This window comes from Pygocentrus nattereri, chromosome 20 (assembly GCF_015220715.1).
Source record: "Pygocentrus nattereri isolate fPygNat1 chromosome 20, fPygNat1.pri, whole genome shotgun sequence".
NCBI classification, from domain to species: domain Eukaryota; kingdom Metazoa; phylum Chordata; class Actinopteri; order Characiformes; family Serrasalmidae; genus Pygocentrus; species Pygocentrus nattereri.
The window spans coordinates 22,383,699-22,527,877 of NC_051230.1; the positions used below are offsets into that span (position 1 = coordinate 22,383,699).

The 144,179-nt window shown below is 39.9% G+C and overlaps 5 protein-coding genes and 1 long non-coding RNA gene across 8 annotated transcripts in view; 2 read left to right on the forward strand and 4 right to left on the reverse strand.

The window, feature by feature from the left end:
* Positions 1-11,635, reverse strand: part of pdzd2 (PDZ domain containing 2) — a 114,905-nt gene extending 103,270 nt beyond the window's left edge. Inside the window, exon 1 of the mRNA XM_017716063.2 lies at positions 11,393-11,635. The gene's annotated coding sequence lies outside the window, so the exon portion shown is untranslated. The remainder of the gene's footprint in view (positions 1-11,392) is intronic.
* Positions 11,636-25,057: 13,422 nt separating this feature from the next.
* Positions 25,058-35,442, reverse strand: golph3 (golgi phosphoprotein 3). The gene is made up of 4 exons (XM_017716066.2): positions 35,000-35,442; positions 29,909-30,040; positions 28,674-28,788; positions 25,058-27,902 (listed from the first exon to the last, which is right to left on the reverse strand). The coding sequence occupies exons 1-4, from the start codon at positions 35,201-35,203 to the stop codon at positions 27,478-27,480; spliced, it is 876 nt and encodes a 291-aa protein (XP_017571555.1). The 5' UTR covers positions 35,204-35,442; the 3' UTR covers positions 25,058-27,477.
* A 7,247-nt stretch (positions 35,443-42,689) lies between these two features.
* mtmr12 (myotubularin related protein 12) lies at positions 42,690-64,068 on the reverse strand. Its single transcript, XM_017716068.2, has 16 exons — positions 63,863-64,068; positions 61,423-61,480; positions 59,916-60,055; positions 54,465-54,537; positions 54,154-54,290; positions 53,990-54,077; positions 53,066-53,189; positions 52,672-52,747; positions 52,092-52,189; positions 51,873-51,997; positions 51,686-51,764; positions 51,213-51,283; positions 48,753-48,922; positions 47,568-47,750; positions 46,986-47,144; positions 42,690-45,742 (listed from the first exon to the last, which is right to left on the reverse strand). The coding sequence occupies exons 1-16, from the start codon at positions 63,929-63,931 to the stop codon at positions 45,155-45,157; spliced, it is 2,238 nt and encodes a 745-aa protein (XP_017571557.1). The 5' UTR covers positions 63,932-64,068; the 3' UTR covers positions 42,690-45,154.
* On the forward strand, positions 63,236-65,419 carry LOC108438340. Its single transcript, XR_001858685.2, has 3 exons — positions 63,236-63,307; positions 64,853-64,947; positions 65,381-65,419. It is a non-coding gene; the product is annotated as an uncharacterized LOC108438340 (long non-coding RNA).
* A 2,289-nt stretch (positions 65,420-67,708) lies between these two features.
* Positions 67,709-93,757, reverse strand: zfr (zinc finger RNA binding protein). Of its 3 annotated transcripts, none has more exons than XM_017716070.2 (20): positions 93,655-93,757; positions 93,153-93,234; positions 88,216-88,498; positions 85,629-85,773; positions 85,149-85,373; positions 84,527-84,765; positions 84,028-84,228; positions 83,037-83,346; positions 81,876-82,069; positions 81,661-81,780; positions 81,138-81,283; positions 80,902-81,025; positions 80,151-80,353; positions 79,275-79,425; positions 77,889-78,030; positions 74,371-74,468; positions 73,391-73,486; positions 72,817-72,928; positions 70,998-71,095; positions 67,709-70,189 (listed from the first exon to the last, which is right to left on the reverse strand). In XM_017716070.2, exons 1-20 carry the CDS (start codon positions 93,722-93,724, stop codon positions 70,007-70,009), a joined length of 3,222 nt encoding a protein of 1,073 aa, XP_017571559.1. In that variant the 5' UTR covers positions 93,725-93,757; the 3' UTR covers positions 67,709-70,006. The 3 variants fall into 3 exon arrangements, 2 of the variants coding, with proteins under 2 accessions (XP_017571559.1, XP_017571558.1); XM_017716069.2 differs by having other exon boundaries at positions 80,860-81,025; XR_005129213.1 differs by lacking the exons at positions 67,709-70,189; positions 70,998-71,095; positions 74,371-74,468 and having other exon boundaries at positions 72,907-72,928; positions 80,860-81,025.
* Positions 93,758-95,188: 1,431 nt separating this feature from the next.
* sub1b (SUB1 regulator of transcription b) lies at positions 95,189-103,928 on the forward strand. The gene is made up of 5 exons (XM_017716088.2): positions 95,189-95,274; positions 99,701-99,770; positions 100,002-100,121; positions 102,342-102,450; positions 103,582-103,928. The coding sequence occupies exons 2-5, from the start codon at positions 99,702-99,704 to the stop codon at positions 103,659-103,661; spliced, it is 378 nt and encodes a 125-aa protein (XP_017571577.1). The 5' UTR covers positions 95,189-95,274; position 99,701; the 3' UTR covers positions 103,662-103,928.
* Positions 103,929-144,179: the final 40,251 nt, after the last annotated feature.

A 144,179-nucleotide genomic window follows, 5' to 3' on the forward strand; every position in this document is an offset into this window, starting at 1 on the left:
GCAAAAAGTCCACTCAAATTAGGTTCCTCCTACTTCTTTCTGGGTAAACTAACAACCAATTCATAGTTATGAAAACACCTACTCAAGCACAAGTAGTGCTACATCAGAGAATTAAAGCTATTTTATGCAATCTGAAATAGATTTACTTATGTGGTTTCTGACACCGTATGACATACTATATATAAAAATGGAAAAGTTCCAGCTTCAGGATGTTTGCTACTACTACTGGCTACGCATGCATGCTGGTCCATTAAAAAAAAAAGTGTAGATTTTAGGCGAATTCATCACGAAGACATCACACAAAACTGTCACTTAAAAGCTGCAAACTGTCTAAAACCTAATATGTTTGCTTCCTTGCCTCAGCCTGATGACAGTCTGATCCGTGTTAACTTTTGCTTAAGATCTCCTCAGTAATTCCAAAAGCAATTTCAAGTCCTTTACAGCCGAATGCTAATCCCTCTAATAATTCGGTCCAAATTATGCAAATTAGACATTCACTGGTACACACTTCACTCACTGTTCACTTGTAGACCGTTTCTGGCCTTTAATGGTTCTATGGTCCCTGAGAGAACAGAACAGTGCTACACAAACGGTCACCTGGAGCCGTGCTGTTTGCCACCTATAGCACACCTGCCTGCCCACTGAGTCATGCTGATGGATGCTTGGAAAAGAATTCTTACTCTTTATTCAGAGGCACTCACTGTACCCAGCTCATGAGTCAACTACTTTGGATATGAACAGATGTTTGGTGTAATCTACAGCAGACATCTGTCTTTTTTCCATAACAGCAAAAGCAGGTGTGCATCTCGCTCACCTTTAGCAATGCACTTAAATATAGCAGGTTTTGGTTAGAGATACATATAAAGAGCACAAGCCTTCACGTGGACTAACTGTACCACTGCAGTGTTTTTGATCTCAACCTGCTGCATCTGTAGTGCACAGTAAATTACCATTTCCCCAGAAAAAGGACATAAAACCTTTATAACAAAAACCAGTGGGCATGTGCTCAAGCATCTTGCCACTGGCCACTATTAGACTCATTGAGTTTTCTGTAGGGCAGAAAGACGCTAAGGGTGCAGTAAATCAGAATTATCTTTTTTTTACCACCATCGTGGTTTTAGTTTACTTTAGTTAGTTGCTTTTATTTATTTTTCCAAGTTATTTCATTTTTTTCCCATCCTGGAGAACAGCAGTGAGTGCATCACATGGCGAATTCAGTCACAGCCAAGCTACAGACAGTGGAAGTTTGAAGAGCTTTAGGAGCTACAGGCTCATTTGAACATGAGTGGGACCACGTAGAAGAAGCTTGGCAGGTACCAAGACCAGAAGACATGTTGCAAGGCAACAGCGCCGGTGTTCATCTCCTCATCCACCACCAGAAACCCCCAACATGAGGCTCTGAGGTTTTGGCATCATCCTCACCAGAATCTAGAGGTACTATACTCACCTACTACACATTTTACACTGGGCTTTTTTAAACAGAATTTAAAATGCACTCATGTATGTTTCTTGGGGATCCCTGCTCCTTTAGCTTTAAGGCTACATGGCAGTTTACTGTGCTGAGTTTATGATTTATAAACCAACTACAATTTATTTATTTTTATAATCTTCAATACATTAACAACAACTGTTCTATTTAAAAGCCACTGCTGATGAAATGTATAGTTTGGTTTATAAAGAAAAACACTTGAGTATTCAAATGATTTGGGCCAGACCAGGTTTTCTGCTACAGCTAGGTTTCTAAGAACAGGTCATGACCTGTTGCAGATGCAGACAAAGAATAAGGTCAATATTCCTTAATATCTTTCTTTCCATCTTCAAATTTGGCCTGTGTTCTGTGTCCAAGCAGAAGAGTGACTGATTAATTTTTTAAAAAATAATCCCAGTATTATTTTTCAAAACATTTCCAACTTCTGCTAATGGAAACTCTGACGCTTACATCAGAATCACAGCGTCTGCTGGCGAAGCCGAGCATATGGCCCTCCATGTCTAGTGAGCTCATCTCTGGGGAATGATTCACTAAGCAAACTCCTAACACAGTAAAAAACAGTTTGTGGCGTGTGGGGCTTTGATTTAAAGTGACAACACAACCAACCCTGCCATTCTGGTCCGCAGTGCCAGTGAATGAATAGATCTCTTAAAAAACCCAACAAAACAGAGCCTACATGATTTAATGTTCCCTAAGGGGGCTTTGCCAGCATTAGGGCTGACCTGTGGAGTAGGGAAGGGCTCATCTCAAAGGAAAAAAAATCTAACCAAAGAGTGGAGCCAAGAGGGGTCATTTCCAGCTGAATATGCAAAGGCTGTGGGGGGTGGCTGGAACAACAGCGAGGGACACACACAGATGTCAAAGGTGAGGCACTGTAGGAAAAAAGAAGCCCTCATTCATGGCTCCTCAATGGAGACAATGCAGGGCACTTACGGTGGGCTCTCATACGCAAATGATGCCCTATGCAGGACACAATGCACAGACTGGCTATAAAAATAAACAAGTGACCCTCGGCTTATAAAGAGCAATCTTGGATTTTAGTTGTTATGATTCACTACCCAAAGCAGTGCGGTAGGACATCTTTTGGACGTTCTCTTTAACAATTAATGTTTTGAAAATAATAGAAACAGATGCCGAGGCAGAAGACACCACATGAACCAGATGCTGTGCTGCTCTTTTAAGCAGCCAACCAGCATGAAACAATGACAGCCAAAGGTGTATACCAGACCACCATCATCTTTCTTTTGTGTTCTTATTTAGTTGTAAGTGCAAATATTAAGGATTTCACTTACTGTTCTTACTCCATCAAACAGCCTGACTTTCAATACAAATTTGACTAATTCTGGAAAGCAGTGGTGATTGGTACCAGTCATCTGAAGCGTTTAAAGGACTGGTCTGGCGAAATATCAGACTTACCCAATTTTCCACATACTCAAGATGTCGTCGATCAGCCGAGACAGGTTTGATGTCCACATTTTGCCTTTTTAGCTTTAAAATGAAGCTCCAAGTTTAACACTGCTGACACTAGAAGTCAATAGTCACCCAAATCTTTTCAGTAAACACATCCCCAAAACTTCTCTCAACTGACTCAAACCGAATCCAGGTCTTCATGAAGGTTGCACAGACTTCTCGGTGTGATTAGAGATGCATCATATCGGAAGTTGTACTTTGAGTTGACATTCCAACTTGGTATCATCTTTACACTCTCTATCTCAGCAGGGCCTGTTTGGGACTGTAAGGTCATTTGTTCTCTGTTTATTTTATATGAATGAAATAAGCTGTGAGAAGCCTCTGCACCTTCTAACCACATGATTACCAACAGGAGACCATTTTAATCATTACATACACCCTCTATAACAAAAAAGATGTCAGTGGACTTCCTTTTAAAATATAAAAATATACACTTCCATATCAGATGTACAAGCTATGAACAACAGCATGTCCTGAAAGACAACAAACAATGCTAACATTTGCTGGAACCCCCCCTTTAGCATATATACTTGTAGATGCAAAGGGGAGGAATATGTGGGGAAAACTGGGATAATGATAATGAATAATGTGATACTACCACATGATTACAGAGCATCAGTCAAGTTTCTCTGTGGCATTCCATCTGGGAAGAACTTTGCCTCAAGAAGCACAAGGCACCATTTAAAAGCGATATGTCTATTTATAATATCAGCTGGGTTTTTCAGCGAATGCTCTGGTTGGTGAAAAGCTGGCTATTACTATGTAGGTCAAAGAGCTAAATACACATTCAAAAAAATGCAAACTTGGGAAACGCCAACTCGCCATCACTCCGTTTTTCCTGTGAAAGGTTTTTCCTCTCAGTTTTCCTCTTACTCCAAACGTAGTAGATCAGACAACACATGTTTTGTGTCAAAGTTTCTTCAGTTGCGCACTGGTACTGTGAGGCTTATGTAGACAAGCGAGAAAGGACACACACCAACTGGCCCTATATAAACTGCAAACTGTCCTAACTCACACATTTACCTAAGACCAAGTTATCAAGTGCTCTCAAATAAACTTGCATGTGTTTTCTGGTACTGTTATTTATAAAAACTAAGAAGTATATTGCATAGCTTGTAACAGTAGTGTACCCATGTAGTGCCAGCAGTTTCCAAGGTGTTCACAGCGCTCTACACATAACACCTCAATACGTTAAATTAAGTAACACTACGAAAGGGTTCCCCAGGTTCCCATGGTTAGGGTTATTAGAGGTCATGCAATGTACAAAAAGGAGCGGATTTTTTGGAAGGAAAGCGCTTGCCCTAGACTACCTCAGTGAGTTCATTTGCTAGCTAATCAAACTTGAAATGCAAATGCATGTTAAAAACAGTATTGAAATCAGGGGTAGGTGTTATTGAGGGTGTCTACAAATGCCAACTTTGGTAATGCATGTCCACAAACCCAATTTCAGATATTATTTACTAAACATATACCAGAATATGTACATCTGTAAACACACCAGAAGTGTGTACATTAAACGTATTTCTCATGTTGAGGAGACAAGATGCTAAAACATGGGGCCTAAAAAAAAAAAATTCAATGAGGGCAAACATGGCCCTGGGAATACAGGGCTGTTTCCTACCAATTTGAGTGGGCAAATAATGGGCCCTGGGAGCACAGGGAGGACCCTGTTTAGCCATCTTGAGGCCTGAATTTGGACTGTACTGCTGCACATTTTTATAGATAATAGTATGTCATATAGTGTCAAAATAATCTTACACTGCTTATCATCTATATTAGCCTCACAGCTCCTGTGCAAAACTAAAGAAACAAACTCCTGATACTTCTTGTCTTGTCGACTGGGTCAGGGGAAACTGTGCAGAGATTTGTTGTTCCTTTAACCTTTGGTTCTCTGCTGGAAAAAGTACCGAGAATCTCAGTGCCTGGATTGTGAGTGGGTGGACTGAATGGACAGTGATATAACACAGAGTCAAAGCCTCTGATCACAGCATCAGTCAGCATAAAACCTCACATCTGGCAGAGTTTGCATTAATTCTTCTGACACTACTCGGCACTAAGCAGGGAGTGTTTGTTACAGCTTCTAACACCTGTATGAATACTGTACCATCTGTATACCATCCGAATATTGGAACACTTCCATTGTATCTATATTCGTTCTTATTCTATCACAACAGCTAAGTTAGTACATACTGCAACTTTAAACTATGCCCTACAAGTCAGAACAAACTCAAACTCGACAGGTGGTTACTGGTAGCAGAACCAGGAAAGTATGCAAGACAAACTGCTATCAGTCAGATCTTCACTGTGGTTGGATTTCATATTTGCCTCCTCTGGATATTCGACTGTAGAAGCATTCCGTTTCTTTTTTCCACAGATACAAAAGGAAATTAATTCTACACCATGCGTCTGAGTCCGCACCAAGCTGACTCAGCTCCACTTTCTGCCAGCAAATGCATTTTGGGCTAAACATGCTAAGAAAATGCATCCTGGCATTTTCCAGTGGTGTCAGGAACGCTTATTAAAAAGCGAGCCCTCTTTGGCCTGGTTCCTGATTCTTTATCCTTCAAAAGGTTTTTTCCTTTGTTTAGACTGTGCCACTTTAAATTATGTTCCTTAAAGTATAATGATTCTTATATTGTCATGCATAATGAATTAGATGTTGGAGGGATTCTTATTCTTTGTGTCTCTTGTGCACTATAAATGAACTAAACTAAGTAAGTTATGGGCACAAGACCAACGCATGGAAGCATAGAAATGATCTGCTGCTGGAAAGGGTTGGGGGGCAGGGTGGTGGAGGGGGGGATTGAGAGAGAGACAGACAGAGAGAGAGACAGAGAGAGAGACAGAGAGAGAGACAGAGAGAGAGACAGAGAGAGAGACAGAGAGAGAGACAGAGAGACAGACAGAGAGACAGACAGAGAGACAGACAGACAGAGAGAGAGACAGAGACAGACAGAGACAGAGCGAGAGAGCGAGAGACTTGCAGGCCTGTGCTTTTTCAAGCGTTTACAATGATCTAGCAATCTCTCTCTACAGTAATCCTACTGTCTACTTCTTTCTCCAAACAGCTGGAAAGCAACTGGCGGTGTGTGTATCTACGTGGGTGTGACGGTTTGGTCTAGTCGAAGGTCAGTGTAATTTATTTACGCAGTACAGGAAAAAATGACTTAGGAAACTGAACAGTGTTGGTATCCAGAATTTCCTAAAAACATCTTGTTAATAAGGAATGCTGAGGTATAAAGGTAGCTGGAGTTCAGTGAAGATTCCATATTGAAATGTAAAAGGTCCTACAGAGATACTGACCTACACCTCACATGACTGACTTTATGGGAATGTAGGTTCTGTGACTGAATCACATTGGTAGTCAAATTAAGGAAATCAGTAAGTTTATTCAGATTTGAAGATCTACACCTGATAGGCTTGACCCATTATGGCTACTTCAGGCCTCGTTTAGGGCTTTGAAATGTATCCTCTCCAAATACAGTCAAAAATCCTGCAGGTTATTCATACGACATTACCATCATTAGAACGTGTACCTCAGGTAAGGCTGATATCTTGCATGTGACCATGTATGACAAAAAAAATGGCTGCTGTATTTGAATTTCACCACCAAAGTCTAGAAAACGTTTGACCTCTTTAATCCTGTTGGTTTGCTAATTAGGTCTATTACAGACTACTTACTGCTAACTGAATCAAAACATTACAGTCCCTTTCCAACACTTTATCCCAATCCTACTGCACTACAACTATTAAACAAATAGGAACATATGACACTTGGAGAGGGAAAATGTTTTTTTTTCTGCCAGTATTTACAGATTAAAAACAATATTAATATTCACACATCACTGTGCAGAGGTCAGAGAGTACCTCTCATTTTTTAATTTCCAGTCAAAACTGCATTAAGTACAAATGATTAATATATTTCTTAGGAAATTAGACATGAGAAAGAGTGAAGACAACTGAAAATAAGTGGAAAATATCAGTTTCCAAAACTGGAGTTGAAGAACGCTTAAAAGATATAGAGACAATGAAACTCACCAAAACCCCTCAATTAAACAGTATTTAAAGCTTTCATCCTTGACAGAGATCTGAAAACATCCACAAGTGGTTCTGTCCATCCTTCCACTGGGAGAACACATCTCAACACTATGAGTGGACATGTAGCTGGCAAGAAACTGCTGGTGTAGAAGCTGCCTGACCATCCCAGAGTTCAGACCTCAACCTCACTGACCTTAACATATGGATTACTCAGACTGTGAGAAGCAGACAGAAAGACTGAACTTCAGGTGGAGGTGCAGAAAAACATCCCTGCAGATTTCTTAAAAAATTGAAAGCCTCCCAAAAAGAATGAAAGCTGTAATAAAGGCAAAAGATGGACACACTAAATACTGAAAAATAATATTACATTGAGTTGCTGAGGCTTCCATGTAAATTTGACTGGCATTTAAACAGATGAAGAGTGCTCTCTGACTTTTGCACAGTTCTGTACTTCTCCACCAATTTCAGACCACAGGGAAGCTTGCGAAGGTTGTACAAGGTCAGTGCTGTTTCAGCATGCATGGGTTCTTTCCCCCATGGTGATTTCTGTATGGACACACTTACTCAGCTGAATTAAGAAGTGTCTAAAAGCTTGGCGGGTATTTTGTCTGATGTGTGCTGCTTATATTAATAAATTCCATCAAATTTAGTGCACTTCCCAAAAGTACAGCTACACAATGTTTCTAACCTTATAGCTTAACAAGACAGACAGACATGTAGAAACTGTTCTTGTAGCCGCTTGTTTAAACTGAATGTAAAGTGCATCCAACAGTTACAACACACACCAAAAAAAGTCTCTGGCCAAGCTCAAAGCTTACAAAAAGCAAAAGTAGGGTACTGGACATCAGCTCTAAAGCAGTACCTGTGACTTCACCACAACCTTCACCAACTCAGTGCTCCAGATCTGCTCTTCTGTTCTACTCACAGTCCATCATAACAAGACCTATAGATGTGCTCCTTCTGCTGTCCTTCTCCTACTGAGCAGTGCTGTCCCTGGGCGGATGAACAGCATGGTGTTTTCTGGGCAGCATGCCATTTCCCAACATACCCTAACTGTTCTCCTCTCTTGTCTGTCTCCTGTTTCCGGAGGTTCACCATCTCATCACTACCCTGCTTTTTCTTCTCTCCACAGCACACACATCACTGTTCACTTTTTCCACCATGGATGTTGAACCAGGCACAATATATCATTTGTTGGGTTTATATTGACGTTGCTCTTTGAACTATTCTAATTTAAAAGGCTGTAAAGGAACAATTAACCCAGTTTTTATTATGTGGTACGTTGACCAACCTCAGATGTTCCAGAAAATGTTCAGATGTTCTGAAAACGTTTGGATACAGAGAGAGAGGTCAAAATAACACAGGCCGATCTTTAACAACGTCCATCTTCAACCAAACAAGTCAAATCATTATTAGATTATCTCACATTTGCAATATATTCAGAAATCTGTCCATATCAGGCAGTCCATGCCTTTCTGTGATGCCAAAGGTAACTTGGAATTAAGGTTGGAATTAACTGTTTGCAAATATTTAAATGGAGAACGAGGCTGTCAAGATAAAATAAAGTTTACAGAAGTCTGTTTACTGTCACAGATCCTCGTTTGGAATTACAAGAGATGTGGCCAGTCGAAAGAATTGAATAAGCATGTTCGTTATACACTTTAAAAACTTGGCTACAGAAACACAAATCTTCACCAGTTTACAGGATTTATATACACTAGAACACACAGGCCAAAAATCAGACGCTCCAAGTAACAAAAACATTCATCATTTGTTTAAATAGCAACCCTTAAGAGAGATGTGAAGGATGGGCGCCGTCAGCATCACCTAATTATCCTCACGAGTGAATCACAAGAACCATTTTACAGAGTTAGATGAGACCCAACTTAACTAGGGAGAAGCGATACTGGATACACACATCAGTTTGTACCACTTAACCCTAGTAAATCATGTACTTTATACTCCAATAACTGCACTTTTATTCATACACTGTTGGATCAGTTGAACTCTGCTGAGGTTAACTGAATATGAAAGCTGTGTAACATTATCAGAAGAAGCTTGGCTACTTGTTTCATGTGACTGAAGCTGTTAGATTAGCCTCTGTGTAGAATACCTGTGAGGAATCCACTTTCTCCTCAGTTTAGTCAACCCAGTCATTCAGCCACAAATGAGTTATTTCATTCCCGTTCTGTTGGCTCCTGAACTGCTTTGCCACTCCTCACGCCTCTAAGCTTCATCATTTTATTTGGGACTAAAAGGGCCCAAAAAAAGTGAAGCGCAGTACCTGACAAACTGCCATTCCTATGCTGGTAGATGCAGGATGTAGTAAGAAGTTCAACTGCAGTTTGGGAGAGGTTTTTGATACCTACTTCAGTTAAACTAAGAAGAAAGCTACTTGTTTTCATCTCACTCTTAAAAGCTCAGTTCTTCAAGAGCTCTTTAGTAAAAACTATAGATCTATACAGAACTATTAAGCCATTTGCAAGCTTAAATGGTTCTCAGCATGGTGAAAAGGTTCTTCAGATTGATGGGGAATATGTGTATGTGGTTCTACAATGTGAAGCCTGTAACTAATCCATATACACCATTACTTCAAAGAAAGAAAGACTCATTTTGGAAAGCGGTTTTTGGCAGAGGTGAGTGTCTAAATCCACAATCAATTATTGCTACTTCAGTAAAAAGTCAAAGTACCTTCCTCCCAAAATAAAAACAACTTAGAAGCCAAAAAACTGAGTACTTTGTTCCCTAAAAGAACTCCAGTGGAACTTCTTAGTACATCATGCATCTATCAAAATAGGAACCGAAGTTGGTGAATTGCTGTCCGATTAGTATCTAAATCTTAATGAATTAGTATCCAAATCTTAATGACTAAAATGGAACAGATTAAGGAATGGATTAATTTCTTCATCAATATAAACTATTGGGGGAGAAGTAAAAGCACGATCATTTGAAAATACTCAGTACAAGTACAAATGCATGAAGATTCAGCTGAGTCAATGTGACTATATGATTGTGATTAGTTGCTACACACGTAAAAATAAGGTACTTTAGTAAAGGCAATGGCTCTGTTTAGAACCATGAGTTCTATACAGAACCAGCTCATGCTCATACTGTTCTTTGCATGGTGGAATGGTTCTTCAGGCTGAAGGAGAATGCGTTATAAATAGTTCTTTAAAGAACCTTTTTGAAAATGGTTCTGTGGAGCACAACGGGGTTCTTATCGTTACAATGTCAAGCTTGTAAAAACAGAATGTTTTTTTGTGCTATATAGGACCATTTTCCAAAAGGTTCTACATGGAACCTACACTGTTTCACGAAAGAGCCCTTGAAGAACCATCTTTAAGTGTGTACCCAGCTCTGGTTTTAGGTAGCAACTTCTGTGTGAATGTTAATGTTTTCAAAAAAAAAAAAAAAGATTAGATCCTTTTGTTTCATTTGACTGAAGGTGTTACCTGAACCAGTCGGTCCATTATGAGCCCATTAAGTACAACTGTAACGACGAGCAGAGGGCCAGGACAGTGAAAGACGAGGGGATACCCACTGCCCACTGCTCACCGCTCAGTGCTGAAACAAAAGGACAAGGAGACACGATTACGAGTAATGACTAAACCTGTAAACACAATGACAGCGATCAAATCCACACGAGTGGACGAGCACTGAGCACTGAGCCAGAAGACGCTGCTGAGACGTGATTGGACGTAAAAGACAAAAAGACAGATGTGCTCAAACAGATGCAGGGCGAGTTACTGAAACACCTCAAACCGCCAAACTCTGCCCTCAGGCGTGTTCCGTGCTGCTGAGTTTCTAGCATCAGACCCTCGACCTGAACCGAACTGGACCACAAGCCAGCAAACGGCTCTTCATCGGGCTAAACCACCGTTTACTAATCCTGTCAGACTTCCCGTTTGGTGAGAATCAGCTTCTTATTCGAATTGCCCGTTCCACCTTAAACTGCCCAGCAGCTACATTCGGGCCCCTGATGCGCCAACATGTAACTGCTGCACCATTTAAGGTGGAACGGGAAAAGTCAAACAACAAGCTGGCGAATAGGAAGCCAATTTCAGCCTCGCAGGAACAGCTTAAATTATCCCGACGACTGAGCCAACCAACGGCTTTATGAACACAATTAGACATTCTGCTGCCAAAATATGAAAATGTTTTGAAGCTTTCATACGTCTGAATTGGTGGAAGAGATGGCTATTTAAATAACAGGACAAATGGGCAAACCCTTTCCTTTCCTCGGGAAGAGGAGGAGGAAAACACAACAGTAGCCGCTAACAGTCCCACATCAGCGCGTACGGCAACGCTTTCTCTCTCTCGGCGCTTTCTGACTTCCAAATATAGTCGCCGAGGTCGTGTCGAAAAGCAGTGGAGCTGAGCTGAGAGGAGACCTACCTGATTTCTTCTTAGCCAAACTGTGAGTCCAGACTGCCTCACGTCCTCGGTTCAAAGCAACGGTTTTAATCCAGACTCCTCGGAGCGAAGCTCCTTCAGGAGGGCTCTGAACTCAACCTGGAGCCCGGCTAGTCAGTCCGGAGGCACTTTTACAACTTTCACAGTAGGACTCAGGGGGTCCTCTTCACTGTAGCTCCCGCTAATGTCTCCAGTCTTTCTCATTAAACGTGACTCTGGTGAGCCCTGAGCGGCACCGCGGCACCACACTACCACACTCCCCGTATTCGTGGAGGGTGCAGCGCTGCCGTGGCTGGAGTCGGGTCAACACGAGTGTGCCGTTTGGTGGCCAGAGTGGTGGGAGGAGTTGGCCAATCAGAGACGAGTTCACTCTCCTCTGTCCAATCAGAAGTGAGCACGGCTGTAAACATAAACCCCGCCAGCCTCGCTTCACACTCCGAAAACTGTTGGATGGCTAGTTTGTGTTAGCACAGCTCCAGTTAACCCGCTGCTGTTATGTGTCCGAAAGCAGCCCGTTGGTATAAAAGTGATAATTGATATGACTATAAACCGAATTAGCCCGACAACAGTTCTTTTCTTTGACTAATGCCTTTCTTCTGGGTGCCTCAGGCTAACCTGGTCTAGCCTGGTTACGCTGGTCTAATGCTGGTCTAGGCTGGTTATGCTGGTCTAGCCTGGTTATGCTGGTCTAATGCTGGTCTAGGCTGGTCTAATGCTGGTCTAATGCTGGTCTGTTGAACTTCAGCTGCTGCTGATGGGCATGCCAGCATCCAAAGCACAACACTGCTGTTTTTTTCCAGCAGGGAATATGGAGATACCGTCTGTAGAGCAGTCCTCAAGATTTCTCACATCATTCATGAACAGGACTGAAATGTACAGAGAGGCGATGCTTCCAGTGATTTATCAAAACAGGCTGGAGAATTTAATGGTTGTGATGTAAACAAGTCATTCAAAGTGGTTTGAGCCTACAGTGTTTCTTCTGAGGTTTTTTTTTGTGATGTCAATAATGGTGAAATAGTGGTAAGTTTTCTTTGGGGAATATTTTGCCATACACGGCCTGCGTGTACCTCTCTTCCATGAACGGATTTAACAAATAAATTTTAGGACAAAATCCTCTCAAACCTATTGAACAGTATCCCAGGAAATCAGGCAGTGTATTTGCAGCCACTTTGCATAACTTTCTCTTATGTAACTTGTAACTTTTAGAGATAGAAAATTATTTGTATGGTTCCTTTCACCACCACAGTGGAGAAAGTGGAAAAAATCCCAGTCTTACTCAATGTGGAGCTAAAAATATACTTGAGCAAAAATCGAAATGTGTGTATATATATATATATATATATATATATATATATATATATATATATATATATATATATATATATATATAAATCATAAAATATACGAACATGGAAAAGTAAAAAATAATAAAACAGTTGTTATGATTACTATGAATCAATAGGAGTAAACTGCTTTTTCTTTGGAAATGTAATTAAAAGTACAGGTATTCTTTTTTTTATTAATACTTGAGTAAGTATATCTTCCAAATTCCAAAATAATACTTAGGTATAGTTCACCCACTTCAGTATTTCCACCACTACTAATATTTACTGAAAACAAAAATGCATTTCCATGGGTCATAATCCCAACTTTTACTCTATCCGTTATCAAGTCCAAACGTTTCTGCACAATTTAAGATTTCACAGTATTCCAGCTCTTTCTCAGAGTGGCCCATAGAGTGTTGAGATGCTATGGTACACTTCACCTGTTCCCTTTAATTTACACACTGGTCCTACCTGTGAGAAAGCTGCACATATTTTGCACATTGTCCACATATGACTGCTGTGGTCAGAACAAAAACATGTATCTCCATTTTTGTTGATTTTCAGTTTTTGACATAATTTGAAAATGCATGTTGGCCTTTATATTGTTTGTAAATTCCATGAAGGATTGGAGCAAAATATATGGGCAAAAATGACCTGGAAAAGTGTCTGGTTCCATTTAAAGTAATGTTTTTTCCTTCTCCTGTAAAGTTACCATTTTGGAGATATAAGGTTTTGTTCTGACAGCAGCAATATACACACTAACATCACTACAATTTTGTGTTTTTAGTTTATTCTGTATTTATTGGATCTGTATTTATTGTATCATCTATATATTGTTTTTTGGACTTACATATTGTTGTTATCCCACATGTACATGTGCACTCATGTCCTTGTCCTGATGTTTATGCACTAGAGAAGCAGCCTGAGCATGTTTTGTTATACTGTACCATTTATATGCATAATGACAAGCTGAATTGAACTGAAATGTTTTTGGGAAAACTGACAGGAAGACATCTAGGTACTTGGGACCCAGGGGTCAGCAACCTTACAAAATATGACTGAGGCGCTACTCTCTGTTTTTGAGCTTCTACAGGAAATGTTTAAAGTGGGTACAAATCAAATCACTTTAAAGTCACAGGCTTTCATTGTGATGCAGAATACAGTTCTTGACATGCTTTACTCTAGTACATTGGTTAAGCATTCTTTTGGCAATCCCCACTATTTAGATCTGTCTGGGCATGATGCAGCTCTCTGGTAGGTACATTTTAAAAGCACTTTCTGGACCAGATATTCTTATTCAGGTTCAAAATATTAACATTTATCAAATTATTTCTACCTTACATTGATTGACTGGAAGTCAGTGGTTTTTGATCAGATGGTACTGCAAGACCTAAGACAGTCATTAAGTCAGTGACCTCAGGCATAACAACTCTGCTTGCGATTATCACCTTCATAATGTCTCTGCATTACTTACAAGCAAGATTTGTATGTGTTGCAAATGTCTATGAAGTCCTTATGAAGTCTTTTATGTAATGTATAACATTGCTAGTGCCATGATTATCCAACATTTCTCCTGAAACCAAGAGCATTATTAGACAGTTTGTTCCCCTTTGTTGTACTAACAGCCTCTACTCTTCTGGGAAGGCTTTACAATAGATGTTGGACATTTTTGTGAGGATTTTATTGCATTCAGCCACTAGAGCATTAGTGAGGTCAGGTACTGATGTATTCGATGGTGCTCTATTGCTCCAGAGTGCAAAGTTCCACTGATGCACAGTCTGTAGTCGTACAACCTGTACATGCTTGGTACTGGGCATTTGGGTTTATGTGTGGCTGCTTCAGAGAGTTCCGTTCTATTTGCAATGCTTTTCGATGGAGATTATACAAGCTGTTTCTGTGCACAGTTGAACAAAGGTACACCTTAAAAGTGGCTGAATTCATTCATTAGAAAAGGTGTCCAGATACTTTCGCACATAGTGTACCGAAAGTGCTTTATATATATATATGTGTGTGTGTGTGTGTGTGTGTGTGTGTGTGTTACAATGTTTTTCCAATTAAACATTTATAATCTAAAATTATAATACAAAAGGGAATTGTCAGTCATTCAGTGGGTACACTGTATGGGTGGGTGTGTGTGCGCGCGTGGGTGGGGGTGTGTGTATGTGTGTGCCATTCTTGTCGAAACAAAGACCTTTTTATTTGACTTTGGGGGCTGTCACATTGATGTCAAAAGTGGTCCAGGGAAGATCAAGAGAAGCTGAGGAAGTGACATGGACAACAGGCCAGTAGTAGTGTTAGTCATGATATATTAGAATGGCCTAACAAAGTGGTTATTTAGGTCCTACATATCTTTAAAGGAGCCACATCTTCCATGTTGTAACGCCAGGGAGCAATGATGAGGCGGACACTGAGATAAGCGAGATTTTTTAGGTGCAAATCCAAAATCAGGGTCTAGACAGTCCAGGGTCAAAGAGCCAACATGGAGAGGGCAGACATGACAACAAGGCTAAGTACAAAAACAGAGACTAGGAAAAAATAATGGAGGCCAGCAGAACAAACACCAAACGATACAATACAATACATACAATATAATACAAAGACCAAACAAACTAACAGGGAAAAACACAGGGATTGAATACAAGGAATAACGAGGGTTAACAAGACACAGGTGGTTAACACAGGTGGTTACAATCAGGGGCAGGGTCTGGAAACAAGGGGGCAGAACTGGGAAGAAGCAAAACAAGGAATCATATGGACAAGACCAAAACAAAACAAAAGCACATGGAGGACTGGGGCCAATCGTGACACATGTTTATTTTTGTCCGATCTATTGATAATGCTACTGTAGTTACATGTAGCAAAAATTAATTTCTACATGACTTTTCTTAAACTTCTTTTTAACCTTATAATTAATAAGACTTCTTTTTCTTCATATTTTCTCTGCCTTAATTGCCATGATAAACGTAGCAGCAGCAGTTGAAACACTACTTAGTGTGAATGGGTGGGGCTACACTGCTGTGGGTAGAATAAGAGGATTTATATAATTATCATGATATCACAAAAGTAATGAATACAAAACGGGTTGTTTTTGCATCTCAGTGTCAATATATGATGTATATGGACGCTGGAGTGAATGATACATTTTAAAACTGTTTACCCCTATTTATTAAAGAGAGAGAGAGAGAGAGAGAGAGAAAATTTGTTTTTCTTGATATGGGCCTTTATTGCTCTTGCCATGTGCGTGAAGTGTTTTCACTGCAATCTTTCCAACAACTTCAAACTCCAGACAGCATTCAGAAAAATGACTACAGTTGGACAGTCTCACCTCAGACAGCCGTGGATCCACACTATGCAAAAAACAAGGAACTTGCACAGGAACTTTCGAGGATGTCTGGAACCGATGAATGAAAAGCATGTTGGGGTACATTTGAAGCCCCTAGGCTATAAAATCTAAAGGTGTCTAAATTGCTTATGTGTATGATAGATTTTCCGAATACTGGCCAATGACTTTTTTCAGATTTTCAGAATGAATGTAGTAGTCAAGTTGTATTTTTGAAGGTAGGTATGATATTGACAAAAAACATGCATTAAAGCATTCAAACCTGAGCAAAAGGTGAGTTGAACATGCTAGGACAGAGACGTCTCCACATAGCCTATGGCATATGGCACATGATATGCTATGTATGTATAGTAACAGGGCTGAAATACATAGCGACCACTTTAAGAGTGTAAAGCGATAGTTTGGTGCAAGTTTGGTGCCCGAAGGTTTGCTTCTTTAAATTTGTACTGCAGGCATGAGGCCAATGTAGCTAACAAGTTATCACACAGGCACTTAAACTGAGCTCTAAGCATTGGCCAAAGGCTACAGCAGTTCATTTGCAGCTCCATTTGTGCTATGCACTGTCTTAACATAATAACATGAGGCCTTATAAACACGCATTGCTTGCACTGGCTGATCTATTTGGGAAATCTCATGCAATGAAGCTTGAGCTGTGTTGAACTGCAGAGTGAATCTACGTTAGATTTAACGAAACATTAGCCGTCAAATCAAAACCAACCTTCTTTGTTTTTTATTTCTTTAAACTCCACCTGCCCCTTTACATTATATGAATGTTTCATGACCAGTGGACCAACAGGAACTATTCAAAATAACTTCTTGAATTTAATGTTAATGTCAATTAAAGTTAATTATGTTTTTTGACTTCTCCGATAAAGTTTTAGAGAATTTGAGGTTTTACTATGAAATGTGCAACAAAACTAGCTTTTCTTTAAGCGTGTATAGATTGTGTCTACATCAAGACGTTCAACACAGAAGCTCAGTTTCTTGATGTTCCTTATAAACAACAGCCTTATTGCTCAGTTCTAATTCTACCACAGATGATTCTGGCTTGACCGCTCGCATTTGTGTTTGTAAGTGAAAAAGCCAGATGCATTAATGATTTTGCATGTATTATGGGCACTAACTAACTAACTGCTGCCGCTAGGCTGCCAACACTGATCAACTCATCTTTTCAAGAAATATGTATATACTCATACTCATTTGTGCTTCATTTCTGAATAATCTTGCCATTTTCTTTAATCCTCTGTATCTGACATGTTTTTTTATTGTTTGCTTGCTTTAAACAAGCAAGCTGCACTTCATTCAGTCGCCTCAAAGTGTACATTTTCATCGCCTTAGCTATGATATGGCTCTTGTCTCTTAGTTATAGATTCCTGCATCTCCAGGTACTTTGAATCACTTTCACTGTTTGCTTGGTTTGATGTTTTGTGAGTCGGTCTGGATCAGAATAAATGTAAGTGACACTAATATGTGTATTCACAGAAGGATAAAAAACCAGATATTTCCAATCTGACCATTCGCATTACGGTCGCATGACCACGCTTTGGAGGCCCCTTTTGGCTCACATGACGCTCGTCTCACTACAGTGCTATGCTATATTAGGATTTTCCTTGCAGGTCGCAAATATGACGTTGGTTGTGACCAGGAATAGACAGAGGAAGCAGCTCATGACTAATGCAGCCCTGGGCATAACTCAACACACTTATGGTTGTTAATAAATAATTGAAAAAATCTATATCCGTGAGATTATGACAATGGAAAGGTTACAGCTCCACCTTTTCTGAACATTCTAGCTAGACATGGAATAAACACATTTATTCGAATACGAATATGTTTATCAAAGCTAATAGGACTCGTGAAAATAGACACTTGAGGGAACTTGAAAACAAAATACAACAGCAGAAATGTATTTATATGAGATATATAGTAAATTTGAAGGAACCTGTGAATTTCCAATGAACATGTTTTGTATTTCTATGTGGGGATATGGACTGTTCTCATTGTTTATTAGTGATCCCTGCCAGAAATGGAGCTAGCATAGGGTCTATGGCAGGGGTGCACAACTCTGATCCTGGAGGCCTGGTGTCCAGCAGAGTTTGGTGATTTACCTGCTCAGACTTACTTGATTACACTCATCTGTTAAATGCCACGTTTAGTCAGTGTGTTTGAGTACGGCAACTACCAAACTGTGCTGGACACCAGCCCTCCAGGACTGGAGTTATGCATAGTTGAACCCATAGGCCAGGGGTGCACAACTCTGGTTCTGGAGGGACATATTAATGCAATATCTCCACAATTACACAACTATTAATACAACTACACTCTTCAAAACTGATTTTTATCCATTTATTTGATCAAATGTTATTCATTCTTTCTTCAAACACATTTGTGAAATTACATATAATTAATTTAATTTAAAGTCTTTGACTAACAAGCTGAATATAAAAATAAATAAACATTAATGTAAAAAAACAAACACTGAATTTAATATTAGTGAATACAGTTCCTACCTTTATTTAAACAAGCAACACTAACCCCATTTGGTATAAAATCTTAAGGCCTACATAGTCTACTGAAAACTCATGCAGAGTCATTTGCATTTTAAATATAGGCCAATTGTAAGGTCTCAAACATCTTATAAACAGTCTACTCTGCTGGTAGATACACAAATGCTGTTGACACAAACTATAATAGAGTGACTGATTGTTGGCGACAAACTCTATGAATGCTTGGATGTGTGTTCATGAATTGTCTGCGATTTCTTTATGAAAATCATGGAAGATGGAACCTTGGAGATCTCTACCTGCATGGGGCAAAATTCATGAATCAGCCACCTGATTTGAAAACAGTTGTGTTCACACACACAACAAAGAGGTGCATCTCATTCAGGGATGAATCAGATTTGCTCAACCTGATAATGTAAACGCAGCCGACTGTCTTGCACATTGTACAATATAAGGCTAGTCTTCTTTATGGGTAAGCCGAAGTTTCTTCAACACACCTGTGCGCAGAGGATTTTAGCGATTTTGCTTGTGCCTATATATTATCTCTGAGGCACTCATTTATTTGTTATTACATTAAACCTGTAGCTTCCGTATATATGGGCTGCAGCTGAGCTAAACTAACCTCCTCACATGCAAACCATTCTTTTCTTTTTTAGGCTTATTTTTCATTTGTGCAATAAATAGAGCTATGAGTCATCTGTGAATATTGTACTCGTCCTTCGGATTAGCACACTGGTAAACTTCACACTTTTTGTGTTTCCATTTCGCTCAAACACAGACGTGTATGGAGGGCCATCTGTGGAGCAGATGTTAGGCAGATCATATTAGGCCTGTCAGAACAGCCCAGGCATTAAACAGAAGAAAGAAATCCACCAATTCATATTCAAGTTAGTCTGCTAAATCTTTGGAGCCGAGATGAGCCAGTTAATACACCATCATTTGTTCAAGCCCTTAATTGGTTCTGGTAGTTACTGACTGCGCCGAACAAACCACAGCCTCTCCACACAGTGGGAGGACAGGTTTTAAGGGCCTATATCATATAAAACTTAATCTCCATCGCTTTTTGAAATAAAAGCTGTGGATGTACTGTGCAAACGCTGTTTAAAGAATGCAGCCTATTCACTCCCTAGTCTGTACATATTTGAACAGCAGCTCTTTTTCAATTGTGAATTGTCATGTAAGTAAGGAATGGCCTACCACAGTTTATTCTGCCCATTCTTGTTGAAGTGATAAACAGTGTTGTCACTGCAGACAGTCTGTAAAAAACAATGAAAGGTTCCTGGCTGCCAAGAAGCAAATGTATAAATGCAGCCTTCTAAAGGATCCAGACACCAGGATAGAATGTCTGTTCCATACATTTCAGCCCATAATGCTTTTGTACAACATGTGTCTCATTATATTTGTGAAGGTATTCAGAACAACCAAATAAAAATCTATCAGTCTATATGGGGACCGTGGGCTAATGCAGATATCCAATATGTTTGTACATCCAGAAAATGATAAGTCCTCTGGACATCAGTAGGAGAGGCCATGAGCTGTTATTATAATTTTCTGGATTGTTTTCTTGAGATAGTGAGTTGACTATCTTGTAATCTCAAGATAACATCTTTGTTATCTTGAGATCATAAGATAATTAACTATTTATTTCAAGATAACTTTAATTAAGATATTTAAGATTATTAACTCGTTATCTCAAGACAGCAAATTCTGTTATCTCGAGATAACAAGATGTTGAAATTGTTGTCTTATGATAAAAATCCAGAAAATTTTAACTACCTCATGGCCTTTCTGGACTTCCGTACATATGCAAGCAAAATAAATATGTTTTTAATGTGGATTTAAAACACCAACTGATCTTACATTCATAATATTCTATAAATGCTACCCCAGAATTTAGCAGCTATATAAGAAAATGATCCTTCGCCAAACTGAGCTGCAAATGATTCCAGGAGTTTAAAGTAAGCCTGCCTCCGCTGAGTGAAGCGGTCTGGACGAGCTCTGATGTTGTACTGATACTGCTCTGTAAACGGACAGATATGACATATGATCCCAGTTTTATGCTGATGTTTGCTTTGGAATAGCTCTGTTAATTCTGCATCTACTGAATGACTTCAAAAAGGTAAGAATAATAGCATTAAGCGTTCTTAGTCAGCGTGTGGTATAAATAACAGTGCATGTAAATGTAGTAACGGTGTATTGTGACTCAGACAGACCACACATGCAGTGATCGCGCTCAGTTGTTAACTGGCCACATGAGTGAGTGTCTTAGTCACTGGAACAGGAGGGGGGGAGGAACATTGTGACAGCAGAGCTGAATCAGGTGTGTTAGAGCTGGTTAAAAATGTGCAGTTCAGGTGGAAACACTTCTTCTTCTTCTTCTCTCGGCTGCTCCCTTTAGCGGTCGCCACAGCGGATCATCTGCCTCCATCTTGCCCTATCCACTGCCTCCTCTACTTTCACACCAACCATCTCCATGTCCACCTTCACTACATCCATAAACCTTCGCTGAGGTCTACCTCTTCTCCTTCTACCCGGCAGCTCCATCTCCAACATTCACTGATCCATATAAATCATGATGATTCTGCTTCAACACACTTTCAATCAGGCCCACTGTTGGGAGAACACATACAAATGAAACACTTCCACACATCTCAGAATCCTTTTAGAAGTGAAGTGGGATTGTATTGAGATGCAGACAGACATGTTCAGACACACTTTCAGCACACAATGTTAGGCCAGCTGTACTGTACAATTAACTTTTTACATGCTTTAACACAGCCTGCTTATAAAAAGTAGCATGGCCTGGATATGTTCACATGCCTGCAGTAAGGCTGTTGGTTGAGTAAATAGTGTAATACCAATATTATGGGGAGACAAATAGGTTAATACTTTTTTAAAACTTAAAAAAAGTTCCTTAATAAACAAACCACAGAGATTTCTGAGTGTAAATAAACTTATAAAGGTTTACCCATTTTTGATTGAAATGTTCTTTGGGGACCATGGGTGGTTCGTTTATGATACTATACAAAGAACCCTTGTTTGGCACCTTTTGATGAGTGTAGTTGAATCATTCTAGTTCGTTATGTCTGTAAATGACAAAAAATGCAAAGTGCCTCGTCATCCTTCACCAGCCATTTCAGCTCATTTCACTTCATTAATATTCCATTACATAAAATAATAATCACTGGCCTTAAGCTATTGCATTTGATTACACCATTATTCATAAGTTTAAACACCCTAGGCTATGATCTTGATTACATCATATCACATCAATTAAAATATCCCTCTTTTCCATTTTTTCATTGATCAAGGGAATACAAAATAAGGTAGAGTCTATCGTTCATCCCTTTATTGTGACTAAACAACGAAGCGTTAAAACATGTTTTGTGCATGAAATGGGTAAAGAATTTAGTTAGGTTATGGTCCAAACGATGTCTCTGGGTGTGTGTGTGCAGGCCAGGATTAAAGCTAGGTCGATTATATTTAAGTTGTATTGACTCCACACACCCCGCCTCCCCTCCAGGCCTTTTATTTTAATATTCTATTTTAAAACATTCGATCATTAAAAGAGGCAAATATGTATTTTCCACTAGGAAAAACCTAGGGTGCAAATATGCTTACAGTGCTTATAACCACTGCTGTGCCTTTGAGGGAACGTTTACATTGTTTGCACCTTGATGAGCAAAAGATGCACCTGCACAGAACCTTTATTTCTAACAGTGCACAGAGGCCTGCACACACATAGAGAACCAACACAGCACAGTGAAATTAATTATGGAATCAAATCAGCCACTAATGTGGTTACAACTGATGTGTTTCTCCTCCTAAAGACATTCTCAATAGTATAGAGTACAAACAGAATCTCTGTATGTGTGTGTGATTCTCCAGGCCCCAGCCTTTAACACAATCAGGCCTGCTTGGCACACACCACATAGTCAGGGCCGCACAGGCATGTGCACACACACACACACACACACACACGCACACACACAGCGAGAGCTGCCCAGAGTGAGCTAAACAGCATAATATGATTTTTTCTTTTTAAAAAAGGACAAATGCTGTCGCTGGTGTGGTAACCTAAGGAGTACTTCTTCCATTTGTAGTTGTGGAATGTGGTTAAACAATATTACATTACAGTTATTCTTGTTTTGTTTTGTTTTTGAATCCTGTCTTGACTCCAGACACTGTTTTTTAATCTCTATTTTCAGAAGATCTGTTATGAAAAGGTACAAAATCTGGCTTTACAGCTTCCTTTTTTCGGACCGCGTCATACAGACTGGTGATCCGCTTTATGTTTGCCTTTCAAAATAACTGGCAATGCCAGGTTCACCTCAGAAATACAGCTGTAGGTGATTTACTGCATTCAAAATGTTTTTAAAAGTCATGTAACTCATGCACATATAACATGTAATTACTTTACTAATAAATTTTAATAATTATACATATGTAGTGTCTTCCACAAATACTGGCACCCCGGTGAATTGTTCAAATAGTGGCAAATATATTGACTGACACATGTAATGTATTTTTAAATCTAATCACATTGGTGAGTTACATGCAGGGAAAAGATTTCATCAATGCTACATATAACAGGGTCTCTGGTGGTATTGTACAGTGAATAAACCACTCTGAGTGACTTTTTAAAATCTCAACCGTTGATTTATGTTATAAAAACATCAATTGTATTCCCCTTTAATGCCAAGCACTAAAAATAAATCCTGTAAAATAACTGAATATTGTTTGAAACTATGACAGACTTTCTGTATGTAATAAACATTTTCATTTTCAGGGCCTGATCATTGCTGAGCTTCTTTCTCATGACTTCATTCCAAACAGTAACAGTGAGCACCATTTCCTGTAGTCTGCCCACTCCTCTGACTCACTAATTGATCATAAAGTGAAACCTGGCTGTAATTCATGTGGTATCGCTGAGTGCTGGTGCTGATCTAGGATCAGATTTCTCTCTGTTTATGGTGATCTTTGTCTCTCTGTGCTGCGCTGATCCAGAAACAACACTCCTAGACTGAGGCTCTTTGGGACTACGGCCTCAGGCTTAACCGCAGCCAGGCTGTGGCATGGAGAGTGGATCACTGAAAGCATCTTATGGGCTTGTTCATAAAGCGCTAACAGTTTCCAGGTGTGTGGCAGGGCTCCACTCACCAGTCAGGCAGAAAAGGCCGTCTACTGTCAGCACAGCATATTCAAAACCAGTTGCGTCTACTGGCTATAGCGCCTGGCCAAAGCTGGGGCAAAAAAGTAAAGTAATACTACAGGCAAATTACTGAGGCAATGTTTAGTTGCTTTTGGCAAGTACAACTGAACAGCAGAACAAATAGCCCACAACTGCACATGCCTTCGACTTAAGAGCTTACAGTCATGAACTGGCCCCTCACAAAGCTCGAAATGATGTACTATAGTAGGGTTGCACAAGTAGACTGTCCTGGATATCTTAGGGATAGGGACTGCTCTGGATATTTACACCATGGCTACACCAAGGCTACCAGTTAGGACATGGAAATGACATAGAAACAACTGATTTGAGTGCAAATGATGAATCACCTACACCAAGTGAAATCAAGCGCTGACCTACTAGCACCTCATTTACATATCATTTAAATAAAGCACATCCTAATTGACACAGATGTTTCAGTAGAGAGCTAAAAAAAAAGTCACTGTTCAGTGATTTGTGAGCCAATGGTTTTTAAATGATGACCATGATGACCAATGGTAAGAATAAAATGTGAAATAAGTTGAAGTTGGTAGAATGATATCATTGTGTTGTGTGATTATTTACTAAATGTTTATAAATGCTGTATTACTGCAGTGTATGAGATGCTTCTGCACACATATAAAATCTAATACAGTGACGCTCAGGTTGGAGTTTGAATATGTAAAAACAAATGGGCATTACGGTCTTGGTTTTGTAAATTTCTTAAAATATGGTACAGATGTGCAAACCTTTTTGAGGAATTGGCTTATACTCTCTCCTAACACAGGACTAGCAATTACCCAGTTTATTTTAATATTAGCTCATTTTCACTTTGAAGTAAAGTCTGTGTGCATTTGCACGTCAAGCCTGCCCATTGTTTACACCAGTGCATTCATTGATAAAATGTGAGCTTAAAACAATGTTATTGTCTGTTTTCTCTGGCTTTTCAAAAATCAGTAATTAAAGATTGTCTGAGAGGTGATTTGGCTTTTTAAAAAAAGTGTACATTGGCCATAAAAATCCAAAAAGAGGGTGATTGGTGGGAAAAGAAAGCATGACAGCAATTTCTGTTCTCAAAAAGACCTCAATCACAGGAAACGACTAACTTCAGAAAGAATTCCAAAAAACTGATTGCAAGGTGAATCTAGAGATAAAAACAAACAAACAAAAACAAAACAAAAAACCCACCAACAACTACAGAAATAATCCATGGAAAAAGGCATGCCTTACGCAAGCACATCTCACACAAAAATGAACGACATGAATGAGTTTCTGAGGCACTTCCAATACCTTAGTTTATTTGGTAAGAAGAACGTGTACAGGTCCCTTCATAGTGACGTCTACAGCTACACACGATTTCAGTTTCCTTTTCCCCCCCAAAGCCTTCGCTACATATAGTAACAGAAGTAGCTAGCTACTGCTAGGCAAGCATTAAACCATAAACAATAATTGAAAGGGGGAAAAAAAAAAAAGAAGACAGCACGTATTAAATTACTGTTTTAAAAATGAGCAAAAACCAATAAACAACAAAATAAAGAAGTCATGCACCATGAACTAGAAATGTGATGACTGGTCCAAAAAAAAAAAGAAAAAAAGATTGCAAGTTTCCTCCGCTCACGTAAACGATGCAAGCCTAAAAGCAGACAGGTGGTCACATAAATACAAAAAAAAACCCACTATGTACACATTTAGTTGGAATGTGATGTTAAGGTTAAGTTAATGTTCTGTAAGGGTTAAGCCTTCGTATTGTGTGATCTGCTCTCTCTCTCTCCTTCTAAATGAACAAAAAGACAAATTCACAACAGTTAACCACATGTGAGCCACATTTAAAATGGTCATTTGAGTTTTCATTTTTATTATTCATTAATCAAATTTCAACAGAGAAATACATAAACATGGAAACTCTGAGAAGTAGCAAATTGTCATATAGACCATCTTTCCACATACAAATCTGCATCAAATTACTTTTCTTTGCATACATCTACAGATGCCATTTGGACCCCTCTTTCAGGTTTTACACAGCTTTGAGCCTAAAACGTGACTAACGCAATGCAGTTCTACAGATTCAATAGATAGGTGGAGCTCCTGTCTGAAGGAAGACAGCTTTATTATATTCAATGGGTGGAGAGTGCCTCCATGTGGAACCATCATTTGCACATGAAAGTGAAATGAAATTCCCTTCTTCACACAACGTAAGGAAACTAATTGGGGGGGGGGGGGCGCCTGTATCCCTCATATCTCCCTTAGGGACAACAACAAAGTTGGTCACTGAGAGCCAAAACTTTGATTAAGGTTCATTCACTCGATTGTTCGTGAATGCCATGTCACATTGAGGAATAGCTACAGTACATATTGTAACTTGGAGGTTACGAGTCCTGTAACCAGCTTCAGGCACATAGAAGTACAGAAGTGGTGCTGTTTTACCTCAACATATGCATCAGGAAAGTGTAGAGTGTAACAGCGCTGAAGTGGCGAAACCAATGCAAGGCCGTAGAAACAAAGAGGGCAAGGTGTGAGAGGTAGAGCTCAAAGTGTTAGTGAGGTGTTCATGGAGAGCAAAAAAAAAAAAAAAAAAAGCCTTTATGCTACTGTTCATACACATAACCCCAGGGAGAAGGTTTTTCAGTTTCAAATGGTCCATCATAGGAATCAACCTATGAAGAATCTTGACGTTTACATCATTATATGAAGTCTTCAATAAAGAACCTTGAGTTTAACATGATTATATCTGTAATCCCTTTTTTTTTTTAAACTGGGGATCTTTAGACCTTTAGATACCTCCAAATGACTATTACTTCCAGGCTTAGTGCTGCAACTCTGCTTCATTCACATGACCTGAAAAAGCCATTACTGCCATCAAACCGATAAAGCTGCAGGACTACCGCTAAACGGTGTTTCCAGTGGGAGTATTTAGTACTTAATCATGGTGTCACTGGAGCTCCACATTTCTCCATCTCTGGTACAAACTGAGAGCATCAAAACTCGCTATGGAACAATGATCGTGAAAGCATCGTACACAGTGACATTTTTCCATACAGCACAGTCTCACAGTATGCAGATTCTCCAGTTTTATGTTGAGAAACCTTCAGGTAGTGTACATATTTCTCTCAAAACCTGCTCAGACTGAAGTCAGTTTCAAATGGTGGGGATAAGAAACTGATCCAAACAATAAAATTGTTCTAAAAAGGTGGCAAACTATATCTCAGTAACCCCTCTGTTTTTCTGAATTAATATAAAGTAAACCCAACCCATGTTAACTCTCAGGGTAGGCTTACTCATTAAGAAACAGGAAAAGACAAGAACGCCCACCTGTCCAGATCCATAGAGGGTAAAGATTGCTCCTGCAGTACATGTTCAGACAGACAGTACAGAATGAGAAAAAGCCCCATGCATTCAACTGAAATATAAAAATGAAAGAAAAAGGGGAGGGATTAAAAATGGGGTGTGCTTTCCTTTATCCCCACCAAGACTGTGTACAATGCAATGAAAAGTCTCGCACAGAATGCAGAAGGGAAGCAAGTTATCAGCAAGGAAAGGGGTGGTAGGAAAAAAAAAAAAAAACAGTTCTGCGAGTTATCGTCCATTTCTGTTACACTGGAACGACCCTTTCTGCATTTTTTCAGTAACCAGTCAAAAGCAGTTTTCCTTTGTTGTTTTTACTTTGTTTTTAGTGCTTTGCGGGTTTATCCTCATTTGGTGAAGGCAGCCACCACAGCCCAAAGCAGCTCGTTGGTGTTGGTCTTCATGCTCTCGCCCTCGGGTTCCAGGTCCAACAGCTGCCTTACCCTCTTCATAGCCAGATCATACTGGTCGTCCAGTAGTGGGGCAAAGGCATTCTCCAGCACGTCCGAAGAGTGGGCCAGGAAGATGAGGGCCAGCAGGCGCTTATCCATGCGGTGAGGATCATTCACCCACTTGTCCAGCACGGCCTCCTGCACTTTCTTGATGAGCCGTTGCTTGATGTTGTTGTTGGTGAGCGGGTGTGTTGTCATGTCGAAGAGCAGGAAGTTCTGTTTTTCAGTGGTGAGCACGCCTTTCTCCACTAAGTTCTTTGCCAGACGCTCACGCACGTTCCGAAGCTGGTAGTGGAGCTTCAGCGGGTTCCATGTTTCACCTTCAGGGGAACAGAGCCTGATTATTCAAGTACACAGTGAAAACTAAAAGGGGCGGGGGGTATGAACAACTTGCTTACTTTAAAGAAGCCTGAAGGTGAACATCATACTATAGCAAGTGGTTTATTTTATGAGGCATTTATAAAGCACATCACTGCTAGAGGAAGCATTTCCTAAGTGTCACCATCGCTGCCAGCTTCCCTACACCAACAAAAGCACTGTTTAATTAAAGCGGTTTTCTACTATGGAAAAAGTCAAGTAGCAGATTCTTTTTTTTTTTTTTAAACCACATGGTGGATGTACTGACATTCACAGGCTCTACTCTAACTCTGAGCAGATTTTTTTTTAAAACACTTTAACAATGATGGCAGCTCCTTCTCCCACATGCTTTGATCTCAGTCTTTGACCCCTCAGCTTCCCACAACTTCCCGCTGAGCTCATAGCCACGATGTCTGCTAGCACTGGACCTTTAAATCAGCAACTCGGATAAGAGCAAGTCTGAATCTTGCTCTTGATTCGTAATTCTCCCCATGTGTGCCAGGCTATTTAGTAGCACTTCCTTTAAACTGTGCAATATATAGATAAAACATCATATTGTGATTAAATAGCTACATATTAATACATTTATATACATATATAAATCAAAATACACCAACTCACACCTCAAAATTGTTAATAGCAAGAAGCAAAGTCCTTTCATTATGAAAATTTATTCTGACACAAGAACAATACCCCACTCAAACAAATACACGTCTAAACTATAGCATGCTCACCACTAAGGAGCTCAATCCAGCTCTGTACAGTCTCTGGGGGCTGAGTCTCTTTAATGTGTTTCAAAGCCTCGTCCAAGAGCACGTCCCCTGTTGGAGCATCAGACTTACAAATGACCTGTAAAAGAAGTGCCAAAGGATAATGACAAAGTAACTCAGTAAAAAAGATGACAGGAAATCTAAGACAGAAGTGCAGACTGATCTCAGTGAATTACCTTTTATTAACATTTTGTAGGAGGAGGAGCCAATAATGAGCAAAAACAATAGAGAGATGTGAAGACATTTAGAGTCATGATACATGTAAGATTATTTGACTAAAACGCACAGAGGACTTCCGATTCAAATTAGACAAATGATACAGTACTGCTCTTTACGAGTGGGTACTCTTAAAATAAGCAGTGAAGAGTGCCCTCCTGTGGCAGAACAGTACACAGTAAAAATGTTTTTCCTATAGGACGGGAGTGTGCAGCTCTGGAAGGGAACAGGCCTGCAGAGATTAGTGTTTCTTCTAATACATGCAATTCAATATACAAATGAACTCGACATCGTTCAATCAGCTTAATTTAACTTACAAATTGGGCATTCGGCTGTGTTAAATGAGGCAGAATGCTAAACTCTGTTGTAGTTCAGGAGTCTGACATCCCCGCTCAAGAAACAACTTATGAACTCCCAAAACACAGTTATGTAATTAAATTTCACTGTGTCTTAATTTACACCACCACATTAACTTAATTCACCCACTCCTCTCCATAACAAGGAACATTATATGCATTTATGGTCTTCATAAAACAACCTCCTTTGAGGTTTGAAGAGCTTTGTAAAATAATTTCACTGTAAACAAATGAGATTCACCGTTCTATCCACACAGAACATTTCCACAGATGGGATTGGGCACAGGTGGAATTCATCACAGGTTAGTATCTGTTTCACAAAAGCAAAGATCTTTGCCAGCACATTGCTGACAAGTGGTCAAACAACAAAGACCAGAGACTTCTAACTCTCTTGAAACAGCACTCTACTTTCCCCCAATTCATATACAACTTAGGAACTACCCGTGTTTGTTAATGGAAGATGACAGGAACAGCATTAGTTTTTACTGCTACAGGTACTGCTACGTATAAGTGAACAGAAAAAAAAAACAAGAGGAAGGAATCTCGAGAAGGTTGGATTTAGACGGAGGACACAGACTTTTCCACGTTTACAGAGACTTGGCTGTTTGGTAATAAAAGTGGTCCCACCTTTCTGGCAAGCAGGCTTTTTCTTCTCATGCCACAGGCCTCCAGCTGCAGCCTCCCTCTTAAGGCCAGCTCAATGAGCATGCAACCCCGCAATCCCGACGAAATGCAGTCATTCCAGAAGGAAGTGTAGCCCTGTAAAGAGACAATGCAAACTAGTCACAAAACTGTGTGTAACAATGCATATTTGCTTAAATTATCAGAGTGAGAGTAAGAAAGAAAGAGAGAGAGAGAGATTCATGATGTCACTCCTATTCTGCTGGCAATATTAATCCAACATCAGCAGCCAAAAAATAACACTAGAAGGTTATTCATCATATCATAGCATTTTGCATGGCACCAATTCACTTGGACTTTTTAATGCATCAGCTGTTCTGGGGGAAAAAAACCCACATTAAAAGAAATAAAAGGCAATTCCAAAACATTTTTCATGCATTTCATTTCTGAAACGCATGAAACACTGGTTTCTGAAACTACAATTGCAGCGTCATGTTTAGCAGTGAGCTTAGCGTGACGTAGTTTTCTTTAACAAGGCTACTTTTGTGAAGGCCATGCCACCTAGTCCAGAGAAACTACTGTCGAACAACAAGCTTCTTTCAAGGCCCTGGCACCATAGCAGACACTTCACACATACAGTGGAGGCCATGGAGAAAGCCTTTCTGAAATGAGCTCAACTACAAATAAAGTAACAACATTTCCAAATATCATTTATTAGCTGCTACAGGATTAAATAAAATTAGGAAAATAAAAGTGAATGTTGGTGGGAAACATCTGGATTTGGGCACTAAGCAGATATGTAATCAGTAATTAAATAACTGCATCCGAAACCTACAAATTTCAGTTAAATCTGGCCTTACTTTCGAATGTAGGACTATGTTTATACTGCTAGTAAACAGGATTTATACTTGATTACTGAATTTTTTTTCTCAATGACAATACAAAACTTTATACCTACTCTGGCAGGGGGGCAGGTGTTAATAGTCATTGCAAATTCTTTATGACCCACTTAGCGGATAAAAATGACCTTGGTCAACAGCCATTTTCAAGCTTTGTTTACAGAAATTATATAGCTAAGAAGAATAAATGCAAGCAGAAACACTTTATTGTGGCCTCTACTATTAGACACTCTTTATTAGACTCATTTATGTGTATAATCTTACCTTGAAGTTTTTGTTCATAAACACAACGGCTGCCAGCTCATTTAAGACTCCTGGACATGTTTCATTTTGACTCTGCCATTATAACTGCACCAAGTACAAGATATGATAAGCTACTATGAACTGAACTCTCAAGCAGCCATAACATTATCGCAGAAGACTCTCCCATTGTTCACGCTCTCAGCCTTTTACACTCTGAGCCGATAATGATTGCTATAAACGTGCTGCTATCCTCACACATTTGAATGTTATTGCATTCAAACAAAAAAAACTCCAATAATTTGAATTAATTATATAACACTCTTGTAGGTAGATTAAGCCCAGGCTTGAAAATGCTACAGAAACTTGGAGCACCAGGAACCAACATGCATACCTTTATCTCAGCAGCGCAAAGAACATAAGACATACTTGTGTGTCTGTTATCAGACAACAGAGTACCTGTCTGTGAATTTGGAATTACTTCAAAAGAGCTGCATGAACCCATTTTATTCTAAAGCTGTGCTATTTCTGCAGCTCATGGTCAAAAGCTGACCATGTTTTCAAAGTCTCCATCCCCATTCAGCGCTGTATCAGCAGAAAATAAAGGCTGTTTCAGTCCGTCAGTTAAGTTGTATCTGCTATGTGGAAATCAAGCAGTTACATCAACTTCAGTGTATTTCATACATTTCAACAGGTCAATTCTCCTTCACAGCGAATGAGAAACGGGTCATCTCTGAGAAGAACAACCAAGTTGTTTGCCATTGTTCTGACGAGTCAGCGTTGTAATTCATCTAATTATGCAAAATTGCAATAACAACTGTACGTAATGTGAAAATACCTAGTGCCTAGTTTAGGTGTATGATGTTGCTTGTTTAAAAGGCAAGCTGACCTGACATGTTTAAGGCAAAGCCAGGTCATATAATGGGGAACGCAGGCCTCTGAATGGCTGCAAAACCAGTCACATGCACGCTTGAAAAGGCACATTTATTCAACCTTTGTACCCTCCAGATTCTTGTTGCTTACACTGAACACTTTCACTGACATCAGTTCTCAGAGTTAAGAAACCAGGGTTTGATTATCAGGGAAATATTTAACCTTAGCTTTGTGATAGCCAGTATTGGCAGGTGCAAATGTTTAACTGTGCAGGAGCATTCAGCTCTGAACACTACTCCACCTACTGTTAGCAGATCTGGTGTCACTGCCTAGTGCCAAGTTTCTTTTCCCAAGGAAAACCAAGCTATGAACGACGAACGAGAGACCTCCTGTCTTCATTGACACATCAGTCACAAAGGTTCGAAATCAAGTTATCTACATTTTCAAAACTCAATTTTTCAAAAAGTCTGCATAATTCAGCCACCAAGATGTAACTAAAGTTATCCAGAGTGCTCTGATGTGAAATACAGCTGTTTTTGCCATGGTGTTGACAGCAAACAGGAATTATGATGTCTATTATTCCAATTTAGCCATTTTATTTACTATCTAAAACCAACAATGAACCTACATGTATCTGAGTTTTACAGATAGTCAGGGTTGGGTAAAATACTTTAAAATATTTGCAATGGCTCAATACCGAATACAGTGTCCTAAATGCAGTCAGTAGTGTATTTCGTTACAAAACATAAAAAGTTATGTATACAGAATACTTTTAAAATACATCTTGGTAAGGGAGGAGGGACAAACTTTATCTTATTACTGTTCCTCGCTGTTACGCGTTGGCAGCTCTCTCTATGTAATTACTGTTAATATGTTTCATTAAACATTATCATTTAACAAAAAAAAGCACAAGCTTTTTTCCCTCTCGCCACCTGTCAGTCCACCCTGTGCAGATGTCCAGTACAACGAGTTTGATAATTCCTTTCCACTGACTAACAACATTAATTTATCAGCGCACTCAGGCTTTAGCAGGAACGTCAGTGTTTGTAAAGAAGCCATTAACGTAAGAGCACTGTATTCTGTACAGTATTTCAGCACTATTGCTGGGTTTCAGCAGTTATTGCGGAAATGCGCCAAGTCATACATGATTTAATGATTGGTTGGACTCTGCAAAATCTGCCTAGCAACCAATATGAACTTTGACTGGTCACATTTGGGCCAGTACTTCTAAAGCAATGAGAGAAAAATATCTTGTCATCAGTTTGTGCCATCAGTATTACATACACCAGCTTCCACAGAAGGGGCAGTTTCCCGTACAGTGTTTTCCTTGCATTTTATTTGAAGTTTTATGAAACTTCTAATTGCATAAAAATATACATTAACTGATTATAAAATGTAATTATTACAAACAATATGCACAATGAATGAGGCTACCATGGAAAAATAAAGCCCAGTAAAGTGAGTCAGTGTTTTGAAGCTGCGCAGCTGAAAGGGGTCTGCTAAGGTAACTTAGCTGATGGTGTAAACTTAGATAAACAGCTCAGTACTAAACAGACTGTGTTTCATGGTGATAATCCATTGTTTAATATTCATTTTAGTGTTAAATAGTTTAAACATGCTAAAACACATTTTAACAGGCCATGAAAGTTTTCCCCAACCCATTCACATTCCTGGGTTTCCCCAGCCGTCATGTCCATGCAGCGCTGGGGCGGTCGGTCAATATTTGCATAGATTTTATGCTTTACTTCCTAGCTTAGATTGTCCTGCCAACCGATGTGCTGGAAAAAAAAGGATATGATAATGTTGCAGATGTATCGCTGGCAAATGTCAAGAAGGTGGTTTGCATAACACTGACAGGAAAATCTGCAAGTGTACAGAATAACGTGCTCTTACGTTAAAGTGGTTTACTCTTCAGAGTGTGTCGAACAAACGTTTACTACATGTTGAGCACTGATTTGAAACAGGTCATGAACAATCACTGATGGGGTTTCTTTTGAATTTTTGTATACTTAGTAAATATTCTCCTGAAAAGAGTACTGGCTTTACAAAAACGTGGACTGAACACACTTCCTTTCTCTACTCTGAGTAGGTATTCACAGCGCTTGTATTCCATGACATCCCAGCCCTGTTGCCGATCTTGGTAAAATAGATGTAAATTTGAACAAATATGTTTTCTTTGGGAACTATTTTGCCTTATAACGCCCTGCATGTACCTCTCCGCCAGGAATGCGTTATGACCAGGACTTACGCCAAAAACCTCCCAAACTATCATAAAACAAACACTCTCTCATGCTTCACACCGTTTTCGTAACCATTTAACTAGTTGGCGTAATGACGCTTATCTACACCGAAAACAGTGCCTTGGGTTTTTTTTTATGTACATAACTTTCTGTGAAGCAGCTTTTCAAAGGCATTGAATGCGTCGGACATCTGGTTTCCTCCACCACCACCGTAAATATGTCCGACTCTTAACGTGACCTAACTGAATAACCTCAGCGTTGGGCTTTAACTACAACGTCAAGTTTCACCAAATAAGTTCTTTGTTTTACCTGAACTGACGAGAAAGCTGACTCGGCACACCGATGCAGTTAGCTAACAGCTAACGAGCTAATGTGGCTAGTTTTGCGAGCAAACAGCAATAAACTCCGCGGAATGTGTAAATAATCACCTTTGTGGATGTGTTTGTGTGAACAGACGACAGTAACGTCTGCCGGGTGGGTTTTGGCTGTCAGTGGCCACAGATAACAATTGTTGCATTCTGAGTTTCAGCTGGCGTCTGTTTTTCTCCAACTTAGCTGGCTAACTAGGTTAGCTAACCTACGGCACTAGCCGAGAAACAGACCTGCAGGTTTGGCTTCTTAAAGAGCGCTCAGCGAACTGTCTCGCTTGGGTGGCTGGTCAAACTAAACCAATCAGGTTTGTCTATTAAGTAAAATAAGCACGAACCGGGCGGCTAAGTTAGCGAGCTAACCCAGCAAGCTGGATAACCAGCGTGTTGCTGAAGAGCCGAGGAAGTGCTGCTAGCGAAGTTAGCCAGCGCGGCGGCGGACTAAAGCGAACGGGAGAAAAACTGAAATATTATAACCTCGCGGTCCTTCAGCCCCAACAGCAACACCTCCTCCATGAGGGTGAGCCTGGTTTCCTTCGAGTCTCCGCCGTCATCGTCGTCCTGCTCGTCTCTGCGGGGCTCGAACTCATCCTCTCCCGCCGAGCTCTTCTCTCTGTCGGCGGCGGCGGCGGCGCCGCGTCTCTGCACCAGGCCCGAGCTCCGCTGGGTCAACGAAGTCATGGCGAGCTGAAAGACGACACGAAAACACCACCACCCCACACAGGCGCCGTCCGAGGCTGGGCTCTCGCTTATTTAGTCCGACACATACAGAAAACGCTCGTCGAATGACAGTTAATAGCGAACAGGCCGAAGGAGACGGAGCTGAACACTCGGAGCGGTTAAAACCTCATCGAGCTCCTCCGCTCGGCCGCTCGCTCCAGACCGTCAGATCTAACATGGCGGCCGGGGTTTGCGTCAGCAGTGGATGTGGCATCCTGAGCCTCACAGGTGAGAAGAGTGAGTGAGTGAAATGTAAATAAAACCAAAATGCAATTATATGCAAATCATTTAAACCCTGTATTTCAATGAAAATTGTACAAAGACCAAATATCAAATGTTGAACAAATATTTGCGCATTTTGAATTTGATGCCAATAACACGTTCCAAAAAAGTTGGGACAGGGGCAAAAAAACACGGGAAAGTTTGGTAACACTAAAAAAAAAACTCCTGGTGTTCAATTGGCGACAGGTCCGTAACATGATTGAACAGAAAAGAGCATCTCAGAGAGACTGAGTTTGTCAGAAGATGGGGAGGTGGTCGCCACTGTGACAGACTGCACAGGCAAATAGCACAAAAAATTCAAGAATTATGTCTCAATATAAAATATTGAGGGGGGGGTAAAATAATAAAAGGGGGGGGGGGTCATCTATGGTACATAATGCCATTAAAAGATTCCGAGAATCTGGAGAAACCTCTGTATGTAAGAGACGCAGCCAAAAACCAGTATTTGCTGGCGATGATTTTTGGGCCCTCTGGCGGCACTGCATTAAAAGCAGACATGACTCTGTGATGTAAATCACTGCATGAGCTCAGAAATACTTCTGAAAAGCATTGTCTGTGAAAACAACGTGTCACTGCATCCACAAATTGTCGCTGTCCAAAGAAAAACAAGTATCTCCAAAATAGTAACATTACAGGGGAAGGAAAAACACTTAACTTTCAATGTAAGTTAATTAAAAGTTTTTATTGTAAGCAATTTGGAGCGTTTCTGTTGGTTCAATCGTCAGGAAATGTTCACACAATGGAAAAAGACAACTGCTGAGCTCAAATGATGCAGAAAAGTAAAAATCACAAAAAATGGAGATATATATTTTTAATTGGACAGCAATGAAATGCTAAGTTAAACCTCTAAAATGCAAAGAAGAAATCATATATAAACAGGATCCAGAAACCCCGTCTCTTTCTCTGGGCCTGAGTGTCCTGTGGTCTGACAGATCAACATTTGAAATTCTTTTTGGAAATAATGGACACTGTGTCCTCTGGGCTTGTTATCAGTGCACAGTTCAAAAGCCAGTGTTCATGGTAGTGTAGGGGTACATTAGTGCATATGGCATGGGTGACGTGCACATCTGTGAAGGCACCGTTATTGCTATATAATGATTTATACATGTTTTGGCAACATATGCTGCCATCCAGACGATGCCTTTTTCAGGAAAGGCCTTGATTATTTCAGTAAAACAGTGCCTAACTATATTCTACATGAAATATAGCAGGATTGCTCAGTATTAAAAGAGTCCAGGCACCAAACTGTCCTGCTTGCAGTCCAGACCTGTCACCAGGGAAAACATTTTGCACATTGAAAAATACTGAAAATGAGATCCTGAACTGTTGAGCAGCTGAAATCATATATCAAACAAGAACAGGAAAACATTTCACTTTCAAAACTACAGCAGTGCCTCCTCAGTTTCCAACAACAACAGAGTGTTCCCAACTTACAGTGTTGTTAAAAGAAGAGGTGATGAAACACAATGGCAAACATGCACCCACCCCAACTTTTTGGAACGTGTTGCATCAAATTCAAAACGGGCCTATATTTTTCAAAAAAGAAAAGAATTTCTCTGTTTCAACATTTGATATGTTGTCTTAGTCTTAGTATTTTCTTTTAATGTGGTTTACTTGATTTGAACATCACACACACATATATTTTCTACACCACTTATCCTTCTAGGTCGCAGGAGGAGCTGGAGCCTATCCCAGCTGTCATCGGGCAGAAGGCAGGATTCACCCTGGACAGGTCGCCAGGGCAGACAGACAGACACAGACAGTCACGCACACATTCACGATTTGCACAACATTGCATAATATTTTTATTTACATTCTGCACAGCATACCCACTATTTTGGAAATGGAGGTGTGTGTGTTTATGTACATACTTATATATATATATATATATATATATATATATATATATATATATATATATATATATATATATATATATATATATATATATATATATATACACACACTATATTGCCAAAAGTATTCACTTGTCTGCCTTCACACGCATATGAACGTGAGTGACATCCCATTCTTAATCCATAAGGTTTAATATCTCGGCCCACCCTTACAGTCTCCACTGTAATTCATCCCAAAGGTGTTCTATGGGGTTGAGGTCCGGACTCTGTGCAGGCCAGTCAAGTTCTTCCACACCAAACTCGCTCATCCATGTGTTTATGTACTTGCTTTGTGCACTGGTGCGCAGTCCCGTTGCAACAGGAAGGGGCCATCCCCAAACTGTTCCCACAAAGTTGAGAGCAAAGTAATTGTCCAAAATCTCTTGGTCTGCTGAAGCATTAGGAGTTCCTTTCACTGGAACTAAGGGGTCGAGCCCCACTCCTAAAAAACAATCCCACACCATAATCCCCCCTCCACCAAACTTTATGCTTGGCACAATACAGTCAGACAAGTACTGTTCTCCTGGCAACCACCAAACCCAGACTCGTTCCTCAGATTGCCAGACGGAGAAGCGTGATTCGCAATGCCAGAGAACACATCTCCCCAGCTCTAGTCCAGTGTCCAGTGATGGCTCTTTACACCACTGCATTCAATGCTTTACATTGCGCTTGGTGATGTAAGGCTTGGATGCAGCTGCTCGGCCATGGAAACCCATTCCATGAAGCTCTCTACGCTGTTCTTGAGCTGATCTGAACGCCACATGAAGTTTGGAGGTCTGTAGTGATTGACTCTGCAGAAAGTTTGTGACCTCTGCACACTATGCACCCCAAGATCCACTGACCCTGCTCTGTCATTTTACGTGGCCTACCACTTCGTGGCTGAGTTGCTGTCGTTCCCAATCGCTTCCACTTTGTTATAATACCACTGACAGTTGACTGTGGAATATTTAGTAGTGAGGAAATTTCACAACTGGACTTGTTGATGTGGTGGTGTGTTAGTGTCTTTTGCGCTGGTCTGAGTGGATCAGACGCGGCAGTGCTGCTGGAGTTTTTAAACATGCCCGTGTCACTGCTGGACTGAGAATAGTCCGCCAACCAAAAATATCCCACCAACAGCGTCCTGTGGGCAGTGTCCTGTGACTATTGATGAAGGATGACCAACACAAACTGTGCAGCAGCAGATGAGCTATCGTTCTATGACTTTACATTTACATGGGGGACTGGCAAGTTAGGAGTGTCTAATAGAGTGGACAGTAAGTGGACACAGTGTTTAAAAACTCCAGCAGCACTGCTGTGTCTGATCCACTCGTATATGTATGTGTGTGTGTGTGTGTGAATACACATACATACATATAGATGTACATCTGTCAAGTACCATTTAAGTTTAATGCATCCTTGGAAATTACCCATAAATGTAGCATAAAAGGCTGTTACCACAAATGTTTGTTATTTTTAATAAATCCTAATACATTCCAAGTCTCACTGACATTTGTGTCCATAAAGGAGGAGGATGTCCCTAATTTAGATCATATTTGTATTCTTATTTATTAGGATTCTTATGGGTTTAATTGTTTTTACTATTACTACTAATTATCAGTAATAAGTTACTTTTTAAATATTTTTTAATATGATGAGGGTGATAATAGCAATAATTATCAGGATTTTGTAACTATTGCTGAGATTTCAGTTTATTATTCACTATTTTTCTATTTTCTATTATTTGTTATCATTAATTGTCCTTTGTACATTTTCAGTTAATTATGTAAATTAGATGGTAAACAATATACTTGTTCTAACTCACTGTGATTAAATATATCCTCTTAAGTTTACGTCTCAATCAAAAAACGAATTAAATACATAAAATACCTGTCCTGCAAAGCTTTTAAAAAATACGAATAAACAGGAGTACTAATGTAAGCTATTATGGGAAAATAGGTTTTATTAATAAGCAAAAAAAAAAAAAACAAACAAAACAAAAAATAGGGTGTTAAAAGGTCACTATAGGTAGACATTTTTCAGTCACAGAAAGGTGGGTTTCATATTTTCAGCTCTCTTTGAAATTCAGGTGTATTTTATGTAGTCAGATTTATAAGTATGTGGACAGTGACATACGTTTTGTAATTTTGCCTCAGTACACCACCACAGTGGATTTAAAATGAAGATATGATTGAAGTCTACAGTCTGTTACTGATCAGCCTGATCACCCAGCACACTACACACTGAGCTCCTCTAGCTCAGAGGACTGTGCACTTCATCTCTGACTGAGCCTTATTTCTAGTATATTTATATATTTATACTGTAGCTGTTTATCTAAGATGTTACCTGAACATTATACTACACTCTCTACCTGCACTGTACACTTTATATACAGATCACTGTGTACATCTATTTTTGCACCACTAGTACTTTTGCATTTACTGTACTGCAATTCACCAGCACATTTCTGTCTATATTTCTGATGCACCTGAATATCTGACTATGCACATACTGTCTATATGTCCAATATACCTGTTATAACCTTTGCCTATGCACATTTTGTCTTGTCTTTTAATGTCTTTTGTCTTTGCACTGTTTGCCATTTATCTTTTATTACTGCACTGGAAAAGTAGCCCGATAGAGTTTCGTTATACTGTACTACCCTGTATTGTATAATGACAAAGCTGAATTGAAGTGTAGAATTTCTGCCTTAATTCAAGGAGTTCTACAAAATATTGCAATAACTATTTAAGAATTACAGCTATTTTTTACATAGTCCTTCCATTTTTACAGCTCCAAACGTAACTGGACAATTATAAATACAAGGATTATTTTTAACATTTGGATGCAAATTCTTTGCAGTCAGTGACTGCCTGAAGTCTGGAAACCTAAGTGCTGAGTTTCCTCCCTTGAGGTGCTTTGCCAGGCCTTTACTGCAGCCAGCTGCTTTTTTTGTGTGCCCTTCTGCCTTCAGTTTTATCTTCAGTGAGCAAAAAACATGCTTGACTGGGTTGAGGTCAAGTGACTGTCTCAGCTATTTAAGAACATTTCACGTCTTTGCCTTAAGAAGCTCTTGGGTTGCTTTTGTGGTATGTTTTGTGTCATTATCCATCTGTACTGTGCAGTGGTGGACGAAGTACACAAATCATGTACTTGAGTTAAAGTAGAGAGACCCAAAGTAAAATATTACTCCAGTAAAAGTAGAAGTCCTTACTCTAGACCTCAACTTGAGTAAAAGTACAAAAGTATTTGGCTTCAAATGTACTTAAGTATCAAAAGTAAAAGTACTAAAAGATTAATTCTGGCTCTGATGTCCTGTTATCATTTTTATAACAAGACTCGCTTCATGAACTCATTTTAGGTGAAAATACTCCAGTGTCTCTCTTGGTAAAATAGTCTTTTAATAGAACGTCATTAATTAGTCTGACACTGATCTCTATTAAAATGATGTGATTGTCAGACACAAAACACTGAAGGTAAACCACCAGGTAGAACCGAGTCCCTCTGAAACAACTTTTTACAAACAAGCAAAGTTTCAGTTTAAGATTACTTTGTAAATTAGTTACAAGTGGAATAAAAACTGGCTTTAAACTCAGGATCACAAATAAGTTTTCCTTTACTGTGTTGATCTGTAGGTCTCTGTTCATAAACATAAACTAACTGAAACTAATTTACTATAAAATGAAAGTGTTTGTATGAATTCAGAAAAAAAAAATAGGCCAGTCTCGACAGCACATGTGGACATATTTCTATATTGTGGTCTATTTACACAAAGTTAGGTTAGTTCATCATTTAGGTGATGTATGTGCTCCCAAATCTTTATGCTGCTGCACTGAAGTTGAACCGTGTGCTTGCAGTGGGTCAGTATGACCAACAGGTCAAAACAAGCTCAGAACAAAGTGACCGCTGGGCCCTGATTGGTGCTCTTGCTTTGCGCTTCTTTTGTTTTGACATGTTACGTTTTTATACACACAAAAAAACAAAAGGAACGACAGATTTCTCAAAATGTAGTGGAGTAAAAAGTGAGATATGACTTTGAAATGTAGTGAAGTGAAAGTAAAAAGTCGTCCAAAATGGAAATACTTCAGTAAAGTACAGATACACAAAAAAACTACTTAAGTACAGTAACTAATTACATTTACTTACTTACTGTCCACCACTGGTACTGTGAAGTGCTGTCCTACCAGTTTTACAGCGTTTGACTGAACCTGAGCAGAAAGTACAGCTCTATACACTTCAGAATTCATCCTGCTACTTCTATCAGTGGTCACATCATCAATAAACACCAGTGGCCCAGTTCCATTGGCAGCCATACATACCCATGCCATAACACTGTCTCCACCATGTTTCACACTATGTAGTATGCTTTGGATTATGAGCCTTTCCATCTCCATACTCTTCTCTTCATCTGTCCAGAGAATCTTGTTCCAGAACTGAGCAGTCCAAGTCTAATGTGGCCTGTTCTTGAGTGTTAGATGATTTGCATATTTATTTACATTCACAAAGGGGTCTTTTGAATCACGAACAGGAGCTACTGTAACTGGCAGCATGCATGATTATAGACTTTGACAATAGCGCACTAACCTCCACTAGAATGTCCTTGATTTAAGTAGATGTTGAAGTGTTTTTTCTTTACCACAGATATAATTCTGTGATCTACCACTTTAGTTGTCTTCCGTCTTTCAGGCCCTTTGGCATTGCTGACCTGTTCTGGTAGAGCTTTAAGCTGCAGCCTGCTAGTGCTTGGTGTCTCCCACTGCAGTATGGGCTTGGTTCTGGTGAACCGATTCTTAAGAACACCCATTTAGAGGACGTAGACTCGTATCTGAGAGGACAAATTCGAAAGCTTGGTGTTGAAGTGGCAGAAAGATTAAAAACTAGCTTTGTTCTGTGGTGCTTTGAGCTGTACCCTGCCGGTGGCACTGATGCTAAAGTAGTTATCCGGCTACAGGTAAAACCCACTGCAGTGCAATGCGTTTCAGTAAGACGCTCAAATAACACCTGTTTAGAGGATAAACAAGATGAGAGGCTGGAGTTGGAGTGACCAACGGAATCAAGCGTGTTTGTGGTGGGTGGCGTGTATGTTCCTATTAGCCTGTTAGCGGTTAGCCGTTCATTTGTGTAGTTTTCTTGGACATTTCCTGGTTCTGGTTTAGTGGTACAACAGATGAAAACAGTCTCACACATCTGGACTGGCACGGAGCAGCCAAGTACGACTCCGAGAAACATCTGGCTCGATAGTGGAAAAGCCTTTGTTCTGCAGGGAGTTAAAATACTAGACATAAGGCATTTGGTGTATATATTCTAATTTATTTTGCCATTCTCTGCTTAATATTCATTTACCATCTCCAAAAGGCCACCATGACGGAACACTCCATACCAGGTTTACAATAATTTTCTATTTAAGGACACAAAATAAACGTACAGTAATCAGAGCTTGTTGAACCAGGTCAACGTGCACCACATACGGTCCCAAGAACCCAAGAAGAAGAGTTAAATAAGTCACCCCACTGAATTGGATCAGCTTTAACGAACTGCAACAGTGTCTGAGAGCAAAGGAGCAGTAGTGCAATAAACATTTTTCATAAGTAGCTCAGAGTGAAAACTGCTGGACAGCAAATCAGAAAACAGTTCTTGGTAAACAAGTGCTCGATAAAGGTTAAGACAGCTCGATTTCACTTAACAAAAAAAAAAGTCAAACATTAGGCACCTCGTAAACGTGTTTGCATACTGGTAAAATGAAACTGATATCAGTGCAGTAGAACAACAAAAGGCACACCTGTATTTTGGTATCCTGAAAACGTTTTAAACTGGATGTAACGGCATGAAAGTGGGGTTTTATATTTACAAAGGCATCTCTGGACAAAAAGCAAGTCATAATTGGTGATAACCTTCTACAATACTCTCAAATACAATCTAATATTATCTGTCTTTGTATTACCTTCTTAATCCCAACAGGTTTTCAATGTGTAATGACAACCAAATTAATGTTACCTCAGTCCATTACTGAGCTACTCTACAAGGCAGCAAAATAAAAGTACTCTCCTTCATCAGCACTGCTTGCAAAATATGAGTTTGATTTTTTTAAAAACTTCTTTCTGCAAGCTAAGCATTTACATGTCAAACTATAATTAAGCCATTTTAAATATGAAATATGCTGTTTCTTAATTTAAAAGCGCTTTGCCTGTAAAACTAAACAACCACCAGATGGCACCAAAACAAACACCCCCCCAGTAGAACTTCGCATTAGAGTAGAACACTTAGCTTAACTTAACATTTCCATGAAAAGAAAAAAACAAAAAAAAAAAAAACATTTAGACCATCTTAACATCCAAGGATATATATATTAAAAATAAGCCATTTTTATTTGTATATAGCATTTCTATAAGCATTTGTAAATAATCTGCATATGTAATACTGGCTGTTTACTGACTGATTTATTTTCTGTCTATGTATAGATGCAGGCTACCTTACTCTTTCAGAACCTTTTCCCAAATTGTTTAAACATAAAAACTGCAATATTAGTCAGCAGTTAAGGCCAAAGACAATGCCCTGAATACAATATAAGACTCAGTGACTGTTAAAACATAATGCTAAGTCATGTTTACTGCATCATCGACAAGACATGTGGTTTAAAGACAGTTTAAATTGTAAATGTATCAACTGAACATAAAGGCACAGTTAACAACTTATAATCTAATAACTAACTTAAGTCTAATTAACTGCTCTGACATTTTTCTGTAAATTTCATATTTATTAATAATAGTGCAAAATAAATTAAGTAGCCTATAAAACATTTATATCCTTCACACTTATTTAGCACAGCTATTGGTATACTGTAGTCCAGTGGTTACCAACCCTGATCCTGGAGCTTTTCTGTTGAATCCAGTTACTATCTGCCACACTTGCTTTAGCTAATTAACTTCTTCAGAACTAAACTCAGCAGGACAGTAGATCTCCAGAAGGAGGTTCGGTGACCACTGGCATAGTGACTAATACCACTGTCCTCCACACAGCAGACTGGGTTTTCCCACTCAGTGCACCAAGCTACACCAATAAGAGTCTTTGGGCAACTCCTAAGGGACCTAACACTAAATTTGCCTACATGTGTAACATGATTAAACTGGAAAGAACCTCAGCTAAATATATAAATGCAAATGTGGAAAGAACATAATCTTGTAAATAAGTCCTGACATTTCTCCAGAAACTCCTCAAACATTATTATAATGCAATGTGAATGAAAGTATATCCTATTTAAACAAAACTGATTTGGTACACTGCTAATTATTCTCTTATATTGGCAGTTTACATTTATACAGATAGACAGTAGCTAGTAACTGGAACAAAAAGTGCTAGTCAACTATTATGTACTCTATTAAAGAATACTTACAAAGACTCATACATAATTCGTGACATATTTCTGTGATGCTATGAATAACTGTCCTGATTCATACTAGACTTATGATGTACATCCTTGAAACTGTCAAATAAGAAAAAAAATATCTATAAAAACATGACATTATTGATGCAATACTTATGTATATAGACTGCTTTGTCTATATGGCTCAATTCAAGTTTGGAGTTGATACAGTAGGCCACAACTGGTATTACTAAGGCTGTGTTCTCAAAATGACATGCATTAGTCCAGTGTCTCTCTAAACTTACTCATTACCAACTGTTTATATCAATGGCCAAAGCCCACCTTAACCTGCCATTTTTCCCTCCTTAAGCTAGGTCACTATACAGAGGTATCCTACTCCTAAACCAAGCTTATGACCTCATTGGTCTCGTCCTCTTGGCTGGCAAGCCTGTCCGTCACCATAAGGCTCTGCAGCAGGCTTGTAGGAATTGCTGGCTTGAAGGTCCAGTTGCGGTTGGAAGCAAAAGGGAAGGAGGAGGACAGGCGCAGCGAGGTTCGAGTCAGGGCCAGTGGGCCAGGCCGCAGCTGGAGACTCTCGGCCTCGGTTTCCCAGCAGCTCCTCATGTCCAGCTCCCTCCTGAGGTCCTGCACTTGGCTCAGGAGTTCAGCCAGCATGCTGGTGATGGCCACAGGCCCCCCGCCCAGGATCTGCACCTCCGGGATCCAGCGGAGGTAGCGCTGCATCCACAGGCGCATGGCAGGCCCATCCAGGCAGGGCAGCAGCAGGCCATGATAGTCCAGGGGGCGACGCTGCCAAGTCTCATAAAACTCACGTGTGGCTGCTGCTGGAGAATCGGGTGAAGCCATCCAACGGCTGATACGCTTTACACGGAGCATCTTCTTCAGGCTCTCCGTCTCGTCCTTGAAAAAGCCCTTTTTGGGTGGAGTTTTAAAGGCCGAGCTGGGTAAGGACAACTGCCGTTGATGCTACCAAGCAACGTAAAAAAGGAACATTTTACAGTCTTTCAAAAGCAGGTAGTAGGCGTGTACAATATACTTGCCAGCCCAATTTTGCTTTGCATGACAAATGTTCAAGTGATATACAGCACTAAAAACACAAAGACTCTCAGCATTGGGGGGATGGGGGTGGGGCAGGTGGTGTCTCACAGATAGTCTCAGTGATTAAGGGAATTATGAGACTTTTGGGAGAGTACATACTCCTATATTGAGAATGATTTTTAAAACACAAGATGTTTTGAAATGATATTGGTTGCCATTACAAGCCAACACTATGAGTGGAGGCGTGTGCACAATTGCTCTTAAGATCAGTGTGCAGTAACACTTAGCCAAGCAGCTAGTCTAACAGCTAGGTTTGGTACCTTTTATTTTTATCAACATTACGATTATCATTTTGTAGCATTGAAAGCTACATATGGAATTTCTCAGAGAAGGTCTACCATCTGAAGCAGACCATTTTCATTACCATATGTGAGAATATATTCCTGCCAAATGCTAAGAGCAGATATTTGCACATATTCTGCATATGCCACTATTTCCATGGAGCAGAAGCTCAAAGATCAATATTAATTTACTGACGCATGTACCAATCTTTAGCAGAAACTGCCACAGTGGTTTGCTAAAAGCACTGAGAAATAGACGAGTACACCTCACCACTGTATATTGGTGTCAATACAACATTGTGACTCTTTGCAAGATGGTGATGATTTTACATGGGCTGATTAGGACAAAAGATACATGATCTCCTCCAGACTGAAGTGCAATAAGTGCTACTTCCTTTAGTCTATTTAGTGTGATGTGTGAAATTCCCGCCCATAAAGATCCACTCCGCTCCTTCTTTGCATTGCTAAAGTTGTTACAGGTGCAATCTTTACAGTTCAGATGAAGATTTTTGCTGAATATGCTCCACCGTCTGAACACAGCCTTACAGAATTCAAGCCCACAGTTTTTACATAAAGTTAAAGCAACAAAAATAAATAACCACTAGCATGTACCATCTGTATTTTAGAGATAAATTCCCTCTTAACTGAAATTTAGTTGTATGATCATATTGCTGACATATACCACAACAGCTGATGGACTTTGTTTCCCACTTACTTCACATTCATCACTATTGAGGTAATTTGCAAAACTATTGATAAAACCATGCAGGTCAGAATAAAAATAGTTTTATGCAAGTTTTAGGCCCCAACCACATTTTTTTTTTTTTTACCTTGGCTCGAGGAACTTTGCGTATGGCTTTGTCTTGTTTCAGCTTATCAGCGTACAGAGGGTTAATGAAGAGCTCCTGCGCCTTGCAGTCAAACTGCACCGACCAGTCCCACACTGCAGGACAGTTCAATGGGCCTCTTTGTAAGTGCTGGGCCTCGGCCTGCCAAGACAATCAAGCGGTGCTGGTCAGTGGGAGCTGTGCCCATGTAAAGGAAGTAGTGGCAGAGCACATGGGCACTGCACAGAGAGGGAACTGTCTGCTTTTTGGCCTGATGAGGTGGCACTTCTACTGAAGCAAAACTGCGATGTTTACTGCACTTCTGTACAACTGGAGCTTGAGGTACAACATTTTCAGGTATTAAAAGGAAACTAGATTATTTATTCTGATTAAGGCATAATATGTAGCATGCATTCTTTGTGTTGCAAAAGCTGTTTTGTAAGTCATTGAAAGCTACTGAATTATCTTGATGGCCTGGCTTGTAAAACTACATTATATGCAAGTATGACTTTGTATGTATTTCCTTATATGATGCAACACCACTCAAAATTCTTATACCACATGATAAACAGTCATTATATCTACCTTCATAGTGCTCTCCCTCTGATAGGCAGAGTTGAAGAGGAAAGTGCTGAAGATTGGCACGTGGATGCTGTCGGACAGCACAGTCAGGTACGTCTCGGAGAACTGGAAAGCTGGGCTGTGCTGCTGAACCATCTGCCAGACGCACTCCAGGAAGAGCAGGAAGACTGGGGACGGGGAGTGACACTGCAGAAATATACACTCATAAAGGACAGACTACATGTCATAAATACACAAGTGCCTAGTTTATTCAGTGGCAAACCAGTTTCAGGCTTTATATTTTTAAAGCTGTGTACTGGGAAGGAACAACTGCCCTGGGAGCTAGTTGTAAGAAGAAATCATGTCTTTAGTCTTGACAATAATAATACAAATGATGCTGTGGTAAAAAGAATAGATACTACATTTTAATGGCTACAGGCTGGGTTACTCAAAGCTTAAAGGAATATTCCAATGTTTTTGCAATCTTATTTATATATCTGCAACATTTGTTGCCTATGGTCGGTTACCAGAGATAACTTCGATGACTTGAGCACCTGCCAGTTGGGCAACGCAGCTATTTTTTTTAAAACCACAGCCTTGTTAGTATTATCACAATACAGTGCAAAAAGTCATATACCACCCTTCATTTATATAAATTCCAGTCAAATCAGCCACCGAGTCATTTTTCAGTAGACATTTCTGTGGAGATAAGCTCCCTGGACAAAACATTAGTCGTATGCATAATTTCTTCTCCAGTCACTGGTTTTGTGTCAGAGATACAAAATCAAGCCCCACTCTGTCAGATTTTTAAAAAAAACTGAAAGCAAGTCTCCTGAAAAGAATGGAGGTAGAGCAAAAAGATTGATAAGATCTGATAATACATTGTTTTTTAGGCTTCTGTGTAATTTTCTGTTAAATCTGTGATTTCTGATTTTTCTTTCCCAAGACACTGACAAATGAACAAACTATACATACTGGCTGTTTTGACAGGAAATTAAAATAAATGTGTGGCCTCTGACACAGAATTGCATATCAACACTAAAGACATGATTTCCTCGTAATGCAGCAGTGTCCTTCCTTAGTTCACAGCTTTAAAACTAAACTCTGATGATGGTTTAGGAGGGTGTGAGACGGTGCAAAGCCAAAATATTTCACCAGCTCTAAAGATATTTGAGAAACAATGTCAAAGACTAAAAGTGAGACAACCACCTCCTTGTCCTTCTGATAGAGGTGATTACATCGATCCAAGAAGGCATGGCACCCAGCCACCCACTCTTTCTGCACCAGTCCCTGGAAGCCTGTGAGCGTTCTGAAGTGAGGGTCCAACATGATCTGAACCAGACTGGAAATGACGCAGCACAGATCTGAACCTTCCTCCTCTGAAATCAGGCAGTCAAAAAGAGACTTGAATCAATCGGCTGTATCCAATGTTGCAGAACCAAATGGAACTGTGTTCTGGGCAGTAGAGTCCCAGTGATGTCAAACCAACAACAAACCTATACCTGCATGTGATAACTGACACTCTAGAATGTTCTCCCCCATTTACACTGTTCTAGAAATGTTCTTCACATTCAAAGCTGAGCTAGACTTTTTTTGGCCTTTTTACACTATTCTAGAATGTTTTCCTCAGTCAGCAGTGAGCTAGAATGTTCTACTCCAAAATGTTCACAAAGTTACACTACATTTCCAAAAAGAATTCACTCGTCTGCCTTCACATGCATATGAAATGGAGTGACATCCCATTCTTAATCCATAGGGTTTAATATGTTGGCCCACCCTTTGCAGCTATAACAGCTTCAACACTTCTGGAACAGCTTTCCACAAGGTTTAGAAGTGTGTTTATTTTTGACCGTTCTTCCAGAAGCGCATTTATGAGAACAGACACTGATATTGGACGAGAAGGCCTGGCTTGCAATCTCCGATCTAATTCATCCAAAAGTTGTTCTGTCTGGTTGAGGTCAGGACTCTGTGCAGGCCAGTCAAGTTCTTTCACACCAAACTTGCTCATCCATGTCTTTATGGACCTTGCTTTGTGCACTTGTGTGCAGTAATGTTGGAACAGGAAGGGGCCAAACTGTTCCCTCAAAGTTGGAAGCATGAAATTGTCCAAAATCTCTTGGTCTGTTGAAGCATTAGGAGTTCCTTTCACTGGAACTAAGGGGCCGAGCCCAACTCCTGAAAAACAACCCAATATCATAATCCCCCCTCCAACAAACTTTACACTTGGCACAATACAGTCACACAAGTACCGTTCTCCCGGCAACCCAGTCTCGTCCCTCAGATTCATAACGCCAGAGAACACGTCTCCACTGCTCCAGAGTCCAGTGGCAGCACTTTACACCACTTCATTCAACGCTTTACATTGCGCTTGGTGATGTAAGGCTTGGATGCAGCTGCTTGGCCATGAATACCCATGAAGCTCTCTGTGCTGTTCTTGAGCTAATCTGAAGGCCATATGAAGTTTGGAGGTCTGTAGCGATTGACTTTGCAGAGAGTCGGCAATCTCTGCACATTATGCGCCTCAGCATCTGCTGACCCTGATCTGTCATTTTACATGGCCTACCACTTTGTGGCTGAGTTGATGTCATTCTCAATCGCTACCACTTTTATTATAATCTGTCTGGCCTCCCTGCTCGGGCTTTGAGCAGGCTGCAATATGTGCAGAACTCTGCTGCTAGGGTGCTCACCCATACACGATCTTGGGAGCATATTACTCCAGTCCTTAGTTGTCTCCACTGGCTCCCAGTGAAGTACCGTATACAGTACAAATGACTTGTGTTGGTGTTTAAATCCCTGCATGACCTTGCCCCATCTTACCCAAGAAGTCTGCTTCAACCCTATACTCCAGTGCGTACTCTTCGGTCCTCTAGCCTCCCCTTGCTTGAGGTCCCAGATTTTAAGCTAAGCACCGTTGGTAATAGAGCATTCTGTGTCGCGGGCCCAAAGCTGTGGAATGGTCTTCCTGATGAACTGCAAGCTTGTTCATCTGTTGATGTTTTTAAATCCCGACTGAAAACTCATCTTTTTAAACTAGCATATGATTGATTCTACGTGTTTGTGTTATGGTTTTGTATGTGTCTATGCATGTTTGTTCACGTTCTTGCTTTTTTTATCTACCTTCTTTTTTTCTTTTATTATTTATTGTACAGTGTCCTTGGGTTTCTTGAAAGGCGCTTAAATAAAAATGTATTATTATTATTATTGTTATTATAATACCACTGACAGTTGACTGGAATATTTAATAGCAAAGAAATTTCATGACTGGACTTGTTGCACATGTGACATCCTATCATGGTACCACGCTGGAATTCACTGAGCTCCTGAGAGCAGCCCATTCTTTCACAAATGTTTGTAGAAGAAGTCTGCATGCCTAGGTGCTTGGCTTTATACACCTGTGGCCTTGGAAGTGATTGGAACACCTGAATTCAATGATTTGGATGGGTGAGTGAATACTTTTGGCAATATAGTGTATCTTCCATTCACACTATTCTATTATATATTCTTAAATACTTAAGTACTTAAATACACAAATCACACAGCTGAACTCTCCTCTGGTGATCAAATTTCACCAATAACATTGGCACCACAGCAAAGTTTTTATTAATGCATGCCAGCATTGGTCACATACCACTATATTTTTTATATGATTTACTAGCACAATCAACTTACCCATTATAAGGACATTTGTGTTTTCCTTTTCAAGACACTCTACCACTTCAACTGCTTTTTGGAGACACTGTCTGCAAAGAGAGTGAATTTCAGGTCAGGTCAGGTCAGGTGATACTTTTTTTAATCCCACAAACGGGGAAATTCCACCTCCGCATTTAACACATCTGTGAAGTGAAACACCACATACACATTAGTGAACACACACACTAGGGGGCAGTGAGCACACTTGCCCAGAGTGGTGGGCAGCCCTATCCATGGCGCCCGGGGAGCAGTTGGGGGTTAGGTGTCTTGCTCAAGGGCACCTCAGTCATGGACTGTCGACACTGGGGATTGAACTGGCAACATTTCGGGGCCAGTTCCCTAACCTCCAGCCCACGACTGCCCCCCAAATTTGCTGATTTCTCAATTTTATATGATAAACAGCTTTGGAGGTAAAATTTAATCAGTTTTGAGAAAAAGCAACTGAACCCAACCTGATGATGTCCAGCCAGCCAGTGTTTTCTAGGGTGGAGAACCACTTCACATCTGACACCCAAAAATCTGTTGAATTATCTACAGAGGACAGAGTGAGCAAACTTTAAAATGTAGACGCTGAATTATCAGCTATGACCATTTTGTTACTGACAACCAGAAGATAATCCTTGAGAAATGAGCACTCACCAATGAGAAAAAACTGCTTGAACTTGTTGTAAGATTGCTGAATATCTTGAATAGTAGGAAGTGTTTCTGAGAGATCCTCTAGTTTTAAAGAATAGAGGTGGGTGTGGGCTACAGCATGTAGCATTCTGCAACAAAATGTGGTGGACAGAAGAAAAACAGAAGACTTGGAACCTTTTCTTCTCATAATATGCATTATTTATCTGATGTTTAATCCTTTACCTCTCCATGTATCCCTGCATCAATCCATCTTCTTGGGGAACAGGCAGAGTGGAAGCTTTGAACATAGCACAGCCACTGTGATGGGACCAACACCACACCTTTAAACAAATATAGGAATACTTATTAGCCCAATTTAAAACCATTTAACCACCATATCTTCTATAATGGTCTATTCTGGATTTCAATTACAGCTGTATGGATACTTGTAATGTCAAAATTTCTGACCATCTTGACTGAGTATCACTCTTATTAACAAATAATATATTGCTGCTTTCTACATTGAAATATTGTTGCAACCACAGCAATTTTTAATATTGGCACAGTCATCAAAAAGTCCACAGTACAATATCCCTTTAAACTCTCACACTGGTTTCACGAACAGACAGTTCAGGCCCACAGTAAAAGATTCCACCCTGAAATTCTTATTCCGTTTTGATAATGTATCATTACACTTGTAAACTAGTGGGTGTATTATTCTTCTAATTAGCATACACAAGTCATTTCAATACAAAATCACTTTAACAAAGTTTCATTACACCAACGGCTCAACAAATGATATTTGCACAATAAAACCACTTACTGGTAATCCTTTTCCTGGGAATTTAGATATATCTTCATCTGTGACAGCTGCTGGGATGATAAAGAACTTTGGTAACCTAGAAGGAAGTTTGAACAGTACTCGTCAGGGACTAAAACGAAGATGTCAGTTTTCAACTGAAAATTATTTTAATCATTTTTCTAAATGGTACTAAATGTATCAGGAATTCAGACTGTGTACTTTCTTGAATGTATCTCACTGACATCATATACAGCACAGCCTCACCATAACATGGATGAGAAACTGAATTAACAGCAGTTTAACAAGTAAACAATTAGGACATTAGATCCACGTCAAATGGCGACTGGCAGTGGCTCAATGAGTAGCAGTTAACAGCAACACTAACTATTTCATCCAGAAGTTATATCCTACCTACCGCATGGAGAACTCAAAGTTTTCATTTTCAGTGACTATTCTCAGGTTTGCTTTGGTCCTTTTCATTTCCTGAGTCCAGTCTTCTTTTGAGTCAAACATAACAGTCCTCTGTGACCGCTGCACCTCTATAAAGACATTAGCAGAGATACTTTGGCCACTTTTTGCTATGAGACCTGCCTGAGTAACTAAACTGAAACATTTTAACAAACTGACTGAAGTAAAGATGACATGTTAGCAAAAGAGCCACGCAAAGCTGACGGCTTTTCTCTCAGCTCTTTGCTGACTTCTAGTAGTCTGTGATTAAAACATTAACAGCAGGGTCTTGTTTTTGTAGACTAAAATACACTATAAACTAAATGCATAATTACAACATTTATAAACACAAGTTTGGAATCACTATTCACTTTATTAATTGCTATTATTTTATTTAAAAATAACTGAAATACTGTGCGCATTTAAATACCATAAGCTAGACACCAGGAGATATTATAAAATCATGGTTTTTTGGGAACACCAAGAAGTGATTACATGATAAACAGTCCCCTGTAATTATTTATTTTCATGTTATTTACATGAGATTTGATCACTACATTTCCAAGTTGAAGCATTACAGATGTTCAGTCATTTAGAACTTCATTCTCAATGCAGCTTTCTCATCACTATGGAAGCATCTATAACTCAGATGATCATCATTCTAAAATATCTTGTACCTAAATATCTAAAATATTTTTACAACTTCCTACAAATTAACAGAGAGTCACAGCATCATAATAGATTCATTTATAAAAGTAAATGCAACCATGTTATTGAACACAGTTCCAAACTGTTTTCTGAACCCTTGTGTATGTTTAACAAAAAGTCTTGTGACAGAAATGGTTTCACTTTTTAAAATAATGTATGATACAAGTTCAATTCAATATCATACCTGGACTACTTGACGCAGCATAGGAAAACGCAAAGACACACTTGAGAGACTTGGGCTCCAGGCAGTGGTGGGCGATGCCCTGAAAGATCTAAAGTAATACATCACCAGTTAAATTTAGTCTGAATTACTGCAACATCTTAATCTTCGTAAGTAGGTCGATTCACCTTTTTGGCATCCTCTTCTTTGGTGTAGGTTAAGCAGAACTGGAAGACGCGCAAGTCTTTACAGTGAATGATCATTTTGGATGGACATTTGTTTTTCAGCATGCCTTTAGTTATCAGCTTTTTCTTCTCATCATAAACTGTAGAAGAGATGAGCATTTACAGAGATGTTAAACCTCAAGAATATAACAAATTACAAACCTTCAGTGAAGTCTTAGCAATAAAAAGTCAGTATCTGTTCGATTTGATAACCACTTCTTAACACAGTCTGCAGGGCAGTTACAATAGTAACTTGTTCATTCAGTCAACATTACCTCCATAGATGTTGTCCACACACATTAGAGGAATGTCATTTTCACCATACAGCTTATTCTTGAAGTGTTGTGTCTGCAACAAAGAGGAACTGGGTGATACAGTAGTCTTTTCAAGTCTTACTGGGTTCACGCAATCAATATTCTCACGGTTTGAACGAAGAAAAATGATGACTGGATCCATATTTTTCCATAGGTGTACAGCTGACCCGAGACACACTAATGCTCAATTATTTGTTCATTACATAGGTATTGAGTTGTGTATTTGGATTTAGATATTTTTATACATCACTGTTGTCGGAAGAAAACCTCACATCTCTGAAAAGACAACTTCACAGGAAAAGGAGAAAACCTGCTTTACTTTTAATGTAAGTCAATGGAACCAGACTGAGAGGGAGTACTTGAGTGCTCATTCTGAAATAGTAGTGAGTATTCGAAGCTGTAAAATGCTGTTCAGGCCCGCCCTGTGCAGGTTACTAATGAATAAGCTGATGCGAGTTGCTGTGAGCAAACATTGTTTGCGAACTTTGGTGTTAAAACAATGCAACTGCATTCAAAGCTGTAATTGTCAGAATGTCCAACTGTGCAACGCTGAATGAAGCAACAGTGAGATACACTGACAGACAATGAACAAAGCTTCAGTGCAGTGTTAAACAAATGATTCTGTTGCAGTGAAACAGCTCAGTGAACTCACTATCTGTGTTCACACAGGGTGGACATTTCCTGTTGCCAAGCTTAGTACAGTTTTCTATTTTCACACAACTTGTTTTTACGAACGCTGACTGTACTTCCTGCTTTTTGCCCCTGCTATCATATCAAATGAAACCGCAACAAGACTTCATCTTACTGCACTATCTCTGGCAGAACTACAAACACAAATTAGTCCGAACGCCATCGTGGCCATGACCAGGATGGAAAATACGGGGAAAACAGCTTGTTAATGATAAGTAACAGAAGTCTTTCAGGACAAAAGGAGCCCAAGCTTATACTGAACAAGCACATTCAAGCAATGAGGTCAATGGTTATCACACATAATAGAGAATTCAACATGGAGTACAAGTGCTGTTCAGTGATCAGACCAAGTTCAAACTAGGGCTGAACAATCCATCATGTTTATCACTGTTTATCACAATAGCCATCGTGCGTAAATGGGCATAAATCCCAATTTATTTTTTGTACACTGCAAGTAAATCACAAATCTTCCAGGTGAGCATTTCTGTGGGTGTTTTTTCATGAAAGTGTTAGTGATTTAAAAAAAAAAAAAAGGACAATTTTAATAAAGTAATGTGGGCAAATTGTTCATGTTCATTGCCCCTTTTCCTCTCAACCAGTGAACAGAAATGACTTTCTGACTGGCTCATACATTAAATCACACAAATCAACATATCACATGAACAAGCAGCTCTGGGGACAGGCAATCAGTAAGACACTGAAGGCATAAGATGGCTTTATTTGCTTTCTGCTTCCAGTTATTTTACTTCTAATGTGTTATGCAAAGTCATCATACTACACTATATAGCCAAATGTATTCACTCACCCATCCAGATCATTGAATTCAGGTGTTCCAATCACTTCCACAGCCACAAGCGTATAAAACCAAGCACCTAGGCATGCAGACGGCTTCTACAAACATTAGTGTAAGAATGGGTCGATCTCAGGAGCACAGTGAATTCCAGCGTGGTACTGTGATGGGATGCCACTTGTGCAACAAGTCCAGTCGTGAAATTTCCTCACTACTAAATATTCCACAGTCAACTGTCCATGGTATTACAACAAAGTGGAAGCATTTGGGAATGACAGCAACTCAGCCACGAAGTGGTAGGCCACATAAAATGACAGAGCGGGGTCAGCGGATGCTGAGGGGCATAGTGCGCAGAGGTCACCAACTTTCTGCAGAGTGATTCGCTACAGACCTCCAAACTTCATGTGGCCTTCAGATTAGCTCAAGAACAGCACAGATAGCTTCATGGGATGGGTTTCCATGGCCGAGCAGCTGCATCCAAGCCTTACGTCACCAAGCGCAAGGTAAAGCATTGAATGCAATGGTGTGAAGCGCCGTCACTGGACTCTAGAGCAGTGAAGACGTGTTCTCTGGAATGACAAATCATGCTTCTCCATCTACCAATCCGATGGATGAGTCTGGGTTTGGCGGTGGCCAGGAGAACGGTACTTGTCTGACTGCATTGTGCCAAGTGTAAAGTTTGATGGCGGGGGGGGGGGTTATGGAGTGGGGTTGTTTTTCAGGAGTTGGGCTCAGCCCCTTAGTTCCAGTGGAAGGAACTCCTAATGCTTCAGCAGAGCAAGAGATTTTGGACAATTTTATGCTCCCAACTTTGTGGGAACAATTTGGGGTTGGCCCCTTCCTGTTCCAACATGACTGCGCACCACTGCACAAAGCAAGGTCCATAAAGACATGGATGAGTGAGTTTGGTGTGGACGAACGTGACTGGCCTGCCAGTCGAACTGGACGAACGTGAAGCCATAATAGTTGCAAAGGGTGGGCTGGACATCATATTAAACCCTATGGATTAAGAATGGGAAGTCCCTCAAGTTCATATGCGTGTGAAGGCAGCCATTTTCGCAGTTAATAAACATATCATTGTGAAAAATGTTTTAAAAATTCCCATAAGTTTCCTCTGCTCTTAGCTCCTCCACACCAACTCCCACTGCAGCCATACTAGCATCATAATCTCTTCCCTGAACACCACAAATATCAACAAATCTCAGCATCACAGCATCATTACCTTTCGGTTTTGCATCTTTCCACTCTTTTCTCCTTAAAATCTCATCCCATTTCTTCAGCTCAGGTTTGAATCAATTACATTTATTGCTATTTTTATAGCTTTACAGCAAGTTAGATCTATAAAATATATCTTCCAATGCATTGGTTACTTTTTCTTCATCTGTCTATCCTCTTTATATTAAGTACATGTCTACATATTGGTTACTAGGTTCTTTTACAACAGGAGAAACAAAGCCAGTTTGGGTTTGTTTTAATGCCTAAAATGTCTACACGGGAACCGTCTGGTGGACGCAGGCCTGGCCGCTCGTTTTTCTCATAGCATTATTATCACAATACTATTTTGTTCATACTGTACAGCACTACAGAGTTCATACTAACCTTAATCAGCGAATGTTAAGAGTAAAACCAACCCTGAAAAAAATCTGTCTAGTATGCTCCCCCCTTTTTGGTGTATTTTAGTTACTACAACCTCACAGTACCCTAGACTGCTTAAACAGTGGCTGTGTTTCTCACCACACTTCCACCAATGAGTCAGACACTCAAGTTCCTGAAATGGCACTTAAAGTAAAAGTGGTTTCTCACAGCACAGTTCCTCTTTCACAGTCGCCTGCAATCCTGGCTAGATTTGTATACATAAATGCTATACAGGGGTGCACAACTCTGGCCCTAGAGGGCTGGTGTCCAGCACAGTTTGGTGGTCCCCCCACTGAAGCACACCCACTAAACCTGGCAATTAATTTAAAAAAAATCAGTTAAATTGTTTTTGAGCAAAGAAATGATCAAACCAAAACAAAAGAGTTGTGCACCCCTGGTTCAGATTGTATTATTTTCAGGCAGTGGTCTCCATGTTTACTGCAGGAAGGTAGTTCTCCAGGACCAGGGTTGGAGACCACCGTTTTAGGGGAATAAAGCTGCACATGACAGAAATAAATTATTCTAAAACACACTCACCAGCCACTACATTAGGAACACCCTCCCTAATACTAGGTAGGACCTAGTATTTGTTCTATGAACAGTCTTAATTATGTGGCACGGATTCAACAAGATACTAGAAACATTCCTTAGAGATTCTGGTCCATGCTTCATCATCATCATCATCATCATCATCATCATCGTTAACCGCTAGTCCAGATAGGGTCGCGGTATCATGTGAGAGAGCAGAGAATCCCCTGATGGGGACCCCAAGCCACACCCAGGCCAACCTGGAGATATAATCCCTCCAGTGGGTCCTAGGACAACCCCGGGGTCTTGTCCCAGTAGGCCGTGCCTGGTGTAACCCCACCGGGAGGCGTCCAGGGGCATACGAATCAGATGCCTGAATCACCTTAACTGGCTCATCTCAATGCGGAGGAGTAGCGGCTCTACTCTGAGCTCCTCCCGGATGACAGAGCTCCTCACCCTATCAAATAGAGAGCGGAGCCCACCACCTTGCGAAGAAAGCTCATTTCTGCTGCTTGTATTTGCGATTTCGTTCTTTCGGTCATTACCCACAGCTCATGACCATAGGTGAGGGTCGGAATATAGACAGAGTGATAAACAGAGAGCTTCGCCTTATTGCTCAGCTCCCTCTTCACCACAACAGTCCGGTACAGTGACTGCATTACTGCTGCCGCCTATCCCAGACTGCGGCCGATCTCACGCTCCCTCTTCCCATCGCTCGTGAACAAGACCTTGAGATACTTAAACTCCACCGGGGGAAAGTCCTTTCCCCTTACCTGGAGTGGGCATGCCATGCTTTTCTGGGATAACACAGACTTGGAGGTACTGATCCGCATACCAACCGCTTCACACTGAGCTGCCAACCGCTCCATTGAGCGTTGGAGGCATCCATGTGATGGTCCATGATTGCATCACATAATTCCTGCAGATTTGTGGGCTGCACATTCATGCTGTGAATCACCTGTTTTACCACATTCCAAAAGAGCTGTACTGGATTCAGATCTGGTGACTGGGGAGACCATCAAAGTACAAGGTAGTACATGGTGGCATTTTCATTTTGAGATGACTTGTGCTTTATGAGAAGGCAGACTATCATGCTGGAAGTAGCCAGTAGAGGATGGGTGAATTGTGGCCATAGATGGATGCACATGCTCAAGGGCAACAATACTCAGTAAGCTGTGATCTTCAACTGATGCTCAGTTGGTACCAGAGGAGCCAATGTGTGCCAAGAAAATACCTGACGCACCATTACACCATTTTCAATATTACAAGTTAAATGCAACTTTTTTCTATTTATTAAGCTCCAGACCTTTTTCTCTTAAGACAACCAGCACATTCATTTTTGGGGCTTGAGGTTTGAATGCTGAACGTAGGCTGCCAGTTTACAAGCTCTGTGTCATTAGGTTAAATTTCCCCACTTAAAGTTATATTATACAAGTTTTGCAATTGAAATTGCAGCTGTTCAATTTGAAATTGTGATTTTGATGTATAAAAGGTGTAGGTTAATCCCTAAACAGTGTAAAGTACAAACAGCAACTAATGTGTCAAATTAAATGTGTTCAGCAGCTCTGCTACGACATCAAACATTATGTTCTCTATAATTTGCTAGAGGTCATAAAATGGACCTGCTCATGCAGAAGAAGGGGTAGTTAATCCACAGACATGCTAACTACTGATCCCGCACCAACATGACAAATTTAAGCACTATATGGCAACTGCATTATAATGCCTTGCAAAAAAATCTCATGCAGAGACTTGTCACATGTCCTTACCATCTCCTCCAACGGTGTCTCGTCACTAACGAAAGAGACACGGAAGTTGGTGCAAAGAAGTGTGCCGAAGATTCCTCGCTGAGAAAGGTCATCTTGAGTGTGTTTGAGGACGGGGTCTGCACTGCAGAATATCACTTCCCCTGGAGAAATAACCACAATCTGACTTGGTTTATGAGTATTTAGAATAACAATTCAAAACACCAGCAACAATATCAACACCAGCTTTGACTCAAAATAGTTTCCTCTAGTATAGTTTCTCAGCAATGCCCAGTATGATCTAATTCACCATAAAAACAGCATCATCATTCTGCATCGCAGTGCACTTTCTCTGAGCAAACTAGAAATACTTAAAGGGCCCATATCATGGAAAATGCTGAAATCTCTTCATTGTAATAAGAGCTTGATATAGCATAAAACTTCCAAAAACATACCATTCACTCTACAGCCCATATATGGCTACTATGCCAGTTTTGAGTTTATGGTTTTTTCGTGACAACACATTTACATATGCAACCCTATTTGACCTACAAAGCTGTTTACCTCCAGTCATTCATTTCAGCCTGGACAGCTTTTTGAATGAGGCACAATTCAGAGCAGCCAATAAGAACAGAACTAATTTACATGCATCAGCCTTAAAGGCACAGTAACAAGAACAGCCCGTTTTATTCTAAGGGATAATGAAAGGTTGAAAAATTCTTATATAAAAATGAATGATGATGATTTTGGTACATAGAAACATACAAAAAACATAAAAATTACTAGTGTAGTGGGTAACGCCTCAGCCTTCTATGCTGTAGACTGGGGTAGCACCCTACGCTATACCAGTAAAAGTCCTTGGGCAAGACTCCTAACACTACCCTGATCTACCTGTGTAAACTGATCAAACTGTAAGGCGTTCTGGATAAGACCATCTGCCAAATGCCATGAATGTAAGAAACCAAGTGGACCAAGGGGCAGAGGGAATAAAGTGCAGGAAAAACGTAGGATACAGGCCCTTTGAAAAAGTGCATGTTTCTTTAGAAAGAAAGCACAATTACGCCCGTTTAATCAGATTTAGTGCAGGTCAGTGGATGAAATATTGAATTCAGTGCAGTGGATCATTATTTTCATATTTTTTTAAAGATGTGGCACCACTGACTGCTTTTTGGTCTGTTCCAACTTCAGTAAAATATTGTTGTGATGTATGACGTATTAAAAAACTGTCTTGAAGTCTCACCCAGCTCTACTGCAGGCTCAACTTTAAAACTAAGTTGTGACTGTGGCTGTAATAACACTAATATTATAAAACATTAATCTGCGGAGAGGTTTCCTCTGCAGGCAACAAACACGTTCCCCATTGGAGGAAGTACAAGTTAGGGGAACTGACAAAACATTGCAACAATAAGATGCACAACAAAAAGCCTGAACCACACAAACAGTCCAAAAGTTCACAAAAATTCTGCAGTTAACGAATACTTTAGGTCATTCATTAAAGATGAAAACATATTCAAAGACTGTGCTCATTCACCTGGCAGCAAGTCTGGATGCTTCTCTTTCTTTGGTGGCTCCTTCTCAGATTTTATTTCCTGTAGAAAAAAACACAACGATGGCGTTTCACACAGGCGGAACACATTCTGACTTCTGTGTTTACTGTCAAGTCACACTGTCATTTTGGTTTTCATACCAGGCTGCCGTAGAGCAGTCGCTGAGTCAGCGCCTAACAATGCCTATGGCTACATGATGGCTAATAACAACTATAATTATAGGACAAAACAGAAAAGAGATGCATTTCTCAGAACAGAGCGGAGTCAGGTACTCTGAACAGAGCGCACGTCAATAGTAATTAGTTACATTTGCTCAGTTACATGCATTTAAGAAAGGGTTGTTGTATTTGTCCTACTTTCAAATGATGATTCTTTTACCTTTAGGCTGTGTCTACATTTCTTTTTGCATTTAATTGCTAATCCATTAGTCAAGTCCCCCCCCCCCCAGATAAAATAAGCCTAAAAGAGATGAACAAACTTCCTATTTAACGGTTGGCAGATGTTTAGTTCCACTGCGCTTCTCTAGGTAACAATACTTAATGCTTTTAACTGCTACTTCAGTCTTAATAGAAAGTCACTGTTTAAGTCAAGCAACAATACTTTTAGTTGAGATGAGAGTCTCATCAACGGAAAGTAAATGAAAAAAGCTAAGCTAATGACTTCAGCACCACTTCAGTACTGTGTTCACTGCTAAGAAAAACAATATGATGCCAATTTAGAATCACAGAACTCCACCAATTTTTTATGACTTTGCATAATTACACTGTTAAGAAGACAACAGTCAATCAGAGTTGTTACGGTAAATGTGCAGTTCCAGAGAAACTTACTGAGTTAGAATTATTTACAGCCATGGTGATAGGAACCAGACATCCAAAACTGTCAATGCCTCTTAAAGCACAGAAACATATTCCATGTAACACCTACAGCTATGCTGCCTGGTGGCGAAGAAAATTTTTGAAAAGGGAAAAAGAGATTTTGGCATAAAATGTATTCTTTGAAAATGTATTTACGGCAGAGATGCACATGTAGAGCATTGTAAGGTAATTTAGTACACAAATAACACATTTTCCCAGATTTACCACTACTTTACCATCATCATCATCAATGCTGCAAAGACTCGTGTAGGTTCACTGGTGGTTTCAGACAGTAAATAAAACGGCTGCATGCATGTTGTAAACGTTTTGACCCCTGGTTCCCATCAGCACCGCTGCACAGAAATCGGACTCTGTTTTGCTGAATGACTGAAATTGAAAGAATTGGCGGAATTCCTCTTCAGCAGCATCAGCTCATTCGCAAACCCCTGTTTTCCACACAGAACTCAAATTCACACAGGAAAAGGGGAAAATCTGCTGGGCTGTTTTTTACACTCTTTAATAAAAAGGTGGTTCTTCCAAGGTTCCTGGGAATGGCAAGTGAAGGGAATGGCTCCATTTAGAACCATAAGTTCAATGCAGAACCACTTCCTGCTTAAATGGTCCAAAAAGAACCCTTTTTGGTTCTGTACAGAACCACTTCCTAAAGAATATACACACTCTATACCAACCTGGAGAACCATTCATCCTGCAAAGAACCATTCTGGCATGAAATGGTTCCATACAGAACTCATGGTTCTAAGCAGAAGCATTCCATTTACTAAAGAACCATCTTTTTTTTTGAGAGTACATGAAGTTGACCAGAGGACAACCCGTGAGAACCACAGCGTCCTGGCCAAACACAGTAACTTCCTATTGCGTTTCGCATCGATGACCGAGTTATTGATTTATTAACCAGGAAAACAAACAAACTAAACCACAACGCCCTGCAGCCGCGCGCGCCCGCTGAACTGAAGCGCGCGCGTGTGTGAGGATGGATGTCAACACGAAGCAGAAGGTGAAGAAAACCGTTCTTTCTCGATATGTTTTAAACTGCCCGCTACGAAGTCGGTCTCAAATGAAAACCCAGCGGCCGAAAGTTCGTCGTCGGACTCGGCAGAGGTCAAACGGGCGCGTTACAGCCCTCAAACCTCACGCGCGTAGGAAAACAACTCCTCGCTTCCACGTTTTTCCTCAACGTCTCACACCTTTCCGTAACCCGCGCTAAACAGCGACACTAAAACACATTTCCGCCGGAAAGTCGAAGTCCAAGCTGAGAACAGACTTCCATTTTCTCCAAACTTGAGCGAAAGCGGTCAACCAAGTCTGGCTGAGCTGAAGTTGGCGTCCTATTCGCCAGCGTCTTGTTCGAATTTTCCCGTTCCACCTTAAACAGGGCAGCAATCACAGCGGCAGCCTCGGGCGCCAGAATGTAACTCCCGCACCACTTAAGGTGGAACGGGAAAACTCTAATAAGAAGCGGAGTTCAGCTTCTCTCCTCGTCAAAGTCCTCCCAGTCCAGCCTGGGCTACTTTTCAGCTGTTAGTGGCAGAACAGACAGCGCTGAAAGTACCTCGGGCGTAACGTAAGACACGAAGGACGGTTTGGTGGATTTGGCTCCTCCGCCTCCCAAACTCAACATTTCGGCGCTAATTAGTCCGTTCAAGCCGTTCAGCAGCCCGTCCAGGTGTAAGGCCGGGAAGCTCCAACCACCGCTCCCTGTGCTGTGGGAGAATTTCCGCGGGGGAGATGAACCTGCTCGACATGAAGCCGCGCCCGTCCTACATTATTGGCTCCTCAGTCAACTATTCATTCGGCTCAATGTTCAGGAGCCAGGCCGTTTGTTTGGTTCACTCGGCTGCCAATCAAATCTCAGCTTCCACACGGCCCACTTCCTCAATGGAGAGCAAATAAATCGCGGTGGGTCTACAACGACACCCTTAAAGGGGAATTTCACCAATTTGTCAGAATTTCTGATTACTTCAGTCATTGTAATGTAATCATCCAAAACCCTCAGTGAACCTACACGCGTCTAATTATGATGATAGTGAAATAATGATAAAGATATAAAAACCATTCCTTTGGGGACTATTTTGCCTAACCACACTCCACATGTACCCCTCCGCCGCGGGTTAAATACAAAACTAAAACTTTATCACACAACTACCATGAACTATCAGACAGGTATCTATATCGAATCATTTCATGTAATAACTTTGATGATAACTCATCACCATGACCACCACCCATCACCACCACTGTCAACAAATCTGACTCTGCAAGTTTCTCTAGAACCTCATCAACCTAATCCACATCAAGCCACTCTGAATGACTTCAGTGAATGACTTCACTCAGAATGACTTTACATCTCTACAGTTTAATTATTTAAAATTTTTGAAAAAATGGGTGGAGTTCCCCCTTTAAATGGGAAAACTCATTCAGTGTGGTTTAATGTGAAAGAATCCATTCTAGAGAGAGTTGTGTGCATATAGTACCATATGGTTCCTGTTGGAAAGAACCACAACTTTTTCCATTTTTTGTTTCTCATTTTTTATTGTCTCAGGAGTTGAAAATGCCAGCTGGTCTTTACGATGGGTTCATGTAAAGATGGATGAAGTAATAGAAAAGCTCCATTCAGAGCAGAACTTCCATTCAGAGGTGAGAGAGTTTTTCCTTCTCCTGTACAATTACTGTTTATCTGCTCATTTTAACACATTTGGGGGGGGGCTTTGCAAAAGTTGTGGTGCATTTTATATTTTATCTACCGGTCATTATGTTAAACTCAGAAAATACACAGAACTGGGCTAAAATGTCACAATTAAGTTTGTTCTCTGTTGAGGGTGTATTCACTTTTACTTCAACAGGGGGTGCCCACACTTTTGCATACGACGATGTTTATCTATTTCAACATTTATTCCTCCCATTTCCACTTCACACCGTCAGACATCTGTACTGTTTGATGTGCCTGCTACTATTTATTGTGTGCTGTCTGTAGGAGTACGCTGCTGTACTGTAAGAATTTCACTGTAATTTATATATGCTCTGTATTGTGACTACATGAGATGTTTAATCTATCCATCCATCCATCCAGAATCTTCGGAGCCAACTTAAAGTCACTTTCCAAGGTCTCACCAAACTCCTCCCACACCAGGGTTTTTGCCTTGGCGACGACTGAAGCCACAGATTGCTTGGCCTGTCGATACCTGCCAGCTGCCTCTGGTGTCCCACAGGCCAACCATGCCCAGTAGGACTCCCCGACAGGCACCAACTACCTTGCGACCACACTACGGTCAGCCGCTTCAACAATGGAGGAGCGGAACATGGCCCATTCTGAGTCAATTTCTCTCACCTCCCCCGATATCTGGTCAAAGTTCTGATGGAGGTGTGAGTTAAAGATCAATCTGACAGGTTCTTCTGCCAGACGTTCCCAGCAAACCCTCACTATACATTTGAGCTTGCCTGGTCTGACCAGCATCTTCCCCCACCACCTGATCCAAGTCACCACCAGGTGGTGATCAGTTGACAGCTCAGCTCCTCTCTTTACCTGAGTGTCCAAAACACATGGCCGCAAGTCCGCTGACACGACTACAAAGTCAATCATTGAACTGCGGCCTAGGGTGTCCTGGCGCCATGTGAACTTATGGACATCCTTGTGTTCGAACATGGTGTTCGTGATGGACAAACTGTGGTTTGCACAGAAGTCCAAAAACTGAACACCACTCAGGTTCCGATCAGAGAGGCCATTCCTGCCAATCACATCCCTCCAGGTCTCACTGTCATTGCCCACGTGAGCGTTGAAGTCCCCCAGTAGGACAATAGAGTCTCCAGGAGGAGCACTTTCAAGCACCCTTCCCATGGACTCTAAGAAGGCTGGGTACTCTGAACTGCTGTTCGGTGCACAAGCACAGACAACAGTCAGGACCCGTTCCCCAACCCAAAGGCGTAGGGAAGCTACCCTCTTGTCCACCGAAGAAAACCCCAACATACAGACGCCATGTCGAGGGGCTATGAGAAAGCCCACACCTGCCCGCCGCCTCTCACCATGGGCAACCAGAAAAGAATAAAGTCCAGCACCTCTCAAGGAGATTGGACCCCGAGCCCAAGCTGTGTGTTGAGGTGAGCTCGACTATATCTAGCCGGTATCTCTCAACCTCGCGCACCAACTCAGGCTCCTTCCCCGCCAATGAGGTAACATTCCAAGTTCCAAAAGCCTCTCCATGGATCACCACCTTATCGAGGTGTAGGGGTTTACGTGTTTGAATGATCCTAGGAGCTATGTTGTCTGGAGCAAAAGCTCCTGGTAGGGTCTCCCAAGGCAAACTGGTCCTAGGTAACAGGTCAGATAATGTGTGATCCAAAAATACCCTTATGAAGAAAAAAATAAGAAAACAGGACTTATGTACCCTGCCCGGATTAGGGTCACAGGGGCACCACCCTGGAGCCAGGCCTGGGGGAGGGGCATGCCAGGGAGCGTTTGGTGGCCAGACGTTTACTCATGGTGCCCGGTCAGGCCCAACCCGAAGGAGTCCCCCCTTCCATCGACCCACCACCGATGGGAGGGGCAGCAGTAGGGGTTCGGTGCTTTGTGGAACGGGCAGTGTCCGAAGGCGTGGGCCTTGGCGTTCTGATCATCGGTTGCTGAAACTGGCCTTTGGAATGTTTAATCTAGAGTCTTAAATTTACTGTGGCAAAGTTATACACAGTGGTGGTGATGGTGACCAAACACCTGATGCATTCAATGCCTCTTAAAGCTCTTACACACAAAGTTATTACATGAAAGGGTTACAAACTCATTACCTATTAGCAGATAGCCTTTCCATATTTTTGTGGTAAGGTTTGGGATTAAAATGTAAGAAGCAATTCATGGCAGGCAGGTACATGTAGGGAATTGTTAGGGAAAATGGTCCCTAAAGAAAACTGCAATCACCCACCCTGATCACCACCACATTAATCTGCCTAAATATCTTAATTGAATTGTAGAGATTTTAATAAACTTATGGAATTCCCCTTTAATTGAGAGCCATTTTTCTGCCAACATTGTAATCGGATGTTGGTCTTTTACTGCCTTTCTAATCTTTCAAGCCATTCTACCAATGGCCTGGATAATAGTTCTGTCTATATAAACAGTGCAAACTGACGAAGTAATACTGTAAATTCAAACTGCTTTTCCGAGCTGGCCTGTTCTTATGGCTACTACAGCTCTGACACTGCTCAGAGAACAGGCCTGAGGATACACAACACATTCACTCAAGAGAGTCCCCTAATAACAGGGCTACTGGGGATCATTTTTCCTTTCAGGAGTTAGTAACGGTCACTTCCTGTCCATTGCCAGCAGGCCGGATGATGCCTGAGCACATCCTTCCTCTCCTTGACCATGCAAGGAAATGCTCTATTCAGTGGAAAACCAAAAGAAGAAAACTGATTCTGTAAAGGTCTTTATTATGTCTATTGTTATGCAGTAGTACCGTGACAGCGAATGACAGGCAACTGAAAGGATAGATCTACATCTGCAATTACAACACCGACATAACACTTCCCTCCATTTTTTTTTTACTTCAATAGATTTTCAACAAACTAGGAATTGTTAAACCAAGGAAAACGGCAAGCGGTTGCTCATCTATAAACTGATGGAACAGAAATCTATAAAACAATAACAGAACTTAAAACACAGCCATGCTTTCATAAAATTATACAAACTTTTTTTTTTGAAGACCTATTGCAAGATTAGATATTGGCTTTTTAATGGTCATATATTAGAGATCACATAGCCTACACGTAGCTACATATGATCATATGTATATATACACAGATACATTTAGGGATTCAGGATTACAACACTATGAACACAAAAAGCTTAAGCAGACTTGGGTCAACAACTACACGGCTCTCTTTTTAGAAACCAACAGTGCCTTCAGGGTGAACCATTTCCTTTGCAAATCTAATTTATTTAATAAAAAAAAAAAAAAAAAAAAAAAAAAAGCAGATCACGGCCTTATGCAAATTGCTATGGTCTTCATTGCAACGCTTTGACCTATTCTGATAGTTTGGTTCAACATATGAAAAGACCAGACCTCAAACTGTGCATCATGCCCATATAAGGACCTCTGGGTCCAAGCAGATTTTCTTTGAGAAAAATGACAGGTGCTTTTTTGAAACTTGCCCTGTGGTCAACAACAAAAAATGTTCCAAACCTGATGTTTTGTCCTGTGTACATCCACCTCACCAACCCCCTAAAACGTGCTGGTTTGCATGGGGTATTTTGGTGAGGTTGCTAGTCAAGTCAGTGTGCAGTGGTTAGTTTTGTATAGCAATATAAGTATTTCAGCGCCTTAACAAGCTCGTAATTCAGGGAATCTGCGGATGTCTAGAAGAAAGAGTTCCCTGTGACAAAACATCAAGTTTGGATCATTTTACCAAAGGGTGCGATAGCAGCATTTATTTTTCTCAGAAAAACCTGCTTAGACTCTCATTTCCTAATATGGGCATAAAGCCGACTACAGAATGACAACTTCAGAACTCTGAGAAGGTGCAGCTCATAAGTAATATGACCCAAGTCTGCTCTCAGGGATCAGTGTCTTTAGAAATGCAACACAAGCCTGTGAAAATTAGAAAAAACACACTTGCAGTCCAGCCTTTGAACAAGCTCAGCGTCGCATGACTTTGCGTTACTCATATTAAGAGAAGGTTCGGGATACATTTTTCTTGCTGATTAGCCAAGGATGTGCTTCACGAACAGCTAAAAGCTAACAGCCACCCCCCCAGGATGTATTAGCACTACGGAACACATGCTTGTAGGCTTCAAATGTTCAGTCAACGTTGTCACATTCATCACAACACGACAAACGTACAACTGGGTCACATTTTAGCTTAGGTTTTGTGGTTATGAGGAATGTCTCTATTCAAAACAAATAATTACAAAAGAGGGAAAAAAAGCCCAAAACCTAGAGCACATTACATTGCAAAGCTTAAAGTCCTCGTCTTAAATATTACATAGCAATTAAAAACAGCGGCCACATCAGTCTGTAACTAACTGCCAGTTATATTTTAGCTCAGTATGTTGCCAAACTCTGCTCTAAAACAAAATGAGTAGCTTAGCGCATGCTACGCTAGCAGACTAGGGAAAGAAAATTAAAAACCAGATTGAGATTTAACGTAGTTTCATCATTTTCCTGAATGTGATGGTGTAAATTGCTCCAAATGCAGCAGGACCTTCATTATTTCTGACTTATTTACGTTAGCTTTAACATGTGCGCTTTTAGGTCCATTTCTTTGTATGGAAAAGTAAGCAGCCACTAGACTAGCAGGCTAGTGTTTCCAGAGGGTACAAACATCCTAGGATTTGCTAATTCAATCAGCACGCGCAAAGACTGAAAGCCATATACCAGCTTTAAAAACCATGAATGACTGGACCACATTTGATCACCAGCTCTTTCTCTGTGTCAGCAGAATGTTGCGTGTGCTAAATGCTTTAGCAAATCATGGTATGTGATGGAAATGCAGCTAAGCATTTCCCAAGCTGCCTTCGTAGGTCCTTTAAGGGCACAAGTAGACAAGCTGAGAGCCAAAGTGACACTCAGCGAATGGCTTTTTACAAGCCACTGAAAGATTTCTGGAGAAGTTACTGGCATGCAGAGAGACCTACAGGAATTTAATTTTGCACCACTGGAATACACAGAATATTGAAATGTCCAACGGCAAGTCTGGAGTTTGCAGAAGTTTAGAAGCCATCGTAATCCTTCTTGTCCTTTTTCCCCTCGCCCTCGAAGCCATCCGTCCCGTCACTGTTGTCGCGCCGCCTCTTGCGATTGTTCCTCATGTTGAAGCGTGGGTTCAACTGAGGCAAGGGGTCCATGCCCAGGACCTTGTGGATTTGACGGAATGCCAGCAGCCTCAAGGCAAACTGCAGAAACAAACAGCAGAATGTCAACACTGGTTCTCCCTACATGCAAACCGATGACTTGAGTCTAGTTTTAGAGGTAGGTCAAGCTGCAGAACTATGTAGAGCAGACTGGTTTTTACATGCATAGGGTCATGCAGGTCATATCATGGGTTTCCATTTAAAATGCACAATTCAAGCAAAAACCTGTAGTATAGATTTGGTCCTCATGGAGGACTAACCTTAAAACCTTCAGTTCAACAACTTACACAATCCAATTATCTTAATAAATGGAATTGCATTTTGTTTAATGGATATAAAACAAACTAAGAATATTTCACATTGAATCAGTTTCATATTAATGAACTAACCCACAACAGCTTAGGTTATTGTAGGGCTTAGGTTGCATGTCAGCACAAACCAAATCTATCATGCAGATTTCTCTGCAAGAGATTCTGACCGCAAAAGATTCACACAAGAGGGAGTTAATGCGCAGTTCAAATTTCAGATGGTAGATACCAACAAACTATAAGCAGTTAAATTTAAGGTGTGACTTGGAGGAAGAAAATAACTATTTATGGAACACAATAGATTTGGCTGCATGCATTACACAGATGTTTTTGTCAGGTTTTTTTTTTCTAACCATAGTGTGTAATGATGTGACCTGTCAGGCCCTAGATGTGCTGGAATGAAATAACCCAGACCTCACTGTGTGGTAAAACTGTACCGTCTTGTTCTGCATTTCGCAAATTACCAAAAATCCCTCTTACAATGTCTCCATACCTCTGATGCAATCAGCTGAGCTGAGGGCATGTGCTGGGCATAGGTTTACCTGAGCACTTGACGTTATATCCTCTCTCTGCTGCTCCTCCATAGCAGCCAGTGTGTCTGTGGGATTTTTCTCACATGGGTCTATCAATCCTGGACCACCTGCATCAAAAAGCAACAGGCTTCAAACATTCATTTAAAGTATAGTCATCATTGGCCCATTAGGCCATGGTCCCACTCTCTGGAATGTTTACTGTAAAGCTTGTGGTATAATGAAAAAGTCCAAAAAAAAAAAAAAAAAAAAAAAAAAAAGTATTACAGCTAGCTCTTACAAAAGTCATGGAAAGTCATCAAAGGGCACCCTTTTGTACTCACTGCCACAGGCGGCTGTGGAATCACTGGGATTTAAGCTCACATTCTGGTAATAGGGCTACCACTCAGACAGTTGCACCACTCGAGGACCCCTTTGTTAACACTTTATTACTGCATTCATGCATTTAAGCTACCTTAAGTAAAATATCTTAATACCTTACCTTAAATTTTCCCCAACCTTATCCTCAACCCAAAACTAAAACCTCACTTTGGTCCTAAACCTAATCCCAGCACTAATCCCATACTTAACATTGACTGTTGACAGAGTTTCACTAGATAGTTTATTAATAATTACAACATGTACAAATATTCTACTGGTGCCTATCAAGAAAAAGTGGGACCATCCCTTCCAAAAGTTTTACCATCAACAAAAATGAGCAGACATGGAAATTTCATGAAACAAAAACACGAATTAGTTCTTCTCCTAAACTGACTACAGTCTGCATCATCAAAATTGATGCAAATATTAAATTAAATACTTCAATAACTAGAGTCCAAAACCAGAGATTTCAGAGGCCTCAAAAGAATTACTGCTGATGCCCATGTGCCTGGTAACGAATACAAAGCAATTTCATCCATTCCACAGTACAATGAAAATGCATTACACTGTGATGAGTTATCTACAAATGGGGAGAAAAACAAACACACACACACACACACACACACACACACACACACACACACACACACACACACACACACACACACACACAAAAAAGTCATCAAAATTCTGACTGAAAGGAGGCCAAGAATGTCTCTAGGAATCAGAGCTCTGCTACGAATATGAATGCCTAAAACGGTCAGAGGCAAGCTTGGTTTCTGCAGGAGGTCAGGAAGGAGCCTCTGCTTTCAAAAATACTGTTTGATCTGGTAAGAGAGCACCTACGTTTGGATTCTCCAACAACATACCCAAGGCTTATTATTACGTCTGCCACAAACCAAAAATTGTCTTTGATCTAAAGAAAACGGAAGCCATAAATCACAGTTGTTTTTAGGGTTGCACACTTCAAGGGGCAGGTGCTTTGCTACTGTATGACAATGAACTATGAATTACAAACGCAACAGAACATGTCGGGGCAGAACATAAGGCCATCTGTCAAAATCAAATCAAAAGGGGGTCTCACAACATGACGGTACAAAACCTTTACAAAAACGGACTAGAACAAAAGTACACGATTTTCAGAAAAGCCAAGTCAAAATTCAGATCCAAGTTCATCTAAAATACCAAAAGACAAGCACAAGAAAAACGCTAAAATAATCAACTACAGGTGCTGAAGTACGACTGCACTTGCCACCCTGGAAATTTCCATTTCTGCTAACCTTTGTTGATTGCAGAAGTGTAACAGACTTGTTAGGTCATCTAACAAATGAAAATATACACCCAAATTTGTTTAAGTTTCTCCTAATGTGTGGTCAGAGGTTAACTTAATATTTTATCAAATTTTCTTTATCTTAAGCCTTCAGATGTTGTAACTGTTACAAAACTGGCTGGTCTATGATTACGGCCTTACCAGGGAGCAGAATGCCAGAGGCAATACATTCAAAGACTCGTCGCAATGCATCACCAGGGCTCATTGGTCCAGAGGCACTGCTTATTGCCTTCTCCACAAGCAGCTCCATAGCCTTTGATAGAGAATACATTGTTACTGAGCAACATCCATACATTTTAAAAGACAGTCCTTTAAGGCAGTGATCTGCCACAAATCCTTTAGGGTACCCAAAGTCCAGCACAGGGACACAAATGTTTCAAGTGTCCAATCCAAACTAGTTTATTTCCAAAAATCTCAGTATGTGACTATGGCAGTGGCACAATCAGAATACATAAAGTTAATCCAAAAGCAGTATGAGTGAGCAGAATGTGCATCAGCGGTTTGATTTCTCAGTGTATATCGTCATCTCTTGCTACATTACTGCACATTATGACTCCGTTTTATATACATTTTCCAAATTAAGATGTCATTTTGTGTGAAGTTATGTATACTGCTTAAAATTTCTAAACACCTTCCTGCAAAAACATAAGGCCTTTACACACAGTGTGACCTTAACAATCCTGAAAGAATGTCAACTCACTGTCATCTTACTCACCCAGCTTGGAAAGGCAGACCAGGTGGGTACTCGCTGACAAAGGTCACGCAGGATACGAATAACAATCACGCAAGACTGGAGTCCGTTGGCTCTAGCCTTCAGTGCAATAAAGCCAAGTTTAGTTAGTGATCAGAACAAACATTTGCACATCAAACGACAAGGGGTGGCTCCGAAAGAGGTGCAACACTACTGTTCACAATGGAAGCTTCGACTTAGTTTACAGACTTTTTAGCCAGTGCTTATGAATAAGCTGCCATTCCCAGCAGTATTTTACCTCATCGTTAGTACAGGAGCTCAAAGTTTGCAAGATGCACTCAGAATGTCTCCTTGGTCATCTTGTAAACCCTGACCTCAGCTTTCCAAATACTTCAATCAAAAAAAAAAATTAAAGCTCTCATTTACAAAAAGATCAGTCTGAAAGAGTAGCATAGGAACTGAAGCAGTCAAGGAAATCTGCTTTACTTTGCCTGTGTGTTCAAGACAGCAACTTCACACACAGTAAACTAATCAGATATTCCTTTCCTCTCAATTCCTATTCTAAAGAAAAATAAATAAATATAAACAAAAACAATCACAAAGAACAAACGGTCAACATGAAAGCTCTTATTGATGACATTTTTATGCAAAGGTATTCTGCAGCCTTATGGAATAGTATATATATATATTTTTTTTAAATAAAATGTCACATTATTTACATATTCTTAAGAAAATTATAATGTATGCAAGGATGCTTAAGAGTTTTAAGACCAGAAAAGAATAGAAAACATAAAAAAGCAGATTCATTTTTTTATATTCCTGGTTATTTAATTATATTACTGTTAGCATCCTTGTATTCCTCATTAGCCTCCAAACAATTAATTGAGGATCAAAAATTCCAACAAATAAAAAAAACAAAAAAAACTAAGACTAAAATTAAATAAGCAAATGAAAAGAATGCATCTCATAAGGCTACATGAAGAAAGAAAAATGATGTTCCGAACCTGGAACCACTTAGCGTGGCGTAGGGCAGCCAGAGCGTCAAGGCATTTTTGCCTGTCCAAGACGTCCGCTGGGTCTTTCACCATACCCGAGGTTACATCTAAAAATGGATCGAATTGTCAAATGGTGGTGAGGAATGGGTGTTTGACCAGGTCAGAGAGACTGCCAAGAACACATTGCCACACATACCAAGTTGTTCCCTCTATTACTTTCTTAGCTCCTCATACAACTGCATTTCCACCTTGAGTCTTCTATCAGTTTTGTAAACCAACAACTTGCATATACTTGCTATACTGACACTAGAAGGAAGAGTCATGGTATTAGACTGACGTGTAGTGCTGACAGACTTGTAAATATAGGATGAGGGGGATGATCATGAGGGAGAAAGTTGTCAATTGCTTTGAGGATATTTTAAATCAATCCAAAATACTGCATTAGCTACAGAACCTTCACAGCAGAGGAAGCCATTCTGAATAAGTGATATTATCTGTGACTTTTTTTTTTAATGGTTACTGCATTAAAATTAAAACCAAACCACTGGAAATGCACTCAGTAAATCAGCACTGTACTGGTGTGTCTGTACTGAGAGTTAGCAGTTTCTCACCAACTTCGGGGTCTACAGGGGCCCAACAGAAATTTCATAATTTCATAATTTTTCCACAACTACAGCCGTTTCTGAAATAATGCACTGTAATTGAACTTCTGAATTGGCTGTGAGCTCAATGAAGCAAATTAGCATCAAATTCTATCAATCAACTGACCAGTGTTGCTATAAATACGCACGTGTCAACTGGTTTTGGTATTTTCACTGAGCATTAGAAAGGGTGTAATTCACACAGCATCACACTATTCTAAAACTCCTGGCTTTCAGAAGCTGAAACTGCCAACATCTACAATTTCTAAATGTAAATGCCGACATTGGCCCTAAATAATTATACATGAGTATAAATATTAAATTCAAAGCTTGCACACCTAAAATGGTCAAGTCTTGATATTGTTTGCTCCATGTAGTTTGACAATCATCTTAGCATTGGATGCTAGTTCGATTCTTTGGCCCACTTACTCTACCTGTACCAGCTTACAGATTCATTTGTTATGAAAAATGAAATTATGAAATTTAGAGACTCCCCCAGTAAAGAGCTACACTTTAATTCCTCTGAAAGGAGAATTCCACCAGTTTTCAAAAGGTCTGCAAAAAATGAAGTTTAAAAATAAACAAAATAATTCAGAGTGGCCTTGTGTAAACTATAGGGAAATGTACTGAGGCAGAATTGTTCACAGTGATGGTGATAGGAACCAGATATCTTAACTGTTTAAATTTAAAACACTAAAATTTACCTCACACAAATTATATTAAACTGTTACAAATGTGCTGCATTTGCACCTGGGACAATGTTCTATGACGGCTTTAAGAAGGTTTAGGCCTAAAATATTTAATTCATTAATAGCAGAGACATACATAAGGCAAAAAACAGACCCTGCTTTTTTCAGATTAAACACTTACCATTATCAACATTACATAGAAAAACTTCAGTCAGTTTGGATAGTAAATAAAATGCCTATATTTGCGTTACAAACCAGGGATCATGGCACAATAGGGGTCCTATCACCACCTGAGTGAAGAATTTAGTGTCAGTAAGTTTCTCTACAAAACATTTCAGTTTAAGTTTTTTAGAATGCATTTCACATCAAACCACTCTGGATGACTTTGTTTACATCTCAATGATTGAATTATGCAGATATGTTGAAAAATCGTTTTAATTCCCCTGTAAGTGTAAGATGACAAGGGGCTGCTATGGCTTTGTATTTATAATTCATTAGTGCAGAACAAAAAGGGGGCACACCAAAGATGATGTAGAATGTCTGTTGTAGATGAGTGCTTTGTGTGACGCACTACAGTGGCATGGCAATGGTAGGTGTGGCAAAGTGTTTGAGGGGGGGTTTGGGAGGGGGACCTTGGTCAAAAATCCTTCCGGAGCTGGTAGACGTAGCCTCAGATGGGAAACGAGTTATTCAGAACGCAAGGAGGCTTTGGGCTGGACGTGTAAAAAGCTTTGGATACATGAAGGCAGGAATGCGTGCTGGAAAGAAAACATGAAGCTCCCAGCAAGAGGGGTTAGGACATCACTGCATGCATACCTGTCATGAATGGGTTTGGGGAAAACCCCCTTAGGTCATTGTATACCGAAGGCTGTAAAGTTAAAAAAAAAAAAACAAACAAACAAAAAAAACCAAAAACCCAGGTCCAACCAAAGATTCCTCTAACAAAGCCTTCCTCCCAAAAGCTTACTGATACTCCCCTAAGGATCCAAACAGGAACAGTGACCTATCAGAGCAAAGACTTGCGGCCCACGTTTGAGATCATTTCGGCTGCTCTTGCCTAATTAAACGCTCCTTTGTCAAAAAACATCAAGACAAGGAAGGGTTATCAAGTTAACTTGGAGCCAAACTGCCTTACATTTTGCCCATTATTCCACCCTCAGAGAGATTTTGGTTCCTACAGTGAGAGTATTAGTAACAATATTTGAAGCTATAAACCAATCACATCATTCATCGCACAGAGGACTGATTCACTCAGGGGAGCACTTTCATTTTGGAACAAGGGACCTCAGAATGGTGAATTTTCTCATCACCAGACAAAACATTTGTTTCCTGTGGGGACATTATATACTTTCCCACCGTTTCCCTACTTCATTTCCCGCAGCACTATTTTAATGCTTGTTTATTTACATGATCCCTAGTCTTTTTAAAAAATATAATCCCTTAGTTATTTAAATATAAGCATGTAAAGAATCCCCTGGGACACAGGAAACAAAAATGAATCTTACTCAAGACTAACTAGACTGACACAATGCAAAAACACTTATCATGCTTGTTTTGGGGAGAGCTTCAAGAGCACTGAAGAGGTGTTACAAAGAGAGGGCCCTGAGCAGCACTGCTGGCAATTAGTTCAGCAACAGGCTAAATAAAACCTGGTTGTGGCGAACTCGGCCCTGTCAAAAGGCCACTATGCTTACAACAAATCAGAATGACCACACCATACAAACAGGTGACATTTGACTGAACTGTAAACCTGTTTCATAAGTAATAACTGCCTTCAAAATATCTCTTCCAGACATGTTCAGCTTTTACTAGTATGCTCAGCTCTTAAAATAATCAAATGAGTGAAATACACTGCAAAAAAAGAAAAAGCAAATTGCTTCCAGAATTTAAATAAGCTAAAGTATAACTAAATTTAAATTGAAGGCTTTTGAAGGCACTCGAGTTTCTTTACATTCATGGTATTGTGACCAAGCTCAAGCACATACCAGGTTTTATACTTCACATTACATTTGTTTTACTTCTTCACAGGAAAAGGAGCAAAAAGACACTCCGTTTCAAAAGATGCTCGAAAATAATGCAATATTATTCAGATCACTCAGCATCTCTTTGGTGCCAGCAGATGGGCTCTTAAGGGTGTCAAATCAACATGTCAAATTAATTTGATAGGTGGTCGAGTTAAGGGAGCGTCTTTCCCAACCTCCGTCCCGGGGGTTCTCCTCTCGGATGACTGGCGAGGTCAGAGTGATTGTCACCTGCATCTTGGGCTCAGCACAGGAAGTCAGGATGATGGCAGCTTCTTGGACAGAGCCTTTCACCTCATACTTCTCTGGTGTCACCAGCTAAGAAACACATGGGTTAGAAGAACAGCTGTAGATGAAAGCCAGTTAGAAAACTGAGACATGACTTTACCAGACAACTATCAGTTAGCTTAGAGTCAGTGGTTTCAATTATTGACAGAGGCTGTCATGGCTGTAGGTTTTCCAATCAAGCAGGACAGTCCTGACTCAACATGTTTAAATCAACTGCTCTCTCTTCAGACAACTGATCGTGTGTCCTCCTGCTTTGCTGGAAATGTGCAACCACAACAGCCACTGTGAGAACAGCTGGACACTTGATAACTAATAAGATGTGCAAATACTGATGTTGACCAAATAACTCACACACACAAAAAAAACCCTAAGAGTTAGTAAGACAGATCTCCCCCAATCCAAATCAGAGTACTTCAAATGTTGAGTTTCTGCTAAACACTCCTTATAACTTCAGCGTGAATGGGCAGAGCTAAACTGCTGCAGGCTGAAAGGGTGGATATAGGTAAGAGAGTCATGTCACAGAACCAACAAATTCAAAATTTTACAGCTTGGTGTACATATGGAATGTATAGACCGGGGAAGAAATGGTTCGTTCTGAACCTTTAGCAAATGTGTCGCATGCTATGCCAAACTTATTTTAAAAAAGAAAAGAAAAAAAGTCAGCTTTCTGCAATATGGGCCCTTTTATATTCTGCAGTGAAAGTACCTTCTGCAGAAAGCATTGTAGTGTTAGTACTCTATGATTTTGCATTACTCCAACAGGTGCTGGTCCTTTCTCTCAGTTTTGAATGTACTACTCCTGCTAACAACCTTTAACACGTGAGTGAACAAGGTGGCGGGATTGTATTTTGTACATACTCCAGGTGGCATGGTGCTTGTAGTAATAGGCAAAACGCCACAAACACATCAAAGGGACTGACCAAATCCACCACCTTGCCCAGTTTGAGAACTGAATCACATTCATAAACTACTTTTTAAATAAATTTTGACATCTTCAGCTTGGCATGTCCACAAGTTTCATCAGTCAGGCCGTAATCTGTTAGTTGTGACACACCCTTGTGCATATGATCTCAAACCTACAGCTGGCAATTATGCCATTAAACAGAATCTGATAAGTGAGATCAAGCTGTAACAAATACTTGAAGAATGGAACAGAATGACAGGGTGTTGGCTGTTCTGGACTAAAAGCCTTTGGGTTGGATGTGGGCCAAGCCAAAAACAAACAGAAGCACTAAAGAAGCATGCACCAGAGCAAATTCACACAGGATCAATACCGTGAGCTGTTTAGGGAGATGTTCTACAATGCGCGACAGCAGACTCTTGCTGGGCTTCTCAGAGCACAGGAGAACAAGGTTGACATTCTTGTCTCCACGCAGAAGCAGACCTTTGGCCAGGACGCCAACCCTCATCACACCCTTCAGCGCTCTGGACGGTGGAAGAGCAAATCAAAAGTCAAGTATAGACTCAAGTGAAACTTTCTCATAACATCAATATTCAAGTATACAGTAAACACTACTCCAGTGCCTCAGAGGAACATACAAAACAGGGTCTGAGTGGACCACACAGTATGAACAATGGACAAATAGGATAAACAAAGGACAAATAGGAAATTAGAAAAGAAAAGAAAAAAAATCCAATAATAAATTAAAACCCATTCATGAATGGATGTGTCCACCAGACTCCACTTAATACTGCAAGAGAAACAGAACTTAAAATGTGCATTATGCAAATTCAAACTAATCACTGCTAAATCACTGTAACTACATTTTAGGATTCAATTACTGACAACTGTATTTTTTTGTGCAGTTAATCACAATTAGCCTACACTGCTGCAATCTATTTATTTTCTTTTAAAAAGCAGTGCTTTTTAGAACTTTGAAATAACATATATAGTCGCAGAGCAGCATAGAGTCCTCAAGCAGTTGGGTTTCAGGGTGGAACTGCAGATGGTTCAAAGGGTCAAACTAGCAAAACAAAATAACAAAGCTAGTAATTTCATTTACCTAATTGCGACAGCCTTAGACTACATATGGTTCACTTAAACAGGGCACTGAAATACACTGATTCGCAATGGGAAACAAGGCATAAAACCCAACAAAACAAACAAAAAACACTCAGGGCAAGAGAGAAGACAGAATGTCTTTGCTTACCTGTCCTTGGGAGGTTCTTTTTTCTCCTTTTCCTCTTCTTTGCCCTTGTCTTGGTCTGTGATGATGTCAGACACAAGTTTGAGGGCACGCTCGGTGATTGACACGATCTTCTGGATGGCCTGGAGCTCGTCTTCAGAGGGGTAAATAGCTGCATGTTTGGTCATCACATAACGATCATCAGAAGAATCAGGGCGACGTGGGGGCTGGAACACAATGCAGGTCAGGACAAGCAAGTCATGAAGAGTAAGAACTTCATGTATTGTGTTTTGTACACATGAGCATGCTGAAACACAGCCGTTACTTTTAATGTACAGACAAGTTTACTCCACCTGTTGCTTGGCCAAAAGGGCTGACTTACAGTTGAAACACTAGATCAAGTCAAGTGAGGACAAGCAGAGCTGCTTCCTGTTCATTACTTTATCACTAAATACTGCAACATTTGGCACAAAATTGGCAATTAGCCAAATTACTGTTTATTATTTCATGAAATAAAGTGAGGCAATAATGTAGACAACTGGGATATAAACAACCTGAAACTGGCACAAAAATGATCAAATCATTGTATCCCTATTAATTTAGTTTTTTGCTATTTATACTTTGATTTAAATATTGTGAAGCACTTTTGCATAAAATTTTATTATTACTACAACATCTGTTAAGCTCATTCTAAATACTGTATAAAAGTGCTTCTGTCTGTTGAAAGACTAACCACAGGTCCTTGCGGCTGTGGCATGGGCATTCCAGGCCTCACCCCAAGGAGACCGGGGGGTCCAGGTGGGCCCTGTGGATATCCACCATCGGGCATTCTGCGCCTGTCCTCCCAATGGTGCTGCTCTTCCTCCATTCGTCGCCAGTACATGTCCTCCTCATAGCGCCTACAGACAGAAGAACCGCATCATTGAATCATCTGGCACTGCGTCTCCGTACAGCTCCATTTAAAAAAAAAAACAAACAAAAAAAAAAAAAACACTTGATCAAGAGTCACACCTCATCTCCATTCTCCAGCGCTCCTCTTCTTCCCTTCGTCTCCAGTACTCCTCTTTCTGCATCTGCTTCCTCATCTTCTCTTCTTGGATCTTTCGGGCTCTGATGCTAGGCTTCACTTCCACCTGGAGGTCTGGGTTCACCTTTTTCTACATTGAGGGAAGACATTAAGCATTTTAGGTAACAGAAAAGCAGGAAATGGTCATAAAGGGTGGTGTTGAAGCGAGACAGACTTGGACCTAGAAATTTGTTTCAGACTTTAAAAAAACATAACACCAGCTTTGTGGCAACTTGCCCACGTTTTTAGCACTTTTCAGGATGTTGGCAGATTGTACTAAACTGTAGAATTAAAAAGCAGACTCAAATCTGAAGCCCAAGTTGACAGTGTACATCTGGCTTTTGGTCAAACTACACCTTAAATTTCAAACATGTATGTTGTTCTGCCCAGCCTGAATTTTCAATGTGTGTGGATACTGAGTAAGGATGAAACTAACCAAATCTGGTAATAAAAAGATCATCCAATAACCTTATACTGCAGACGATGTCTTCTTCCCTTTAAATGCATCTCCTTTGCATTGGGATCATTAAAACTACATTCACACAGTTTGCAGTGGAACCGGATGACTTTGCCTTCATCATTCCGAACCTGTAAAGAGATTTTTATTAATGATATTTATTATGATATGTTCTGGCAACTGCTGATAAAGGTGCAGATTCGTTTGGAGACAGCAGTTGAGTTACCTCTTCAACATAATCATGTCCGACAGGCTGGACATCACTCTGCAGGGCTGCCAGAGCCGACTGTGGGGACAGTGAATCAGGGGCATCATTTTTAACCTCCTGTGACGGTGTGACCAATGAGGACTGGGCAGGTTTAGCTGCCTCGGTCTTTGAGTCATCCATCTTAACACCAGTGGTCTGCAACTTGTTTCCACCTGTAACAGCCGAGAAATATTAGTGTGATGGTGGTTTGGCTATATCATAACATCTAATTGACCAATGTTATGATTTTCAGCAGTAAGGGTCAGGCTCCCAGATCAACCTAGTTGCACAACATGGACCAACTACTAGTACAGTGATTATATTCCTACATATTGCAATTGGAATACATCTTCCAAAGTCTTCTGTATCAATGGTGTGACGTAAAGCTTGGCCTGTATTATTTTTGACAAGCAAATTGATGTCTAGGGGGTTACACTAATAACCTCAATCATCAAAACACTGGTTGCTCTTGTTTCAGTGAGCCAGACATGATGTCTTAAAAGAGAATATATGTCTGGGGACAACTTGCAAAAGTGCTTCAAACAAGGGTATCCCTCTGGGGCAGTATCTTTTAATGTCTGTAGTAGCAGACAAAACCAGCAAAACAACTAAACATTTTTGCCCCATTACGTCCATGAGCTAACAACCAAATTGCTGTCTGTCGTACAATTCTGATGAATGCACCATTGCCCCCTACAAACTCCACCCTCACAAAGTGTTGAATTGGTTTAGAAATGTAACATTCAGTTGTTTCTCGTGCTTACTTAGAGAATCTCATGGTTATCCCTAGATGTTGATACAAGATGATGTCTGGCCACACAAGACTATGAGCATCCTTGACCACAGTTGTTCAACATTTATGATGACTAGGATTGGTTTGGCCTTCTTTGCATACTCAAATCTTCAATAATCAAGTATAGCAAAAGGTCAATAGCATGAATAACCTTTAAACAAAAATATTGTGCAGCCCTACTAGGTACAAATTCATGACAGAATAGGTGAAAACACATCACACAAAATATCACAGATTTTAAAACATTTTCTAGAGTAAGTCAACTTAAGTAAGTTGATTAGTTAAAAGTAGCTATAGGTTAAATTTCACAAAAAGAAAATCTGCAAGCAACAAAGACTGATACCTACCCACAAAGTTGATCTTGGGTGTGTTGACCTTTTTGACAGCAGCTGTGGTGGCAGAAACGTTGGGGGCAGGGCTCTTACCCTGCGTGGCTGAGGTCATGGTACTGCTGACCAACCCGACTGGTTTTAGATAGGAGGAGCTGGAGATGGTGGAAGAGGCAGGCAGAGTAGATGCAGTGCTGCTGGTGGAACTGTTGAGGGATGCACTGGCAGTCTTATTAGCAGTTGCTGTGGTGGATGTGGATGCTTGTGTCACTACACTGGGCTCTGTTGATGGGATGGGCTTCCCCAGCTTGGTGTGCAGTTTTACAACCTAGCATAAGAGGGACATAAATTTGTATTTTCTTGTATGCAATGGGATTTTTTTTTTTTAATTGTTTGCACTTCAGAAATGAACTCTGATCTTGTACAGGATGCTTTCCACTTTGGAAAAGCAAGAAAAAAAAAAAAAAAAAAGCAAGCTTTCTCCACCTAATTTCATAGGTGCCAGAAGGTGTGTGAAAAATCCTGGAGGATGCACTGGCTACTGTCCATCTGTTGTGTTTATTCAGAAGCTGAAAAAGCGCATCCACATAAGTTATAACTCTTGTTTGTGGCCCAGTTTGAGCTCTTTTGAAGACTCTGATGTTATTGTTATATTCCCAAAAAAAAAAAATAAATAAATAAATAAATAAATAAATCTCTCTCTCTCCATCTTTGGTATCATGCCAAATGTAAATGTGATTGGTCAGAGTGCACGTGTTCTACATGTTTAATATGGTCATCCGAATAAATCGCACTAATTTTATCTATCTATCTATCTATCTATCTATCTATCTATCTATCTATCTATCTATCTATCTATCTATCTATCTATCTATCTATCTATCTATCTATCTATCTATCTATCCACACACACACACACTTTTTTTTTTTTAAATGTACAAAGAAACAAATCAAAACACAAGGATAAATAAATCTCTGTCTAAGTCACCCTGACAAATGAGTCATTCACCTTCTGGTGTTTAGCTCCGCGGATGTGGGCAGCGTAGGCATCCGCCCCAGTGCAGGCGACATCACAGAGTTCACAGCGCAGTTGGTTCTGCGTGCCTCGGGCAGAGCTGCTGCCTCCGCTACTGCTGCTGCTGCTCTGAGAAACCTTCAATGCTGCCTCCTTCTTCTTGTGCTTTTGACCCTCCAGATGCTCTTTGTAAGTCTACAAGTGAACAGAGAGGCTTCTGAAAACAGATGTATTTGTGACTTATCCTCAATTGAGGTAAACCATGATCCAGCGTACAAGCACAATGAATTATATCTGTGTCACCACCTATATTTCTCATCGAGTGGTGTTTCTAATGCATTCCTGTTCTACATCTATTGTCTTTGTACCTTGTTGTTTAGAGCCAACACAGTGCTGTACTGAATCCTAATACATTGAACAACATAATCCTTTGGGGGTTGAGTAGGGGTGGGGGTGGGGGGGCTGTCAAACAAGTACAAAAGGCAAGACTTACCTGCGGTCCAGCACAGCTAATTTTGCAGACATCACAGTAGTGTATTTGTGGTGGTTTTGGGGGCTGTTTGGGCTTCAACGTTTTGTTCTGGAAGGGGGTTTTCTTGGTGAATGTGCTGCCAGTCCAGGCTGCAGTGGCTGCAGCAGCTGCAACAGCCTGCTTTTGCTGCTGTTGCTGTTGCTGGTAGTATGAAGACGCAGCAGAGTACACCGCTGCCTCATAGCCTGAATAGGACGTGCCTGAGAACAAGAGCAATGAGTAAACACATGCTAAAGGGCAGAGGTGTCTGATCTTATCCACAAAAGGCCAGCATGGCTGCAACTTTTATTCTAACCAAGCAAGGGCACAGCTGACTGAATTGGTTTAATTAAATGGTCTCAGTCTTAAAATAGTTGATCAGGGCCTCATGTCAGGTTGATACAAAAACCTGCAGCCAGCATCCAACTCAGCATCCAAGAAGAAGGAGTAGAAAAAAGACTGGACATAAGGGTGCCAAGTTTTGCTAAATAGTTAACATTTGCCAATGACCATCAAGTTACATTTGACTCTTGTAATTTTGTGGTGACCATGAACTTGGGCAAGTAAAGACTGCAAGCCAGAATGAAAATGTTGGGCTTATTACCAGAATATGTGACCGCATTGGTGCTGTAGGTGGGACTCTGGGAGTATGATGGGACCACAGAGGCTGCAGCTGCTGCAGCCACCGGCTGCACAGCCGAGGACACGGGGTAGATGGAGAAGGTGGAAGTGGCCGGGCTCGGAGTGGCTGGCTTTATAGCTGTAACCTGACGCGTTTGTTGGGTCTGTGTGTATGGGGTGGCGCCCTGGCTGTATCCAGTCTTGGGCGCTGACAGAAGCAAGAGACAATGGAGCAATCTCATCAACCTTCCACTCAGGTTACATGATAGACTGAGCCTCACATCAATGTAATTTGAGAATGAATTAATGCCTGCTTGTTACAAAATGGCTCACAGCAACAATGAATCAAGTGAGGCCAATTCTTTCAAACACAAAAAGTAAATTGCTATGTAATTAGACTAAACACTGGATAAAAATAAATAAAATAATAACATTAACATGTGGACATCGACAACTGCATTACCTGTTTGATAGTAGGACTCTGCAACGCTGGGCTGGGGTTGAGCAGCTGCTGCAGCTACTGCTGCTGTAGCTGTGGGCTGCTGATAGTATTGTTTACTATCATAAGCTACAGCCGGAGCTGAAGACCGAACGTAAGAATAGGAATCCTGCAACAGGAACAGGGAATCTAGTTAGAGAAAAGTCTACAGAAGATGGCAATAAATCACTGTCAGGTCCAGGGCAGAGATTAGCTGTAATTCATATTCAAACTGGCATCTGAGAATTCTCCAGATGCCTCCAAGATTTAACTATATTTCCACGGTTGGGTTTTTCAGAGACAGCAAACGTAAGATATTTCCACATCAACCTTTTGGCTGCCGGTTCAGAGAAAGCCATTTTAAAGTCACATCTGGAGACCAGAACATGAAAAGAACAGGCATTTCGAGAATGCCTCACTGGAAATTGCTTGAGATAAATCCAAGTTAGGAGGGAGAGATGTCAAAAATCATTTGTGATGAGCAAGCTAATAACTAGGAATGGGTGTGGTTATTCTGATATGAATATCTGAAGCATTCCTTTGTTTAAATTTGAATAAATGAACAATTCACGTGTCGTCTGAATGGTAAAAATAAATATTAAACTGGTCAATTTTAGAGATGGACTGGTATGAACATTCTGGACCAATGCTGATCTGTGAGATTTTCCCATGCACACATCTGCCGATACAAGTACAGAAACATTTATATAAATTAACATGGATTAGCATTAGAGAGAAATGCATATATATGTTTTAAAGGATCGCAAATACAGTAAAACAAATAAACTGCAGGTATTTTAGCACAGTAGTCCAGCATTGCCTAAATATTTTGCAGTATAATGCAATAAATAAAAAAAAAAAAAAAAAAAAAAAAAAATGCTATTAAATATCAGTCAAAGGACATGCATACATCATATGGCCAGACGTATCTGGATACGCTTCCTAACTATCAAGCTCACCCATTCTTAACAGGTGTATAATAAAGGAAAAAAATAGCTGAGATCATGCCACTTTAAGTAAAATCACAGTACTGTACAGTTATTTGGGTCCAATTTAATATTAGCTTATTTCTCAGCAAATAAATGCTCACTGCCCAGATAAAAAGGTTTTTTAATTTTTTTCCCCTCCTGTTAATATTAGGAGTCGAATGATCACTCGACGTGGTCGATGAAAAATGACAATCAAATTAGTCGGCAGCTAATTTACTAACTGGAGAGTTAAATAGGCGACATCAGCATCAAGAACAAAAAATGTGGGAGCATTTCACGTTAAACTCTGAAAAAAAAGGTTGTCCGTTGCACTATTTGCATAGCTGACCTTGACCTGGCATAGGAGCACATCCTCCATGCTGGAGCATCTGAAGAGGAAACATGTCGGCTCACTGGGTGAACACTTTTCTAGGTGAGACAGTTGTGCTAGCGAGTTAGTTGGCTAATGTTAAAAGCTTTCCCTAACTCATGTTATAAGCTGAGCTGTAACATTTTCTATTTTGAAATGCTGTTCTCTGGTATTGCTAATGAAGCTCGAACGCTGAAGCAAATAACTTCTTCACAGCAACCCTGTTCACTTGCCAAATAAACGTTTGCACTTTTAAACACGGCAGTGCTGCAACGTTGGGGCCACAGGTGCGTTTAAATTAGGGAACACTGGAGAGCATTTCCAAACAGTTTTCTGTTTGCCTCGAGTTTTCCGCTAAAGTTTGTCATCACTCGCAAACATTTTCAGGAGGTAGTTCTACGCAAACATACAGGGCAACTGGACAAAGGGTTACAATTGAAATGCAATGTTTACACAAAGAGTGCTCAAATTTAACTGTTCATGTTTGCCACTGCTTGCCAAATTTGAACCTGCCAATTATGGCTGGAGATGTTGCTCCTATATCGCCCACACATGCCATGTTGGATTCAGCCAGGCCCATCAATGGTCCTGCTATTTGGAGGCAATCAACATCGCTGCTGGGCTGCGTTCAGTACTGTTGCAGAGTAGCAGTTTAAGAAAGTATCATTTAAAACAGTGAATTTTTAAATAAGGTATTGATCTTTATTGTCTTCATTGTTTGTTGGCAAATCCAAAAAACAAGCTCGAGCTAAATTACAAACTGATCGCTATATATATATATATATATATATATATATATATATATATATATATATATATATATATATATATATATATATATATTAGTTAATTGGTAAATGAGTGATTTATAATAAGAATTAATTAATAAGAATTAAGAAATAATAAGAAACGAATAGTCAATTATTTGACTACCAAAATAGTCGTTTGTTGCAGCCCTAGTTAATATTGTGCAAGACCCACAACAATGAACCTTTGGTGAGTGTGTATTAAAGCATATATACCTATATCCAAGACAAATATAACTAAATGAATCCTATCATGTAAAGATAACATCTTAAGCTAAATGGATGTTAAACCTTAAAAATGCAAATATTTAAACCCGAAAAAAAAAAAAAAAAAAAAAAAAAAAAAAGGGTAAAAACCATCCATCCCTATTAATAACAACCATAGCATCCCAAATCTTCACATTATCACACCACAGAAACTGCTTTACCTGATAGTTCTGGGAGGTAACAGGGGGAGGAGGTGGGGGCACTTCCGGCTGGCGTTGGGCATACCCGTAGTCGGTGGCAGCGTGAGCAGGCTGGTACCCTCCATAAGCAGCAGCGGTAGCAGCTGCTGCCACGGCAACGGGGGCCGGCCTGGCTACGGCAACGGTGGCAGCTGTGGGGGCAAAGGCTGCAGCCACTGTATGAGCTGCCACTGGTGCTTGATGTACAGTGTAGCTGGCCACTGTAGTGGGGTGGGTGTAGGCTACCCCAGCGGCCGGCTGCTGACTGCAAAGATGAAGGAAAGCAAGTATTCATCAAGTAACATTTCTTTAAAGACTTTGAACACAAAATGTTATACTGAGAACGCACTGAGAAGGATCACTGACCAATGACCTCTGCATTTTGGAGCCAACTCTATATAGTCATTTCAAAACCTGTGTTATTCAAAACCTAGGCCTTTACATGGATTTAAAAAAACAAAAACAAACATGAAACTGGATCAACTGCACATGAACATTCAAACTGTGACTGACAGTTTTAATTAGTAGTCAGTGTACATTTCAGTGCAGACTCAAGCTGTACAACCTTCCTCTGCCTACATGAACTTAGTTATGCTTCACAGATCCCTCAAAGGGAGCATGAGGGGTCAGTTACTTAAAACAGAAGCCCCTGCTTGTAAAAATGAAAAGAAGAATCTAATTAACTAAATCATCCTAATGATCATTAACAAGTAACAGTGCAGCCTTAATGAACTATGAAGACAAGAACACGAAAGGTTATCAAAAATGTCCTACCTGGAGCTATTTTTACCCCTTATCTCACTAATGCTAGTAAAACATCCAATTTCAGCTAGAAATGATCTATTACTAGATACATCTATTACTAATAACGCTGCAGTACTGGCTGCATGAATAGTGCGACACTGAACTGACAAGTTTCAAACTTGTCCAAGTACAAAACAAGTTTACATGCATTTTGACAATTTTGATGAAAGGCCAGCTTAACCACATTCAAAATAATGCAGGTGTTACACATGGCTGCTCCCTTGATTTAATTTGCAGCTTTAAAACAGTTCCACATTGATAAGTGCATGTTAACTGCTGAACTCCTGAATTTTGCCTCACTACCGAAAGTCATGAAAAAGGTCTGGTTATGTTTCCACAACAACAGTCAAACCAAAGACTGCAACGCATTTAAACAGCTTTAACAAAGTAGAGGAACTGGATCAGCCTTATACAGTTCGCATAAACCGACTGATCTGTCGGCATCAGCACTTCAACACTGAACTTTCAGATCAGACTGGAACATTCCTACCTACAATATCAAATATTAAAACAGTCATTTTAACATCAGACCTTATACAAGAGCAGATTATAGGGCAGAAAAATCTTTAAAGCTTTTGCTAGAAACGCTAATCTGTGTGTGTGCTGCATGTTTGGTAAGTTGGACTGTGTAATGAGATTGTGTAATTTATAGGGATGCACAAGGTGTGAAAAATATAGGCCCACGCCTTTATCAGTTATTTTTATACACAACATGCACATGCTGATGCTTTAATAATCACCAAGAATCCACCGGCACTGCCACTACAAATATCATTTATTTGAATGGAGTTAAACACAGCTATTCAAAACTAAGAAAATTAAAAAAAAAGAGAGAATAACATGCAGTCATTTTAGGTACAGCAGCCCAGCAACATCCAAGAAGTTCTGCTTTCCTGAAGTACAATAAATATCATTGGACAATTGTGATATTTCAATCTAAACAACGGACAAACCGAACGTTTAATCTAGACACCTGTTCGATGCTGGTAGATTTTGCAGCAATTCTCCACTAATACCAACATGTCTGACGCTTCATCATTAATTTTCCTCAGGAAAAACATCATTTAAACGTGAACACATCACTTCATGTCTCAGGTATGAAATGCCTTCAAACGGTCATGACAGTTTCCAAACGTGAATGCATGTAAGGACCATCAGCCTACACGAACATAGCCATCCTTCAAATAACCTTCAACTGAAACCTCAGAGGTCAGTTAGTTTGCTCAAAGCTTTAAACAGAAGCACCTGATTTTTAAAAGGAATAAGATCTAATCAACTGCAGGATTAATTACTGAGACTTGCGGTAGTAAAGCAGAGATTTGCATTAACAGTGCTGCGTTATCATATGTTCATTATTATACAACAAGTTACAAATGCCATGAAACGTCCACAACATACAGTGATGTGCGACCTAACGTTCTTTGCACGCAATGGTGCATGGTTGCTTGGCAACAACAACGTACACTAAAGGAACTATGTTTCTTAGCTTAATAGTTTTATATATATATATATATATATATATATATATATATATATATATATATATATATATATATATATATATATATATATATATATATATATACACACACACATATATACATACATACATACATACATACACACACACACACACACACACACACACACACACACACACACATATATACACATATATTTTTGCACTGCAATCATCTCATGGACATTAAGCCTTAATGTTTGCTATTTAATTTAACCACAAACAGACCAGGTTATAAATAACCGACTTGTTCTTTTTGTGAAAAGGTGAACCAAGTCACCCAGCATTTGAGAAGTGTCAGTTGAAACATGCATGTAAAATAATAACAGTGGCTATTTAAATGTCAACAAGCAATTCACCTGCATCAGGGAGGGACAGGTAAAGGGTAACATTCACTTTAAAAAAAAAAAAAAAAGTCATTACTGCTGCCAAGTGTCACCCTGCATCGTTCATATCATTTATACTGAAATAGGAATAGATCATACTTACCAAGGACAGTACATTTACAGATTTAGGTTTGTGGCAATTACAGACAATAAAAAGAAATCTGTCCAACACAGGCTTCCTCTTACTGTCCATATTTACCATGTAATGATTTTTAGTTGACTTTATTGTCAAAATGGTTACCTCAATGGAATGACTGCCAGATTCAGAAACAATCATTTTTGCAACCAATAGGGGACAGCAGCCCACATTCAATGTACATTTTTGCTAAATATTTTCTTAAATATCTCAGCAAGATAAAAATTAATGCAAGCAAACACCAACAAATACAAGCAACTGTATGAATGCAAATATTACAACATGCCAATTAAGATCTAGCAAATTAAGGCAACCTACTATTTCAAAGGAATTCAATGTTGTCTAGCAACCAGCAAAACAAAAAGACTAGCGACTTTTGGCTGTAAACAACAAACATCTTTAAAATACTAGTGAATTAATTCAGATTTTTTAAATAAAATTTTGAATATAATAACATAAACCTTATATTATATAATTTTCACATCAGCACCTTTACAGAGGAGCACAGGAAAATTTACATTTTAAAAACAAAATGCTGAATTCACGTCAGCAGTGAATACAGTCCACTGTGAAAATGTAATGAAGGCCTGGCTACAGTTTTCCACTCACTCTACAGTACATCACATCATGTCAAATCAACACAAGGAATTTATTTTTTCATTATGGCACATTTTCTGTACATTGCATTTAAACAGTAATCTCGTGTGTGCATTGATTTTAACTGTTTTGACTGCATTTAAATTGCATTTTAAGCGACAAAATGCTGTTGTAGAGGCTTTGCTTTTCATATGGCACTTATGTCACCTATGGAAAAGTAATGTTATGTACACAGAATTTCACCGTTTTCACCATTACGATTGCATTTCAAATCAAGAAAAACTGTTTAAACTACTGCAAAGTGTAAAGCAATACAGCTGTGCATTCATTACATTTCAAAGTGAATTGTATTCAATTCTGACCCAAATCTGGCATTTCATTTTTAAAACGCAAATCCTTTTGTGCCGTTTTTCAGTAAGGAGGTCAAGCAACATGAAAACAGTGTAACAGAGGTTTTGTTTTGGTGCACATTCTGCACATCCCTGTTGAAAAGTAATGTCATGTGTGCACTGCATTTCACATTTTTCTATTGTAGTGAACACTTTTCAGTGAGGCACGAGCTCCGCTCCAATCAGACAACGGACAGGCCCATTCTGTAGCCCTGAGCAGGACGCTAAAAGGGAAAAAGTAGCTGCCGATTTGCTTGAGTGTGGTAACAGACTGCGTGACATTCAGAGAGTCCTTGACAGTCTGCCCACCGGGATCCTGCCACTCAGAATCTCTCAAAGCGAGAATATCGTGCTCGTGTTTGGGGTATGGGGAGCCGGTCGCCTACTCCCTGTCGGTAACGATTTCCCTTCCTACTTCAATAAACCACCATCTGCCACAGTGTTGTTTAGCGTGTGGATGAAAAAGAAAAGCAGCTAGGTTCGCTAAGGCTACGGGGTGCAGGACGGGCTTCGCGATGACAGCTGACCGCAGACACACTCCCGTGTCCAGCAGTGCAGCAATGCGTTTACTTCAGGCCTAGTCCCGATAAACCTCGGCGAACCCAAACACCAGAAATCTAGGCATCTAGTTACACACGGTTAAAGCCAGAGTCGGTGCCCCTTCCGCCAAATGATTTATGAACAGTGACCAGAGCTCGAGAAAACAGCTCATGTTTCCGTAAACAAGAAAACAACGCTGCAGATCATTTGTGATTCCGAAACACGACGTTTCCTTCACCGCCCCGAGAGGCCGAGCACTGTAACGGCCGTAACGTCGCCGGGGCAACTGCTATCAGGAAAAGCGATAATCACCATTTGAAGAAAATATCGCGTGTGTTTTTATAGTGAACCGGCTAACTTGGTTAGCTAGTTTCATTTGACGTCCCTACATAGACGTCCTGCTCATTGGAAAGCGCCCCCTCCCCCACTGCTGAACAATGGCAACCGGGATATCGTAAATCGCACCACTCGCAACGGCCAACACCGAAAGCATCGCTGCACTGAAGGGATCCAAACAGAGAAAATAACATCACCACAAAAGCCCTTACCTGTACTGCGCAGCAGCACCGTGGGTAAATCCAAAGTAGTTGCCGGTAGCCATTTTGGCATCTTCACCTAGCCGGCTGGGCACTGCAAAGAGACAGATTCACACGAGGCTTAAGGTGCAGTCCTACTCGCCAGCTTCTAGCTCGAATTTTCACACTCCACCTTAAATGGTGCAGCAGTTACACTTCGGCGCCTGAGGCTACATCAGTAATTACTGTATTATTTAAGGTACAACGGGAAAATTCGAGTAAGAGGCAGGCAAATGGGGAACTTCGCCAGATTCACCGAGGCTGAGCGTTCGGCTAACGAAGGCTAGCTCGCTAGCGGGCTAACAAGCAACCATGAAAACCCCGCATTAGCCTCGGGCTTCGCTCCATGTAAATAATGAACTCGCACCGAGCATTTACACACCCCACTGTACCCATTACTCAGTCACACCCGCAACCAAGCCGCCTAGGCCGGCATAGAACTCAGGTATGTTTGATTTTATTTAATTTCGCTCACCATAGGTGAAGGAGACCACTGGACATATGGGAATCATTGGGTTCCTCTTCTCTGACGAACTCTGACTCATTACCAGCGGTATTTATATCAGAACGGCGGAGCAGGAAGTCGCTCGGTCTACGCACGCGCAACGCAAGGAGTGACTGCTGGGAACAGTAGTTTTACAAAGTGATGCGAATCGTGCCGTAAATTGAGTAAATTGTCAATTTAACCGTCGTAGACCTGGACGGATCTCCCGTCTTATTCGCAACGGGGCGGTTTAAACCTGGTCACAACCTTCACAGGTCATGTGAGCAGCTGCTTTACTGGAGTGAAAACCTGCAGCCACATTGGACCTTCTCAGATGGGCAGCTCTGCTGTGGACAGGACACCACATCCAACATTAATATTAGTTCAGGTTTTGTAAGACACATCATGTTCTTTATATTCAGATTCCTTTATTGATCCCAAGGGGAAATTGCAGAATATATATATATATATATATATATATATATATATGCATAAGACATAACTCTAACCCTAACCCTAGATATAAATATACTGGCATCAGCAAAGAACAGGAAACAGAAACGCTGTCCAACTGGCCAAGACACTTTCACCTAATGGTAAGCACTAACACTGTACTAACTACCACACATCCCAAATAGAATAACACAATCAACACGTATACACGGCCTTAAGCAATAACGTATTTACAATAAATGTAACTGTGAACGCCATGCTTCCCAACAGCTCCCTTGCATGGTCGCTCTGCATGACCATAGTTCCAGCGCATCAGACATAGGATGCCAGTACCAACAGTGAGACGTGAGGTCCCTGTGACCTTGTAATGTCTGAGCTGAGGCCCTGGGGCAATATCCAATTTTCTGTCGTTACTTATACTCATACTTACTCCCAGTTCAGGTAACGGCCCCTCGCTGAATGCTCAGAAAGTCTATTTTGTGTTAAAGAGCCACATCATGGAAAACAGAATTTTCCTCACATTTGGGAAATAAAGACTTTGATCTGGTATGTAAACACTGATAGAGTAAAACAAAAAAATGACAATTCACTCCCCAGTCCTTTCATTCTCATATATAGAAACTGAGCTGCAAAAACAGCCCGTTTAGAGCTCCCTGTTTTTGTGACGTCACGAAAACCATTACATTTTCCTACAGTACCTCGACGTATTCAGCTGTCAGCAGTTCAGCGTGTCTGTTCACGCTGAAGTTAAGAGAGTTTCGGCCTGGACTTTGTTTTGAATGAGGCGCAGTAAAGAGCAACAAATCAGAACAGAGTGCGTTTACATACATCAGTCTCAAAGTAATGAAATTACTGTCTGTTTAATTCTAAGCGTTAAAGACAGTTTGGAAAGTGGTGATGTTAAATTAACGACTGTTTTAGTACATAAAGCAACGCCACATAGATACCATAAATTGACCATTGGGGAAAAAATACAAGAAAAATGTACTATAAAGCATCTTTACTCTCTCTTCGCCACAAAAGTGGAGAAAATACATTTCCCACAAATCTCCACGGTACTGAACAAAGCTATGATTGGTCCGTGAGCTTGGTACCCAGACTTCCCGCCGCTGTAAGTACGCGTAGAGAGAGAGCATCCAGCTAACCGCATCGCTCAATGTAAGTCACCGTAAATTCAGCTGATAGCGAACAGCACTAAATGCATTTTTGGAGACCACATTTTTGTGTTTTAAGGTGCAGATTTCGAGAGGGAATCCAGAGGGTTATCTGTACGATAACAAAGGCGTTTGAGAGTCTTTTATCCGAGGCCTCGCTGCGGACGTTTGAGCTAGTTTTGAGCTAGCTCGCTCGACAAGTTGCTTTGTGTGCCCCGAGTTTAACGCCGCATCAAGCTGATTTGCTAATGAACGGTTTAATAATGGATACGAAAATGAGCACAAAGTCACTGGCGGGCTTTCGCGATTAGATATTGTCTGCACTTTGAGACCCCCAGCCGTGTTAAACACCGTGTCCTTTAGTTTAATCTACCTGTGTAGCTGCCGTTGAGGCTGCAGTGCAAGATGGGCCCGAACGTCTGGTCTGATCCCCAGGTGTTCGATCCCTCAGCAGGCTGGTCAGGAACTGCCAGTCATTTGTTCGTTCTTAGTGCTTAGGTCAGCCACTGTCGAGGAGACCGCTCCTGCTACCTTTGGGCAGGGGTGCTTCATTCTTGTTGACATTGGCCTTTGGTGGAAAGTCTGTGCCAAGTCAAGACTGGACTGCGTCCACTCTGTTTGGCACATCAACCCTGTTGGTCGGACGCAGTAGTTTAGAGTTGGCCAATAAATGTGCAGTATTTATTGTTCTCGAGATAATTTATGTCCCAATATGATTTTCTGAGTATATTATGGATATTCCCAGTATATAATCTAATATAAAAACAACTTCCCAGCTGCATGTTTGATTACAGTGACAGGATAATGAGTCCTGTGTGATTGGGATTAGTGCAGCCCAGTATGTGAAATATTAAGATAAAAACACGAGCCATACAGTCAGATTGGGTTCCATACAAATCATCTGACACTATTTCAACTTTAGCATTTTATTTAAATGTTTTGTACTTAACTGAACACTTAAACGTCTTTAAGTATCACATTATGTTTTGCCATTTGGCCAAGCTCTACGATAGATCATCTGTTGCTGTTTGTATTGGCCTCTAGTCCGTCATCAGTGGTCACAGGAAGCTGTTGGATGGATAATTCTGGTTGGTGGATTATTCTCAGTCCAGCAGTGACACTAAAGCACAACACGCGCTAAAACACCATCACCACCACGTCACTACAGTGCTGAGAATGAGCCACCACCCAAATAATGCCTGCTCTGTGGGGGTCCTGACCATTAAAGAACAGGGTAAATGAGGCTAATGAAGTATGTGCAGAAACAGATGAGCTACACTCCAATTGTAGAACTACAAAGTGCATCTGTGTGGTAGGTGGAGCTCATAACATGGAACGTAAGTGTAGATGCAAGGTAGTTGTGTTTTATTTAAGTGTGCATTTTGTTTAAAAGAATAACGGCAGGTTGACTCAGAACTCCATCTGCATACAGTGTCCTTTAGAACCCCTAAGCCAAAGATAAGCTCTTGCTCTGCTTCAGGTGGAAGCGATATGGAGGCAAGAGCAAAAGACATGAGTGGCCATGCTCAGATGAACGTTGCTCTCTGAAAGCTATAAAATAAGCTTTTCTGAAAAGTAATAATTTACAGATTAGAAATCCATGTGTTCATGAACAGTAGGCCATGTGGTTAGGTGGGCTTTCTTTGCAGAGAATCAGTGTAGTTGGGTGAAGTTCTGAGACATGCACCTGTCACAACAAATCTTTTGATTAGACGTTAACTGTAGAACCTCAAAAGGCATCGCACCAACTCCTCTAAGATTATAGCAGTAGGGCTGCATGAAAAATGGGCCAAGTACCAGCGTTGTGATTACATTATGCATTACTATAGCAACAGACTTTGTCAAATGTCCAAAAGGAATTGATGATTAAAGTGGCATGATTAAATACTGGCCTGCAATAGTACTACATTAGGCACTACTGTTCAGTACTATTTTCAATAATGTAAAATAAGCTTCACCCCTTCACAATAAGCTGACACCCTCATATTTGAGGGGGGAAAAAAAACAATTACCAAATCTGTCAAATAGCTACTTGCAGTAATTTTGTGACAAGAAGTTTGTATACATTGAAAAGTACAGTATTATGTAAAAATATATATTTTAAAACCTTGTCACTTATGACTTATTTCTTGTTCCCAAAATACAACCCCAATTCCAATGAAGTTGGGACGTTGTGTAATACATAAATAAAAACTGAATACGATGATTTGCCAATCCTTTTCAACCTACATTCAATTGAAGACACTACAAAGACAAGATATTTAATGTTCAAACGGATAAACTTTATTGTTTTTTGAGAATATTCACTCATTTTGAATTTGATGCCTACAACACGTTCCAAAGAAGTTGGGACAGGGGCAACAAAAGACTGGGAAAGTTGAGGAATGCTCAAAAAACACCATTCCAAACATTCCACAGGTGAACAGGTTAATTGGAAACAGGTGAGTGTCATGATTGGGTATAAAGGGAGCATCCCTGAAAGGCTCAGTCGTTCACAAGCAAGGATGAGGCGAGGTTCACCACTTTGTGAACAACAGTTTAAGAACAATGTCTCTCAACATGTAATTGCAAGGAATTTAGGGATTTCATCATTTACAGTCCATAATATCATCAAAAGACACAGAGAATCTGGAGAAATCTCTGCAAGTAAGCGGCAAGGCAGAAAACCAACATTGAATGCCCGTGACCTTCGATCCCTCAGGCGTCACTGCATTAAAAACTGACATCATTCTGTAATGGATATTCCCACATGGGCTCAGGAACACTTCAGAAAACCACTGTCAGTGAACACAGTTCGTCGCTCCATCTACAAGTGCAAGTTAAAACTCTGCCATGCAAAGCGAAAGCCATATATCAACAACACCCAGAAACGCCGCCGGCTTCTCTGGGCCCGAGCTCATCCGAGATGGACTGACGCAAAGTGGAAAAGTGTCCTGTGGTCTGACGAGTCCACATTTCAAACTGTGTTTAGAAATCATGGACGTCGTGTCCTCCGGGCCAAAGAGGAAAAGGACTGTCCGGATTGTTATCAGTGCAAAGTTCAAAAGCCAGCATCTCTGATGGTGTGGGGGTGTGTTAGTGCCCATGGCATGGGTCACTTGCACATCTGTGAAGGCACCATTAATGCTGAAAGGTACATCCAGGTTTTGGAGCAACATATGCTGCCATACAAGCAACGTCTTCTTCTGGGACGTCCTGCTTATTTCAGCAAGACAATGCCAAGCCACATTCTGCACGTGTTACAACAGCATGGCTTCGTAGTAAAAGAGTGCAGGTACTAGACTGGCCTGCCTGCAGTCCAGACCTGTCTCCCATTGAAAATGTGTGGCACATTATGAAGCGCAAAATACGACAACGGAGACCCCGGACTGTTGAACAACTGAGGTTGCACATCAAGCAAGAATGGGAAAGAATTCCACCTACAAAGCTTCAACAATTAGTGTCCCACAGTTCCCAGTTCTTACTGAGTGTTGTTAAAAGTAAATGTGATGTAACTCAGTGGTAAACATGTCCCTGTCCCAACTTATTTGGAACGTGTTGCAGGCATCAAATTCAAAATGAGTGAATATTTGCAAAAAACAATAAAGTTTATCCGTTTGAACATTAAATATCTTTGTAGTACATTCAATTGAATATAGGTTGAAAAGGATTTGCAAATCATCATATTCTGTTTTTATTTATGTTTTATACAACGTCCCAACTTCATTGTAGTTTGGGTTGTACTTTCAGTTGTCAATAAATTGTTTTATTTACGTGATTTTATGTCTGATTTGTACCATTATAGTATGCACTGTATAAGTTATTAATAATTGTTATTCAATATTATGGCAAGCTTTTGAAGTGGTGTGTATGTACACCAATCTACAGTACTGTGCAAAAATTCTTAGGTACCAAAGCCATTTATCTTGGTAATAATTGTGTTTTTGTAGGTAAAAAGACCATCAATGTTTAGAATAAATGCAAATAAACATGAAAGTACAGTAAAAATCAGTAAAAACATATTTTTATTATATCTTGTGAGCTAGTTTGTTGCCAGATTTATACTCAACATGCCCAGACATCACATAGATGTGTTAAATTCTAGCAACTGCACACTTGATTTAACATCATTTTGAGTAGGCAAACCAGGTGTTGGATGATAACTGCAATTAATACTAATTTTATTATTTCATTTATTTGTTGAATCACAAGAATACCCTGACACTTCCACAAAAAATGTGCATGTACAACTGATTTATGAACTGTTTAGTATTTCAATGCCGATACTGCAATAATGACAAGCATTGTGCAGCCCTATATGACAGTAAGGAGTTCAGTCGCAGTGTTTGGGTGTCATGTGGGGCAGAGAGTAATGTAGTTTCTCTGATTGTCATGAGGGGGCAGTGTTAGATCACATTTTGTGGTAACAGTCTTGACGTTGTCTTCCCCAGCATGCCTAAATCAAAAGAAGTGTTGTCCTCCACGTCTAGCAGTGATTCTGACAGCGAAGCAGAAACAAAGGTATGATCATTAATATGTTTTAAGTACCAGAAATTACAGTCTATTATTGGATACAGAACTTGCCTGTTGGATACGCCCAAAACTTGTTGGGCTGTTTTTTTGTTTGTTTGTTTGTTGAGATAATTGGCACTCACTCAAATGTGGTGACTTTTTTTCCACCTATGTTTAAGCTTGTATGTAACAAAGCCCCTACTCATGAGTCTAAATGGCACAATTTATCACATGTCACAGGCCAAGAGAAAGAAGCCGAGTGCCCCAGAGAAGCCTGCTAAAAAGCAGAAGAGTGGAGAGACCTCCAAACCCAGCAGCTCCTCTAAGAGTGATCGGAGTAATGATGATAACATGTTCCAGGTTGGGAACATATCTAAGATATTCATGCTTGCTAACGCTTTGTGCTTTAGATTGGTATGCTGTACATAAAGTGTAGTCTTTAGCTGGAAGTGCAACAGGGAGCAGTCTCTGGTGCATAGACAGAAGGCTGCTGTGAGATGTTTAGACAGTGGACATTTAAGCTGCTTGTATGTTTGACAAACTACTGTCTGTCCCAGAACATCTACTATTCCAGTATTTGCAGCTTGTTTCAGACGAATAGTACAAGCCACGTGAATAAGTTTGAGATGATTCAAGTTGGTGTTTGAAGTTTAATAATAATGGTGTGCGGAAGTATCCAGACACCCTTCTAACTAGTCCGTTCAGCTTATATAATTTCCTTAGAAAAGCACTGTCAAGAGATTGGGGAAACTCTGACTAGAGGGGTATAAAGCCTCCCTGCATTGTTCTGTGGCGCAGTGGCACTGCGCTCTCTGAAATGATGGCGCTCCATTAAATGCTACAAGAGCAGAGGAGTTGTGTTTGTGATCCAAAAGTCATCGTCCAGCATTGGTTTGAATCTGAATGCAATCAAATAATCATAGCAATGGTTGAACATCTTGTGTAAAGCCTTCCCAGAAGAGTAGAGGATGTCACTGCAGTAAAAGGGGGCCAAAGTCCGTATTAATACCCTTTATTTCAGAAGAGGCACTGGATGAGCATGTGTCTACAAACTTTTGCTCATTGGCAGTAACTAAACTCAGCCTATTCATTCACTCCCTCTAATACTTTTTAACTTCTAGGTAAAAGCCATTCAAAATTGACATGTTAATACAGTAATGCATATTAATGACTACTTGGTGAAGGTTTGTTTTGTTACATCAAAGAAAATCAAAAATGCCAGCACAGTGAGAAAAGAAGTACTGCAAAAATACAGCAACAATTAAAGAAAGGAAAAAAAAAATTATATATATATATATATATTTGCAGAACATGTTTAGTAGCTAAAAAGTGTGGTATTATCATGGTGTGGTATTATCATATATCTCACTACCACTAAACCCGGCTGATAATCCTCATTTATGAATGAGAAAATCTGTTAAATCTGTTACCACAAGATTATTTGCACCTAACGTGTCGGTAAATCTTGCAGTGCATGAGTCTTCCCTATTGTGTACAACCCCCACACCATGTTTCAGGACAAGGTACTTTCAAAGACTTGCAAGTCCTTAAAGATTACTTAAAAATATCTCTTAAAGCACTAAAGGAATAGTTCAGCACCAAAATGTAGTCAGTCTGCCAAAATATTTTTCAGGTTTAATGAATAAAGTTTTCAGTTTTGCACTGGAGATGGAGATGATGTCGTCCACACATCAAATTTGATATTTCTACATTTTTTTATTTATCTTTGCAAGAATAGGGAGTAGAAATGTGGTTCAAACACTTCCTGAATTTCTAGTCTGTCTTTACGGTTCCCTCTCATCGTGAGATTGTAGGCGACTCACATCCGGAGTTACAGTATGAGGGTTCAGAAAAGTCATCTGGGTCTGGCTAGTGGACATCATTAAGGATTTATCCATCACGTTGGAAACCCTTCATTGAATTGACAGCTGCTGAAGTTGCTGCAGCAGGTTTGGAAAGTAACAATGAAGATAACAGAGCATTTTGACATTAAACATATGGGTATCATTATATGCAAATGCCTTTAAAGGCGAGTTTAAGAAGATATGCAAAAACTAGCCTTAGATCCAGGGTTCATGTAGGTAACAAGTAATGGCAGCTTATGACCACCAGTTAGGTTTGTGGAAACTTCATGTATAAATTACACGCTTGCCCCAAACCACATCCTTGACTTAAGTAAACTGGATTATACTTGCCTAAGTGGTTTCTGACACTGTATTACATCCTGATGTCTACAAAAAACAAGGAAAGTATGGACAAAATCCATGTTTCAAGGTGGCTGCTACGACTCTTTTTAGTTGCAGTGTACTTCTGTCCACATTATCTACATCAGCTTTTGTGCAAAACTAAAGAAGGAAACTTCTGACAGCAGTCATGTCTTGGCTGTTTGACTGCATTTGGAGTACAATGAAATTAGATTTTTCAGTGTACTGTTGTTTTAAGAACAGAAGTTCATAATTAACGTTATAATAGCTAATGTTGTACAGTAGTTAACACTTCTAAACACTTGCTGTATCATATGCTGTATTCATTATTTAGAACAGTTATGATGCTTGAGCCTAATTGACAGCTCTGTTTCAGATTGGGAAGTTGCGGTACGTTAGTGTCAGAGATTTCAAAGGAAAAGTTTTGATTGACATTCGAGAATACTGGATGGACCAAGCCGGTGAAATGAAGCCTGGTAAAAAAGGTAATTATCAAACCTGCTTTGCCTTGTTTTGCAAAGATGAAAAGATGGAACCTTTTGCTTTACTTAACAATGATGGTGAAACTTGGAAAGTATCATAGACCACCCTTTATTTGTTTAATTTCCAGCCAAAATGACCGTAAGGTACAATTTATTAATTTCCAGGAGATATTTCTGGGTAGATGAGATACAAGATAACCCACTTATATAAAGATGGGAAACGTCAAAGGAAAGTAAGTGGGAAAAACTTTTCAAAACTGGAATTAATATATATAAAATAATATATAATAATATATAAAATATATTAAAAGATACAGAGAAAATGAGGCTCCTATCAGCCGTGCAAGATCTGCTAGACCACCAAATCTGTCACCATCAGATAAACAGTACTTAAAGCCTTCATCTTTGAGAGAGAGGAGAAAACCAAGCTCCTCTTACTTCAGATCTTAGGAGAAAACCAAGCTCCTCTTACTTCAGATCTTAGGAGAAAACCAAGCTCCTCTTACTTCAGATCTGAAAACAATCCACAGGTGTTTCTGTCCATCCTTCCAATGTGAGAACTCAGTGGTATGTGTCTGAGAGGATTTGCAGCTGTCATGACGCCCTTACTGAGAAAAGGAAACTCTGAAAAAGAAGAAAATGTGCAAATCTCGACACAGTGGACTGACCACCCCAGAGTCCAGACCTCAGCATGATTGAATGTGTTTGGGATTGCTTGGATTGTGAGAAGTAGAAAACGCAGCCAACTTCTAAGACTAAACTGTGGAGGTGTGGAAAAATATCCCTGCAGATTTCTTAGAAACTTGAAGGCAAGTCTCCGGAAAAACAAAGGTGAAGTGTGGACACATTGAATACTGAAAAATGTGATGTATTAAGATTAACAAGGCCTCTGTGGAATTTACTATTAAATATACATTTTACTTTTTCCTGAGGTTTAAAAAATGAATTATCCTTCCTAACTGGCCTTTTTAACTGGACGTTAAACAAATGGAGGGTGGTCTCTGACCTCTGCAACTTTCATTTGCATAAGATGTACTCCAATTTTAACATTTTAGAGTAAAATTTTCTTTCTGGAATGTTTTACTTGTCTCTTCAACTAATTTGCTTCATCAGTTGTATTGTAATCTTTTTCAGGTATCGCATTGAACCCAGAACAGTGGAACCAGCTGAAGGAACAAATTTCAGACATTGATGATGCAATAAGACGAGCGTAAGATCTGTCTGTGTATGTCAGTGGGAGGGTTGGGCTGGGTCGGGCATGGCAAAGTGTTTTTAGAATCCCATATTCTGGCATCTGGGCACTTTGTAAAACACAGATTTTCTTGTTTTTTTTCTGCTTGTTATGTGGTTGCAGTTTAGTTGAGGAGTGTTTTTGTTTGGTGTATTGCTGTCCAGAACTCAGAACTGCTGTTTGATGTTTGTAATGGATGACTGTAAGTCTGGGTGAGCATTGTTTTGAGAATAAAATTGCTACAAAGGTTTTTTTTTTTTTCTTTTTTTTTTCTTGGTGCACGTAATAAAGGCCACAAAGGCTGCTCGAGTGGTTTCCACAGTGACATATGTTTGTCATATTTTGGTTTGGAGCCTCTCCATCGCATGTCAGTTTGCATATGCACTAGAGAATCGGCACCTACTAGCCTGGCTTCGAATGAATGAATCTCAGATGCGAGAAGGGGGAGTTTTTCATTGTGCACTTTGAGGACAGCCTTTTCATGTCAAAGCAACAGAATGCTTTTAACGTTTAACAGCCCGGTGAAAAAGGACGACCTAAACTGAACGTGTTTGGCTCTCTGCGGCGCTTATTGCGTCCAGTGCTAAGTGCCTGTGTATAATTTGCTTGCCTTCGCGTGGGAGCAGGAATTATAATCGTCCATACGCCCACTCAGACAAAGACCAGACTCCAGTGCAACAACAGCCCTTTCAGATAACTGTCCAGAAGAGCCATCTTGCATCAATTGCATTTGCTGACCAAATTAAATCAGGCTCTTAAATCATGGTAGCCACTGTATTGCCAGCACCGATCTTTGAGACAACATGGTTTATAGTGTTGCGTGCAAAGGCGCACATTAGTTAACGTTACCCAAGGGGGGTCACCCCAGTGTGAAAACGGTACAGTGTTTTATATCTGTCACTCACACTGAATAAAGCTGCATGAGATTTAGAGGCAACATAAAAGGAAATTCAGATTAAATAAAAAAAAAAAAAAAAAAAGTAAAACGATTTTTATTATGTGCAAAGCTACAGTCTTTTGATGAAGCATGCACTTTGCTCTTGTAATGCACATGGATGGCTAAATGAATGTAATTGCCTCAAATTCTCATATATAATTGTACATATTCACAGCACTTCATTTCATAACAATTCATAAACGGCAGGATCACTGAAAGAAGGATAATTACTACACTTTTATAATTCCCCAGTGGCAGGTCAGGTGCCAGTTACTATGGAGATCTTTTGTTGCTGCTGAGGTCTAATGTACTTCTAGAGAGCAGGTGATGATTATCATTAATACTATTGTCCAGCTGAAGGTCCGGGCATTCAGATTAATGGTTCTGTACAGTCCAGACGAAGTGTCTAACAGAGGCTTTCACATGTTTGAGTGCTCGCTCCAGGCCAGAGGATTGGTACTGCAAATGCAGAGATGTGTGTGGAATTACACCTAGACATCAGTAGAACTGTCACACCGTGAGATCATCCCACCAACAGACAGTGTATTGCCCACACCTTCAACCTCCTCATGCATGGTCTGCTGTTGGTCACATTAGAACGGACTCTGCATAGGCAATGTAGACTGTTGCTACATGAAGTCAAGGGAAGATAAAATGAGTGAAACCAGACAGTGACTCACTAGATGGTGCTAGTGCTCCAGTAGTAATGCATTGTTTATTATTCCCTATTACTACAAAGACTGGTTCTTCAAGGGTTCTTTAGAAAGCATGAGTTCTGTATAGAAGCATTTGCATGCTTAAATGGTTCTTTGCATGGTGAAATGGTTGTATATGGTTCTATATAGCACCAAAAAGGGTCTTTTATACGGGTAAACAAATGTAACCTTGCAGGGAAGTAAAATGATTTAAAGGAATTTCTTTTTAAAAAGTCATGTGACTTTTTTATACTTAATGTTGTCACATTGCCTATTCTACTAGAAATTCTTATTAACTAAATCTGGTTGACATATTTGGCCATTCCTTGTTCACCTTATAAGCACAACTGATGCTTTATTAACTATTAAGTGGTTGTCCATGACGTCAAGTTTCACCAGAGTGAAAATGTAAGGTGTCATCTGTCAGTGTGGGGAACAAAAGAATAAAAGGTTGTTGACCTCCATAAATCAGATAGTAGCTATTTAACGAGGCTATAAATTGGCTTTAGGGTAATAATTAAGAACTGGTGCTGTGTTTAACCTTCCTGGAAGAGGACACAAGTATATTTTGTCCCCACCCTTTTTCTGTAGTAGACTCCGAGCTCAACTCCATGCCAACCAGTGATTTTGAAGCCTTGCCAGACGAAAAACTGTCAAACTACAAACATAATGGCTTGCAGTTTTTCAACATCACACAAAATATATCTCTGCTGTCGCTCTGAAATAGTAACTTTAGAAAACACATTAGAAAAAGACATTCTTAACACTTATTAACCTACTATAGATCCACCCATGATGTACACAATGTGGCATTTTCAAATGGTAAAAAACAGGAAATCCTAAAAGGTTTTGATATAACCTCAACAATACGTAGAGCTTTTCAGTAAAACTAATCCAGAGATGGGTTTGGTGCAAAGTCAAGAGTAAAAGATATGTAGGAAAAAAGAATCCTGAATGTATGAAAGTATGGTGATGGATTTGTGATGATGCAGGTCTGGCGAGTCCTGGAACTCTTGTTAGGATACCTGGCATCATGGACCCAAATACCAGAAGACTTTAGATAAAAAAAAATCTGCATGTCTTTGCCAAGAGGCTAAGATTCAAAGCATACCTCCAAATCCACAAGAAGGCCTTCACTGACCACAGAGTGACCATGCTTTTTCAGTGGCCATAGCAGTCCCCTGACCCTAACCCCCTGTAAATCTGTGGTGAGAGCTTAAAGGAAGAGATTTTGTATAAAGAAATAGTCTCAGGGGTGCAGATTTTATTTGTAAAATGCTTTCAAACAAAAACCTCTTTATACACAGCTGTTATATTTTCAAAGAAAGAAGGAGCTCAATGTTGCTGAAAAGGTGAATATTACTTTTCTGACTTGATGGACAAATTTCCTTGCATGATATTGTTAGTCAACGATCGACGAGGAATTGATTTCACACCCCTTGGCTGCACCTCAGACGCACTTGCAGCAAAAGAGCTGCCATTTCTTTGAAAGTTTTTTATGTCATTTTTAGTGGGAAGACATGATTTATGATGGATATAATATCTAAATGACTAATATGGATACTTGTCCTTAGGAGTCACATCTGTCGAATCATTCAGTGGAACAAAGGCGTATTCAAATGATGGACGTTAAACGTTGCACTGTGGTCTGCACGCATTTTAGTGGGGGGAAAAAAAGTCCTCCATCACATACACGCACGCAAGGCAGGTCCTCTCCCATCCACCCACTAAAAAGCATACTCCCCAATTGCTGTAAGTGGTTTGGAGTGCCCATGCAACCTGCACCTGGAAACAAGGCAGGGATACACTGAGGCTTGGCTGATCAGGAAACACTGCATTTCTTCTCCTACATTACTTTATACTTTGATGGTTTTATGATGGATTGAGGGAAGAGTATCCTGGAAAAGTGTGGATTTGGGGGGGCGGGGGGGGGTGTGCTCCGCTAGCTCAGGTCACAGACGCCTGTGAAGTCCAACATCTGCTTCCATTTGAAGGGTCTGCAATAAGCCCAGTGATTGAAGATCAGCGGCTGCGGTTCTCAGACTGCTGCCTGTGTCATTGGAACCTGGGGTATTGTGTTGCAGGTTTCGGCACTTCGGATTCAGGTTATATTCACATCAGGACATGAGAGCATAGAAGGGAATGTAGCACATCTTTGGGTTAATATCAAACTATCACTGATCTTAAAGGGGTTGAGGGTGGGTACGACATGAGGAAACTGTCTCGGCCCACTTTTTGATGGATGTCTCCGTTTCTGTTGTTTTACTCCATGGTGGCTAATATAACGGATCCTGTTTCTTGGAAGGAATTTGCTCTTCCATTGAGATGTGAAATGCATATTGATTATGGGGCGCCTGGAGTTTCCTCTCCGTGACAGGGATGGTATTGGCTGAAGCCTGCCTTGGCTGTGAAGTACAGCTGGATCTTGCCAATTTGTCTACACTTGAATTATCTTTACAATGGACAAATACTGAGAAGTTTACAGGCCAAAATCCCCCTACTTGACCCTCTACTGAGGATGAAATCATTGATCGTGCACACGTCATAAGAAAAACAAGTCAACTCAGAATACAACTTGAGGGATCCAATTTAATGTGTTGAATGAGTGAAATTCCACACAGTTGGCCTATCTACTCGACATGGGTGGGTGGGCAGTTGTGGTGAATTATTTAGCTAAATGTGCTGGTGCTCTCTATGTAGGAAGTACATGAAAAAATAAAGACTGTATCATAGTGGTTGGTACTCTGGCAGTCTCAAGTACAGTGATTGTCAGTTTAATGACTGCCACAGTTACTTTTGGCAAATGAAGAGGAAGCTTGGATATGCACTGGTTCCTTGAAAGGTCACTTTGGTGGAGCTGCCATAAATGTGTAGCCAGATCAAAACAGACCCTCATTCATGATTAATGAGTACCCTGTAATTGCTGTCACTGAGGGAACCATGGGGAATGGATGAAATAGTGTTTTCGATCATGTAATTGTCAGGCGTCAAAGCAGATGTTCAGAGGATGGTAGAATCCTTTTGAGTGGCTTCAAAGTGTGCCTGAAAACTAGCATCATTACCTCAGCACTTACTTGTTTCAGCTCTTACTTGTCACAATGCCAGCCTAATATGTTGTCTTAACTTACCCTGGAATGGTTTGCTGAAAAAGACTCAGAGATTTTTGGGTGTTTCACTTTATGTGGAATGCCTATGTGGCAAGGGCATTTTTTTGCGCTGGACTTCAGTGGAACATGTGCTGATTGGTGGAAGCCTCAGACGCAGCATGGCCTCTCATGCTGGGAGGCTTTCGCTGTCAGCGTGCCGTCGAGACGCCAGGCAAGGTGAGTGGCGGTGGGGGCTTGGTCCTGCCCACAGCTGTTGACGTTGGCCGGAGTGCACTGAGGAATGCAGTGGGCCTTGTTGATGACTATTCACCCCCCCCCCCCCCCCCACACAGGGCTGAGCCAGTTCAGCGCTCGCTGGCTGCGGGACCCTGCTGAGCTGAGCCTCGTCAGGGTCAGCTGGAGGTGCCCCCAACCTGTCCTACCGTCCACACTAGCTCATAAATATACCTAAGGCTAAATGCTGACTTCTTGCGCCTATAGAAGAGACTTGTTTCAGCCAGTTTTTTGCACCACTAGGTCGAGTCACTTGACCTGTTTTGGGAAGCATAAGTGTGCCTGAGGGTGCTAGGGTTCGTCACCTCTCCAATCAGCTAGATTTTCTTCAAAAGGCCATGCAGTAAGAAAGCTTGAAGAAGCCCAGCTGCTTGGGCCAATGTGGCCTGGAAGCTCAGAGCATACCCTCTGTGCCTTGCACCACTGACTGCTTGTGTGGCAAAGCATTATGTTCCACAATACATTCCAAATAGCTGAAGCCATACTTTAATCCGTCAAATCCTGGGGGACACCATTAAGATAGTCATGGTTGTAATTTTGATGCAGTGGTCCAAAAGCGAAAAGTCATTCCTGCTATATCACTTAAAGGTTGTGAAATGCCATGCCAGAGAAAACAGAGTGTGCCTTTATCTAGTGCATTTAACACAGTCCTGTAGCAAATAATCTTGCTATGGCCTTGGTGCCTTTTCAGTGGAATATCTTATCAAGGGAAAATCCTGTGCATGCTTGATTTGATTGCATTATTAATAAGCAAACTGTGCAGACGTCGGCTAATAATATCACACATCTCTCAATTAGCAGTAATAGTGGAAAATACATTCAACCATATGATTCCAGGTAACAGTGGAGGAAAATTTACGGTGATTAATGGAAAAAGACCATTTTAGAATAGAGCAGCCATTAAGTATTCATGGTCGTGCTCCCCTTGTTTGTGCTGTACGAGGTTATGTTGAACCACTGCAGGCATGAGGGTTTTCCACTTGGCCTACTCTGTGCTTTGTTCAGATTTTTTCCCCCTTTTCCAGCTGAACACATACCAATGTTAGAACCACAGAAAGGAGCCTTGCAAATTGGTCACTTTCAGTTGTACTATATCAGTTATTTATAAGACTTGTAATTTACAGGACAGAGACCAGCCTTCATTTATTTAAAGATGATTCAAGATTTTTCAGGAGATATGTCCGAGGAGAGTAAGATAACAATCCACTTCCATAATGAAGGGGAAAGTTAAAGGAAAACAAGTGCAGTTTTTTTCTAAAACATTTTGAAAAGATATGGAGAAATTGGAACTCTTAACAATCATGCAAGACCTGGTAGATCATGAAAATTGTCACCATTAGATACAGTGATTAAAGCTTTTATTTTTGAGAGATCTTAGACCTTTTCCTATGAAAAGACAACTCGATGCTATGGGTTTGAATGGATGTATAGCTGCCGAGAAGCCTTTATTGAGAAAAAAAAATTGTCGAGACCTCAGAAGTCATTGAATGTGTTTGGGATTACTTAAATCGTGAGAGGCCCTGCGATGGACTGGCGACCCATCCAGGGTGTATCCTGCCTTCCGCCCGAAGACTGCTGGGATAGGCTCCAGCACCCCCCCCCGCGACCCTGACGGAGAAGCGGCTTAGAAAATGGATGGATGGATGGAAATCGTGAGAGGCAGAAACTGCAATCAACTTCTAACATTGGTAGTGTGGAAGGATATCCTTGCAGATTTCTTTTAACATGCAGTTTGTAAGATTTAGTGTGATCTATTAGCAGAAATGGAATGTAGTATAAAAAAAAACATGTTTTCCTTTCCATGTACAATCACCTGTAACCACGAATCGTGGTGCATTTTCATTAGCTTAGAATTTTCTGTTAAAAACCTTTTCTGCTCATATACTGAAGTCAAAAAAATAATAACTTGTTCTTAATGGCTATTTCAAATCAAATAATTGAACAGCAGCTTCTGACTTTTGCACAGCGCTGTACATGATGGTACTGCATCTGGATCACATAGTGTCACTCAACATTGATTAAGACTGCATAGGCTCAGTGACCATACTCTACACAGACCTGCACAGAGAGCCTTACTGTACACTGGATGCTGTTGGCTAGGAAATACTTTGTTACTATTTCTTTAGCTGATGCAATGTACTCCAGGTCAGAGGTGCTACTGCCCATCTTTCTTCCTATGTACCATCATATGAAAGCATTTAGAGTTGGTTATTTGGATAGGCTCATGATGCTCTCTGACTTTTCTTTTAGATTTCAGCTCTTTGAACCAAGGCCTCTTGTCTATTTCTTTAACTTAGGCCTCACACCCACCACTTGTCACAAGAACAGAATGTAGACAGTACCAGACAATGGAAAGCAGTAATACACCATTCAAATAAACTGGGGTTTGCAGATGGGGGGAAAAGAAGAAAGAGGTGGGAGAATCTCTGACGTACAAATGTCTGCCACACACACAATGTCAACATGTAGTGTTTCTCTTTTGACAGAGGGACGTCAGAGCATGCCGTTTGGAGATGTATAAACAGAGACCTGCTCATCTCTTTGTAGCTCAGCTAAATGCTATCTGCAGTCGTGACCGCACACATTCCTGAGCAGACCTTGTTAGGACCAGTCTCCTTGTTGCACTGGAAAATCTGGTGTTTATGTGTATTTTTGAGTATATTTTCAAGCTGTTTTACCATAACGGTTCAACATGTGCTTTGCACTGCTTTCATTGTTCAGCTGTTGGGTGTGGGATATGATTGATCCTCTAAAAGGAAAAACCTCACATCTCTCAAAAATGGTGAGTTTATAGAAGAAGAAGCAATTGTTCTTAAATTATTGTGCAAAGGTCTTACACAGTGACAGAAACTGATGAAAACTATTAATGATAGCAGTATTTTTTTGCATATAAAACATCAGTACAAATTAACAGGAAGAAGAAACAAGACTTTGTTTTCAAAACAGGCTTTAATGTCTCGATTAGTAGAATACAGTTAGAAGAACACAAGTAGGGTTCAGAATTATTGATGCCGTCCTCTGCACTGATTTGTTGATTTGACATTTGATTAAGAAAGATGTATGAGGGACATTTTAATGTTGGTGGGTTTGAGAGTGACTGTTGTTCTTTTCATGTTTTCTGTTCTGCAGGTGAGGCCTAAAGCATTTTCTGTCCTTACCCCAGGAACAATTTCCATCACAGACCATTTTTATTTCATCATATTCAATCTGGACACATTCAATATAGATAAAACATTTGACATTTTGTGTAAACAGGCAAGAAATAGAGCCAATAAAGTTGTATGGGTGATACACCGATCTACTATTGACATCATGTCTTCATCAGTATTCTGCTGATTTTGCATTTGAGACATGAACATCACATGAAATCCAGCCCAATACCTATGACTTTTAAATTATTATTTCAGGCTTTACAAGGTGACTTTTCTCTAGACTCAGTAATGCTGCTTTTTTCAGTTATAACAAAAAAAATCTTACATAGTGTATAATAATAACATGACTGGCCCACACAAAGCCCTGACCTGTACATCTTTGGGATGAACTAGAGATTGTGAGCCGGGCCCTCCCATTCAACATCACTGTCTTACCTCACAAATGCTCTTCTGGATGTATGTCCAGAAATTCCAACAGACACTCTTCAAAATGCTGTAGACATCTTCCCAGAAGAGTGGAAGAAGTTATAGCTACAAAACAGGGACCAATTCTATATTAATGCCTATGAATTATTTAGAATCATAAAAGCTCCTGTAGGTGTCCCAATACTTTTGTCCACACAGTGTATAAGTATATATGATCCATTCTTTGTAATGCACAATGCATAGGCCAAAAAGTCCTGGATTGAGTTGAGTGATCGAGTTATTCTGAGTTATTCACTGGATTGTGCAGTGATCACCTTTCAGGTGTTAATGATGTAGCTTAATGAGTGCCCTCCACAGTCCAACATAAACTAACGAGTAATAAACAAGTAGTCAGTCTAAAACTGAAGGCAAGTGATACGCAGCCTGCAATAGACTGAGCTGTGACACAGACTGTCTGATTGAATTAGCAGTGAGAAAAAATGCATGCAGTCACACCCTCATGCTGGGCTGTTAAATCATTCATTCAGTGTTTGCCCCCAAGCGAACATCACTTCACTAATTAAGTCACAAGCCTCATTTACAATGTTATTCTACAGTTTGCATTTCCATCTCATTTAAAAGGTTTAATAAATGGAATATTTTGGATTTAAACAAACCCCTAATGACGTGGAGGGATTTTTAATGTGTCCTCGAGGGAGCAGAGGCTGTGTCTGTGCTTCGGAGGTGAAGGGAAGTTTAGTGGAATGTCTGCAGCACAATTTGTGGTAATAACGTCTGTTTGTATTATTATTTTGTTCCGAAAATCATTACTTTTACGGTGTCACATTCTTCTTTTTATTTGCTCCATGGCGTACTTATAGAATTTTCTTGGGTATGTTTTTTTCTCTGCTCTTGTCCAACGCTCTGCTGAAAGATGACAATGCAGAAGAGTAGCAGTCATCTTGGCCTTGACTCAGAAACCTTGAGTGTTTTATTGGTGCTATTATCACCGGCATGATTTTACACAAAGATGGTATTGTTCACTCCGGATTGGGCCATGTCTTTCTGTGCATCTCTACATACTACCGTTAAGTGCATCTTCTGACTCTAAAAACAGGAATGCTTGATGGGTGTGGGTCATAACCGCATATAACTATAAGGTAGTCTCCGTAAATGTGGGTTACCTCGACTCCCAGGCCTAAGGGCACCTTAACCCCCCCTTTCTACCCCTCTATGTGGACTCTGGGTCCTATTAACCTGTCCCTGAGAGTTTGTTTTTACATGCCTATGCATTCGCTGCCATGGCCTCTTTTAAAAGGTAAGAGGAATGCTGCCAAATGAGTTGCACCACACTGGCGATTGCTCCGGGAGGAAAAGGAAAGAAACAACAGGGGGTGTCTGCTGTACAACAAGGCAAAACATCAAGCTCCGGCAGGGGCAGATCCAAATATGCACTCCGTAAGTGTCAAATATTTTCAAAACGTGAAACTCAAGTCTTTCGAACATTGTGCGCTCTGTCTCCTGGTACCTGTCTTTAGATGTTTGCATTCCGTTCACACCAGGGAACCACTGCAAAACGTTGCTGCAATACATGGCCACCGCTCTTGGGGACACAGAGATTTGCTGGTCAGCGAATGCTACAACAATGAATTTCAAGGCCGCAACACATGGTGATAACAGCTAAGATCTCGAGCTGAATGTCAAGCATGTATGCAATATGGGAGAAAGTCATTTTTAATCTCACGTCTTGCCAACTTCAATAGTTTTACATTTACAGGATTCTCTCACAGATGGAATCCACATATGTCAAGAACACTTGGCTGCATAAAGCAGGCCAGTGTTTAAAGACAGTTGTTGCAGACAAAAACAACTCAGTGGAATGTCCTTCAATCCAAACAGTCAACCTCAGGAGTATTTCCATCAAAAATGTTCCCCACTGTGCAACCATTAGCAGCTGTAGGTCTCAATCGATCAGATTTCGATAGCTTAAAATACCAAGGAACACTAAATATCCCCTTCAGACTATACAGCTGACTCTTGGATTAGTTGTTCAACCACAGTGCCTCTGGTGATGTTTGCTTTAGCCAGTAATGTTTCTATGAACAGGACATACATACCAATGAGGAGCCTTGTGATGCGGCTAGGCAAATGTTGAGGTCAGTTTCTTAAGTGTCCAATTGGGACTAATATATAAACCACCTCATAATGAGTTTGCAATGACCGGATCTGAACATTTGTCTATATAAGCAATCATTTTATATATGAAATACAGCTGATACACTAAACTAAGCCTAAGTCTAGCACCCAATCCCATTTCACCCCTTGCCCCTACCACTTGGCCCTTAACCCTTTTGCACATTCACATCTAGGGTTGAGAGGGGTTCAGAGGCTCACTCCAAACGGAGTGTTATGGGGAAAAAATAGAAAAATCGGAAAGATGGCTGCGTGAGCGACCAAAGAAACCCACAAATTTGAGTATTTTCTCTGTTAAAAAATTATGACAATACAATGGTTATTTTTTAATGTCGTTTCAATGTATTATGGTCGCTATCATGCTAATGTCTCGGTAGCTAGCTAGTTAACGTTCCCGTTCCATCTTAAATAGTCCGGCAGTATTGATGCCTGAAGCGGCAGAATGTGACTGCTGCACCATTTAAGGTGGAATGGGAAAATTCAAACAACAAGCTGGTGAATAGCTGACGTCAGCTTCATATCACCAAAGAATTAGCGGAGGGCAGCAATAAATAACTGTCTTATATCCCCTCTGTGAAAGCATGATTCCCTAAATGTAACTAAAGCCCAGCAGTGAGGAGTTGAACTTTACCTTCCTCCACTATCACTGCAGATGGGCAGGGTCGTCTACAGAGCAGCGCTAGTAGCCTGTTCATGTAATTTTTGTGTTTTTTTTTGTTTGTTTGTTTGCTTGTTTGTTTTAATTCAAGGGTTGTCCCATTTCCTAGGGCAAGATTTCAACCACTAACTTGTAACTCAGTTCCAAGGGGTTAGAGTGACACTTGAAAACAACGGGTAAGGGTAAAAAGAAGAAATGGGATTAGGCCTAAGTCTAAGGTGTTAAGCATTTAACAACCTCTACTACCTTTGGACACTGGTGATCAGGTTTATAGCCTGTCTCAACAGGCCAGACGAGTTCTCGTAATGAGAGCGTCACAGAAATTTTGGGCCAAATGTAGGTGGGAATGTAAACTTCATAGAGGGTACATTCTACACTCTATGTACAATTGTGTGAAATTTCTAAGCCAAACCGATGCCTGATGAAGGTGGAGCTCAAAGAGAGGGCGATGGCGTCGTTAGCCCATAAATGTAACATAAGTGAGCCTGACTTTAAAAGTCCCACCAAAACTCCAAATAAGCATGTGCAGAGAACATATTACATGTGGTAAAAACAAACATTGCCTCTCAGAAGAGAATAACAGTTCTGTGCGCTAACGATAGAGCTTTGCTAACTGGTGTGTTTTGCTACCAAATTTGTTACCGATTACTCTGGACGTTAAATGAAAATGGGCTAGAGAAATTTGAGGGCAGGTTTTGGAGGGGGGATGTACTTGTTTGTGGCAGATTTCACAATCCAGTACCAAAAGTTTATCAAGTTGCCCCCCCACAAATCTTTAAAAGATACATCTGACCTCACAAGACTACATTATGTCAGACATTTCAGAATCAGAAGTGTCATCCATTGCTTTACTTCTAAATACTCAGCTGGCACAAACAATTTGGCTACTGCTGGCTGACAACAGCAAACGTGAGCAGCGTTTCAAACCAGACCAGGTGCATTTTCTTCAAGGCTGTCACATGTCCTGACTCAAAAATACACAAGGCAAATGTATTTTTTCTGCCTGTCATACTGTGACACCACAGAACCCATTTAGCGAGGCCACCTGGGATCACTAGATTTGAATGCTACAAACGAGACAGTCCCATTTTAATCTGTTTTCTTTGGAGAAGGAACATATTCTCCTGTTGTCTAATGGGTGCAGATTTGATTTCTTTGGACTTGTCTTAGAATATAAACAGTATCAACTGGACAAGTGACTGGAACAAACATTACTGATACAGAGCAGATCAGGGGTGCTTAGGGAGAACATTATGTTGGCCCAAGAAAAGCGTTTTATTGGGTCAGCAGGGGAGCTAGGAATGAGGATCAGTGGTGGACAAAGAATACAAATCCTGTACTTCCTCAAAGCAGATATTGCAGATAAAATATTACTCATGGAAAAGTACAAGTGCTGTGTTTATAATTTTATTTGAGTTAAAGTATAAAAGTGTAAATGTACTGAAGTATCAAAAGTAAAAGTACTGTGAGTTATTCTAACAATCCAATATTGTGTCTTTTGTCAGTCTAGGAAATGGGTAAAATTGACGTTCCCATCCGGGATATCGAGTGTCTGATATAATATTGCTCTGCACAGTATTATGGAATTTTCTTTCATTCTGAATGCTTATCTGAGTTGTTCAGTTGCTAAGCTATGATTGGACATTCGGAGGGATTTAGTGAAATGTGTGCAATGATTGGTTTGATTTATTGGTGAAAGTGTTTCACATTTTTTGGACATTCTTATGCAAAATTGGGATCAATGGTCGCTGGTCACATTATATTCTTTTAGTTTTCCAAGTAAACACATCCGCTATGGAAAACGCACTTCCACTGGCTGTCCGAACAGTCCCCTGCTGTCTTCAAACGCTAACTGAAAACTCTCTTTGTAAAGCACTTTGTATAGTTAACATTAATCCAGCACTTATTGAAATGCATTGTACTGCATTTATGTCTTAATTCTGTATTTTGTATCTCTCTAGGCATCAGCACTGGGTTTTGTGTCTGGCAGTATCTGAGCTAAGAGGTATTTTGGGCTGTAGTGTATTTGTACTAACTGGGGTACTTTCTCTGAGTGGTCTACAAAGCACTTGTGTAGGTCGCTCTGGATAAAAGTGTTTGCTAAATGCTGTAAGTGTAAAATGCAAATGTTATTTTCACTTAGAGAATCAACATGTCATTCCACCAGGGCACCCAACATTTTGCATATGACTGCATTTTATGGAAAATCTAGTTTTTACTTCTCAATATCTTTTAGAGTAGTGAAGTAAAATATTGCATGTAGTCAGTGTCACAACAAAACCTCATATCTCTTTCACATGAAAAGGAAAAAGTGTTCTTACCTTTTGATGGAGTTCGATGGAGTTTAGTAAATTTCAGTTGTTCAATTTTACCGACTGGCCAGCTGGCATTTTCAAATTCTGTTAAAAAGAAATCATTAAATGAATGAATGAATGAATGAATGAATGAACAAACACATAAATCAAAAATAGCAATAGCAATAGTTTGGGCTTTTTTCATTAATATCTAACCTCTGATGATGCCAATCACAACTTTTTAGCTTGGGTGGTTGACATTTTTAATTTTGACTTTTTGAAATAGGCATCTTCCACTCTGTTGAAGTTTCAGGTCTCGCTGTTATAGAACCCTTAGGCAAATGATTTAAATACCTGGAGCTTCATATTTAAAGTAAATTAACAAGAACAATGCTAAACAATGCCAAAATCCTGAAAGCTTGAGTGAGATAAGGATGGTCTAACAGTTACTAAGCAGTGACGAAAGAAGAAAAATAGCCTGATGTTTAGGTACAAAAAACAAAAATAGAAAACAACAAAAAAAATTCCAGTGTGAAATGTAGAGGTGTGAAAGTAAGCAAGCCTCAAAAAATGGAAATACTTTAATAAAAACAGTTACTTGTAGTATATTCACTTTAATGACTACCCCAAAAACAACGCATTTGATCGATTATGTTTTGCAGTCATAGTAATTCATCAAAGGTTCGCTTAATCAACTCTCATAATCGAGCAGTGGAAACATTCTTTTTAAAGTACAAATGAAACCCTGGGCAGATTACAGCTGCCCAAATCCCAGGTCAGTGTATTTGTCAATAAACATCCACAACTCACACAAACACATGGGAATCTGCAGATGCTTGCTTGTCCTATACTTGATAGGGATCAAAATCAGTTTACACGAATCAAGAGGCTGTGTAAATATTTTGCTATCACATTGCTCTGGGAGAACAACCATGTGAAAAGCGCTGTCAGTCACTGACTTGCAGCTTTGGAGATGCTAGAGTTTCACTAATAGCTCTGACTTGGTTCAGCCCACACTCAAAAAATGACAGAGACACATGTAACACCTCAGATTTACAGTATTTGTTTTAAAATGAGGATATGAACCAGAAAGAGTGAACTGCTAAGTTGTGGTCCATTTCCAGAAGTGTCTGACAATGGGGGTGTTCTGGCGGCAAAACACAGAGCATACTAAAACAAACAGAAACGCAATTATACAGACATGTTGTAACAGCCTGAAACTGACTCTGAATCTTAACTGAAACCACTGTCATTCTACATTAAAGAGGCCAAATCCTGCATTTTCCTTGTATTTTATTTCCCCCCTGAGGTCCAATTATGATATTCGTGGGTTTTTTGTACCAAAAGCAGTCATCATTCATTTTCACATGACCATTTTGCAACCTCTCATTAGAATTGAACAGGATGTTTTTGTTAGTGTGCCTTTAAGGCTAATTGGCTGTTCTGTATTGTGCGCAATTCAAAAAGGAGGCTGGACTGAAACCCCCTCCCCTTATAACTTCATGGGGCCTATAAATGGGCAGGGCCAGGCCCAGATCATCAAGATATGAACCCCTGGGCACATGTATTTGGTCACCCCCTACCTGCCTACCTTTTTGAGTGGTAAGTGATTTTGTTATATCACAGCAAGTTAATGAAGGCCTATGAAGCACCACAATGGCAGCATACTAACCGAAGTGTCAGCACATCACCAATATGAGTGCGTTTTTTTTTCTCCAATTGGGACAACACAGTAGCAAGATTATGCACACATTAAAGAGAACACAGGTTAACATAAACCCAACAAGCAGTACATTTTTCACTTTTGACTTAATTTGAAAATACTACATAAAATGTACATAAAATGTAAAGAGCAGGTATTTTCATGACGTCATGATGATGTCATAATGAATGGACCAAAAGAAATGACCCAAAATGACTCAGAAAAAAGTCTGGTTCCATTGACTTGCATTAAAAATAAAGCAGGTTTTTCTTCTCCTGTAAAGTTGTGAATTCAGAGATATGAGGTTTTGATCTGACAGTACCAATTTGCTTTACAAGCAAAACATCAACCACAGTAAAAATGACAAATTACAGTTGAACAGCTGAAATGTGCATAAAGCTGGAAAAAGCAGCAAACTTAAAAGCCCAAAATGTCAGACAGCCGAGCTAAAGCATACTGCCGCAGCGGGTGTGGAACTGTTTGTTTTTTCATATCTTGCCTTGCAAATGCAGAAGTAATGCAGACACTTAGCCTTGATTTTATTTGATTTGTTGTTGGCAATGATAACATGAAAGATTATATCTAAATTGCTGAGTTCGCTATTTAACAGCTTTGATAGCCACTTTTATTAGTTTTTGTAAATCTATGTCTATATATATATATATATATCTATATCTTTTCATGATCTTTTTGATCTATTTTCTATTTTGCTTTTGGGCCTCAGCCACTTGATGGTTTGTAGCTGCAGTAACGTTGATGAGACGAGCTCTGTCAGAGCACAATACAGTTTGCCTGCCAACATGCCAAATTTTAACATTGTTAAAAGAAACACTTGTACAAGTGTAACAACCTAACTTGTGCGAGTGAAAGACGAACTGTGTGTGTGTGTGTGTGTGTGTCAGTGGCTGACCTGCCTCACACCGAGTCAAAAAACAGGTCATGTACTGCCAGATAGCAGATGGAAAATGTAAGCATTGTTATTTTATTAACTATGCAATGGTGCCATATAAAAAAGAAATGCTTTGAATACAAAGTAACACAAATGTGTGGCCAGTGACAGCGAGATTTATTCATAACATGTTTTGCAGAAAGAAACTCTTTTAATCTCTTAAATGTCTCGAAAACAGTCTGTGATTAAATGAAATCGTCTATGCACATTATTGCTTTTTTCCTTTTCCTCTCTTTAATCAGTAAATCTAACATTGAGCTCATTCGTGACACAAAAAACTGGGTGTGAAATGGGACGGCGTGTCCAAACAGTGTAAAAAAACACTCTTGGCTCTGTGCAAACAAGTCACGATATCATGGCAACCCATTGTTTGTTTGACCCACATGTAAAAATGATCCTACCAACTTCTTACCAACTCCTGACGAAACATCTTTCAGTTAATTCTGACTGCAGTCAAGCAGGCGATTACAAATCAGATGCCTTTCTCATGCAATGTTATTTAATGCTGTGCTATCACAACATTGTAGCCATTAAGTTTCAGAAAGCGGCGCAATTAGCTGCTGTGACCTGTCTTGAGTCACCAGTTTGGTGTTCAACTGAAACAAAATAATGGGTCAGTTTCCCTCAGAGTGAAAAATGAAAAACCAGTCAGATAAACTCTTTAAAAATAAGGTTCCTACATGGTTTTTGGTTTGGACACATGATTCTAAAAAGTCCTTGGATTGGTATAGAAACTTCACATTAAGGGTGTCAAACTCAAATCACTAATGCAGAGTAAAAAGTGTCTCATATTTATGGAATTATAAATGTTATGGATTTTTAATGAATGGTATGACGTTTAAATATAAAAATTTAACTGGCATTGTAAACTAAAATGTGGGGAAAATGACCCCATAATTTTTTGCAAGTATATTCATTACAAAACAGAAACATTCATTTCAACCCATCTTAGTCAATATTTATTAGCAACAACTCTGTCACTACAAACCACAATTACTAGTATTAATAATGAAAATCATAATAGCTATTATTAATGTTAGTAGTAGAAATACATAAAGCATTTATTTCTAGTGTTTATTTTAGTGCTCAAATAAAGTAAACTTACATTTACCAGTAGAATTATACGGGCCTTTTACTGTGAAAGCATTGCTGGTCCTGCTGAACAAGAGCAGAGACATTATAAAAGAGGAGACACGTCAGTGGTTGAAATATGAATAGGAGCACTCGTAACACTCATCATGGTGTCTGTTTAGTTGGAAAGTCCCACCCTTCAGGGAAAATAGCCAATCAGCTTGCTGCTTACACTCCCCCTGTTTTTTCTATTAGTGATTTCATATATGTTTTTAGAACATAATTGCAGTTTTATAGGTCTCTCCCCATTCAAACAGATGAAGTCTGGTCTCTGGAAATAACTGCCCAGGGGCAATGCAAAGATGGTTGCCGAGTAGTTTGATTTGTTTGATAATTTTATTCCTTCTATGTGTCTTTCTATGTCATGAAAGAAGCCAGGGCCACAAAGTTCTTTGCATATGAAAATCACAGTGCATCCAACAGTAAAGGAAGCCTCGTACATCTTTTACACACAGATAGAAAACACAATTCTAACAGAAAGTACGGTTCTATGTGCTGACACATTTCAATCTGGCCTGTGTGCACATGCACGTCCCGTAACTCCAGCAGTAGCAGCTTTAAGGTGCCATTACTGAACTATCAGAATGAGAGACACTCGGTTTGATAGTATTATGGAACCACATTATATTCTTTCATGTTCTCACTCTGAAGACCACATTTTGGGACCACTGTACCCAAAAACAAGTAGTTTACAAGTATCATAATGGTAATCTGACTTCTTTTTGCAGTTTGGCCAGTAAACCTCACTGTTTGCTCATCACCCAAGACCAAGTGAGTTGTTAAGGCCACAAGATTCTGAATGGGAAGCTGTGAAAGTGTGACACCGGCACAAAGAAATGCCTGGCCTTTCCAGGAACCACTGAGAAGTCAAGTATTTGTTGACATTTCCCACACGCCTTTTGTAGTAGACGTTTGTGTATTTTCTTGGCAGTTCTTGTTTAACAAAAGTACTAAAACCAAAGGTCTGAGGATCCATTAATGGGTGCAGATTTGATTTTTTCAGGCCTCTAAAAGTTCAAACTTGATATGGCAGTCTGTGCTAACAGTCCCTAAACACCACAGTGTCAATTAACATTTATGCCCTTTGTCTTTACGGCCAGACTGAACAGGAACAGCTGACATAAAAACAGGTCTTTTTGTTACACTATCCTGTTATGACATTAGCTGTATGTGGACAGGATTCAGTTTACATGGGTTCCTGTATTGACTCCACGGACCCCATCTCGTCTCCAAGCTTTTTATTTTATTGTCCTACTTTAAAACATTAGGTTAAGAAAGGGTACAAATAAATACTTTTCACCTGGGAAAAACTTATTTAAGGTAAACAACTGGGCCTTATAACCACTGTTGTACCTTTGAGGGAACATTGAAATTGTTGGTACCTTGATGAACAAAAAATTTACCTGCACAGAACCTTTATTTCTAACAGCATAAAAAACCAACAGACGGTCCTTAGGGACCTCCAGATGGATGTTAGCTTGGAGCGAAAACCTGGACCATCTGGGGTCCCTGAGGTCCAGTTTGAGAATCACTTTTCTAAAGAATTTTTTTTTTAAATATGATGTGTGAGTTTAAAAGACTAAAGAAAGCTGGATTTTTGCAGTTTGGTGATGCTGAAATATTCCTGATTCAGTCATTAGTTAATTACCATATCTAACACCTCCGTCCCCCCTGCCCTTGAGCAAGGCACCTAACCCCCGCCTGCTCCCCAGGCACTGTGGATAGGGCTGCCCATGGCTCCAATCAAGTGTGCTCACAGCCCTCTAGTGTTTGTCTTCACTAGTGTTTGTGGTGTTTCACCGCACAGATGGGTGTGAAAGGTAATTGTGGAGGTGAAATTTCCCCAATGTGGGACTAATAAGGGTCACTTAAACACATAAACAGTTGAAATGTCCATAGTTTTGTGTTGGCCTTGAAGGGTTAAAAGATCTCTACATAACATAAAGGTTCTATGCTAATCAAAGGTTTTTCCAATAACATTCCATCCAAGCCCAAAGGCTGCTTAGGAGCCTTTATTTTTGTGAATGCGCAGTATGAAGTCTGATTCTCTTTCTTGTCAGTGAATGCCATAGGGAGTTAATCATAACTAAAACCTACAGTCACTCACTGGTGATCATTCCCATTGCTGCTGCTTGCTTTTACTGTTTCAAATGAGGTGGATTTAATTACAGAGAAGGAACAGTTGCTAAGATCTGAGCATCAGTGCACAGATTTAATGAGGTATCCTTCTCAGAAAAAAGCTGATATGCCAGGCTTGTGGGAGTTTTGGCTCAACATCACTTGGACCGAATCTCATCCAAGTTGTTCAAAACCAGCTGTTACACACTCGTTTCTTCACATTTCACTAGATGCACAGACCAGAAGTCAAAATACCGTTTTCACACACATCCATCCAAGGATTTTTAAGAGATCAATCACTGTGGCAATAAAAGTATCATCCGCCGGACAGGCAAATAACAGTTTCACATCCTTGGTGATTCACTGAGAACAAATGTCTCCTCGAGTCAAACCCTGCACAACCACAGCATTTCACTCCAAAGAACTGACACCCTGAATGAGGTCTTTGCACTTTTGTTCTTTTCTTTGTTAAAGGGGAATTCCACCATTTTTTTTTCAGAATTTTGGAACAATTCAGTCCTTGAGATGTAAACAGAGTCATTCAGAGTGTTTGATGTGAACTGGTTCATTCTAGAGAAACTTACTGACTCGGATTTCTTTACAGTGGTGATGATAGGAACCAGAGGTCGCAATGTCTTGAATGCATATATAGCCATTTAATTTGTTATAGAAATCTGAAAATAATGAGTTTTCTTTGGGTGACTATTTTGCCCTAAGACACCCTGCATGCACCCCTCGATCATGAATAGACAAAATATATTTTAAAGCCACACAATTATCACAAAACTATCATAATACACTGTGCCAGAAATCAGGGAGCATATTCATAACCATTTCATGTAATCCGTGAGGGCACTTTTAGAGGTGGATGTCTGGTTCCTAGCACCACCACTGTGAACAATTCTGACTGGTAAGTTTCTCTAGAATAAAGTGTTTCACATCAAACCACTCCGATTGCCTTTGTCTGCATCTTAACCTTTAAATTCTGCAGAATTTGATTAAAAACTGGTGGAGTTGCCCTTTTGTTTCAGCAAAAGTTGCCCTTTTGTTTTTGTTTGAGATGAGATTATTAAGTGTTTTGGCACTAGTTTCCATTACCAGAGTAATAAAACTGATTTTTCAATAGGCACACTACAGTACGATTTACACAGTGTTACCAAATACTACACAATGTTTTATGCTACTACATGCACTGTATTCATATAAATTATGAAAAGAGAGATGTCGAACACATGGTAGAGGCCCCACTATCTTCGCATCTCGAGAAATGGGATGATTCTTTTCTCATGAAGTCCTCAGATTCAAACAAATGTAACAAACAAACACACACTGCCATTAACGGGCTTCCGTGATTTGGTATATTCCCAAACATTCACTGCGAAAACAAACATTTTCAGCTTGCCCAGCGGACAACGTCTGCCACAGAAGAAATCTGGGAAATGTGACTGATAAGCGTACCCTCTCCCCCTCTGAAACGTCAGAGCTGGAGCCCCTGGTGAGTACCAGCATCCCCCCACGCTAAGGAGTCTGAACATGTCATAATGATTTGAAGCAGGTACCTCCATGACATGGATGACAGAGCAGAACGGCTTCAGTGTATTTTGCTTTGAAGGAGTGTTGTTGCATTTAGAAAAACATATTAGGTGAACTTTTGGACAGGGAAGGAAAAGTACTGTGCAAATGTACCAGCCTTCATGTCGTTAAACTTCCTGTCAAAAAGGCCTTTCAGAACAAGCTACTTATTTTTCAGAAGATATTTCGGTGACACTTTATTTTGAGTGGTGCTTTTTAGATGAAACACTCAAAGGACTCTCAGAAACATGTCAAAAACATGAGAGTTAGGATTAGTTTTTGGGTTGAGGTTAAGGTGAGGGTTAGACTTAGTGCCAGGGTTACGGTTAGGTTTTGGGTTGAGGTTAAGGTGAGGGTTAGACTTAGTGCCAGGGTTAGGGTTAGGTTTTGGGTTAAGGTTAAAGTGAGGGTTATGTTTTGGGTAAGGATGGTAAGGATAGATTTTGTGTAGTGGATGTAACATATTAACAACACGTCTACTTAAAGTAAGTAATGTATTAACACAACATCTACAAGATATTTACTTCAATGTTTTCAGATGCTTCACTACTGCTACTTCACTGATATGTGGTTGATGTGTTACTGATGATCTGTTAAGGGGTTATTAATCATCTAAAGAAGACCAGACCAAATAAAGTCTTACCAAAAGAGCCACCAATAATGGAACTCAAAAATTATTAGAAGACAAATAGAGAAAATAGGACTAACAGTCATTCAAGACCTGGAGCAATACAACAGAGTGTTCAGCGCACTACCATTTCTGTTTAAGTATATGTTTTGCTACAGTTTGTTGGACCTGAACACAGCCTTGTTAGAGCACCAACACTGTCAAATAAACAGCACTTAAAGCTTTCATCTTTGAGAGAAAATCAAGCTCCACTCTTACTTCAGATCTGAAAAAATCCACTGGTGTTTCTGTCCATCCTTCCACTGTGAGAAGACCACCCAACACTATCAGTCTGAAAACATGTGCAGATATCAAGAAGCTGCTGGTGTTCTGAGAACAATGGACTGACCACTCCAGAGCCCACACCTCAATATCACTGAATGTGTTTGGAATTGTTGGGATCATGAGAAACAGAAAATGCAACCAACTACTAAGACTGAACTTTGAAGGTGTGGAAAAACATCCCTGCAGGTCTCTGTGAAAAACTGAAAGTCCCCCAAAAAAGGGAAAAGAAGATGTAATAAAGACAAAGAGTGGACACACTAAATACTGAAAACAATAGATATTTCATTGTTGAGGGTTCTGTGTAATTTTCTGTTTAATATGTGTTTACTGTTATTTTCCATGTACTGAAAAAATAATAACTTGAATGAATAATAGAGGGCCGCCTCTAGCCTTTTCCATCTACTCTACTCTAAAATTAGAGGCTAAATAATAAAAAGACTACCACAAACGAACTAAATGATATGCATTTATAACTGGCTAACTGTGTATTGCTGATGATTTGATGCTCGTTTGGGGCTCTAAGAAGTTACAGTTTAAATTACAGATAATCTTCTCTGCATCCTCAATCTAGCAGTCTTTCTCATGATGCAGTATTTTACTTATTCAGCTACTGTTAAGCCTAGTTAGATCTATCCCTGGTCTCTTTCCTTGATCCCCATGTTTCACATGATTGGCTGTTTGCCATAAAGGTCGCACTTTCATGTGCAAATGCATGAGGATTAATAACAACCTATGTACCTAAACCTGGATTAATCACAGTAACAAGACAACATAATAGTACAGTATTAAGCCACAAGACATTAGGGGGCCCTGGCAGCCATGGGGCCTTAAGCACCTGCTTATGTTGCTTATTAGGTAGAGCCAGTACTGACTTTAATAGTACTGTACTGTATTTAATAGGTGTTTTGACTGAATACAGAGAGTAAAGGTCTCTGATTTTTGCACAGTGTTGTTCTGTGAATAATGTTTATTGTAATTCTTTTCCATTTTTTTAGATGAGGCATGCAGATGTAGTCATTTTAGGAGAGAAAATGTCTAAACTGTTCAATCAGAAAAATGTTATTTCAGTTTTTTAAGACATTCTTTTTGAAGAGGAAAAATGATCTCATTAACTTTATTAATGTTAATTTGAATATATGATCTCACAATGCCATAATATATTTGGAAAATACTCAGATATTGAATTTTATCAGCTTCATGCAGCTACACTTTCAACAATGCATACACACAGGTTATCAGATAAATATTTCACTCTATACAAATGCATTTCAAAGATATAATCCCTCAGTTAATATGGGACTGCATGAGGTTTGATAAGTGTTCTGGTCTATGCTCACCATAGACCTCATTCTAAAGAGGATACTGTAAAGTTTCCCTGTTATTGCTGCACAGTTTGCTGCCACATGCCTGCCAAGACTTGGGTACAATGGCTTGATTGCCTGTATTAAATGCCCCCCATCAAGTTTAACAAACCTACAGGAGAATGCTGAAGAGGACCCTTAAAGTTTTATGTTTTTTCCTTCATAAATTTCATTTCTAGTGAAAAAAGAGAAATGCCCACATTTTTATTGTGTATTTAACCTCCTGACCAAGACAGTGGGAAAAGTAAAACAATAGGAAAGTTTCACTTACTAGAGGAGTGATGTGACCTCTCAAATGCCAAGATGCCTCACTTACTGTGCCATTCCTTTCACCCAGTGCGCATGCACAGCCATGGCCAACTGCTCTACAGCAGACCCCTAGCTATAGACTGCATATAACACCACTGGGATCACCTTTGCCCTCTAGAAGCAGTTGCTTAACCTTATGAAAGTTGGTCACTCTTTTAAACGTTCAGGGAAAGGTTTCCCTCGAGGAGTGACAAGTAATAGTTTCATCATAAAAGAAATGTTATGAACAGCCTTGACTTTGAAGAGCCTCGATGAAAACACATTATCTCAGCTTCCAGGGCGAGTGACGCACCGTAGGCCAGCGAAACATCTTGTTTTGATTAGGATTATTGTTATTATTTCCTTTCAAAGTGCCTTTAATAAAATTCACATGAGCCCCCAAAACAGGTACTGCCATAGGTCCCAGCTTTTCCGTTTGTTTACTTTATTTCCCCGGTGATCTCACAAACTGTTGGCACTCAACAGATGCTCACCGCTTGGCCAGTCCATTCAGCACCTGTATGTTGCTTGATCTCATTCGAATGCCATGCAATAGCAAACAATTACCACCAGTAATTGAAGGCCTGGCCCTCCCTCTCCCAGCGTCGATTACGTCGCCTGAATGCTTCCCATCCGTTACAAGAAAGGCTTCACTTTGTTTGGCTAACATAGTAACCGGCACTAGCTTCCTTTAATGCTTGTTACTCCTGCATCCTTTAGTTACTCTCTTGCTGTGTTTAAGGATTCTTTGAGAGAGTTCAGTAGTTCCAGCTGCAGCCTGATAGGGATCACGCAAGCCAGTGTATTAGGCCTTTATGTAAGAAGATGATTGTAATCTTTCGATATTCTCTATTACATTTCCATTTCAAAAGAAAATGAAAAAAATTACAAACATGTGGCCATGACTTACATGATGAGGTAAAGGCAAGGCGGTGGCCAGTAATCATGTAGCTAATGTGGTGCAATAAGGCTGAGTGCCACAGAACAACACCCCTTGGAACGTACAAGAACCGACATGATGTGATGAGTATGGTATTAACACATCCCAGTATTGCACATCAGGCAGCGTCAAATGTTTTATAGGCTCAGAGTGTGTGGTGAACTGGCCCGCAATCAAGCGAACACATATGGCTTCATCCTAGAGCTGACCGCCGAGTACAGCATGGCTATTTCCCACACCTGGCAGGGTCCTTACCCTTACGTATGTCTTCCAAACGGAGTGCATCACCAGCGTAAACATTATCTCTTAATACCAATGTTGCCGTAAACACAGATCGTTTCTAACTAATCACTGGGGATACAAATTTCTCTCATGTGGAGGTAATCAGTACAATAAAGCGCATTTGTCTGGAGGCCATTTATAAATGCAAACCGTGCACATCTGGAACTGATCCGATGCTGAGATAATCCCACTATGACGCTCCCCTCATCCACCTGAGAAGAATGCTAGCGATTGAGCCTTAATGCCATCAAGTATCATCATGTCCACTTCCTAAATATCTTCTCGCTGGAACTTTTTCTGTAGTCAGACAATGGAGCATTCCTTTTTATGAGACTCAATAGATGTTCCCTAGCCCAGTCCTAAGTCCTCTCAGTCCTAGACCCCTGCAGTTTTATGGCAACAGAGTTTTTGCAAAACAAGGGCACATTTGGCTTTCAATCTGCATCACACATGGACAAATCAGATGGCAATGATAAGATACAGGGGATGGAAATCTCATTATTTACAAAAGACTCTGACTTCCATCTTTGGCAGATAGGCAGCCTACCTGCATAGTAACAGCCCCAATGTGTTCTCTCTCAATTCTTCATAACTGAGAGGATTTCCCAAATGTTGCAGAATCTATAAAACACCACAGGACAAAATCCAACATAGTTCTTCCAAGGATACATAATCCCCAGCTGGTTTAATACAACAGGCACATATATCAGGGACATTAGCGGTTCTGAGAAAGCAGTTTCAAGCAGGTTTTGCCCAAGAAAGCCTTATTAAATAGCGCTGAAGAAAGAAAAGCCTGGTTTGTTTCACATCACTAACATCAGTTTCAACAGTTTTACTACCTAATATTACTGGAACTAAGTTAAGTAAATTGTCAGAGATTTGTGAACCCCAGACCCTCACTGGGCTCTTCATGTCAGTTCACAGCTAATTGCCATTCTTGGTGTCTAAGTAACCAGTCAACAGGGCAAAGCTCACCATTTTAACATGCCATACTGTATCCTTGAGAACTGAAAGAGCAGAAAGCAGCGAGGAAAGTCTTTAAAGTGACAATCACCTTCCATTTAAGTGGTCCCATACAAATAGTAATTTCACACTGAAAGCTGGACTGAAATCTTCTACAAGCTTGCACTGTCAGAAGTTATTTTTGAACCACTCTGTCCACTAGGAAAAAAAGAACCCATACAAGCTATGTAAGAATCTAACACACAAACAATACCAAAAGCAAATGTTTATGCATTCGTTCTTCAGAGGCAGGTAAATGCTAAGACAAAGCATATTAAAAAAGCAAATGTTAAACTACATAGCTCAACTTCTATTAGGGCAGATAAATTTGGGAATTTTTTTGGTAAATTCATATTGTTCCTCGCTGTTACTGGTTGGCAGTTTTCTTCATGTAATTATTCTTATTATTAGTTTCATGATTTATCAGTCTACTAAGGGTTTAGCAGAGCTCAGTGACACTGACATTGATAACTGATCATCACATTGATTTATCAGTCTACTCAGGCTTTAGCAGAGCTCAGTGAAACTGAGATTAATAACAGATCACATTGATTTATCAGTCTACTCAGGCTTTAGCAGAGCTCAGTGAAACTGAGATTAATAACAGATCACATTGATTTATCAGTCTACTCAGGCTTTAGCAGAACTCAGTAACACTGAGATTAATAACTGACCATATTGATTTATCAGTCTACTCAGGCTTTAGCAGAACTCAGTAACACTGAGATTAATAACTGACCATATTGATTTATCAGTCTACTCAGGCTTTAGCAGAGCTCAGTAACACTGAGATTAATAACTGATCACATTGATTTATCAGTCTACTCAGGCTTTAGCAGAGTTCAGTAACACAGATTAATAACTGATCATCACATTGATTTATCAGTCTACTCAGTCTTTAGCAGAGCTCAGTAAAGGTAATGGTTAAGTATTCTAGAAATATTCTCCTAAAAATGTAAAACTTTACTGGATTGTAAAAACTAGCTGTACAAAATGGAACATGGTCCATATATAAATATTACATTTTTGTATTCTGAATACATTTTCATATGTTTTCTGGTACGCATTCTGTTACATCCCCACTCTGGCTACACGACACCTACATAAGCCTTCATTGATTAAATTAATCTACATAAACATCCATAATGGCGTATTTCAACAGGTGTCAATTGTCTCAAGGGCTGCATTTTTAGATTTTGTTGAAGAAGTGTTATGACAACTGACAACTGTTGAAATAAGCCTTTTTAAATGTTTATATGGATCATTCTCCTGAACTGATTTAAAGTCAGAGTCATGTTTCAGATTTTACACTGACTTGGAATTTAGCCTAAAATCCTGTAGGTTTGAGTGATCCTGCACCTTAATTATATTTATTTTTTTTAAAACAAATGATCAAACATTCAACTTTGTCACTAACAAAACAATCATAACACCTCCAAAACTACCACATATTTCAGTAGTGACTGTTGCAACAGGGAAAATTTCAGCCAATTTTGAGCACAACTCTTTGAGCAGTACATGCAATCAATTACATACAAAAAAAATTTCAGACGTAAACATCTACTTCAAAGCAATGTTTAACGCAGAGCGAGGTAGCGTTTGCAGAGGTAAACGACTTTTATTGAGGACAAATCCAGAATCAGGGTCATAACGGTCCAGGGTCAAAGAGCCAATACGTACAGAACGGGGTGCAGACATGATGAGCAACACAAACAACCAAAGAGTTCTAACAAAGACCAACACATCAAACAAAGGCCGATACAAAGACCAGCAAACACAACGTGCAAACACAGGGCTTAAATACCACGGGGATAATGAGGGACAGGTGGAAAACAGGTGGAGACAATCAGGGGAGGTGTTACAAAACAAGGGGCTGGACTAAACCAAAACAAAAACGCACATGGGCAAAACCAAAACATGAACACATGGACTGGGAGGAGCCAATCGTGACACAATGGGATCTGCTCACTATGTGGCCATGAGGGAAAGGGATGCAGTCACACTTACTGCTCCAAAATGTAGGGGTGTGGCTAAAATAAGGGTTCCCTATAGGCTAAATGTTATGCTTTTGTAGTGACATGAAAACATGGGACAGATTTTGGAAAAAGTTTTTTTTTTTGCTTACAAATTAAAGCCCTAATAAATGTCAGTCTTTCAACTTTACTTTGAATAAATAAATTTTTTTTAAAATACAACAAAAAAAGCAAAAAAATTGGAACCTCAATTAATCTATTGGGTTTAAACACATCATATGGGTTTGGGGGACAGTGGGGGACAGTTGTGGGCTGGAGGTTAGGGAGCTGGCCCTGTGACCAGAAGGTCGCCGGTTCGATCCCCAGGACAGTCCATGACTGAGGTGTCCTTGAGCAAGACACCTAACCCCCAACTGCTCCCCGGGCGCCGTGGATAGGGCTGCCCACCGCTCCAGGCAAGTGTGCTCACTGCCCCCTAGTGTGTATGTTCACTGGTGTGTATGTGGTGTTTCACTTCATGGATGGGTTAAATGCGGAGGTGGAATTTCCCCAGTTGTGGGATCAAAAAAGTATCACTTAACTTATATCATAATCCTTGTACATATCTAACCTCTGAATAGTTCATTGTTTTTAACATATTTTTTATACAGTTTGAACTAAGTTGGTCAAACACCCCATAGAGGTTTATTTCAGGTGCCGTGAAAGGCTTATGTAGGTGTTGTATGGCCTCATGAATGAAGTGTTACCAATCACTTAATCACTTGCATATAGTTTGTGGTCAGTAATCTTAGAAACCATCAAGTAAAAATAGTACATTGACCACAGCCCTCCAAAGGATGTTGTCAGGCAGTCAACAAACTGCATATTTGAAGATATGTTTTATGTCTGGTTTAATTCCTGTGGTGTGAATAAAGAGGCTTCACATAAATTCTTAAAAAATAAAGGTCCCAGAAAATGTTCTGTGCTGTAATGCAACAGAAGAAAAACCTTTCAATGGATGATCCTATGAAGAACCAGTTTTGTACATTACTGTGAAGAATCTTTTTCAAATGTTTACTGAACTTCCACATAATGTGAAGGTTCTATATCATTGAAAGGATTTTCTGAGCTGTACATTGAAGAATCATTCAGAAACCTTTATTTTAAGAGTGTACAAAGTTACCTGTGGCACAACACACAATATCAACAAAGAGCTTCTGTGTTTTCCTTTGCAGGGATGATGGTAAATAGGAAGAGCTCGGTAGATGCAGCGTCAGGTGACAAGTGAACTGGACGGCTAGACGAGTTGCAACGCCACTGTCTGGCAGGAATAGAGGCCTGGGTCTGGTTACTGTGCTGCCAAATGGTCTCATTACTGATGAAGTGTGACCACTTGACATTCTGCAGATGCCTGAGGGTGTTCACGTCAAAGAAATCAAGTTTCTTTGTTGCTGACTGGGTTAAGGGCCATGTTTTTTTCCTCAAAGGAGGACAGACCAAAGCGTTGTACATTTTCATCATGATGAGTTGTGATGTCCATTTGTGACTGGACGTGAAATCTAGTCTTTAACGCTGAGTGCATCTGTTAACTTACAGTTGTAAAGAATGTGCTTTTTCCAAATGAATTTTTATTCAAAACATTTTGCTACACCACATTTTTTTGTGTCAAAACCTTAAAAACCCAAAAGCCTTTATTTCATTTTATTTTATTAGTTTTTTGCAGTACTGATGGGGAAAAAGTGAATTGCTTTGTAATACTATCAAAATAACAATGTACAAACAATGATGGCTGTACCTGCTTTACACCTGTCCTGTATATACAGTTGAGATTCACTGGCGCTGAAAATGTGGTGGTCAAAATCATAATCAGACATTGTTTTGATTTTGAGTACTTTAGCTCAGCTTCTCTGTAGGGCTGTACAATATGGACATACAATGAGATGCTTGATAAAGCTGTCGGATATCACAATGACAATAGAAAAACAATAAATTATTTTTAAAATATTATAATTCTTGCTGGCTGTGATGCAAGTACACTTTTTTATTATATTTAATCAGACACCTAACTAACCTCTCATTTAAGCAAATAGCAATAGCAAATAGCAAACTCCAAAGGCACCAATCATTATTGATCAAAATAAAAGGAAAAGAAATGCTAAAATTAACAGCATTATCTCAAGAGCTGTTTTTAGTGATAAAAATTGTCATGACAGTAGAAATTAGCCCTTCGCTAACACAATGCTTAGTTTAAGAACAATCCTCATGTTTATTTTATTTTTTGCAAGTTTGCAGTTGAAGATTTAAGAGTATTTGTGAGCACTTCACAGGTATTTTAATTTTAATGGTTAAGTAAATTGTATGGGAGACTAGAGTTCAATCCCATTGGACAGAACCTTGTAGTGGTTTGGGCCAGCAGTGTAATGACTTTAAATAAGTAACATTTAAGATTGCAACTTTTTTCATTCTGGTTATTTAACTGTTGGAAACTGTAAGTGGTAGACATTAAGTGGTGTGTGTGTGTGTTTGTGTGTGTGTGTGTGTGTGTATAAAATATGTATATATTTATATATTTAATATATACACACTCCCACACAGCAAAAGTTCAGGGGCCAACAACATACAGTAAGTTCACTTATTTTATCTGCAATGACTGGCCTCTTACACTGATTTCATAACAGTTTTATTTCCAGTTCAAGAGCAAGATTTAGAGAACTCAAGCACCTTTTGAATAAAACTTCAGATATAAGAGGATTTGAGCACCATCTGTAATCACCACGTTTTCCTGGAACTAGGTACCGCTCTCAAAGTTGGAGAGCACTCAGAGCTACATTAATTCTCGAAGCGAGTTTGGGCACTTGCAGGTTGACTGTATGTGCAAAAAGCTGGCAGAGGCTGTAAATTAAACATGAGCACTGCTGGTGTGGCCACAGTCCAAGTACCTGCAGAATTACCCCTGTATTTCATCTGCTTGTTATTCAGTGGCTGACGCGTAAATGTCTCTGCACAACTTCCAAGCCGGAGCTCATGACCGAACAACGGATGCTGTTTTCCATAATCGGATGAGGGGATTTGTAATGTCAAGGTTTAGCTTTTTAATAGATCGATACTTTATGGTGGTACGTTCCCTGGAAGGCCATCATACAGTGGTGGTACGAACATCTTCAAATGGTAACTTTTGAGAAGGAAAAAACATTCTTAATTTTCAGTGGGACTTAACCCTCTACTGCATAAATGATCACTTAAACATGATAAAAATGTTTTAATGTGTTTTTGCTATTTACAATTGCTTCAATAATAGAAATATTTGAAAAAAATATTTATTTATTTTTTTAAAGTGAGGTATTTAGTAAATTGTTGCCATATGGCAGCAATGTGCAATAATGGTCATGTGATCTCATAAAGTATGTGTCCTTTCAAACTAAAAGACCCTTTTTCCACAATTAAATAGGAAGACACAGATGTTGTATAGACCCTGTTTACACGTGATCACTTACGTCTTGCGTATCAGTTTATATCTGGATAAGGCTCCTCTCCATGCAGCACATCACTGGGCACATGATCTGTGTCTCCGATGAAGATAACCATCAAAAGCTTCTTGTTTGGTTGATGTAGGAATCAAACAACACTGAATGCATAGACATCAACTTCAAAATGGTAAAAAAAGAAACAGCAAATAAAGCAGAGATTCTAATTGAAGATGCTTAGGTACTTTTCAAAACACTAATTGTTGGATTGTTTTAGATTACTAGGCTATTTTGTGTCATTCTATATTGGGTAATAGAAATTAACATGCAAGGAATATATAATTGGAAAACTTCATCTGGACTGTGTTCCTACCTGCTGCCAGCCTCTCTTAACCTCTGTCCTTATAACGTCAAACCCCAAGCAGAATTCAAACAGTCTTTTTTTACACTATCATACAATGGTGCGCTTCCATGATCAGTGTTTGCTTATTGCGTTTAAAACAACAGGATTTGTCCTGAGCTTCCAAGAGGAAGCGAGACTGAGGGGGACCTAATGGACTGTTGGCTTGAGGTACATGGGAATACAGAGGGAAACTGACCACTGAGGATGCAGTCTAAAGCTGGCTAGTTCCTAGTGTTTTGCCATGTCTTCTGCTTCCTATATTAATGATAACAAGCTGGCCTCCCAGCTCTATACTGATTGGTCCATAGACATGTTTTCAGGAAGCAATCGAGATAAGACGCCTGAAAGGAGCTCTTTTCCGTCTCCTCATGCTCACATTTAAGTGCAGGGAAATGAGCTGCCCTATGCATGTGTTGACATTATGATTGAGAGCACATCATGTGGGAAAATTCTTTCTCTGCAAGAAGGAAAAAACCCTGAAAGTAAGATCTACAATTTACCTACATGCTTAAAAAGAAGGTTCTTTAGTAAAAGGAATAGCTCTATTTAGAACCACAAGTTAAATGCTTAATTGGTTCTTTGCATGTTGAAATGGTTCTTCAAATTGATGGAGAATTTGTTGTATATGGTTCTACATTCAACTCTTTTGAAAAGGTTTCTATATGGCACCAAAAATGGTTCTTCTATTGATACAAGCAGGACCCTCTTTGGTGCTATCAAGAACCATTTTCGAAAGAGTTCTATATAGAACTATATACAACACATTCTCCTTCAATCCTAAGAACCATTTCACCATGCAAAAAACCATTTAAGCATGAAAATGGTTCTGTAAATAACTTATGGTTCTAAGTCGAACCATTGCCTTTACTTAAGAACACTTGAAAAACAATCACTTTAAAGTGTACCTGAGCCATACATTATTTCCGTCAAGCACTAATAGTAAATGAATTAACTGAGTAGGATAGTTGGCCCAGGACTTTGGCCCAGTTATATTTCTTATTTTTACCCCTACCCCTTGTTTTTGAGTGTCATCTTGCCCCTTGGAACTGAGTTAAAAGGGGTAGTGGTTGAAATCTTCCCCTACCAAATGGGACAAACCTCAAATAACAAAGAACATTACTTTAGTAACAGGCTATTAGCGCTGCTCTGTAGGTGACCTTGCCAGTCTGCAATGACAGCAGAGGAGGGTAAAGTTCAGTAACCTCGCTGTTGGTCTTTCGTTTAATTTAGGGAATCATAGGCCTTCAAAGAGGGGGTGGGGTGCAGAAATTATTTAATATTACCCACCCCTAATTCTTCGTTGATATGAAGCTGAAGCCAGCTGCTCCAAATTTCCTAGTTCCACCTGTCACGATTGGCCCCTTATAGTCCTGTCCATGTGCTTTTGTTTTGGTTTTGGTCTGGTCCATGTGCTTTTGTTTTGGTTTTGGTCTTGTCCTTGTGCTTTCGTTTTGGTTTTGGTCTTGTCCTTGTGCTTTCGTTTTGGTTTTGGTCTGGTCCATGTGCTTTTGTTTTGCTTCCTTCCCGGTCCTGCCCCCTTGTTTCCAGACCCTGCCCTTGATTGTTTTCACCTGTTACCCTCTTGTTAGCCAACTGTGTCTCGTTACCTGTCCATGTATTTAAGCCCTGTGTTTTCCCTAGTCTCTCGCTGGTCTTTGTTTGAATTGTTTCAGTTGTTTGGTATTTGTTAATGTGGCCTTCATTTGTTCTTCCTGTGTTCCTTTCTGTGGTGTCTGTCCCTCCTTTTCTCCTTGTTGGCTCTGTGACCCTAGACTGTTTTGCCCCCGAGTTTGGATTTGCCCATAATAAATCTTGCTTCTCTTTGCATATGCTTATCTTCACTCCCCGGCGTTACACCTCCTTAAATCGTGCAGCAGTTCTGATGCCTGAGGTGCCAGAATGTAACTGCTGCACCATTTAATGTGGAACAGGAAATTTAGCTAGCTAATCACCAAGACATCAGCAAGATACTAGCATTTTTTATGCTTGTTAAGAAAAAAGTACCACAATACATTGAAACAACATTTAACTAAGATAATATAATGGTTATCGTAATTTTTAACAGAGAAAATGCTCACATTTGTCTGTTTCTTTGGCTGCTTGTGCTGTTTTTCACAACACCCTCTTTGGAGTGTGCCTCTGAAAAAAACGATGTAGCCCTAACACTTCATCTTACCCCTCTATCTCATCAGAAATCGGGACAGCCTACCCCTAGGCGTGAACGTGCAAAATAGAGGGGTAGGGTGAGTAGTGAAACATGATTGGGCCTTGAAGTTAGAGGTGGAGTGATAACCTGTTTAAATACATGAATATTAATGTTACATTTTACCCGGTGTTAGTTTGTGCCACACGTGAAATACATAGTTAACAAAATGACATGCTATTTCAGGCTAGATTTATTCCTTGATTTTCCCTCCCACACCCAATTCAGCATTTTCAGCTGATACCAGCCTGATATGAGATTGGAGTCATCCCTACTTAAATCTGCACTATGTAAGATGTTTTTTTTTGATAAAGAATAAAAAAGTAGTGGAGAAGAGTGAGGAAAAGAAAACAGTTTACAATATGGTGTCGCCCTGTAAACCCTGAAATAATAGTTTAAAAGTCAGAGGCATTGGGGCAGATTTCATGGGAGTTCTGTGGACCACATCATATGGCTTTATGTATTAACGTCAACACACAGTTTCAAAAAGAAGGCTTGATGTTTAGGTAATAAAATTAACTTTATACTGAAGAGGATATGACAACAATAGTAGATTTTTCAGTTACATCATCTCTGAGGAAGGGCTCTGAAACACAACTAACATTACAAAATGTGTGCAATTACACATTTCCACCAAAGAGGGCCCCAAGTCTTACATAGTGTAGCTTCAAAATGAAACACTGTATTCATTGAACTGTATATATATATATATATATATATATATATATATATATATATGTGTGTGTGTGTGTGTGTGTGTGTGTGTGTGTGTGTGTGTGTGTGTGTGTGTGTATCATTTTATTTTTTATCTGTTTTTCTTATTAGGTTTTATGTCAAATAAACACCATCATCACTTGCAATTTCCTCCACAGACTTCCTACATTTACAGAATCCTATGCTTTTCAGCTGCTCTACCAAAAGCTGCTCAGAGCTTCGTGCATAGCCCTTGTGGTTTCATATCTTGCCCATAATCTTGTATCCACAAATTCCACAAATACAATAAAGAGCTCTGCCAAAACGGAACATTGCTGGGGTTTGCTCATGACACCACAATTCCCTTAGGATAAAATATGAAATCTGAAAAATAAAGTAAATGTTGGCTGTTGGAGTAGTGAAATGGACTGGGGGTCTCAGCTCCATTTTATTGGCTCAATCGCTTAGGCAAACATACATGTATTTACCACCAAATATGCATAGGTATCCCCTGCCCTCTCACTCTTGTGTAAAGCATAGAACTGTTCTTTACAGCGAAAACACTCAGAACACATGGAAACATTACCTCTGTGTGGCAGTATGGCTTCAACAAACAAAGATCAGCTTTTCATATGATACTAACAAGGCTAACTTTTCACCTTAGTATGAAAAGGTTTCAGTCTGATGTGCGTCTGAATGTATAACAGTGCAGGAACTCCTCTCAGCTTTAAGAGGGCTCTGAAAAAAGGGTATTTTCATGGTTTCTGAAGGACTTAGGTTTCACTGCTAACGCATACTGCACCTCACAGTTTCAGAGAGACTGAGGTGTGGTACAGCAGGTCCTGGGATTTATTATAGCATGATTTGGGCAGGGATGCCATGCATATTTTCTTCTGGCTTTTTATTTTTCTTTGCCTATACATCTGTACAAATGTCACAGCTGTAAGGAAATTCGACTAGCCAGTGCAGGTGCTGTTCAGAGCCGTATGATATCTCCAACTTTCATTCCTTCTCACATTCAAAATAACAACCTTTCTGTGACTAAGATGACAGGGCCAGTACAGAAGACTGTCTGTAAACAAATAGTGATTCTCCTACCAATATTCACTGGAAAAACTGACAACAGTAAACTACAATGATGGTTCTGAACTTTCTAAGCAAATCGTGTAGTAATAGTGTAGTATTACTAAGATCCTGATCATACCAGACACTAACATCCATCTCAAGTGATCTGCTCATCTGCAGGCCACGAAACATACAGCTGTTTATAAAGTCATATGCAAACGTTTGGATACCCCAGTATCTGTTCATTTTCTAAGTAAACATCTCTACAATGAAAAACCATATTAATTCAGATTCAGATTCAGATTCCTTTATTGATCCGAATCTGAAAATGAACAGATACTGGGGTATCCAAACATTTGCAACTTTTTGCAACGACTTTATAAACAGCTGTATGTTTCGTGGCCTATATTAAATAACTTAAAATACTTAAATACCAAGCATTTCCAGGAGTCTCAAATGTATCTTTGGCTGGCTTTCCACAATGAAACTTGCCCTCAGTTTTAGTTAGTGAAACCTAAATGAAACTATGTTGCTGCATAATGTAGAACCTCACAAAATCATATTGAACAACAAACTGTCAAACGACTGATTTCAACACATCAGCGGATAAGAAAATAAATCAGAAGATGGCTCACTGGGCAGCCCTAATGATCTAAGGTTGATAGTTTTTCATTTTGTCAGATCCCTAAAGCTAACATTTGTGTAACAAGCCAGTTAATGGTAACAGATGTTAAAATGGCTGTTTGTCCTACTATTTATTCTTCTTCATCAAGATTTCTGTGAGTTAAGTACATTCATTTTCTTTTCACTTGATGCTCCCTAATTTTACACAGAGCTCAGATTCATTTGGGATCCAGAGGGTGAACGATGAACACGCACGCACATGCAGACACATTTCCTAAGCCGCTTATCCTTCTCGGTCATGGGAGCCTATCCCATGGAAGAGAAGGCAGGAAACACCCTGGACAGATCACCAGTCCATTGACTGCTTGTCTTTGGACTATGGGTGGAAACCAGAGCACCTGGAGGAGACCCACACAGACACGGGGAGAACATGCTAACTTCACACAGAAAGGACCCTAGTTGCACAGCCGGGGAATTTATGGATTAAAAAACACAAGCTGCTTATTAGGTTAACTAGTGGAGAAATTGAATGTGGAACCTAAATAAGCTTTCACTGTCATTGTTTTGTTTCCTTTATGTAACTGTCAAGTTGCATGAAAATGATGTAACAACTGCAACTAGATGCATTAAAGTTTCTCCCTGTAAAGCTAGCCTTCAGTGTACGCTTGTATTTAGTGACTGGAGGAAGGGTACAGAGCATCAGTCAGATAAATGCAGTACAAAATAACATGTGCAATGTGATTACTTTTTCCTGTAACAACGTTGTGTAACATGTTACAGTTTAATATCACATTACAGTTACTGGCAAAAAAAGAATTCCTTTACTTGACTTATTTATATGGCCTCAACAGAGCAATATTATAAATGTATTTACCTCATACATTTCCTCTATATAGATTATCTGTTCCTGTCCTTGTATATAATTTGTGTGTAGCCGTGCTGCCTGCATCAGCGAACTGGGCAACTTTGTGAATATAAGCAGTGCAGCTTATGTTCACTCCTTCAGCGAGCAATCTGGTGAAGCATCTAATCACGCTAATATGAAACTGATGCATAAAGAGCCCTCTGCTGAAGAACTGAATCTGCACAGTCCAAATAGTTCCTTACGCTTTGTATTTTAATCAAAAAGACTTTATTTGGTGGCATCTGTTTTCAGACCAGTTTTATTGACTCATTTCTAGGTTTCAAACAGAATCAGCCAATTATAATTTCGATCAAGCATGTATCAGGCTGTGTGTTCAGGGTAAAGCCAGGGTCTTTTAAATCGTGATTCATGTGAGTGGCTATTTCTTTCTAAATATGGGTTTTTTCTGTCTTTTTCAGTTGGTACAGATGTGTATGGATTTGAGGAGAGTAATGCAGAAGTAATGAGTATAGAGTACTTTTTACAGGAAGCAATCAGTGTAGTAGTGCAATTACAGTTTGACAAAAGCAATGAGTTATTTGTAATAGATTTGTTTTTGTTTTTTTAACACCAAAACTGACCAATCCTTATTTGTGTGTGGGCTATTACAAACATGTAGACTGTATGGACTACTAATGTAATTTGTAAACAAACAGAATAGGATATGAAGAAGGAATCTACACAGCTTGTCTCTGCTGTGATGATCAAAGAGGCTAGACATTATCTTTATTAATGCTGTCTGAGATACATTAGGACACTTCAGTTCACACTACAAATATTATGTCGTCATATGTATCCTTAACCACCTCATTATCTGGCTTTACATGGTGAAAGTTTCATGCATTATGACTTGCATGAAACAATTTCTGTGCAACTTGCAATTCAAAAGCGAAGTTGCATGTGACATATTCAAGAACTTCAATAGACAGCCAAATTAGCAGCGTGTACTTTTTGACACATTGTATCTTTCCCACAGCACTTTGATCATATTTATGTATTTGTTCCAGCTGTCATTACCATTCATTTTACTATACCTAAATTTTGTTCTTTACTATATTTTTTGTTATCTGTCAAGTAAATAGTCATTGTGGCTATGGCCTACTTAACTTAACTAGATGCACAACAAGCTTATCATGGTCTCCGTCATCTCTTCTGTAATTCTATTATCATTCTATTCTCTTAGACAGACTACAAAACATGGCTGGAATTAGAGGAATAGCGTTATCCTGGTTCACATCCTACCTCACTGACTGGTTTCAGTTAATACAATTAAATAATGTATCATCTAATTATACAAAAGTGAAATATGGAGTTCCACAAGGTTCTGTTTTAGGTCCTCTGTTATTCACATTATACATGTTACCATTAGGCTTAGTTATAAATAGACATGGAATTAGTTTCCACTGCTATGCTGATGATACACAGCTATACATATCAGCCAAACCAGAAGATGAATTCAGATTGAATAAAATAGAAGATTGTGTAAAAGATATAAAACCTGGATGCTGCAGAATTTCCTTCTTTTAAACCCAGATAAAACAGAAGTTCTCCTTCATGGTCCAACGGCTGCTCGGAATAAATGCTCAGATTTAATGTTAAATCTTGCAGACTTCTCTGTAGTACCTGGTTCAGTAGCTAAAAATCTTGGTGTGTCATTTAATCAACACATAGGTAATATTACAAGGACAGCATTGCTTCAAATTTAAGAAATGCATTATCCCTACATGACATGAAAAATTGGTACATGCCTTTATAACTTCAAGACTAGACTGCTGTAATGCATTGTTGTCAGGATGCTCCAACAGGAACCTAAATAAACTTCAATTAGTTCAGAATGCTGCAGCTAGAGTACTCACTAAAACCAGGAAATTTGATCATATCAGCCCAGTTTTATCAGCATTACACTGGCTTCCTATCAAATTCCGTATTGAATATAAAATTCTCTTATTGACGCATAAAGCCCTGCATGGTCTCGCACCAGAGTATCTACTGGTTCCTAAAATTCAGAAGACTTCAATGGGTGGAAGAGCTTTTTCTTACAAAGCCCCCAAATTGTGGAATAATCTCCCAGTTAATGTTCGGGACTCCAACACAGTCTCAACATTTAAGTCTAGACTGAAAACATATTTGTTTAGTTTAGCTTTTGATAATTAGCCTTCGCCTTTAGATAAAGGCAGCAGATCCAGGGGTTCATTTGCATAGAGTCTTATGGTAAACTGAGATGTTGGTGCTGTTGACCCACCACTTCACGCGATCACACAGGTTTGTTGACGGTGGAGCGGGGGATCCCAGTGTCTCAGGGTACTCTCATATCTATGCTACCTTCTGGTTCTCTCCTTTTAGTTTATGCTGTTATAGTTAGATCTGCCAGAGTCACCAGCCACACTCTGGGGGAAATCATATTTATTACAGTCATACTGCTGAGCAGAACCAATTTTGTCTCTTTACTCTTCCTGAGATAATGACTGCTCTCCCAACCTGCTGAACACTGACCATCAGGGCCTCCTCTTCACCATCACTAACCCACTCTCCTGTTCATTTGTGCCAACTGCAACACCATTAGTTACATCACTGTGCCATCCAGATGTACCAGCATTGAGATAGGATGGGACTGTTTCAACTCACTCACACTTTTCATAAAGATTCGGTCAGAAACTGCCTCTAGTACAGTTTCTAAAGCTTTACCATCCAGTCTTCAGAGATCCTCTTAGCTTCTATTTGGTATTTAGCTTATTAAATTGTAAACACTGTTTGACCAGAGTAGGAGGGGTCTCCCCTTGTGAGTCTTGGTTCCTCCCAAGGTTTCTTCCTCCAGAACTGAGGGAGTTTTCCTTGCCACCGTCACCTCTGGCTTGCTCACTGGGGGATATATGTTGTAACTGTGTGTTTTCAAACAAGAAACAAGTTTTCAAATAAGCTTGAATTGAATTGAATTGTGTAAGAATTTTCATCCTTTCAATGGGCTCTCTGTAAAATTAGTGGGCATCATACATAATCTACAGCTACATAGGTCACAATAACATCTGGCTAACAAAGAATAAACAGTGGCCCAAACAGCTGTTCAGACCAATCATTTGAAAATAAGTCATTTGACATGATCACATGATGCTTTGCTGGCATTTTGATTGTTTGAATGCAACTTGAGATGCCTTGCAACCATTGCAGCTGAGTTTTAAATAAGT

What these genes read in the sequence shown, in the direction of transcription:
- golph3 (XM_017716066.2), bottom strand. Translation starts at nt 35,203, where the DNA reads ATGACTTCGTTGACCCAGCGGAGCTCGGGCCTGGTGCAGAGACGCGGC. An exon ending in TGGGGCTGAAGGACCGCGAG is followed by an intron (nt 30,041 to 34,999) that starts GTTATAATATTT and finishes GTCTCTTTACAG; the next exon opens with GGCTACACTTCCTTCTGGAA. An exon ending in CTGGATTGAGCTCCTTAGTG is followed by an intron (nt 27,903 to 28,673) that starts GTGAGCATGCTA and finishes GTTCCCCTGAAG; the next exon opens with GTGAAACATGGAACCCGCTG.
- mtmr12 (XM_017716068.2), bottom strand. Translation starts at nt 63,931, where the DNA reads ATGTTGAGTTTGGGAGGCGGAGGAGCCAAATCCACCAAACCGTCCTTC. An exon ending in TGTCTTACGTTACGCCCGAG is followed by an intron (nt 61,481 to 63,862) that starts GTACTTTCAGCG and finishes TTTTTTCTACAG; the next exon opens with GAAATAAAATCTGAGAAGGA. An exon ending in GCAAAGTTCCTCGAGCCAAG is followed by an intron (nt 45,743 to 46,985) that starts GTAAAAAAAAAA and finishes GTTGCTTGGTAG; the next exon opens with CATCAACGGCAGTTGTCCTT.
- zfr (XM_017716069.2), bottom strand. Translation starts at nt 93,724, where the DNA reads ATGAGTCAGAGTTCGTCAGAGAAGAGGAACCCAATGATTCCCATATGT. An exon ending in GCGGAGCTAAACACCAGAAG is followed by an intron (nt 83,347 to 84,027) that starts GTGAATGACTCA and finishes CTCTTATGCTAG; the next exon opens with GTTGTAAAACTGCACACCAA. An exon ending in ATCTCCCTAAACAGCTCACG is followed by an intron (nt 78,031 to 79,274) that starts GTATTGATCCTG and finishes TGTGTTTCTTAG; the next exon opens with CTGGTGACACCAGAGAAGTA.
- sub1b (XM_017716088.2), top strand. Translation starts at nt 99,702, where the DNA reads ATGCCTAAATCAAAAGAAGTGTTGTCCTCCACGTCTAGCAGTGATTCT. An exon ending in ACAGCGAAGCAGAAACAAAG is followed by an intron (nt 99,771 to 100,001) that starts GTATGATCATTA and finishes CACATGTCACAG; the next exon opens with GCCAAGAGAAAGAAGCCGAG. An exon ending in ATGATGATAACATGTTCCAG is followed by an intron (nt 100,122 to 102,341) that starts GTTGGGAACATA and finishes GCTCTGTTTCAG; the next exon opens with ATTGGGAAGTTGCGGTACGT.